At 41.3% G+C, this 126,815-nt stretch overlaps 1 protein-coding gene and 2 non-coding genes across 6 annotated transcripts; 2 read left to right on the plus strand and 1 right to left on the minus strand.

Moving 5' to 3' along the window:
• The first annotated feature begins 29,025 nt into the window (after positions 1-29,025).
• On the plus strand, positions 29,026-119,011 carry HSDL2 (hydroxysteroid dehydrogenase like 2). Of its 4 annotated transcripts, none has more exons than XM_035254814.3 (12): positions 29,026-29,140; positions 37,517-37,680; positions 39,942-40,040; positions 42,897-43,011; positions 50,543-50,646; positions 52,974-53,072; positions 73,509-73,703; positions 77,093-77,164; positions 94,924-95,019; positions 95,311-95,460; positions 96,962-97,090; positions 116,765-119,011. In XM_035254814.3, the coding sequence occupies exons 1-12, from the start codon at positions 29,124-29,126 to the stop codon at positions 116,875-116,877; spliced, it is 1,353 nt and encodes a 450-aa protein (XP_035110705.1). In that variant the 5' UTR covers positions 29,026-29,123; the 3' UTR covers positions 116,878-119,011. The 4 variants fall into 4 exon arrangements, with proteins under 4 accessions (XP_035110705.1, XP_054114961.1, XP_002743248.1 ...); XM_054258986.2 differs by lacking the exon at positions 116,765-119,011 and adding an exon at positions 98,614-99,185; XM_002743202.7 differs by lacking the exon at positions 94,924-95,019.
• On the plus strand, positions 33,437-33,543 carry LOC118148043 (U6 spliceosomal RNA). The gene has a single exon (XR_004734789.1). It is a non-coding gene; the product is annotated as a U6 spliceosomal RNA (small nuclear RNA).
• LOC118148290 (U6 spliceosomal RNA) lies at positions 51,756-51,859 on the minus strand. Its single transcript, XR_004735045.1, has one exon. It is a non-coding gene; the product is annotated as a U6 spliceosomal RNA (small nuclear RNA).
• Positions 119,012-126,815: the final 7,804 nt, after the last annotated feature.

A 126,815-nucleotide genomic window follows, 5' to 3' on the forward strand; every position in this document is an offset into this window, starting at 1 on the left:
ATTGGGGGAAACTGGGTGAAGGGTACACAGGATCTCTTTGTACTTATTTTTTTAAACTTCCTGTGAATCTATAATTAGTTCAAAATACAAAAATAAAAAAGAAACCTTGGCTGAGTGTTCCCTTAATATTTGTTGTTTGTTCAGTAAACAATAACAATTTCAAAGGCTTAAGCAAAGTGGCATGTGAGTATCATTTGTAATTTTTAGGCTGTATCACATTGGTAGTCAAATAAGGTTATAACAGCTGACACACTAACTCTGACCGACTGTGCCCAATCTGTTGAATTATGACCCTTTCTTCAAAGTCCTTCCCAACTATTTGAAGAGGCGGCATGCAAGTGTCTCCTACATGCTCACTGACTTCTCAGCAGCTATGAATCACGTCCATTTTTGTCATCCCATGCCTGGGCATGATGTAATCATCTCCACATGAAGTTCCTAATATGGCCAGTGCCTCCCACAGCAGATTCATGTCTATGCTGAAGGTACTGTCCCTTGTCACTGTCCTATAGTATGGTTTACCAGCCCATGCCAAAGTTGCATTGGACTTTCTGGAGCACTTTTCTGAAGAGGGGAGGATTCCTTTCCTGTCTTTTGTCATACTATAGCACCTAGGACCTAGTGTCTCCCAGTTCCTGAGTAGCAGGAGTTGTACGCATGCTCCACCACCACACCTGGCTAATTTTTACTAGTTTGTTTTTCATGAAACAGCCCTTTTGGTTTTAATTCACAGAAAATCCTCCTTTAAGATTTAGCCAAGGGCAAAACAACATCTCTACTAAAAATATAAAAAATTAGCCAGCCATGGTGGCTCACACCTGTATGCCCAGCTACTCAGGAGGCTGAGGTGGGAGGATCACCTGAGCCCAGGAAGTTGAGGCTCCAGTGAGCTGAGATCATGCCACTGCACTCCAGCCTGCCCAACACAGTGAGGCTCTGTCTCAAAAAAAAAAAAAGTTAAAGGCATGAATCCTGGCCGGGCATGGTGGCTCACGCCAGTAATCCAAGCACTTTGGAGGTCAAGGCAGGCGGATCACCTGAGGTCGGGAGTTCAAGACCAGCCTGACCAACATGGTAAAAACCCCATCTTAAAAAATAAGGCATGAATCCTGTGGGCTAAGAAAATCTGAGTGATCTTCACTACAGTGATCTAAGAATCATCATTGCCCCTAAACACTGACTTTTTGTCCTTAAAACTGGTGTCCCCCATTCTCTACCCTGATGATAAATTTCTTAACCTAGAAGTCTCCCAGACCCCACTTAGAAGTAAATCTCAGGCCAGGTGCGGTGGCTCACGCCTGTAATCCAAGCACTTTGGGAGGCCGAGGCAGGTGGATCACCAGGTCAAGAGATCGAGACCATCCTGGTCAACATGGTGAAACCCTGTCTCTACTAAAAATACAAAAAATTAGCTGGGCATGGTGGCATGTGCCTGTAATCCCAGCTACTCAGGAGGCTGAGGCAGGAGAATTGACTGAACCCAGGAGGTGGAGGTTGCGGTGAGCCGAGATTGTGCCATTGCACTCCAGCCTGGGTAACAAGAGCGAAACTCTGTCTCAAAAAAAAAAAAGTAAACCTCTTGGGTTTTTTTTTTCTTTACCTTTATTTACTTGCCATTTTTTTTCTTTGTACTCCTTTCTTTCTTCTTTTAAGACAGTCTCACTGTGTCACCCAGGCTGCAGTGCAATGGCAAGATCTCAGCTCACTGCAACCTCTGCCTCCCAGGTTCATGTGATTCTCCTGCCTTAGCCTCCGGAGTAGCCGGGATTACAGGTGTGTGCTACCACACCCAGCTAATTTTTGTGTTTTTAGTAAAAATGGGGTTTCGCCACATTGGCCAGGCTGGTCTCAAACTCCTGGCCTCAAGTGATCCACCTGCCTTGGCCTCCCAAAGTGCTGGGATTATAAAATGAGCCACCATGACTGGCCTTTAAATTTTATTTTCTTTCTTTTTTTTTTCTGAGAGTCTTGCTCTGCTGCCCAGGCTGGAGTGCAATGGCACCATCTCAGCTCAATGAAACCTCCACCTCCCGAGTTCAAGCGATTCTCCTGCCTCAGCCTTCAGAGTGATTACAGGCACCCACCACCACACGCAGCTAATTTTTGTATTTTTAGTAGAGACAGGGTTTCACCATGTTAGCCAGGCTGGTCTCCAACTCCTGACCTCAGGCGATCTGTACGCCTCAGCCTCCCAAAGTGCTAGGATTACAGGTGTGAGACACCATGGCCAGCCTACTCTACCCAATTTTTAAATCATATAAATTTCTATCAAAAGTATAACCACATTAAATGTTATAAATACTCATATTTATTTAAACATAATTCTCTGTTTATTTTTTATTTATTTATTTTCTTGAGACAGGTTATCACTGTGTCACCCAGGCTGGAGTGTAGTTGTGCAATCATGACTCACTGCAGCCTCAACCTTCCAGGCTCAGGTGATCCTCCCACCTAAGCCTCCTGAGTAGCAGGAGCTGTAGGCATGGTCCACCACACCTGGCTAATTTTTGTTGCTGTGTTCTTAGCAACCACAACAATCCCTGCTACATAATAGACAGTCAATGTTTTATTAATTGAACATGTGAAATAGGTTGTGCCTTGCAAAGACAATCTTTTTTTTTTGAGACGGAGTTTCTCTCTTGTTACCCAGGCTGGAGTGCAATGGCGCGATCTCAGCTCACTGCAACCTCCATCTCCTGGGTTCAGGCGATTCTCCTGCCTCAGCCTCCTGAGTAGCTGGGATTACAGGCACGCGCCATTATGCCCAGCTAATTTTTTGTATTTTTTTTTAGTAGAGACGGGGTTTCACTATGTCGACCAGGATGGTCTCAATCTCTTGACCTCGTGATCCACCCGCCTCAGCCTCCCAAACTGCTGGGATTACAGGCTTGAGCCACCGTGCCCGGCCCAAAGACAATCTTTTGTTTCAGAAACTATTTATTGTATTAATAATAAATTTGTATTTCTAGAAAACTTCCTCTATTTTATTCCTCAGCATTACCAATTATTTATTAGATTTTCGTTCCATTACATATTTTTCTTTAATGTCATCTGTTTGGTTTTTTGTCAACATTTTATATGATTTTTCTCAAGTACATTCTCTCCAATCATAGTTCAGATTTCTGCAGTATTAGTTTTATTCTTTGCTATTTTACTATGTTTTTATATTACATAATAATTTTGTTTTCTCCTATTCTTTTTCATTAGCTCTACCAGCTTTTTAAAAATGTCATGTTATTGTCTTATCTATGTTTTAAAATCTCTTGTTTCATGGACTCCTCATTTAATCACTCAAATAGGATAAAGAAGCATTTTGTCAGCCAGTCTTGGTGGCCCATGCCTGTAATCCCAGCACTTTGGGAGGCTGAGGCGGGAGGATCACAAGGTGGGAAGTTCGAGGCCAGCCTAACCAACACAGTGAAACCCCATCTCTACTGAAAATACAAAAATTAGCCAGGCATGGTGGCAGGCACCTGAAATCTCAGCTACTCAGGAGGCTGAGGCAGGAGAATCATTTGGATCCGGGAGGCAGAGGTTGCAGTGAGCCGAGATTGTGCCATTGCACTCCAGTTTGGGCAACAGGGTAAGACTCCATCTCAAAAAATATATATATTTTGTCTTATGGGATTTTTTTTTTTTTTGAGACAGAGTCTTGCTCTTTCACCAGGCGCCAGGCTGGAGTGCAATGGCACGATCTTGGCTCACTTCAACCTCTGCCTAGCAGCTTCAAGCATTCTCCTGCCTTAGCCTCCTGAGTAGCTGGGATTACAGTTGCGCGCCACCACCCCGAGCTAATTTCTGTATTTTAGTTGAGATGGGGTTTCACTACGTTAACCAGGATGGTCTTGATCTCTTGACCTCATGATCTACCTGCCTCAGCCTCCCAAAGTGCTGGGATTACAGGCGTGAGCTACCATGTGTGGCCTAATGTTTTCTTCTTATCCATATTTGCTCCTCTTTAAAAGTGTAATTAGGGTATTTTTGTTTTTGTTTGGATTTATTGTGTGTTTTTGTTTTTTGGCAAGATTTCTGCTAGATTTTTTTTTTTTTTTGAGTCTGGGTCTTGCTCTGTCGCTCAGTCTGGAGTGCAGTGGCGTGAGCTTGGCTCACTGCAACCTGCACCTCCTGGGTTCAAGCGATTCTCCTGACTCAGCCTCCCGAGTAGCTGGGATAATAGGTGCACACCACCATGTCTGGCTAATTTTTGTATTTTTAGTAGAGACAGGGTTTTACCGGGTTAACCAGACTGGTCTCAAACTCCTGACCTCAAGTGATCCACCTGCCTCGGGCTCTCAAAGTGCTGGGATTACAAGCGTGAGCCACCATGTCTGACCTTTGCTAGAATTTTTTCCCTTGTCTGTATGAGCAAGGAAAATGTTTTTGGTTTTTGGTTTGTCTGTTTGTTTGGAATGATGGCAGTAATATTCCGATATGCAGTTTCCTAAAGAATAATGTGAGTTAAGGGCTCACAAATCTCATCTCTGCTTGCCTGTGCATTATTTATTTTTTTGTTTTTGTTTTTAAGTCACCTGAAGGGCTAAATATCAATGGTTCATATTCTTGTTTCATCTTTCAATTACTTGGTGGGGATAGTGAAGTGGGAAGTGAATATGAAGCAACTCCAGTAAGTAGATAGCCATCAAGTAAGGTGTGCTTTCTCTCAGAAACCTTTCACAAAGTCCTTTACGTAGTTCTGCTGAATATCCACAGTTGGTTTCGTTTGTTTTCCCTGAATTCCTTTAGAATGAGTATGTCCCTGTGATGGCCAATTTTAGGTGTCAACTTGCCTGCTTTAAGAGACAACCAGATAGCTGGTAAGGCATTATTTCTGGGTATGCTGTGAGGGTGCTTCTGGATTGGCATAGGCATCAGTGGAGTGAATGAGGAAGATCTGCCCTCACCCAATGTGGGTGGGCATCATCCAATTGGCTGAGGCCTGGACAGAAAAAAAGGCAGAGGAAAGGCAAATTTTCTCTTTTTTGAAGCTGGGACACTCCTTTTCCTGCCCTTAGACATCAGAACTCCAAGTTCTTGAGCCTTTGGACTCCAGGACTTGCACCAGTGGCCCTCCAGTTTCTCAGGCCTTTGGACTTGGACTTAGAGCCACATTATTGGCTTCTTTAGTTCTCCAGCTTGCCGATGGCCTATCATGGAACGTGGCCTCCAGAAGTCCCCTCTCATATGTCTCTGCCTGTGTGTATCATAGATTTTGTCTCTAGAGAGAACCCTAATACAATCCTCCTCACAGAACCCTGAATATACTCTATAATACACAATATAAGAGATTAGACTGGGCACAGTGGCTCATGCCTGTAATCGCAGCACTTTGGGAGGCCAAAGCGGGTAGATCATGTGAGGTCATGAGTTCGAGAACAGCCTGGTCAACATGGTGAAACCCTGTCTTTACTAAAGATACAAAAACTAGTCAGGCATGGTGGCACATGCCTGTAATCACAGATACTCAGGAGGCAGAGGCAGAAGACTCACTTGCACCTGGGTGGCAGAGGTTGCAGTGAGCCGAAATTGCACCATTGGATTCCAGCCTGGGCAACAGAGTGAGGCTCTGTCTCAAAAAAAAGAAAAAAAAAAGAAGAAGAAGAAAAGAGAGAGATTAAAAATAAACATGTGTAGACATGGGCTGGTATATATACTTATATTTACAAGTTCTACCTGTTGAGAGGATCAAACAATGACACTACAGTAACTTTTTAGGTCGGGGCAGGTCTCGCTATATTGCCCAGACTGAACTCAAACTCCCAGGCTCAAGTAATCCTCCCACCTCAGTCTCCTGAGTAGCTGGGACTACAGGTGTGCACTGCCGTGCCCAGCATTGCCCATATTTTAGTTTCTAAATACCATTGGCTAATAAGAAAAGGAACCAAGACTCCTCAGAGAAGTTGTTTGTTCCAGGGCTGGATCAGGGGAAAATGCAGGATGAGCCTGAGGTATCTTGAGGCTCATTTTGAGGACAGAAAGTAAAAAAGTTACTTGCATGCAAAATGTTAATATTAGGGGAATCTGGACTGTGGTTATTCAGATACACTCTGAACAGTTTTCTTTCTTTCTTTTTTTTTTTCTTTTGAGACCAAGTTTTGCTCTCATTACACAGGCTAGAGTGCAATGGCGCGATCTCGGCTCACTGCAACCTTCCCCTCCCAGGTTCAAATGGTTCTTCTGCCTCAGCCTCCCCAGTAGCTGGGATTACAGGTGCATGTACCACCACAACCGGCCAACTTTTGTATTTTTAGTAGAGACGGGGTTTCGTCATGTTGGCCAGGTTGGTTTTGGACTCCTGACCTCAGGTGATCTGCCTGCCTCAGCCTCCCAAAGTGCCAAGATTACAGGTGTGAGCCACCGCACCCAGCCAAAATATTTTCACTCTTACCAAACAGACATGGATACTGTCCTTTCACCAGCCCTTGACATGATTCTCCTCTAACTTACCTAGTCCTAACCAGTTCACTAGCTTATTATTTACATTAATCTTTTCAAAGAAGTGAAGGTGAAAGAAACAGCTGTGAGTAAGGTAGCAGAGAAAAAGGGACAACTCCCTTTCTTTTCCTTTTCTTAGTTTTTTCTTTTCCACTTAACCTGTTAACGTATAACTCCATCTCCCAGGCCTGAAGTTAGCTACTGTACTAATAGAGTTGATTTACTTTTCCTGTCTTGGCATTCCATTTGTCTACAGATATTTGAAGTCAATAAATATAATATTATAGATGCTATTTGGGAGGCCAAGGCAGGCGGATCACCTGAGGTCAGGAGTTCGAGACCAGCCTGACCAACATGGTGAAACCCTACCTCTAGTAAAAATACAAAAAAATGAGCCAGGTATGGTGGCAGGCACCTGTAATCCCAGCTTAATCAGGAGGCTGAGGCAGGAGAATTACCTGAATCCAGGAGGCACAGGTTTCAGAGAGCCAAGACCATGCCACTGTACTTCAGCCTGGGCAACAGAGTAAGACTCTGTCTCAAAAAAAATTACATATACATAGATGCTTGTAATATTGTAATTGCTGTTATAATGGACAAAATAGTTTCTTTTCAGGTATCTGAGACCAACCACATCACTAATAGTGAACCACAAATTTTTTTTTTTTTAGGTGGAGTCTTGCACTGTTGCCTGGGCTGGAGTGCAACGACACCATCTCAGGTCACTGCAACCTCCGCCTTCTGGGTTCACGTGATTCTCCTGCCTCAGCCTCCCAAGTAGCTGGGATTACAGGCGCACACCACAATACCTGGCTAATTTTTTGCATTTTTAGTAGAGATGAGGTTTCACTATATTGGCCAGACTTGTCTTTGAGCTCTTGACCTCATGATCTGCCCGCCTCAGCCTCCCAAAGTGCTGGGATTACAGACATGAGTCACCGTGCCCAGCCAGGAACCATAAATTTTATTTTACAATTACAAAAAAGCCTTCATTTTGGCCACAAATTCAAACCTCTCCTCTAAATCTTTTGACGTATCTGTTCAACAAGGAGCCAGATAGATTGGTTAGAGTATATCTGTTTTATGTTTCCTGATTTGTCTTTAGTGAAAATAATAGCCCTGTGCAAAAGCGAACCACAGTCCATAGGGTCAGTGGTAAAGCTTCTGGGATGCCAAACAACTGGATCAAGCTGTTGTTCTCCCGTGCCGATGTGGTTCTGAAAAATATTTAACTGCAGACGATCCCAGGGGGAACCGGCAAATGTTCCGCCTTGAACAGGCAAACAAGCAAAAGGTCAGCAGCAGAAAAGCAAAACAAAACAACAAAAAACAATCTGGAAAGCTGCTCTGTGAAGAGTATGTTACTGGCATAAGTGGAAAAGCAAACCTCCTCTCCACACCACCCCCCTGGGGGTGGAGGATTACTTGTATCAGAGGATAATAAGTCCTCATATTGCCTCTCTTCTGGAGCAGTGGGAGTAGGAGACCTTAATCAAGAATTTAATTTAGTAGACGGTAGTAGGAGGATGACACCTACAAAAATTTAATTTGGCACAGAATAAATACATGGGGTATTTCCAAAGCTTGATCTTGGTGTAGCAAAGCAGTGACAAGTGAGAGAGCTGGAGAGCTCAATTTGGGGGCCTGATTTTTAAGCAAATTTCAAACAAAAAAAAATTTTTTTTAATGCCTGGTTAGTCACAGTCTGAAAACTAGAAGATAAAAAAGAACCGACATCATTTTGCAAAGTAAAATGCTATCTTTATAGTGAGCAGGGGTAAAGTTCCATTGATTATAGAAGAGTCAAACGTTTCTCTTTCTCAGCATGGAAAAAGTACGTGTACTCAGTACAATACCGTTCCCCAGAATTAATGCCTGTCTTTGGGAGATGTGGGCATGTTTAAAATAATAGTTATTTACTGGACACCAGGAGGAATTAGGTGGAAATATCTCCAAGGGAACTGACCTTGGACTACCCACACCCACTGTGGATTTTCTCGCTAGAGCCACATTCTAAATCAAATGACTAATTCAGACCTGAGAAAATGTTTGGCTTGGGAAAAGAGGATGGATCCTGATATGAGACCAACCCCTGGGAGCCAGGCCTGGAATCTCCTGAAAGGAGGAGGGAGATATTAAAGGAAACGTTAAAGAAGGAAATTTGAACGTCACTGCTCTGAGAAAGAAATGCAGATGTGAAGACAAGGGGCAACAGTAAAGATTTGGGTGTGCTCAAGGCCCTTGTGATGGTTTACATTCTTGTGATAATACTTGAGACTGAGTATCACTTAAGAGTTAGGTCCAGCTGCATACAACAGAGAACTCAGTAACTAGATAAACTAGATACAGATGTATTTCTCATGCAAAGGAAGTCCAGAAATAGTGGTTCCAGGGCTGGTATGACACTCCATTTCATGTTCATCAAAGACCCAGTTTTCTTTTGGTTCCATTAAGTAATATATGGCTTTCATCATTCTTAAGATTACAAAATGGCTAGGAACTCTTTTTTTTTTTTTTTTTTTTTGCCAAGGGGCAGGGTAGGGGGAGTTGCCCAGGCTGGAGTGCAGTGGCATAATCACTGCTCACTGCAGCCTCGGCCTCCTGGGTTCTCCTGGGTTCAAGTAATCCTCCCACCTCAGCCTCCAGAGTAGGGGAGATTACAGGCATGCACTGCCACACCTGGCTAATTTTTGTATTTTCTTGTAGAGACAGGGTTTTATGTTGGCCAGGCAGGTCTCAGACTCCTGGACTCAAGTGATCTACCTGCCTTGGCCTGGAAAAGTGCTGGGTATACAGGCGTGGGCCCCTCCCCTCCCCTCCCCTCCCCACCCCTCCCCTCCCCTCCCCACCCCTCCCCTCCCCTTTCCCTCTCTCCCTGCCTGCCAATAGTGTTCTTTATAGCAATTTTTTTTTTCTGTACAGGAACCAGTTCAGGATTACGTATTGCATTTAGTTGTCATTTCTTCTTTAATCTATCGCAGCTTCTTAGACTATATATATTTTTTTTATGACATCGACATTTTGACTTCTTATTCACCTTGGAGAAGGTATAAACAACTGGAGCAATTTTGCCTCCAGAGGACATTTGGCAATTTCCGGAGATATTTTTGGTTGACAAAACTGGAAGAGTTAGAGATAGATGGTAATGGTTGCACAACAATGGAAATGTACTCAATACCACTGAACTGAACACTTCAATACAGTTAAAATGATAAATTTTATGTTAGGTATGTTTTACAAAAGTAAATAAAAAAGCTTGGCCAGGTGCGGTGGTCACGCCTGTAATCCCAGCACTTTGGAAGGCCGAGGTGGTGGATCATCTAAGGTCAGGAGTCCAAGAACAGCCTGGCCAACATGGTGGAACCCAGTCTCTACTAAAAATACAAAAAGCCTGGGCGTGGTGGCTCATGCCTGTAATCCCAGCAATTTGAGAAGCTGAGGCGGGTGGATCACCTGAAGTCAGGAGTTTGAGACCAGCCTGGGTAACATAGAGAAATCCCCATCTCTACTAAAAATACAAAATTAGCTAGGTGTGGTACATGCCAGCTACTTGGGAGGCTGGGGCAGGAGAATTGCTTGAACCCGGGAGGCGGAAGTTGTGGTGAGCCAAAATCACACTATTGCTCTCCAGCCTGGGCAACAAGGTTGAAACTCCGTCTCAGGAAAAAAAAAAAAAAAAAAAAAATTAGCCGGGTGTGGTGGTGCTCGCCTGTAATCCCAACTACTCAGGAGGCTGAGGCAGGAGAATTGCTTAAACTTGGGAGGTGGAGGCTGCAGTGAACAGAAACCGAGACACTGCCCTCCAGCATGGGCAACAAAGTGAGACTGTCTCAAAAAAACTGAAACAAACTGGAAGGAGGGTGCCACTGATGCTACTGGCCTGTAGTGGGTACAGGCCAAGAATGTTGCTAATCATACTATAATGCACATGACAGCCTCCCGCAAAAAATGATTATCCAGCCCAAAACATCAACAGTGCCACGGTTGAGAAATCCTGGCATAAATTATTAGCACAACCTTGCTAAGGATATTAAGTGTGTATATCCTCTGAGCAAACACTCTCACTTCTAGAAATGTATTCCATGGAGATAGGACTAGTGAACAATGATGTATATATACACAAAGGCTTTTTATTGCAAATACCATTTATAATAAAGACAAATTTTAAAACTACTTAAATGTCCATCATAACAGCTAGGCAAGGTGGCATGAACCTGTAGCAAGACCTCGTCTCAAAAAAACAAATATTAATCACAAATGAGAGTGGGAAATCAATATCAATTTGGAGTCCATTCATGAAAAGGAAACCTATACATCCTTTTTGTGGAAGGGCTGGAGAGGGGGACAGAGTCTTTCTCTGTCACCCAGGCTGGAGTGCAGTGGCACAATCACTACAGCCTTGACCTGCTGGGCTCAAGGGATCCTCCCACCTCAGTCCCCTGAGTAGGTGGAACCACAGGCATGTGCCACTATGCGTAGCTAAAATTTTAATAGTTTTTTGTAGAGACAGAGTCTCCCAGTGTTGCCTGAGCTGGTCTCAAACTCCAGGACTCAAGCAGTCTCCCATCTTAGCCTCTCAAAGTGCTGGGATCACAGGTGTGCGCCACAACACCTGACTGTGCCTACTTTTAAAAAAAGTTTTAGGCCTGACAAGGTGGTTCACGCCTGTAATCCCACCACTTTGGAAGACTGAGGCAGGTGGATCACCTGAGGTCAGGAGTTCAAGACCAGCCTGGCCAACATGGTGAAACCCCGTATCTACTGAAAAATACAAAACAAAAAAAATTAGTGGGCATGGGGGTGGGTGCCTGTAGTCCTAGCTACTCGGGAGGCTGAGGCGGAAAAGAGCTTGAACCCGGAAGGCAGAGGTTGCAGTGAACTGAGATTGTACCACTGCACTCCAGCCTGGGCAACAGAGTGAGACTCTGTCTCAAAAAAAAAAAGTCTCAGATGTAACCGTGGAAAGATGTTTGTAATATACTAAGTAGGCCAAATATAGGTTTCAGGCTGTGCTCAGTGGCTCCTGCCTGTAATCCCAGCACTTTGGGAGGCCGAGATGGATGGATCACCCGAGGTGAGAAGTTTAAGACCAGCCTGGCTAACATGATGAAACCCCATCTCTACAAAAATACAAAAATTAGCCAGATGTGGTGGCATGTGCCTGTAATCCCAGCTACTCTGGAGGCTGAGGTGGAAGAATTGCCTGAACCTGGGAACTGGAGATTGCAGTGAGCCAAGATCGTGCCATTGCACTCAAGCCTGAGTGACAGAGTGAGACTCTGGTCTCAAAAGCAAACAAACAAACAAAAAACAGTTTTCAAAACAATACGGTATACATAATCTCCCCATGCTTAAAAACTATAAATATTAAAATGAATGTTTCAAAGTCTTTTTTTTTTTTTTTTTTTTGAGACAGAATTTCGCTCGTTACCCAGGCTGGAGTGCAATGGCGCGATCTCGGCTCACTGCAACCTCTGCCTCCTGGGTTCAGGCAATTCTCCTGCCTCAGCCTCCTGAGCAGCTGGAATTACAAGCACACGCCACCATGTCCAGCTAATTTTTTGTATTTTTAGTAGAGACGGGGTTTCACCATGTTGACCAGGATGGTCTCGATCTCTTGACCTCATGATCCACCCACCTTGGCCTCCCAAAGTGCTGGGATTACAGGCTTAAGCCACTGCGCCCAGCCCAGATTTCAAAGTCTTAAAGGACACGTGCCAAATTGTTAACAATTATTATCTCTGAAGGGGAGTGTTAAAGAGGAACTTTCGGTTTCTCTAGCTTGTTGGAATCATGAATCAGAAAAATATAGACATTAAAATACAACAATCAGGTTAATATTCAACAGTTACTAATTAAATAATGACTGACAATAATTCATGGAGCAAGAAAAGGCACAGCTACGAGTTCTATGTGGAAGGCTTGGTACATGATCAGAAGCAACTGCTACTCCCTCAAAACCCGAAGGAATTTTTTTTTTTTCCCAAGACAGGGTCTTGCTCCATTGCTCAGGCTGGAGTGCAGTGACACTCTCACAGCTCACTGGAGCCTAAAACTCCTGGGTTCAAGCAGCCCCCCCACCTGAGCCTCCAAAGTAGCTGGAACTACAAGCATGAACCACCACATCTGGCTTAATTTTTTAAATTTTTTTGTGGAATCAGGGTGTCACTGTTGCCCAGGCTGGTCTCGAACTCCTGGGCTCAAGTGATCCTCCTGCCTTGGCTTCCTAAAGTGTTAGGATTACAGGCATGAGTTACAGTTTCTGGCCCACAGAGATTTCACAGAAGGTAATTCTGAGACAGGGTGAGCTGTCTTGTGGGTGAAGGAAATGGAAATTTTCAAGAGATCTGTGACTCTCTCAAAGCTGTTGAAAGCATCTGCTTAGTCACATTATATTGTTGTTGGCCTCTGACCATTAATTTGTAACATTATTTTTCACCGGAGAAACCTAAAACATCTTTAAAGTCAAATGGAAAAATTTCAATAGCAAGTTATAAAACCACTAAAGCAGTATTTTCAAACAGTAGGTTATGATCCATTAATGAGTCATCAAACTTATTTCGTAGGTTATAATCAACTTTTTTTAAACAAGATAGATAAGATTCAAATTAAATGGAATAAACATTTGTACTGGGTCTGAATAAATAATTTATTTCCTTTTGGGGGTTGTGTTCAATAAATTTGAATGTTACTAAATTACACACTTTAAAAAATAGATTATTGGCCAGGCACGATGGCTTATGCCTGTAATCCCAGCACTTTGGGAGGCCGAGGTGGTCAAGAGATGGAGCCCATCCAGGCCAACATGGTGAAACCCTGTCTCTACTAAAAATACAAAAATTAGCTGGGTGTGGTGGTGCATGCCTGTAGTGTCAGCTACTTGGGAGGCTGAGGCAGAAGAATCGCTTGAACCCAGGAGGCAGAGGTTGCAGTGAGCCAAGATCGCGCTACTACACTCCAGCCTGGGTGACAGAGGGAGACTCCGTCTACAAAAAAAAAAAAAAAAAAGAGGCCGGGCGCAGTGGCTCACGCCTATAATCCCAGCACTTTGGGAGGCCGAGGTGGGTGGTTCACAAGGTCAAGAGATCGAGACCATCCTGGTCAACATGGTGAAACCCCATCTCTACTAAAAATGCAAAAATTAGCTGGGCATGGTGGCGCATGCCTGTAGTCCCAGCTACTCGGGAGGCTGAGGCAGGAGAATTGCTGGAACCCAGGAGGCGGAGGTTGCGGTGAGCCAAGATTGCACCATTGCACTCCAGTCTAGGTAACAAGAGCGAAAGTCCGTCTCGGAAAAAAAAAAAAGATTATAGTGCAAACTCAGGAGAGTCCTTATTTGACAACTTAAGGTTGTTTTCAGTGTCATATCCTTCAATATTTCAATTTAATTAGGCATTTTCAATCTCCTATATATTTGAATATTACTTTTTAACATTGGAGAATTCAACTTTATAGACTTTATGTTTTTATTTTATTTTATTTTTGAGACAGAGTTTCGCTCTTGTTACCCAGGCTGGAGTGCAATGGCACGATCTCAGTTCACCGCAACCTCCGCCTCCTGGGTACAGGCAATTCTCCTGCCTCAGCCTCCTGAGTAGCTGGGATTACAGGCACGCGCCACCACACCCAGCTAATTTTTTGTATTTTTAGTAGAGACGGAGTTTCACCATGTTGACCAGGATGGTCTCTATCTCTTGACCTCGTGATCCACCCGCCTTGGCCTTCCAAAGTGCTGGGATTACAGGCTTGAGCCACCACGCCCGGCCTGTTTTATTTTTTTTAAGACAGATTCTTACTCTGTTCCCCGGGCTAGAATGTAGTGATGAGATCTCGGCCCACTGCAATCTCCACCTTCTGGGTTTAAATGATTTTTGTGCCTCAGTAGCCTCCCGAGTAGCTGGGATTACAGGCATGCACCACAACACCCATCTAATTTTTCTGTATTTTCAGTAGAAACGGGGTTTTACCAGGGTGGCCAGGCTGGTCTCGAATTCCTGAGCTCAGGTGATCTGCCCAATTGGGTCTCTCAAAGTGCTGGGATTACTACAGGCATGAGCCCCGGTACCTGGTGTAAACTATAGACTTTAGAAGTCACAAACAAGTGAAGATAACCTTGTTCATTTTATGGTAATTTTAAACTCGTTAGTAATATAAAATGGTTAAGAGTATCATATTCTGTCTTGATTCAAAGCGTTGTTTTCATTAAGACGTTTAAAATTTCTACTTTCTCTTATTTTCTTTTTTTGGGAGCTATAGAAAACTTTATGTTATTTTTGCTTTAACCTAAGTCAATTATAATATTATGTCACAATGTTGTTAATAAATTAACATTTTGTGGCATTATAGAATTTTGAATTTTAAAATAACATTGCCACCTGGTGGTGACTCTAAACATGTTTTCATTTCTCTCTGGTGTACATACCTAAAAGTGGAATTGCTCTTTTGACCGTGGACATTCAGTAACTGGTAACTATGATTAACTTGAGAGACTGTCAAACTGTTTTTCAAAGCTACTGCACCATTTTACACTTCCACTAATAATGTATGAGGGTTCCAATTTATCCACCTCCCATCCAACATTTGTTATTTTCCATTTTTTAAATTATAGTCATCCTGGTGGGTGTACAGTGGAATCTCATTATGGTTTTGATTTGCGTTTCCCAAAGAAATGCTGTTAAGCATCTTATCATGTGCTTGTTGCCGTTAGTAGATCTTCTTTAGAAAATTATCTCTTCAGGGCCAGGCATTTTGGCTCACACCTGTCATCACAGCACTTTGGGAGGTTGAGGTGGGAGGATTGCTTGAGCTCCAGTTTGAGACCAACCTGAGCAACACAGTGAGACAAGGTCTACAAAAAACACAAGCCTGGCCAGGCGCTGTGGCTCATGCCTATAATCCCAGCACTTTGGGACGCTGAGGCGGGTGGATCACAAAGTCAAGAGACCGAGACCATCCTGGTCAACATGGTGAAACCCCGTATCTACTAAAAATACAAAAAGTTGCTGGGCATGGTGGCATACACCTGTAGTCCCAGCTACTCGGGAGGCTGAGGCAGGAGAACTGCCTGAACCCAAGAGACGGAGGTCACTCCAGCCTGGGTAACAAGAGTGAAACTCCATCTCAAAAACAAAACGAAATATCACATAAGCCTGTAGTCTCAGCTACTCAAGAGGCTGAGGGGGGAGGATCGCTTGATCCCAGGAGGTTGAGGCTGCAGTGAGCTATGGTTGTGACTAAGCAACAAAGCAAGACCCTGTCTAAAAAGAAAGAAAAAAGAAACGTATCTACTCAAATCGTTGCCCATTTTTTTGTGTTTTTCATATTTCTGTAGCTGTTGTAAGAATTCTGTACATATATTGAATACTGGAGCCTTATCAGGTATATGATTTATTTATTTATTATTTTTTTCTTTTTTTTTTCCGAGACGGAGTTTTGCTCTTGTTACCCAGGCTGGAGTGCAATGGCGCGATCTCGGCTGATCGCAACCTCCGCCTCCTGGGTTCAGGCAATTCTCCTGCCTCAGCCTCCTGAGTAGCTGGAATAACAGGCATGCACCACCATGCCCAGCTAATTTTTTGTATTTTTTAGTAGAGACAGGGTTTTACCATGTTGACCAGGATGGTCTCACTCTCTTGACCTCGTGATCCACCTGCCTCGGCCTCCCAAAGTGCTGGGATTACAGGCTTGAGCCACCGTGCCCGGCAGGTATATGATTTATAAGTATTTTTTCTCATTCTCTAGGTTGTCTTTTCACTTTCTTGATAGTGTCCTGCAATGCACAAATTAATTATTTGAATTCTTATGAAGTTCAATGTATCTTCTCTTTTTCCCTTCTGTGGCTTGTGCTTTTGGTGTCATATTTAAGAATCCATTGCCAAATTCAAGGTCATGAAGATTTACCCTTATGTTTTCTTCCAAGAGCTTTACAATTTTAGCTCTTACCTTTAAGGTCTTTGATCCATTAAGGTCTTTGATCCAAAAATTAATCTATTGGGGTTAATTTTAGAGCAGTCTCCTACTCAGCATCATGGCCACCATCAGACCCTTCAAGAACCCCAAGATCAGCAAAAAGAGGAGCAAGAAGTTCATCCACTACCAGTCAGAACAATATGTCAAAGTTAAGTGTAACTGGTGGAAACCCAGAAACATGGACAACTGGGTTCATAGAAGATTCAAGGACCCAACATTGGTTATATGGGAGCAACAAGAAAACAAAGCACATGCTGCCCAGCAACTTCCGGAAGTTTCTAGTACGCATTGTCAAGGAATTGGAAGGGTTGCTGACTTCCAGCAAACTTTATTGTCCTGAGATAGTTCACAATGTTTCCTCCAGAACTGCAAAGCCATCACCGAAAGGGCAGCCCAGGGAACCATCAGAGTCACCAGTCACAATGCCAGGCTGCACAATGAAGAAAGCGAATAGACAGATCATGTGCACGTTTTATTTGTGTTGAAGTAAAACCATAAAAACTGTGAAAAATTAATTTGTATATAACTTTTGAGATGGAGTGGGTCCAAACTCATTCTTTTGTGAGTAAGTATATCTAGTGAATAAGGATATCTGGGGCAGGGCTTGGTGGCACACGCTTGTAATCTCAGAAAGAATATGTTGAAGTTTGTCATGGGAGTCATTTTACATCATAATACAATGTCTAGTATCATTGGCCAATCATTGAAAAATCATATTTGTGTGTCTTAAGATTCATATTCTTATCTTCTCTCAAATGTATGTCTCTTTTGTAACATACTCTAAGAATGAAATTGTCACCACAGATAAATCCTTGTTAGCAAAGAATCTGTCTGCTCCAGTCTACTACTAGTTTGACCCTTGGATGTAAGAACCAAGTTAATACATGTCAAATTCAATTTTTCTGCCTTAAGAATGAATGTCCTCCATAAAATATTGGATGCAGTGTAAAATTATGTAAGGCAATGACTTCAGTTTTATATATATATATATATATACACACACACATATAGTATAGTTACTTTTAAAATTATTGACATTTATTTAAACTTTTAGTTTGGATCGTTTGTGAGGATGCATATCTTTCAGTAAACTATATTTTTAACTTTTCCATAAAAAAGTAATTATTGATAGAATTACTACAGGTTGAGTTTCCCTTATCCACAATGCTTGGGAGCAGAAGTGTTTTGGATTTCTGATTTTTTTTTTTATGATTTGAGAATATTTGCAGATGTTTTACTAGTTGAGCATTCCTAATCCAAAAATCCAAAATCTGAAGTGCTCCAGTGAGAATTTCCCATCATGTTGGCACTCTAAAAGTTTCATATTTTGGAGCATTTCAGATCTCAGATACTCAGATTAGGGATGCTCAAACTATACTGTCATTTCGTTAACTGTTTTATTGTTTTTATAGTTCTCTCATTCCATTTGTTCTCTCTTCCTGTCTTCCTTTGTGATTTGGTTATTCTTTTTTTTTTTTTTTGAGACAGAGTCTTGCTCTGTCGCCAGGTGCCAGGCTGGAGTACAGTGGAGCAATCTCGGCTTACTGCAATCTCCATCTCCTGGGTTCAGGTAATTCTCCTGCCTCAGCCTCCCTAGTAGCTGGGACTACAGGCACATGCCACCATGCCCAGCTAATTTTTGTATTTTTTAGTAGAGACGAGGTTTCACCATGTTGGCCAGGATGGTCTCGATCTCTTGACCTCATGATCCACCCACCTCGGCCTCCCAAAGTGCTGGGATTACAGGCGTGAGCCACCGCGCCCAGCTTGATTATTCTTTTTAATGGTATGCCTGGATTCTTTTCTCTTTCTCTTTTTCTTTTTTTCAGCATCCCTGCCATTGCATGATTTCTTTCTTTTTTGTCTTTTGTGTATATACTGTATGTTTTTCTTTGTGGTTATCATGAGCCTAACGTAAAATATCTTATCACAGTCTATCTTAAGTTGACACTCACTTAATTTGATCACATACAAGAACTTTGCATTTTAAATGTTCTCACATTTCATGTTATTGATGTTACAATTTATATATTGTCTATCCTTGACAAAATTATTACAGCTATATTTTTAATACATAAAAATCTTTTAGCCTACAGTTAAAAGTGATTTATGTACCACCATTACTGTATTATTCTGAATTTGATTCTTTATACCCTTACAGTGAATGTTATACTTTCATATGTTTTCATTTGGTCAGCTATTATTCTTTTGTTTCAACACAAAGAACGCCCTTTAGCATTTCTTGTAAGGCAGATGTAGTGGTGATGAACTCCCACAGGTTTGTTTGTTTTTTGGGGTGGGGTTTGTTTGTTTGTTTTATTTTTGTCTAGGTTCTTATTTCTCCTTTATTTCTGAAGGACAGCATGACTGACCTTCAGAACAGTATAGTATTGTTTGTTGGCAGGTATAGTAATCTTAGTCAGGTATAGTATTTTTAGTTGGCAGGTGTTTTTGTCTTTCCACATTTTCTTTTTTTTTTTTTGAGATGGAGTTTCACTCTTGTTACCCAGGCTGGAGTGCAGTGGTGCGATCTCGGCTCACTGCAACCTCTGCCTCCTGGGTTCAGGCTATTCTCCTGCCTCAGCCTCCTGAATAGCTGGGATTACAGGCATGTGCCACCATGCCCAGCTAATTTTTTGTATTTTTAGTAGAGACAGGGTTTCACCATGTTGACCAGGATGGTCTCGATCTCTTGACCTCGTGATCCACCCACCTCGGCCTCCCAAAGTGCTGGGATTACAGGCATAAGCCACTGCACCTAGCTCTTTCCACATTTTTAATATATTCCCATGGTTTCCTGGCCTGCAAGTTTTCCACTGAGAAATACACTGATAATCTTATGATGGTTCCCTTGTATGTAATGAGTTGTTTTTCTCCTGCTGCTTTCAAAATTCTATCTTTGACTTTTGATGATTTGATTATAATGGACCTCGGTGAAAATCTCTTTATATGTAATCTATTTGGGATTATTTGGGTTTCATGGACTTGGATGTTCATTTCTCTTCCAAATTTGGGGAGTTTTCTGTCACTGTTTATTTAAATAAGTTTTCTGCCCCCCTTTCTTTCTCTGTTCCTTCTGAAACTCCCATAATGTATATATTAGTTTCTTTTGATGATATTCCATAATTCCTGTAGGCTTTCCTCATTTTTTTTTTTTTTTTTTGAGACACAGTTTTGCTCTTGTTACCCAGGCTGGAGTGCAATGGCGCGATCTTGGCTCACCGCAACCTCCGCCTCCTGGGTTCAGGCAATTCTCCTGCCTCAGCCTCCTGAGTAGCTGGGACTACAGGCACGTGCCACCATGCCCAGCTAACTTTTTGTATTTTTACAAGAGACGGGGTTTCACCATGTTGACCAGGATGGTCTCGATCTCTTGACCTCGTGATCCACCCACCTCGGCCTCCCAAAGTGCTGGGATTACAGGCTTGAGCCACCGCGCCCGGCCTATAAAAATTTTTTTTGAGACAGAGTTGTGCTCTGTCACACAGGCTGGAGTACAGTAGTGCGATCTTGTCTCCCTGCAACATCTATCTCCCAGGTTCAAATGATTCTTGTGCCTCAGCCTTCCAAGTAACTGAGATTACAGATGTGTGTCATCATGCCCAGCTAATTTTTATATTTTTGGTATAGACAGGGTTTCAACCATGTTGGCCAAGGTGGTCTCGAACTCCTGACCTCCAGTGATCCACCCACCTTGGCCTCCCAAAGTGCTCGGATCACAGGCATAAGCCACTGTGTCCAACCCAGATACCTTATCTTCAGGGCGCACACTGTGAAAGGAATTCCTTATCAAATCTTGGCTTTTTGTTAAGGTGATAAATGAGTCCTTGAGAAAAGTCGGATTGTTTATTTTCATTCTCATACAGTTGGGCCTTCCCATTATAATTTCATAAGGGGACAGTTGATGTTTTCCAAAAGGGGTGGATTGGAGTGTAAGTAGCACTAGTGGAGGTGCTTTGGGCCAGGGGAGGTGAAATGTCTCTGTGAACTTAGCCAATTTTGTGTGCATGTGTGTGTGTGTGTGTGTGTGTGTGCGCGCGTGTGTGTGTGTTTTAGATGGAGTCTTGCTGTCACCCAGGCTAGAGTGCAGTGGGGTGATCTCAACTCACTGCAACCTCCGTCTCCCAGGTGCAAGCAATTTTCCCACCTCAGCCTCCCAAATAGTTGGGATTACAGGTACATGCTACCATGCCTGGGTAATTTTTATGTTTTTAGTAGAGATGGAATTTTGCTATGTTGACCAAGCTTGTCTTGGACTCCTGAGTCAGGTGATCCACCCACCTCAGCCTCCCGAAGTGCTGGGATTACAGGCCTGAGTCACCGTGCCTGGCCAGCAATTGTATTTTAATTTTTCCATTGGTTCTCTTTACCAGGTGTGAGGACTGGGGATGGTAGGTATATGCAAATGTTGAAATATGGGCCAAATTTTACAAATATTTTAAATACTCTGGCCAGTAAAGTGAGTTTCGCTATCACTGTGAAGTTCACAGGGGACTCCTCACAGTGAAATAATTTTTTTAGTAGGATTTTTCCAAGTGCCACTGCTGTTGCTTGCCATGGCTATTGCTTGCCTGCAGGGAAAAGCTTCCACCCAAAGGGAAAACATGCAGACCATCACTAAAACATACTTGTAAGGTTGAGATGATAGCAGCTGGATAATATCAACCTCAAAAGGTCCGGCTGGAAGGGAAAGATGACACTGGGACCCGTGGTGGGGCTTCCCTGGGTCATATTTGGGACAAATAACACAACAAGAGTAAACTTTTTGTGCCACTGTGAAGGATGGTTTCCAGTAACATTGTTTACACCAGGATTTTTATCTGGATTCCAATGGGTTAGATTATGAACATATTCCATAAGGGGCACCTGACATCCTATTGGAATTAATGAGTTTTTAAATAAGTCCATACAATATTTCAGTTTTGAGAGACCAGTATCCCCCTTCCTGTTTCCAAGTAGATTTCTCTTTTGTAGGAGCTACGCTCTGGGTTTCTTTCAACACATTTTTAAGTGTTTCAGGTTTTATGGCCATTTCCCAGATGGCTGGTGGCTTGAATGCTGCTCTTTTAGCTGTGGCATCAGCCAGTTGTTTACCTGGAGTTTCTGTGGTGTCTAATTTTGAATGACCTGGGATTTTTATAATTGCCAAACATTTTGGTTTTAGAATAGCTTCTAACAGCTCTGATACCTGTTGTCCATTTTTTATGGGTTTCCCTGAGAATGTTAAATGTCCTCTTTCTTTCCTTAGAATCCCAAAATCATGAGCAACCCCAAAAGTATAGTGGCTGTCAGTTTAAATGTTTGTAGCCTTGTCTTTTGTCAATTGACTAGCTCAGGTCAGAGCAATCAATTTGGCTGCTTGAGCTGCTATGGCTTGGGGAAGAGGACCGGCTTCCATTACCTCTAGTAAAGAAACCACACTATATCCTGCTCTAAAATTTCCACCCTCTTCTCTTAAATAAGACCCATCTGTATACCATTCTATCTCAGCATTATCCAGTGGCGCCACCTGTAGGTCTGTCCTGGTGATGAGAGGAAGTCAGTCATCAGAACACAGTCACTAGGGATTTCGAAGGAAGGGCCTGGCAAGAGAGTGGCCACAGTAAGATTATTACAGCAGGAAATAGAAATATTGGGAGATGATAAAATCAAAATTTTATAAGAGGCTAACTGGTTGACAGACAAATGTTGAGGATGAGTGTTTACAAGGGTCTCAATAGAATGCAGCACAAAAATGGTAAGCGGGGAACCCATAATTATTTCTTCAACAGAATGGCTGTGGCTGCTATTGCTGTGACACAAGGAGGCAGCCCACCAGCCACAGGGTCCAGCTGTTGGCTAGAATAACCTGTAGGCCTCTGATGATCTCCATGTTTCTGGGTCGGTATCCCGGACGCAGTACCTGGGATTTCCTGTACAAAAGGGAAAAAGGCAGTTTGTAGTTTGGGTGCCCTAAGCCAGGGTCATTAGTTAGAATTTCCTTCATTTGTTGTACAGCTAATTGTCCTTCTGGAGTCCACATGATGGGATCAGGTTGTTCATTTTTTAGGAATACATGCAGAGGTTGGACCATAAGGGACAAATTTGGCATCCAGTTTCTACAGTTTCAGGCATGAGTCACCATGTCCAGCCTAAATCAGCTTTTAATATTTGGGAAAAGTAAGTGGGACTTTCTGTAGACACTCAGGTCATTACAGTCCACGTATATTGTCATTCTTTCCAAGGATCTACAGGAATACTAAAGAAGGCACTGCAGAGATCCACAACTGAGAAATGCTGGCTGGTAGTAGGTATAGCTGAGTGAAGGATATGTGTGGGTTAGGGAATACTGGGTGTCTGGGTAATACAATATTGTTTATTGCTCTCCAGTCCTGCACAAATCTCCATCCTCTCCTGCTTTGTTTAATTACAGGGAATATAGGGCTGTTGCAGGGGATTGTGCAGGGAATAATGAGCCCCTTTCTCAGATAATCTTGTGTGATGGGGCAATTCCATGTATGGCTGCCTGTCTTAGAGGATCTTTTTTCAGGTTGGATAGGGGTTTCTTTGGGTTTATCTCTACCTTTATTGGAGTGGCTGAGAATATTTACCCTACAGCTGTATTTGACTGAGACCATAGTGGGAGGGGACATCCTTGGGCAAGTGCTCCTCTTCTGGGATTAATAGGAAAACCGGGAACTGGCCACAGTGGCTCATCCCTGTAATCCCAGCACTTTGGGAGGCCAAGGCAGGTGGATCACTTGAGGTCAGGAGTTTGAGACCAGCCTGGCCAATATGGCGAAACCGTGTCCCTACTAAAAATAGAAAAGTTAGCTGGGTATGGTGGTGAGCACCTGTAATCCCAGCTACGCGGGAGGCTGAGGCAGGAGGATTGCTTGAACCTTGAAATCAAGGTTCAAGTGGTTGCAGTGAGCTGAGATTGTGCCACTTCACCCCAGCTTGGGTGACAGAGCAAGACTTCATCGCAAAAAAGAAAAAAAAAAGAAGAAGAATAGGAAGACTGGGGAAGGTTAAAGGAATTTTACTGCTTTCCGTTCTTTATTCCAATGTTCTCTCTTCTCTTCTCCCCTAATATTTTCTTCTTTGTCTCCATTTCACTTTCCCAGTCACAAGATGATATTTTAACATTACTAATACTAAATTGTGGTACATTATCAGGACGTTTTTTAATTTGGTCTCTTGGCTCCAAATCTTTAAAAAGTTCACCTTTTTTTTTTTTTTTGAGACGGAGTTTCTTGTTACCCAGACTGGAGTGCAATGGCATGATCTCGGTTCACCATAACCTCCGCCTTCTGGGTTCAAGCAATTCTCCTGCCTCAGCCTCCTGAGTACCTGGGACTACAGGCGCGCACCACCATGCCCAGCTAATTTTTGTATTTTTAGTAGAGACGGGGTTTCACCATGTTGACCAGGATGGTCTCGATCTCTTGACCTCGTGATCCACCGGCCTCAGCCTCCCAAAGTGCTGGGATTACAGGCTTGAACTACCACGCCCGGCCTGAGGAATGGGATTTCTAAATAAGGTGGGATTTATCGGAGATATAGTTGCTCTTGTGTCAATTAACGCAGTTCATGGTTAATTAATTATTTAATTTTTATTGTTGAGACAGAATCTTGCTCTGTCACCCAGGCTGGAGTACAGTGGCGCAATCCCGGCTCACTAAAACCTCCACCTTCCAGGTTCAAGCAATTCTTCTGCCTCAACCTCCCAAGTAGCTGAGACTACAAGCATGTGCCACCACGCCCAGCTAATTTTTGTATTTTTAGCAGAGACCGGGTTTCACTGTGTTAGCCAGGATGATCCCGATCTCCTGACCTTATGATCTACTCACCTTGGCTTCCCAAAGTGCTGGGATTCCAGGCATGCACTGCGCCTGGCCCTCATGGTTTACTATTATATTAATCTCTCCCAATTTTTATCAGGGTAGACTATCTGGAGAGGTGAAACCCCTGAATTTTCTCAGAGCATCCCTAGTCTTCCTAAGTTGCACTCTCCTGCCTTTTATTTTGTTTCAGCCTAAGACAGTCCCTTTTAAGGTGTCCCAGTATTTTACAGTAGTAACAGACTGGGAGAGAAGAGTCATCAGACCCAGGGAGCTTAAAATATTTCTGGGGCTGAGGGGTTTTAGCAGTTAATTGCTTTAGCTATAAATTTATAACTTGCTTTTCATTTTTTATCATAGTGCAGAATAATTGGTCAGCTAAGTTAACTAGTTCATTAGTCCTGACAATGGCCCAATTTGTCATGTGACATTTTATAAGGGTGGCTTGTAAAATCTAGTCCATTTAAGCAATTTGCACTTAATAATGTATTTTTTTTTTTTTTTGAGACGGTGTTTCGCTCTGTTGCCCAGGCTGGAGTACAGTGGTGTGATCTTGGCTCACTGCAACCTCTGCCTCTCAGATTCAAGTGATTCTCTTGTCTCAGCCTCCCGAGTAGCTGGGACTAGAGGTGGGTACCACCACGCACATCTAATTTTTGTATTTTTAGTAAAGACGGGGTTTCACCATGTTGGCCAGGCTAGTCTTGAACTGCTGACCTCAGGTGATCTACCCACCTTGGCCTCCCAAAGTGCTGGGCTTACAGATGTGAGCCACCGTGCCTGGCTAATTTTCATTGTTTTCAAAGCTATCAGCTGACATCCCGCAATACTGTCTCAAAGTTTATCAAAACATGTGAAATAAGCTACAACTGATTCATTTGGGTTCTGGTGGCATTGTTGGATTTTATTCCAATCTACAACGCTTTGGAACACTAAAGGAATGATATTTAACAGAGCAGTCGCTCATTCCTGCACATCTTTGCTCCTGTCTTCTGGATTTTGGGGGGGCTGGTTGTTGCAGCTCTATTGGGCCTTCAGGGGTCAAATCTGCCATAGAGTCCAATCACTGCTTTTTCCAGCTGTTCTTAGCTTTAGCTTCTGAGACCAACATGTGGACTAGTTCATAAAGGTCTGTTTGACCTGGGACCACAGGTTCTGATAATGAGCTCAAATTCTTGGGCAAACCCAGTTGGATCTTTGTGAAGGTCAGGAAATTCTTTAAGTAAGCCTCCTAATAGCCTTTGACCAGGGTTGGTAGACAATCACCAGGGTTTCCCTACCTGTTACTGGTTGTTCCTAAAACGGGGATCATGAGAGATGTCCCTGCAGGGTCCCTCTTCTCCCCATAGTTCATATGAGAGGCTGCCCCTGGGGCTACCAGAGAATCGGTGGGACGTAAAATCTTTGAAGTTAGACTCCCTGCTACCTTCTGTTGAGCAAGGGGTAGATAGGGAAGAGAATACAGTAGATTGGAACATGCAGGAGGAGGGAACAGATCTGGTATGGGAAATTCAGAGAGGTTAGGGTAGTTTGAGGGTGAAGGTAGAAGTGGGGGAGGTGCCAAGGAAGAATTAAGGGATTCAGAGGATTTTTCTTTTTTTGAGATGGAGTCTCACTATGTCACCTGGGCTGGAGTGCAGTGGTGCAGTCTTGGCTCACTGCAACCTCCACCTCCTAGATTCAAGCAATTCTCCTGCCTCAGTCTCCTGAGTACCTGGGAATACAAGCGCATGCCACCACACTCGGCTAATTTTTTGTATTTTTTTTTTTTTTATAGACGGGGTTTCACCATGTTGATCAGGCTGGTCTTGAACTCCCGACCTCAGGTGATCCGCCCGCCTTGGCCTCTGAAGTGCTTGGATTACAGGCATGAGCCACTGCACCCGGCCATTTTTTTGTATTTTTAGTAGAGATGGGGTTTCATCATGTTAGCCAGCATGGTCTTGATCTCCTGACCTTGTGATCTGTCCTCCTCAGCTTCCCAAAGTACTGGGATTACAGATATGCACCACCATGCCCAGCCCAGAGGATTTCTTTAAAAGAGATAAAAGACTAGAGAGTTCTTATTTTTTTTTGAGACAGAGTTTCACTGTTGTTACCCAGACTGGAGTGCAATGGCAGAATCTCGGCTCACTGCAACCTCCGCCTCCTGGGTTCAAGCAATTCTCCTGCCTCAGCCTCCCGAGTAGCTGGGACTACAGGCGTGCACCACCATGCCCAGCTAATTTTTGTATTTTTAGTAGAGATGGGGTTTCACTTTATTGACCAGGATGGTCTTGATCTCTTGATCTCGTGATCCACCCACCGCAATATTCTTTAAAGTAATGTAAAGGTTACCCAACTCATTTCTGCTGGCAATCCATTGGCAAGAAATCTCATGCAAGAGTAACAAAGCTAAGACGTTATTACTGTGGATGAAGACAAAATGATTTTGGGGGACAACGGAGATCTGCCACAGAACTTCTGTTCCTATGTCCCTAATCTTAAATGTGATATCACCATCCTCCCAGGACTTTACACCAGAAATCTGGAGGCCACCACTGATACCATCTTCCGCCTTACCCCTACATCTAATCATTAGTTGCATCTGCCGGATTCTGTATCTTGAGTGTATATCTTTTCATTTGCACTATTACTGCCTTAGTTTGGGTTACTATTTTTCTTACACACTACATTACTATGGGCTTTTAAATGGCTTCTCTGCCTTCATCTACTCACAAACTATTCTTCACACTGCAGTCAGAAGCGTTCTTTCTAAGCCAAAGTTATTCACCTTCTAAAATGAAGGTCTAATTAGGTTCACAAGTCCTCTCCTTCTTCACCCATTCCCCACCTCTAGTATTAATCTAATACTAGGTTAATCAAGGTAATGAAGTTACCTTGGTAATGGAGTAACCAAAGTCATGGGTAACTCCAAATCACATTTTAAGTTAACCCTAGCCAAAGTACTGAATACAGTGGATTTAAACTTGCTTAGTAAAACTACCTCTAATTTAAATTTAGGAATAAATTTGCCTTCTGTGAAAGCCATCCCAAAGTATAAATAAAGTGTAAGTACAGGTATTTAGGCTTACAAAATATCAATGTTATGACCGAAAAATAGGCAAAGGTTTTTTGTTTTGCCTCTTAGTTGAGCTCTCTTTCTCTAACAAATGGAAATAAAGAGAAGCACACAAATTCAAGAAAGGGGAATCTAACAGTCTGAGGACATTGTGGCTTTCAAAAAGGAGAGAACATTTTACATATGAAGGAAATGTCACCTCATCACCAATAATTCACTGTATTCGACAGATATATAAACCCTTCAGCAAATGCTCCTTGGGACGAGAGGAGAGTTAAGTTTTTTCATCTAACAGTCTCTATCACACTCTTTCTAAAAAAACACCTAATACTTAAAACAGTCTAAAGAACACACTGGCTACTCATACCTCCCATAGGCAGAGATCTTGTCTTTTTTGTTCTGCTGTATCTCAGGTGATCAGCAATCACTTAGTAGATGCTAATATATTTGTAAATTCCTCTGGAGTCTCTAAAGACCATATCATGAATAATAAATTCAAATGCCTATATGAGTTGGGCAGGTGATATGCATGAGTAGAGTCATTTAGGGCCGATAACAAAGGTAGCGAAAGCTAGCACGGTAGCTCTCGCCTGTAATCCCAGCACTTTGGGAGGCTGAGGCGGGCAGATTATTTGAGGTCAGTTCGAGACCAGCCTGACCAACATGGTGAAACCCTAACTACTAAAAATACAAAAAAAATCATCCGGGCGTGGTGGCGTGTGCCTGTAGTCCCAACTACTTGGGAGGCTGAGGGAGGAGAATAGCTTGAACCCGGGAGGCGGAGGTTGCATTGGGCCGAAATCACTCCAGCCCGGGCCACAGAGCGAGACTTCGTCTCAAAAAAACAAAACAAAACAAAAACAAAGGACAGAGTACATAAGCCATCTCCAGGCTAGTTTCTTTAACTAGTCTTCATATAATAATCTCCTCAGGTCCTGTTCTATCCCTACAAAATACAAAAGAGTTCCTCGTGTCTTCTTTCAAATATACTAGTCTTCAGCTCATCAGGGTAGCTGAGTTAGTCCAATGCGTAATCCCAAAAGCGAAACTGAATGCCAGAATTGATCTCATTTCAACACTCATTCCAGAAGTAAAAATTTCTCTGCAAGTTCAGCTTCTGACTGTGAATTCTTCAGCGCGACTTTTGCAAAGAGCTCTGTTCCAAGAAGCTGGCGCCTTAACACAAGCTATCTACTGCTGCACAAAGCCAGGTTGGCTTGGGTCCAGATTCGGCGGGAGAGTGGAAACGCGACGCTGGCCGGCTGTAGTCACAAAGGCAATTTCTGCCGAGGGCAAGCATTCCTAAGGAGGGGCCGAGGGAGCGCCAGGCTCGGACATAGGGGCTTAGAAGAACCAGAGCTAAAGCACCTCCCAGAGGGCCCTCCGAGGAGAGGCCGGGCCCTAGCACAGGGCTCAGTCACCCTCCCAGCTCGGAGCCGGCGCTGGATCGTAGCGGCGCGAGAAGAAACCCGTAGAGACCACGAAAAGGCGGAAGTAGCGGCTGACGCTCCCCAGACGCTGAGCGCTGACCGAGACTGATTGTTATCTTAGGACCCGTGAAAGGGGCGGGGCGGAGTTGTACCTCAAAGCGCCTGCGCGGAGAGCCGCTCTCAGGGATCAGGCTGGGAGGTGGCGGGGCTGGACGCGGAGTCCCGCAGGCCTACAACGTGCGCAGGCGCACTCGGCGATCCCGGCTTTTCAGCGCACCAATTCCTTCAAAGGTCTCCGGGCGGGGCCTCTGGGGCCTGGGCGGGGATAAATGTGGAGGGACTGTCCTGCTTTTACTCTCCGCTCGCCGCAGCCCCTGTCCCTGCCATCTCCTCTGATCTACGAAAATCATGTTACCCAACACCGGGTAAGGGGGTGGGAGCGGCGCGGGGAGAGACCCTGTCGGGAGGCGGGCGCGTCTCGGTGGGGCTGCAGTGGATCGCCTGGGCTGGCCCACCCGGTGGTGGGAGGTCAAGGAGGCTGCCTGGGCACACTCCGAGCTGTGGTCCACGCTGGGCGCTGTGCACCGAGAGAATCTGCGGTAATGCGTGAAAAGGAGCACAAAGTTTTGTATTATGGGTGCCAGCAGTGTAGAAACCTTTTCCACGGGTAAAGGGCCGAGGGTGGGTCACCCCGCCGCCCCCTGTGCCGGCCCTCCCCGGAGTTTAGCAGGAGGACTTGCCTGGCCGAATGCGTGCGAGTTCTAGGTGAAAGGTCACAGGAGCAGTTCCAGAGTTTAATGAATTTACACTTGTTCCGAACGCTCAATTCTCGAGTAATAATGGAGTGTTTGAAAAGGGATTTCCAAATTAGAAGCAAATTAAACTGATCTGAAAACATGGGTATCTTTTGGGGATTTTTTTCACCTTAAAAAACTGTGTTAAAATACGTATCAAATTTGCCATTTTTTTTTTTTTGAGACGGAGTTTCACTCTTGTTACCCAGGCTGGAGTGCAATGGCGCGATCTCGGCTCACCGCAACCTCCGCCTCCTGGGTTCAGGCAATTCTCCTGCCTCAGCCTCCCAAGTAGTTGGGACTACAAGCGTGCACCACCATGCCCAGCTAATTTTTTGTATTTTTAGTAGAGACGGGGTTTCACCATGTTGACCAGGATGGTCTCGATCTCTTGATCTCGTGATCCACCTGCCTTGGCCTCCCAAAGTGCTGGGATTACAGGCGTGAGCCACCGCGCCCGGCCCAAATTTGCCATCTTAACCATTTTTTTCAGTATGCACTTTAGTAGTGTTAAGTAGATTCATAGCGTTGTGCAAGCTCCAGAACTTTTTTTATCTGCAAACTGAAACTCTACCCATTAAACAATTCCTCTTACCCAACTCTGCTCATCCACTGGCAACCATCATTCTACTTTCTGGTTTATGTAAGGTGTGGGTGTCTTGAGTTGGGTGATGTGTTGACAGATTTTGTAATTTGCCTGTATGTTTAAGTCTATATAGCCAAAGACTTAAAACAGTTCAAAAAGTGAGTCTCCCCCGCCGGGCGGGTGGCTCATGCCTGTAATCCCAGCCAGCACTTTGGGAGGCCAAGGCGTGGGCGGATCACGAGGTCAAGTGATCGAGACCATCCTGGCCATGGTGAAACCCCGTCTCTATTAAAAATGCAAAAATAAGCCGGCATGGTGGCACGCACCTGTGATCCCAGCTACTTGGGAGGCTGAGGCGGAAGAATCGCTTGAACCCAGGTGGCGGAGGTTGCAGTGAGCTGAGATTACGCCACTGTGCTCCAGCCTGGCGACAGAGCAGGACTCAGTCTCAAAAAAAAAAAAAGTGAGTTTCCCATCCATAAAATCTAGTCCCCCACTTACCTTATGTTATGTTTCTATTTCGTGCATGTGTAACATATTTTGTATACATCCAGACACACACACACACACACACACACACACACCCCTTCTTAAAAATATTAGGAAACTGTATTCTTGCTATTGCTACTTTTAGTTGGTGTGTGTTAGGACATTCTCTTTGTTTTTTTTTTTTTTGAAACGGAGTTTCGCTGTTGTTACCCAGACTCGAGTGCAATGGCATGATCTCAGCTCACCGCAACCTCCGCCTTCTGGATTCAAGCAATTCTCCTGCCTCAGCTTCCCGAGTAGCTGGGACTAAAGGCGCGCACCACCATGCCCAGCTAATTTTTGTATTTTTAGTAGAGACGGGGTTTCACGTTGTTGACCAGGATGGTCTCGATCTCTTGACCTCGTGATCCACCGGCCTTGGCCTCCCAAAGTGCTGGGATTATAGGCATGAGCCACCACGCCCGGCCAAGACAGGGTCTCTTGTGTTGCCCACACTGGCCTCTAGCCTTGAACTCCTAGGCTGAATGATCCTCCCTTCTTAGCCTCTGGAGTACTTGGGATTACAGGCATGCACCACTGTGCCCCAGGGACATAGATTTTTAGTACATGCAGATCTTCCTCTTCCTTTTTTTTTTTTTTTTTTGAGATGGGGGGTCTCGCTCTGTCACTCAGGTTCAAGTGGGGTGGTGCGATCTTGGCTCACTGCAACCTCCACCTCCTGGGTTCAAGCCATTCTCCTACCTCAGCCTCCCGAGGAGCTGAGACTAGGGTTGTGCACCACCACACCCAGCTGATTTTTGTATTTTTAGTAGAGACCGGGTTTCACTATATTGGCCAGGCTGGTCTCCAACTCCTGACCTTGTGATCCACCACCTCAGCCTCCTGAAGTGCTGGGATTACAGGTGTAAGCCACCGTGCCTGGCTCTCTTCCTTTTTAATGATTGCATAATATTCTGAAACAGCTTAAGTATCTATTGTTCAAAATGCTTGGTTTCAGAAGTGTTTGGCATTTCAGATTTTCAGATTGGGTTACTTAACCTGTATATAAATAATACCTTTGTTTATTTAACCTGTTCCCTATTGTTGGATACTAGACTTTCCAGTCTTTTGGATATTCTCTTTGCTTCCATGATTATACTTGTATTTATCTATTTGCACATATGTAAGTGTATATGTAGGATAAAATCCTAGAAGTGAAATTGCTGGATCAAAGAGTAAATGTGGCCTGGCACAGTGGCTCACGCATATAGTCTCAGCACTTTGGGAGGCAGAGACAGGCAGATCACTTGAACTCAAGAGTTCAAGACCAGTCTGGCCAACATGGTAAAACCCCGTCTTCACTAAAAATACAAAATTACAAAAATTACAAATACAAAAAATTAGCTGGATCTGGTGGCAGGCACCTGTAATCCCAGCTACTCAGGAGGCTGAGGCAGGAGAATTGTTTGAACCTGGGAGGAAGAGATGGCAGTGAGCTGAGATTGTGCCACTGCCCTGCCCTTCAGCCTGGGTGAGAGAGTGAGACTCCATCTCAAAAAAAAAAAAAAAAAAAAAAAAAAAGAGATAGAGAGAGAGAGAGTAAATGCACTTTATATTTTGATAGATATTACCACATAACCCTCCAGAAGAGGTGCACAACCAAAGGATCAAAGAGATCTCCTGACTTCACCTTCTTGCTGCCTTATGATGAAGATGGCTTGCTTCGCCTTCACCTTCTGCCATGATTGTGTTTCCTGAGGCCTCCCCAGCCGCTCTGAACTAGAGGGTCTCACTGTGTCACCCATGCCAGAGTGCGGCGGCATGATCTGAGCTCACTGCAGGCTCAACCTCCTGGGCTCTAGCAATCCTCCCACCTTAGCCTCCCAAGTGGTGGGGACCACAGACCAAGTCCCTCTTGTTGCCCAGGCTGGAGTGCAATGGCATGATCTCAGCTCACCACAACCTCCACCTCCTGGGTTCAATCGATTTTCTTGCCTCAGTCTCCCAAGTAGGTGGGATTACAGGCATGTGCCACCACATCCGGCGAATTTTTGTATTTTTAGTAGAGACAGGGTTTCTCTATGTTGGTCAGGTTGATCTCAACCTATTGACCCCAGGTGATCCACCTGCTTGGCCTCTCAAAGTGCTGGGATTACAGGCATGAGCCACCGCACCTGGCCAAATTTTTTTTTTTAACGGATGAGAGTTTCTTATGTTGCCCAGGCTGGCCTTGAACTCGTAGTCTCACCTCCTTATGCACCAGGACAACAAGCCTGAGCCACTACGGCTCCCTCTGACGCTTTCAGAGGAGGTTTGCTGACTCCTATCCTTATAGGAAACTTAGGATTCTCTAATTTTTTTCTGTTGCCTATCTTTCATTTTCCTATTTTATTAATAGAATACTTTAGATCCAGAGAGGCCTTACTGAATTCCATAAATTAATTATCTATCCAGAACTAGAACCCACGTCCCTTATTTCTCACCTTAGTACTTTAAGTCATCGTTGTCTTTTGTTGTGGTGGTGGTTGTTGTTGTTGTTGTTGAGACAGAGTTTCGCTCTTGTTACCCAGGCTGGAGTGCAATGGCGTGATCTCAGCTCACCGCAACCTCCGCCTCCTGAGTTCAGGCAATTCTCCTGCCTCAGCCTCCTGAGTAGCTGGGATTACAGGCACACGCTACCATGCCCAGCTAATTTTTTGTATTTTTAGTAGAAACGGGGTTTCACCATGTTGACCAAGATGGTCTCGATCTCTTGACCTTGTGATCCACCCGCCTCAGCCTCCCAAAGTGCTGGGATTACAGGCTTCAGCCACCGCGCCCGGCCTCGTCTTTTTTTTTTTTAAGGCTCATGTTTACAGAAAGAGAGGACCTCAGTGCTTGCTTTAGCAGCACATATACTAAAATTGGAACGATACAGAGAAGATTAGCGTGGCCCCTGTACAAGGATGACACACAAATTCATGAAGCGTTCCAAATTTAAAAAAAAAAAAGAGAGAGAGAGGTCCTCTTCATGGATTTTCCCCCCTATTTTTTAAGAGATTTTCCATATGGTAAATTGGTTCATGATCTAGAAAAGTTTTTCTTTCAGGTTTGCAAACACAGAATGATATCACAATGAAACCTGTTCTAAAAGGCTGCATTTTTACCCAGGTAACACTCCATTCGGTAGGCTATCAGTTTGAAAACCAATGCCAGTGAATAGAAAACAGTTTTTTTCACTCTATGTCTGCTTTTCTCAAGTAACCTAACTTTCCTATTGACTGAAATTTTCCAGAATGTAATTGGCCTTTTTAAAGATGGTTGCTGGCTTTTTTTGCGATAATTTCCAAAGCTTTAATACTGACAGTAAACATTTCAGAAAGTTAGCAATCATATATTAAAGAAGAAAAATATGTCCACAGTAAGTGTCATTCTAATGTGATGTGTGCATCAATTTACTCTTTATGTTTCCAAGATGTGAGGTCTTATTCTCAACCTTGATTTCCTGTAAAAACCAAATGGGATAAAAACTTAAGACTTCAAGCCTACAGTTTTACTTGTGTATATATGCCAAGCCTTCCATGGGTTGGCACAGACCATGATGATGAGACAGCAGCCCCTGCTGCACAATAAAAAACATTGTTACCATTAAAGAAAAAAAAAAAAAAAAGAGAGATCTCCTAATCCCACATGTTGGCTAACTGCAAAATAGTTAATGCTGAAAATCTAACTAGAGAAAAAAGTGTCACCTCATTATTGTTAAAATTTGCATTTATCGCAAGTGTGTATTTGGATCTTTTTGTATATTTAAACCAGGGACAATTTGACCCCAGAGAACATTTGGTAATATATGAGAAGATTTTTGATAGTCACAATTGAATGGGGATGCTAATGGCAGCCGAGAGTAGAATACAGGGATGCTGGTAAACATCCTACAATGCACAAGCAGCCCCTACAACAAAGAATTATGCAGTCCAAAAGGTCAGTAGTGCAGAGGTTGAGAAACTCTGGTTTAAAGCCATCTATGTATCTTCATATTTGCCTGGCTTAACAAATGAGGTTTTGTTTTGTTTTGTTTTGTTTTTTTTTAGAGACAGTCTCACTATGTTGCCCAGGCTGGAGTTCAGTGGCTATTCACAAGCCCAATCCCACTACTGATCAGTAAGGAAGTTTTGACCTGCTCCGTTTCCGACCTGGGCAGGTTCACCCTTCCTGGTGATCCCCCGCTCCCGGGAGGTCACCGAACTTAGTGCAAACACCCAATCTGCACAGAGCACTGCAGCCCAGAACTCCTGGACTCAAGCGATCCTCCCACCTCAGCCTCCCGAGTAGCTGGGACTACAGGCACACGCCACAGCGCCTGGCAACAAATGAGGTTTTTGATTAATCTCTGAGGGCTCTGTGTATTTTTAAAATTTGTCTTTGGGCCGGGTGTGGTGGCTCATGCCTGTAATCCCGGCACTTTGGGAGGCCGAGGCGAGCAGATCACCGGGTCAGGAGATGGAGACCATCCTGGCTAACACAGTAAAACCCTGTCTCTACTAAAAATACAAAAATTAACAAAGCGTTGTGGTGCGCTCCTGTGATCCCAGCTATTCGGGAGGCCAAGGCAGGAGAATGGCTTGAACCTGGGAGGCAGAGGTTGCAGTGAGCTGAAATCACGCAGAGCAAGACTCGTCTCAATTAAAAAAAAAAAAAAGTCTTTTATCACGTTACAAATATTTTCCACAGTTTTCATGTTGCATATGTACTTTAATTATACTATTTATTTAACATGAAGAAACGTTTGTGAAGCCAGTTACAAGTCTCTTAAGGCTTTTGCATTTTTGTGATAAGCCTTTGAGTTAAACCAAGATCTTTGTTTGTTTGTTTGTTTCTTTTTTTTGAGATGGAGTCTTGCTCTGTAAGCCTTTGAGTTAAACCAAGATCTTTCTTTTTTCTTTTTTTTTTTTTTGAGATGGAGTCTTGCTATGTTGCCCAGGTTTTAGTGCAGTGGTGTGATCTCATCTCACTGCAACCTCCGCTTCCCGGGTTCAAGCGAGTAGCTCCGCCTCCCGAGTAGCTGGGATTACAGGTGTGTGCCACCACGCCCGGCTAAGTTTTGTGTGTGTGTGTGTGTGTGTGTGTGTATTTATATATATATATATATATATATATCCATATAGATGTATATATATATATGTTTTGTTTTGTTTTTTTTGAGACGGAGTCTTGCTTTGTCTCCGGGCTGGAGTGCAGTGGCATGATCTCTCTTCCTCCTTCTCACCAAACTCGTTACTACTCATTTTAAAACCCATTTCCATTTTTACCTCTGACCTCTTACTTCTGGAGTGTAATCCTCTCAGTTATGCAAGAGCTTTATGTTCTTTTATTAACAGACCTGCTAATATATTACCAATCTCAGGTCATACCTTTTGCTTTGTCATTGTCACTTTTGCTCTTCACTCTCCATTCTTTTCCTTAAGCAGACTTTTAAATTCAGCCTTGGAAAGTAAACAAGAAAGCACTTTCCCTTGCTGTTATCTTACTTTGTTATTTTATTCTTTTTTATGAGTTTACTAGGAAATTATTTTAGATGTCTCCTCACTTAGCAACTGAGTAAGCAGAAAGTTTAAGTGAACTTAATGAAATGATGGGAGGCTGAGGTGGGAGGATCACATAAGGCCAGGAGTTTGAGACCTGCCTGGGTAACATACCAAGATCCTGCCTCTACAAACAATATAAAAAAGTAGCTGAGTGTGGTGGTATGTGCCTGTAGTCCCAAGCTACTTGTGAGGCTGAGATGGGAAGATCACCTAAGCTCAGTTCAAGGATGCAGTGAGCCATGATCGCGCCACTGCATTCCAGCCTGGGTGACAGAGTGAGACCCTGTCTCAAAAATAAAATAAAATACAGAAGTTTGAGACCAGCCTTGGTAAGATGGTGAGACCCCATCTCCATTTAAAAAAACAAAACAAAAAAAGCACACAAATAATGAAAAGGGCTCAGGGAACCGTCAGCACATTTGAATCAGAATATTTCAGATCAACCTTCAGCAATTTGGGATTCTTCTTGGTTTGTTTATTTAACAGCTCTTTTGAGATGCGATTCATGTACCACACTGTTCACCCATTTAAAATATGCAATCCATTGGCTTTTAGTATATTCACAGAGTTGTGCAACCATTACCACAGACAATTTTAAAAACTTTTCATCATCCCAGAAAGAAATGCTTCAACCCTCCATTGTCAGCCCCCAATCCCTCCCACTCCCAGCTGTAGGTAACCTCTGATCTTTGTGTCTCTATAGGTTTGTCTATTCTGAACATTTCATATAAATGGCATGATATAATATGTGGTCCTTCATGACTGGCTTCTTCCACTTAGCAAAATGATTTTGGTTCATCCGTGTTATAGCTAACAACAGTACTTTATTGCTAAACATTATTTCATTGTATGCATGACTACACCACATTCTGCTTATCCATTCATCAGCTGATGGACATTTGCGTTGTTTCCACCCTGGTTTTTATGAGCATTGATTGAACAACTGTTTTTAGGTAATTTCTTCAAAGTGGTATTTAGTCATTGTACAAAAGTTGAAAAATATTAAAGAATATAAATAATATAAAATTTATTCATAATCCCAACACTCAAAAAAAAAAAGCTTTATTAACACTTTTTCTGTGGGGGAAACATGCATGTTTATGTAATTTGTTTTATAATTCTTCACTTCTCTTTAAGACTTACTTTGCATTTGAACAGATTTTCTTTGCCGAATCACAGCAAGACTGGCCAACTACAGTTGTCATAAATAATTTATGTCATTGTGCCATGAGAGTACAGTGGAGTTATCTGCCATTCGATGGGCATGGGGAGGGTTTAGAGAAAATTTCACAGAGGAGGAAACATATAATATGAAAGTATGTATGAGCTTCTGATACCTGTCAGTAAATAATTGGGTATTCTAATAAGGTGATATTTGTTCTGTTTTAGGAGGCTAGCAGGATGTACAGTTTTTATCACGGGTGCAAGCCGTGGCATTGGCAAAGCTATTGCATTGAAAGCAGCAAAGGATGGAGCAAATATTGTTATTGCTGCAAAGACCACCCACCCACACCCAAAGCTTCCAGGCACAATCTATACTGCTGCTGAAGAAAGTAAGTGTGACAGTGCCATTTGATGAAATGTCCTCCTAGTGGTTTCAATACATGGAGATTTGCTGGAGAGTTTTGTTAAAGCTATTTGAAAGCTATCTTGAAAATAATTTTATCTAATTAAAGAAGTATGTACGTTGTCACCTTGGGGCAGTGCTTCTGACCATTTTTCTCTTCCAGCACTTTTAAGCAATATGAGAGACTCCAGTTAAAAATATTATGGCCAGGCGAGGTGGCTCACACCTGTAATCTCAGCACTTTGGGAGGCTGAGATGAGTGGATCACCTGAGATCAGGAGTTTGAGACCAGCCTGGCCAACATGGCAGAAACCCCGTCTCTACTGAAAATACAAAAATTAGCCAGGCATAGTGGTGCATGCCTGTAGTCCCAGCTACTCAGGAGGCTGAGGCAGGAGAATCACTTGAACCCAGGAGGTGGAGGTTGCAGTGAGCCGAAATCACGCCACTGCACTCTAGCTTGGGTGACAGAGTGAGACTCAGTCTCGAGAAAAAAAAAATCTTGTTTTATGAGGGCAATGGTTCTTGGATGGGAGGGGGAGTTGAGGAGTGGAGTGGAGAGGAGAGAATTTGATTGGTGAGTGGCGTGGACTCCTTGAAAAAGCTTTCCATGTTATTTATTCTCTGCACAATTTGCAACTCATCATTTTAATACTTTTAGTTGACAAATAATTATCACATGCTTCTATTTAAGGTATGGTGCTAGACACAGAGCCAGGAGAGGGGGCTTAAAAATTCAACTTCAGTTGACATTGCTAGTTTCATTAGTCATATTCAGAGCACTGTGGTGATATTAGAGGAATGCATATGAAGTGCTTATGAGTGAAATGATGTCAGGGATTTGCTTTTTTTTTTTCCACCCAGGTGCGGTGGGCTGAGGCCGAAAAGGGCTTCAGCAAGGGATTTGCTTTAAAACACACCAGCAAAAATAAAATAGGGGAAAGGAAAGATAAAAATCTTGACTGACAAAACTAACAATCACTGAAGTAGGTGATGGATTCATATTAGTTTGTTATAGTATCTTTACATTTTTGTATACTGTAGCATATTTCCACAATAAAAAGTTTTTTAAAATTACTTTCAGCTGGGTGAGGTAGCTCATGCCTGTAATCCTAGTACTTTGGGAGGCCAAGGCAGGTGGATCACTTGAGCTCAGGAGTTCGAGACCAGCCTGGGCAACATGACAAAACTATGCCTCTACAAAAAGTAGAAAAATTAGCCGGGTCTGGTGGTGCATGCCTGTAGTCCCAGCTACTTGGTAAGCTGAGGTGAGGATCGCTTGAGCCTGGGAGATTGAGGCTGCAGTCAGCCGTGTTTGTGCCACTGCACCTTAGCCTGGGCAAGAGAGTGAGACCCTGACTCAAAAACAAAAACAAATAAACAAAAAACTTCCTTTCTTAGCTTTTTTTTAAAAAAAAACTACAAGGAAACCCTTCCCTTTTTTTTTTTTTTTTTTTTTTTAAAGACTTGGTTTCACCATGTTGGTCAGGCTGGTCTTGAACTTCCGACCTCAGGTGATCCGCCCACCTTGACCTCCAAAGTGCTTGGATTACAGGCGTGAGCCACTGCACCCAGCCCTTTGCTTTTGTTTTTTAATAGTATTGGCCCAGCTAGTCTGTCCTACTATGCGGTAGAGTCACTGGTGGTAAGATAGGTTATTTATACTGATTTTCTGAAACGGGGTACTTTTTTCTTTTGACTGTGACATTGGAATGAAAGGTATAATATTTATTATTTATTTATTTATTTATTTATTTTTAATTAAAAAAAAATTTTTTTTTCCATTTATATAAAAATAGGTTTTAATTAATACAATTAATATATGCAGAATTGAACATCCAATCTCAGGTTGTCATTCAGACACTATCACATCACTCTAGTATAACTATTTGCATATCATTAATCACTCTCTGACTTTTTTTTTTTTTTTTTTGAGACGGAGTTTCGCTCTTGTTACCCAGGCTGGAGTGCAATGGCGCTATCTCAGCTCACTGGGTTCAGGCAATTCTCCTGCCTCAGCCTCCTGAGTAGCTGGGATTACAGGCATGCGCCACCATGCCCAGCTAATTTTTGTATTTTTGTAGAGATGGGGTTCCACCATGTTGACCAGGATGGTCTCGATCTCTTAACCTCGTGATCCACCTGCCTCGGCCTCCCAAAGTGCTGGGATTACAGGCTTGAGCCACTGCTTTCGGCGAAAGTTATAATATTTAAATGCTTTAACGCTTTTTGGTTTTGTGTCCTTAGTTGAAGCAGTTGGAGGAAAGGCCTTGCCATGTATTGTTGATGTGAGAGACGAACAGCAAATCAGTGATGCAGTGGAGAAAGCAGTTGAGAAATTTGGAGGTAATACTTTCATTCTGAAAAAATTATTGAATATTGGTAAAATAAAGGTATAACTATAACGTTAATTTTAAAATTTGTTTTTATTTTTGAATTTTCTGAGTCTTTGGAGAAATATGTATTTGCTCATGTAGAACATGGTTTAAAACCATCTGATGAAGCTGGGCGTGGTGGCTCATGCCTGTAATCCTAGCACTTTAGGAGGCCGAGGTGGGCAGATCACTTGAGGTCAGGAGTTTGAGACCAGCCTGGCCAACATGGTGAAACTCCATCTTTACTACAAATACAAAAATTAGCTGGGTGTGGTGGCAGACGCCTATAATCCCAGCTACTCCAGAGGCTGAGGTGGGAGAATTGTTTGTATCTGGGAGGTGGAGGTTGCAGTGAGCTGAGATTGTACCACTATACTACAGCCTGGGTAACAGAGCAAGACTCTGTTTTAAAAAAAAAGAAAAAGAAAAGAGTGTGGAATGATGAGACAGTGGAGACTAGGAAGAAAGAAGAGATGGAAGCAGATGGATGATGAGAAATTACTTAATGGGTGTGATGTTTGCTGTTTGGGTGATGGATACTCTGAAAAGTCCTGGACACTTCACAATCTCTGTATGTGAGAAAATGCACTTGTACCTTATACATTTATTTTTGAAAAAATTCTTCCTTTATATGCTGAAATCTCATTCTTCACAAAGTCAGTTCCCTCACCATGCCAACTAATTAGAAGTGTATTTTTCTTTCTCTGATTTCTTAAAACATTCATTTGATTCTTATCTTGTAGTATTTTAGATCTTAGCATTTCTTTTCTCCCCAATTAGTTCACAAGTTCCTAGAAGGGAGGTGTTGGGGATTGAGCTAAGAGTTTCATGGTATTGTAGTAGGGCATCTAGGCATGTTGAAGTCCTGCTTAAACCATTACCACTCTCCCTGCTAATATTCTGGAGGACCATATGTATATATGAGGACACTGGTCAGTGGAAAATGAGGTAATATTCAGTGTTAGCAAGGCTGTGCTTGTAATCCCAGTGCACACTGCTGTGGGGTCCTGGACTGAAGCACAGAGCTTTGGCTCAAGTGGAGCCTCTTCCCTTGAATCCAAAATCTTACCCCTACCCAGCAGTCTTTCCCAAAGTCATGTGAATGCTTATGTGAGAAGAGGAGAGAAAATGCAAAATTATGTTCTGTCAAACTGATAGGGCCCTAAATGTAAAGTGTGCCATACTCAAATGCAGGATATTTTATCTAAAATAGCATCACCTATTAGTAAAAGTGGTTAACTAGTGCCACTTAGGATTTGATGTAATTAGTTTATCCACTAGTTTTAGGGAGGAACTAAGGGGAGAAAGCTGAGGCTTTTCATTTTCCCATATTCATTCAGTTTTAGTTCTTTCTTTTGTTTTTTCTTTTCTTTTCTTTCTTTCTTTTTTTTTTTTTTTCTGAGACAGAGTCTCACTCTGTCACCCAGACTGGAGTGCAGTGGCATGATTGTGGCTCACTGTAGCCTTGACCTCCTGGGAGCCAGTCCTCCTTCCTCCAACCTCAGCCTCCTGAGTAGCTGGGACTATAGGCGCCTGCCACCAGGCCTAGCTAATTTTTCTATTTTTAGTAGAGATGGGGTTTCACCATGTGGACCAGGCTGATCTCAAACTCCTGACCTCAAGGGATCTACCTGCCTCAGCTTCCCAAAGTGCTGGGATTACAGGCATGAGCCACTGTGCCCAGCCTTGCATTTAGTATTTAATTTTTTAAAATTGTGGTGAAATACACATAGCATAAAATTTACCATCCTAACTATTTTTAAGTGTACGGTTTAACGACATCCAAGTTTATTATATTGTTATACAACCATCATTAAGTGCACTTTACAAATACTAATGAAGACCAGGTAGAAGCAAAGAAAAATGTTTGACATAGTTTTTGTATTTTACCATTTTCCTTTAATGTTATTTCTCTAAGCATATAACTATAAACAAACTATGTTGCTTATAGGTGGAAACTGATAGCATTTGCAGAAATAGTAGTTACTCTAGATTTATTTTGTTTGTGTGTGTGTGCGTATGAGCCACTAAAACAAAATAGACCCACTTTTATGATTTGCCTGGGATTGAAACAGTAGGTCTTTCTCTTTTCACAGTTCCCAAGGCTAGAAAGGAGCCTTTCCTTTTAAGTGAGGGGTCTTGGGGGAAGGGGGACTACCATGCTTGGAAGGAGGACAGGCCTTTGAAACTTTATGCTAGACAGGAAGAAAGACTTTAAGGAATCTTATCCAAGGTTTATGGAGACAGGGGGGACAACCAGGAGGTAAGAGAATGGATAAGGATGAAAGTTACAAACCACTAAAAACTAAGCCTCCGTGTTGTTTCACAAGGAGCTCTGGCGATTAGCTATATCTCCATTGTGCTAGTGACAGTCATACAGGTGCTATTTTGAAACCTGGTAGATGGTCAGTCACATTATCTAAAAGAAGTATAGTCACACATTGCTTAATGATGGCGATGTGCTCTAAGAAAGGCATTATTAGGTGATTTCATAATCATGTGAACATAAAAGGTACTTACACAAACCTAGATAGTCTGTTGCTTCCAGGATACAAACCTGTCTAACATGTTTCTGTACTGTAGGAATTTGTAACACAACGGTAAGTATGTATCTGAACATATCTAGGCAGAAAAAAGATAGAATAAAAAATACAGCATTATAATCTTAAGGGACCATGTTGTATATACGGTTCATTGTTGACTGAAATGTTAGGTGTGGTACGTGACTGAATTTGTGAATCAACTAAGAGTTCAAAAGAGAGTAAGCACTTTTTTGTGTGTGTGTGATAAAAAGTCTTAAAAATGAAATTGATTATTTTGAAAACAGGAATTGATATTTTGGTAAATAATGCCAGTGCCATTAGCTTGACCAACACATTGGAAACACCTACCAAGAGAATGGATTTGATGATGAGCGTGAACACCAGAGGCACCTACCTTGCGTAAGTTAGAAAGAAGAGTGGTGGGGGAGGATGTTGTCGTGTCTTCTCAGGGAATTTACTTCGTTGTAAACAGATTTGAGCCAAATTAGCACCGTGTTCAAAATCTGGTCAATCCTTATAAAGGTCTCAATGTCCTCCATTCAGTCAATAGTTTTTATTTTATTTTATTTTATTTTTTGAGATGCAGTTTCACTCTTGTTGCCCAGGCTAGAGTGTAATGGTACCATCTTGGCTCACTGCAACCTCTGTCCCCCAGGTTCAAGTGATTCTCCTTTCTCAGCCTTCGGGGGAACAGGGATTACAGGCACCCACCACCACACCTGAGCAATATTTTGTATTTTTAGAAAAGACAGGATTTCACCATATTGGCCAGGCTGGTCTCGAACTCCTGACCTCAGGTGATCCACCTGCCTTGGCCTCCCAAAGTGCTAGGATTAGAGGTGTAAACCCACCAGGCCTGGCCCAATAATATTTTAGATCATGCAGAGTTCCTTTTCTCTATGAGTTTAGCAAAGACTAAAGTAGGCTGAACATGGTAGCTCACACCTGTAATTTCAGCACTTCGGGTGAGGGGAGGATCATTGGAGGCCAGGGGTTTGAGACTGAGCTGCATAAGATGGTAAGACACTGTCTCTACAGAAAAAAGTTTTTTTAAAATCAGGCAGACATAGTGTAGTGTGCCTACTGAGACCGTGGTGGTGGTCTCATCTACTCGGGAGGATGAGGCAAGAGGATCCCTTGAGCTCAGGAGTTTGAGGCTGCAGTGAGCTGTGATCATGCCACTGCACTCCAGTCTGGGTAACAGAGAAAGACTCTGTCTTTAAAGAAAAAAAAAAGGACTCAAGTGTAGCTCAATCATTTTCTCAAATATTTGCATGTGTAAATACTTACATGTGTACTGTGTCTTTCATAGGACACAGTCCTCTCCTAGGATTATTTCTGATTTCTCAAGACAACAATAGTATCCTTCCTCTCAAAAAGACCTGGGGTTAAAAAAAAAAAAAAGACTTGGGTTTTAGTTATATAAATAACAGTAAGGCCATTCTCATTATGAGTCACACTTTAATGTGACCAATAAAAAGGCTAATACTTTTTTGGGCATTGTCAGGGAAATATATAATATTGAAGGAAAGAGAACATGGTCCTGATCTGTTCTGGATTTGTCAGACAACCCCTCTTGTTTTCCATTTATTTATTTGTTTATTTACCTTCTGGTTCTATCATTTTCCGTGTGGATACATAGCATAGAACTTGCTTCTGTACCTTCTGTGTATCTTGTTATATGTACAACAGGTGGTTAGGAGCTTGGGCTTTGGAGTAAGACTGCTTTGATTCAAATCCTATCACCCACCCCTCATGACTTTCTATTTTGTGACCTTGGACAAGTAACTTTACTTCTTGCAGATTCAGTTTCTTTACTTTTAAAATGGCAGGAATAAAGTAGTTTGTTACAGGGTTGGTCATGAGGGTTAAATGTCTTAAGTTGTTAAGTTAGTGTCCTGAATTTTGCCCTCAGATGTGTTTTGTTGGGTCTACAAGACTTGGCCCAGACAGTATTAACACAAAATTGTTTTCATTAGTAACCTACATACAAAGTTTTATTAGTTAGGGTCAGGTGTGGCAGTTCATGCCTGTATTCCCAGTACTTTGGGAGGCTGAGGCAGGTGGATCACTTGAGCCCAGGAGTTCGCAGCCAGCCTGGGCAACATGGCAAAACCCTGGTCTCTACAAAAAATAGAAAAATTTGCTGGGGATGGCAGCACACATGCCTGTAGTCCCAGCTACTCGCGAAGTTGAAGTGAGAAGATTGCTTGAACCTGGGAGGCGGACGTTGCTGTTGGTTGAGATCACGCTACTGCACCCCAGCCTGGGCAACGGAGTGAGACCCTGTCTCAAAAACTTTATTGGTTGCTTATGTTGAAAAAATTAGAAGATTTACACAAAAGTTCACATTTCTGGCTTTTCTTGAAATGTGGGAAGATCTGGCCACATAGAAACAGTATTACCACATGGTAACAGTTATTAGTTGCTGTAGCTGAGTGGCTGAGTGGCAGGGTATCAACCGCCTCATTAGATGGGGCCTGAGCTCTACTGTCTTCTGGATGCTGAGAACAGGCTAACGAGTTACCATATCATCGTGCTTGCACTGTTGTTTTTCTTATATGAAAGAGGAAAGTGAAATATTTATCATAACCACATCTCTCTCTGAAGTGGGAAAATGAGACTTATGCCAAGAGGGCCGTATGTTCAAGTAAAATGGGTGAAAGCTTACTTGTTTGTAGATATGAGGCATATTTCTATAAATTCAATATGTAAGGTATGTCTCTATTGAATGAAACCATATTGAATCATACCACAGTAAGAATTATGGCAAATGGCTGGGCATGGTGGCTCATGCCTGTAATCCCTGCACTTTGGGAGGCCAAGGAAGGTGAACCACCTGAGGTCAGGAGTTCAAGACCAGTCAGGCCCACATGGCAAAATCCTGTCTCTACTAAAAACATAAAAAATTAGCCGAGCATGGTGGTACACACCTATAATCCCAGCTACTCTGGAGGCTGAGGCAGGAGAATCGCTTGAACCCAGGAGCGGAGGCTGCAATGAGCCGAGATCACACCACTGCACTCCAGCCTGGGCGACAGAGTGAGACTCTGTCTCAAAAAGAAAAAAAGAATTTTGGCAAGCATATAGATTGTGATGAAAAACTTGTGCTAGAAAAAGAATTCATTTTTCAAGAGTTTGTGTTTATTTTCAAGTAAAATGGGCAATGTTGCTATGTGATACTGTCATGGTACTAGAAAAAATTATCTGGGAATCAAAATCTTTTACAGCTGGCAACTCTGTGAAAGAATTTCAGTTGAATGTAACTATTTGTTAAACAAATGCTTAAAAATATAAACCTAACCAGTAATACTGTTGCTCAGTATGTCGAACTATGGCTTAGTTAAGGGTGTGTTGTGTGAATAAGTTTAATGCTTTGTGGCAGTTTCTATTATAGATGATGAAGCCGCAGAAAAAATATACAGGCTGAGTGTCCCTAGTCCGAAAATCCCCAATCCAAAATGCTCTGAGATTTGAAACGTTTTGACTGCTGACTTGACGCTCAAAAGAAATGCTCATTGGAACATTAAGGATTTCAGATTTTCGGAGCAGGGATGTTGAGCTTGTTGAGTATAATGCAGATATTTCAGAATGAAATCTGAAATACTTCTGGTCCCACGCATAAGGGTTACTAAACTTGTACTACACGCCTAGGTATATTATGGCATTGGAGAATTTTGACGTGATTTAAAAGGTTTTAGACTGGATATTCATGACATGAAATGACTTCTATGGTATTGACAGATGTCTTGGAAAGTTTAAAGTAGATTTGTCAAAAGAGCAATCATAACTATAGATACTGGTCAGTGTTAACTTTAGACATTAACATCGAAACGAATGTAGGTATATATTACACAAGGGTACAGAAATTATTTGTTCATTGCATCATTCACTAGGAATTGCTCCCTACTAACAAAGTTAAAAATGTACATGTTTGGCCAGGCGCGGTGGCTCACGCCTATAATCCCAGCACTTTGGGAAGCAGGTGGATCACGAGGTCAAGAGATTGAGACCATCCTGGTCAATGAGGTGAAACCCTGTCTCTACTAAAAATACAAAAACTAGCTGGGCATGGTGGTACACGCCTGTAGTCCCAGCTACTCGGGAGGCTGAGGCAGGAGAATTGCTTGAACCCAGGAGGCAGAGGTTGCGGTGAGCCGAGATCGTGCCATTGCACTCCAGTCTGGGTAACAACAGCAAAACTCCTTCTCAAAAAAAAAAAAAGTACATGTTTTCTTTCCAAGAGATGATCAATACAAATAAAGCATTGAATTTTATGTAGATTTGTCAAAATTAGTAGTCCTAACTATAGACTTGACCTTTTAAACTGACATTATGACTGATGTGTACGTAAATGTATGATTCTCTTTGTTTTTTCCTTGCAAAATTATCTTTGGAAAACCCATTTGGCAAGAATAATTTGGTCCACTTTCCTATATTGAGGTCATTTTTCAAAAATGAAAGTGATGTCTTAACCCATGTTTTTAGATGTGAATGTTCAGTTAAAAACAAAACAGACCACGTGAGGTGGCTTACGCTTATAATCTCAGTACTTTGGGAGGACGAAGTGGGCGGATTACTTGAGTTTAGGAGTTCGAGATCAACCTGGGCAACATAGTGAACCCTGTCTCTATTTTTTCATAAATTAAAGTTAAAATTAAAACTCTAGCACAAAGATTCTATTCACTATTGAAAGTTCCTACCTTTATAAACAGCTACTTAAAAAAAAACCCACTAAATAAAATTAAATGTTGCTCCCAGTTAAAAGCAGATTGCAATGCCAAGTGAAAGACCTCACACTGACCTTTGGGTCAAAGAAAAGTTTCAGATTTTTGGCCCTCCATGAGAGATATGCTATAAAATGAAAATTCATAATGAAATATTTCTATTTTATTTTATTTTTCGTCCCTGGTAACGCACAGAGGATATTTCCTTTTTTTTTTAATTTATATTTTCAATTTTAATTTATTTTATGCACTCCAGTATTACATTGTTTGTACCATGTTAAATGCTTATAGAAGCTTAGTAGTAGGGTTTAGTTTTATCTCTGAACAGTTGATTTTTCTTATGCCCAGCTCACTTTATTCCTTTACTCAAATGCCTTACAGGCCTTTGAGTTTGCAACCCCGACTAAGTAAAATAATTCATGAAAAGTAATGAAAGCAGAACCTGGCATGTAAGTTTTCTGTAAATGTAACTTTTTATTAGGCTGAAGGTATTAGTATCTAAGTGTGGTGCTAAGCATTTTCAGTATAATCTATAAGAAGGCATGCTACTGTGACGGATGCATCTGATGCAGGATTAACAGCGTAAAGGTCTGCGCCAGCAAAATGCAGATGGAAAGGTTTTATCCCATAGATTAAGGGAAAGTTTATGTTTAGAATGTAAATGAAATGAGCTCTTTCCTTTGAGTGTAAAATATGATCTTATTGACTGGGAATAGATTTGTTTCTTCTTGATGCTTCGAGTTGCAGTTTCACTGTTTGAATGAAACTCAGCTGTAATGTTGTTTGCCCCACTTAACCTCACTTCCATAAAAGTGAAGCATCTTTGGAGATGAAAACAGCATCTACCAAAAACCCTCTTGTGGTATTGACTGTATTTGGTTTAGTAAGCTTGGTAAGGTGTTGCTGTTGTTAACACCAGTGTTGTACATTTGGTAATTTAAAAACTGACTTGAAAGAAGAATGAACTAGTTCATTCACAGCTCCGGGTTCAGGGTAAAGGAAAAAAAAAAAAAAAAAGAATGAACTAGTTCAGAGTCCTAGAAGTCCTAGAAGTCATTGACTGTAAATGAAAGCTAAACTTATAGCTAAAATAAAGCTATAATATTTTAACTATTGACATTCTTTAAAAATTAACATTTTAGGCCGGGCACAGTGGCTTACGCCTGTAATCCCAGCACTTTGGGAGGCCAAGGTGGGTGGATCACAAGGTCAAGAGATTGAGACCATCCTGGTCAACATGGTGAAACCCCGTCTCTACTAAAAATACAAAAATTAGCTGGGCATAGTGGCGCGTGCCTGTAGTCCCAGCTACTCGGGAAGCTGAGGCAGGAGAATTGCTTGAACCCAGGAGGCGGAGGTTGCGGTGAGCTGAGATCACACCATTTTACTGCAGCCTGGGTAAGAAGAGCGAAACTCCGTCTCAAAAAAAAGAAAAAAAAAATTAACATTTTAGAAATATTGGTCTGAATCTTTTATAAAATAAATTACCCACATTAATGAGTGACTTTTTAAAAATAAAGCTATACATTGGACCCAAAGGCATATTTTATATTGGTGAAAATTAAATTTGGGAATGTAGTGAGTGTTATATTACTAAATTATTGTTCCAATGCAGCGGAAGTACTAGGCCTATTAAGAGGGAAAAAATCAGCATACATTATACTAAAAACAGCGATAGTTTATTTCACTTTTAGTATATACATTGTCCTAAGTATCTCATGTAAATCATCTAATTTTAATCTTTTGGTCAATCATAGAAGGTATCGAGTATTACCAACATTTACAGAGGAGAGAACTGAGCTACACAATTTGCCCAAGGTCACACAATGAAGGGGCAGAGGCAGAATTTGGACACTGGTCTGTCTGACTTGAACCCTCATGTTATTTACCACTGTGCTGACCAACAAGTACATTAACTGTCTGAAAATTACTTGTGTGTGTTGGGGAGGCAGAATTTGGGCTGGTCGTGGTTGCGGATAAAGTTGGGCTTAAGGCTAGTACGTCAAGGAATTGTTTTTTTCCATCAAGCAGATCATGTTGTCAGGCCATTAAGCAGAATTTCAAAGGATGAAAATTAGTTGCTTTTTCTGTCTTTATTCTAGAAAGCAAACAAAAGTACCCTATGAACAAAGCAAATGAATAGTCCCCTACAGATTTCTGAGCAAGTTCTACTCTGTAGGAGTAGTTTAAAATATATCTTTAAAAGTGAATTGGCCAGGCATGATGGCTCACACTTGTAATTCCAGCACTTTGGGAAGCTGAGGTGAGTGGATCGCTTGAGTCCAGATGTTTGAGACAAGTCTGGGCAATATAGCAAGACCCTGTTCCTAAAAAAAAAAAAAGCAAAAACTATCCAGGTAGCTGGACATGCTGGCACACACCTGTAGTCCCAGCTATTCTGGAGACTGAGGTAAGAGGACTTGCTTGAGTCGGGGAGGCAGAGGCTGCAATGGGATGTTATCATGTCACTGCACTCCAGCCTGGCAACAGGGAGACCCTGTCTTTTTTTCTTTTTTTTCTTCCCTCTGAGATGGAATCTCACTCTGTCACCTAGGCTGGAGTGCAGTGGCAAGATTTCGGCTCACTGCAAGCTCCGCCTCAAGGGTTCAAGCGATTCTCCTGCCTCAGCCTCCCAAGTAGCTAGGACTACAGGTGCCTGCCACCACACCCAGCTGTTTTGTATTTTTAGTAGAGATGTGGTTTCACTATGTTGGCCAGGCTGGTCTTGAACTCCTGACCTTGTGATCTGCCTGCCTTGGCCTCCTAAAGTGCTGTGATTACAGGCATAAGCCACCATGCCTGGCCAAGAGACCTTGTCTTAAAATTAAAAGAAAAAAAAATGGAGAAGTTGGCTGGGCTCAGTGGTTTACAGCTGTAAACCTGTAATCCTGGCACTTTGGGAGGCTGAAGTAGGAAGTGCTTGAGCCCAAGGAGTTCAAGAACAGCCTGGGCAACAAAGCTAGACCGTGTCTCTAAAAAAATTATAAAAATCAGCTGGGCATAGTGGCGCACCCCTATATAGTTCCAGCTACTCAGAAATCTGAGGTGGGAAGATTGCCTGAGCCCAGGAGCACAGGAGCTCAAGGCTGCAGTGAACTGTGATTGAGCCCTGTACTCCAGCCTGGGCAACAGAGCAAAAAAAAAAAAAAGAGAGAAATGGTTAGAAAGCTATTAACTTGACTTGTATTTTCTTTTGCTTTCAGATCTAAAGCATGTATTCCTTATTTGAAAAAGAGCAAAGTTGCTCATATCCTCAATCTCAGTCCACCACTGAACCTAAATCCAATTTGGTTCAAACAGCACTGTGGTAGGTATTAGGGTGAGGGGATGGTTTGTGCTTAATTTGTTTTGAATTAAATATGTGTATGCCTGATGTAATCACATCTGCACATAACATTGAGCATTGAATTTTCTATGCCAAATTATAAAGTGGCATTTGGAAGGTAGATTCTTAATCTTTTATATGTAATTTTATAATTGAGGCATAATTTACATTCAATAAAATGCACAGATCTTAATGGTTCAATATGATGTGTTTTGACAAATGTATATAACCAACACCCAAATCAAGATACGGATTTTTGCCATTTCAGAAAGCTCTTTCACTTCCCAATGAGTGTGTTTTTTTGTGTGTAATTTTTTTTTTTTTTTTTTTTTTTTTTGAGACAGAGTCTCTCTCTGTCACCAGGTACCAGGCTGGAGTGCAGTGACAGGATCTCGGCTCACTGCAACCTCTGCCCCCTGGGTTCAAGCAGTTCTCCTGCCTCAGCCTCCCAAGTAGCTGCGACTACAGGTGTGCACCACCATGCCCAGCTAATTTTTGTATTTTAGTAAAGACGGGGTTTCACCATGTTGGCCAGGATGGTCTCGATCTCTTGACCTCATGAGTCTCCCGCCTTGGCCTCCCAAAGTGCTGGGATTACAGGCGTGAGCCACCACGCCCAGCCTTGCTATGTGTAATTTATTCTTCAATGAAGTTGGTTAAAAACTATCTATGAGATACTTTATTTTTCTTAGCCAGGTGTGCACCTGTAGTAATCCTAGCTACTTAGGAGCCTGAGATGGGAGGATCGCTTGAGCCCAGGAGTTTGAGGCTGCAGTGAGCTATGATCATGGCACTGCACTCCAGCCTTGTGACAGAGTGAGACCCTGACTCTAAAAAAACAAACAAACAAAAAACATGACAAAAACAAAACCCTATTACCTTTCATAGCAAACTGATGGTTTAAGGCAAATATGCTAAGCAACAAGATTTATGTATAGGTGCCTCCTTTAAAATAGTCATATCAAACACTTAGTTTTTATTTCAACATAATTCACTAACATTTGGAAAGGCACTTGGAATGGGGACCCACAAAGCAAAACGGAAAGAAGTTCCACTTTCATTGACTAGGTTAAATACATTTGTAGCCTTTTTTTTTGGTGGAACGCTTCACAGATTTGCATGTCATCCTCACGCAGGGGCCATGCTAATCTCTGTATTGTTCCGGCTTTAGTACATGTGCTGCCGAAGCGAGCACTGCAGCCTTTTTTTAATTGTTTTACTAGCGGTAGTTTTCCTTAAAATAATCACTTTCATTCTAAAAAAAACCAAAAAACAAAAACAGTCCAGGTTCGTTGGCTTGTGTCTGTAATCCCAGCACTTTGGGAGGCTGAGGCAGGCAGATCACTTGAGGTCAGGAGTTTGGGACCAGCGTGGCCAACATAGTGAAACCCAGTCTCTACAAAAATACAAAAATTAGCTGGGCATGGTGGCACACACCTGTAATCCCAGCTACTTGGGAGGCTGAGGCACAAGAATCATTTGAGCCTGGGAGGCAGGGTTTGCAGTGAGCCAAGATCTCACCACTGCACTCCAGCCTGGGTGACAGAGTGCAACTGTGTCTCAAAAAAAAAAAAAAAGAAAGCAAAGGAAAAACATATTAAGAGATAACAATGTAATTTGCCCTCATAGTATTAAGAAAAATGAAAGTATATTATTGTCACTTTTATTTTAATCAAATATTAGGAGGGAATATATATAAAATTATTTCATCTCTGTTCACATCTATAAAAACTTTTCATTAGAAAATAGTACGTTTATACAATTATACATTATATTATGTTATTGAAAAGGATTCTCAAAAATATATCAGGGACGCTGGGTGCAGTGGTTCATACCTGTAATCTCAGCACTTTGGGAGCCTGAGGCAGGTGGATTGCCTGAGCCCAGGAGTTCAAGACCAGGCTAGGCAACATGGCAAAACCTTGTCTCTACAAAAAATGGAAAAATTAGCCAGTCTTGGTGGCATACGCCTGTAGTCCCTGCTACTCAGGAGGCTGAGGTGGGAGGGTCGCTTGAGCCCAGGAGGTAGAGGCTGTGGTAAGCCATGATCACACCACTGCACTCCAGCCTGAGTGGCAGAGTGAAATCCTGTCTCAAAAAAAAAAAAGAATATGTGTATACATATGTACATACTTACGTATACATACCTGTGTGTGTGTTACTATTTTCTTCCTGATATATATGTGTGCGAGGGTGTGTTGTATGTATATACACACGTCATATATATTAGGAAGAAAATAGTAATAGAAAGAAATTGGTTATATTAATTTCTTTTATAATTAAATTATTATTTTTTGTGATTCTTTCAGCTTATACCATTGCTAAGTATGGTATGTCTATGTGTGTGCTTGGAATGGCAGAAGAATTTAAAGGTGAAATTGCAGTCAATGCACTATGGCCTAAAACAGGTATGTACTTTAAAAAAACTTCATTTGTTAAGATTTTCATGTATTGTCCTTGACATTCTTTTTTTTTTTTGAGGCAGAGTCACCCAGGCTGGAGTGCAATGGAGTGATCTCAGCTCACTGCAACCTCTGCCTCCCAGGTTCAAGCAGTTCTTGTGCCTTAGCCTCCCAAGCAGCTGGGACTAGGGGCGCACACAACCATGCCCAGTTAATTTTTTGTATTTTTAGCGGAGATGGGATTGCACCATGTTGGCCAGGCTGGTTTCGAACTCCTGTCCTCAAGTGATCTGCCCACCTTAGCCTCCCAAAGTGCTGGGATTACAGGCATGAGCCACCACGCCCGGTCTGTCCTTGACAGGCTTGAGGTGCACCTTGGGTGTGATGGGGTAGGAGTGTGTAGACTGTTAACACTAACTTTAATCTGTTTGTTGGGAAACAAGTTCAACTTTTTATTGTACAACATAAGATCCTTTTCAATCATCCTCCAGCCTTGGCTTAGACTACATGAGTGACTCTTCAGCCAAAGTCTTTGTGGGAACACTGACCACTGAACACTATAAAAGTCTCTTGAAGGTCAACAGGAGATACTGCACTTCCCCAACTCTTTCTCCATCTTTGTTTCTGGAACCTTCCTAATTCTGCAGATTCTCATACTTTTATTTTCTCCTCACACATTCTAACAAACGCTTTTTAACATTTTTGTATTCTTACTGCCCTTGCCTTTTTCCTTTAGAACAAGCTGGATTATGTTTACTTTCACATGAATTCTTCCGAATTCACAGAATGCCTGGAGCCCTGTGAGAGGACAGAAGAACCTGTGTATGCCTGGGCTTTGTATGCAAATGCTATAACAGAAGTTGATGGCTTCCTTGCTGGGCAATAAGATATATAAAAATGAGGGAAAGCCAGCAAAAATGAGAGAAAAGGAAAGCCTATCTTTCTTACAGGTTCTTACTCTCCGCTTATATCAAAGTAGCTTAAAGGAAGAAAAAGAGACGATAACATTTCACTCTACATTTTTCCATGTACTAGTGGGTAATGCCATGAAAACTTTAATTTCTTTTCATCTTAAGTGTAAATGGTGCCAGGTGTGGTTACAGATGGCCCACACAATCCCAGCATTTTGGAAGACCGGATGGGCAGATCACTTGAGGCCAGGAGTTTCAGACCAGCCCATGCAACATGGCAAAACCCCGTGTCTACTAAAAATATGAAAAATTAGCCAGCTACATGCGAGGCCAAGACATGAAAATCACTTGAACCCGGGAGGCAGAGGTTGCAGTGAGCTGCGATCGCACCATTGCACTTCATCCTGGGCAACAGAGTAAGACCCTAGCCCAACAACGGCAATGACAACAACAAAATATGTAAATGGCAGTCACATCCCAGAAAAGTATGTCTAATGATAAAGAGAATACATAGAGGGATTGGTGTGGTGCCTCACTCCTGTAATCCTAGCACTTTGGGAGGCTGAGATTGGGTGGGATGATTACCAGTCTGAGACTAGCTTGGGCAACATAGTGAGGCCTCTTTAAAAAAATTAGCTAGATGTAGTGGCGCACACCTATAGTCCCAGCTGAGGTAGGAGAATCACTTAAGTCCAGGGGTTTAAGGCTACAGTGAGCCATGGTCATGCTGTTGAACTTCAGCCTCGGCAACAGAGTAAGACCCTATCTCGACCCATTTCCCATTTGACCCGAGAATACTCTTGTGTCTAATTCTAATGTAACATCATATACATTTCTGTTACATTAGGGTTAAAGACAAGGTCTGTTTAAAAATAACTCAACAGTTTTTTATATTTTTATGTTGAAAATCAGATTTGTTTCAGCCTCAAAGTCTGTGTTTATGTAAAATTAGATGAGCTCTGGCAGTAAGCTGTACTTTTTTTTCCCCCTAAATGGGAAGTGGGTTAAAAAACAACAACAAAAAAAGAGAATGCATAGTGGGAATCACATTTTTATTTCATTCTTTAAAAGATTACAGGCCAGATGCAGTGGCTCATGCCTGTAATCCCAACACTTTGGGAAGCAGAGGCAGGATGATTTCTTGAGCCTAGGAGTTGAAGACCAGCCTGGGCAACAAAGAATTAGGTTAGCTGGGCACAGTGGAACATGCCTGTGGTCCCAGCTTCTTGTGAGGCTAAGATTGTAGAATGGCTTGAACCCTGCAGATCAAGGCTACAGTGAGCCATGATCATGCCACTGTACTCCAGCCTTCTGAGACAGGACAGAGTGAGATCCTGTCTCAGAAAAACAACAAACAAACAAAAATTCAACAGAACTTTGATTATACTCACATTGGAATTTAAATAGAAAAAACAATGTGGCCCTTGTACAAAGAATCACCTTAGGGATCAACACTGGTGTCTCTGTTCCTAGGGTAGTGCTCTGCCCATAATGGTCACTTAGATATTTGTAAATGCATGATATTTTTGGATCCCTTTGGAAAGTCTTCATAATCTTCATTACATTGATTTTTTTTTTTTTTTAAAGTGGAAAGGGGGTTTTGCCATGTTGGTCAGGCTGGTCTTGAACTCCTTGGCTCAAGTGATATAACCTCCTTGGCCTCCCAAAGTACTGGGATTACAGGCATGAGCCACCGCACTGGCCTCATTATATTTTTTGAAAACACTTCTATTGATGGCAAATCGGAATCTTTTTCACTGAATTTGCCAGCAGAGAGGGTTTCTAGGAAGACAACTACTGGAAGTCATGTCCCTGTTGTCCTTCCCTTTCCCCAGATTGGAGCAGCTGCTAGGGTGAGGGCAGGCAGGACTAGGAAGGAGTAAGTGAGACTTGATTCTGTAAGAGAAGGAACTGAGAAGCTTGTGACTTTGTTCTCTCTGAGCTAGAGGACAGAATGGAGCCAGGTGAGAGAACTGAAGAGAGAACAGATACTCAGAAGTTCCTGGAAAGGGCTTAGATCATGGAGATCTGAGGATTCAACAGGGTGGCTCTACAGGCAAGATAAGTATTTCCTATCCCTGAGGTGTGGAAGTGAGGAGACCTGGGAGAATTCAAGTCCAAAATAGATTCAATGATTGGTACTTCTGATAAGATAACTTACTATGCTGGCACTGCTGGCATCCTTTCAACTGTCCTGGGAGACAGAGCTAGACTCTGTCTCAAAAAAAAAAAAAACCTATCTAAGGGTAAAAAGAAAAATTGCAGTACAGCTAAGAGAACCCAGTATCCAGACATAGAAAAAAATGAATAGAACACCTAGAATAGCAGTTTTCAGTGAAAGAAAACTGCTAAAGAAACAGAAAACACCTCAATTTTTTAAAAAAAGTAATGACCTAAGAGATTGAATTATCATATGAAAAATGCTTTCTGGAACTAAAAATAGATTGTGTTTAAATATATATATATATGTATGTATGTGTGTATATTTAGTATATAGTAGTTGAAGGGTTGGATGTTGGATAACACCTGAGTAAGCAGCTTGAATATTCTGGTGCAAGAAATATCTCAGAAGAGCAAAAATACCCTAAGGAAAAGGGAGAGAGACTTAGAGGACACATCTGGGGAACTTCACATTCAAATATCAGGAGTCCTAGAAGGAGGTCTGGAAAGAAAACAAATAGAGGAGAAACAATCGAATGAATAATAGGAAACAATTCCCTTGAGCAGAAGAAAGACTGATATGCTTGTAGATGGAAAGGTTTACCAAATTTGAGGCTGAATTTATGAGGGTGAAAAAGACATCTGGGAGAACCTCAGAATTTCAAGGATAAAAAAATCTTCCAAGCCTTCAGGCAGAATATATGTTGCTTACAAACGAAAAAGATTGCAGTCTTTTATCTTCAATGCCAGAAACTAGAAAGCAGTGGAGTAACATCTGTACCTTACTGATAGAAAGGGACTCAGCCAAGATAGTTATTTATTGACAAGATGAAGGGAAGATATGTGGATATGCTACCACACTTGAGAAGAGTCTTGTAGCAAGGGCTCTTAACCAAGCAGCAAATCTGTCAGAACAGAGACTTTTCAAGATAGGAGCAGAAGTAAAGAGAAGAGGAAATAATGGCTAGGAAATAACCTGTAGTATATTTAATACATGGTCAAATATAAATGGATCATACAGAATAACTGGGAATGTTAAATATAGGTATCAAATAAGAACTCTCTATGTTGAAGAGATAGGATAAGGTAAAAGTTTAATAATAGTCTCTAGCCAAAAGCACTACACTGTCTTTAAAACCTAGAATTTGGGGAAGAGGGAGATGTGGAAGTCATTGAATTCCTTTTTTTGTTTTTTTGAGACAGAGTTTTGCTCTTGTACCCCAGGCTGGAGTGCAGTGGTGCAGTCTTGGCTCACTGCAACTTCTGCTTCCTGAGTTTGAGAGATTTTCGTGCCTTAGCCTCCTGGGTAGCTGGGATGACAGACATGCGCCACCATGGCCATCACACTTTTGTATTTTTAGTAGAGAGGGAGTTTCACCATCTTGGCCAGGCTGGTCTCAAACTCCTGACCTCAGGTGATCCACCTGCCTCAGCCTCCCAAAGTGCTGGGATTACATGTGTGAGCCACTGTACCAGATGGGAAGTCACTGAATTCTAAAGGACTCATATGAGCATGGGAAGACTGGGGAAGGGAACACTTTCTAACCATTTCGTTTTGAGGCAGCTACAATTCTAGATGGTATCTTTGTTGTTGTTGTTTGTTTTTTGAGACAGGATCTCACTCTGTTGCCCAAGTTGGAGTGCTTGGCTCACTGTAACATCTGCCTCCAAGGCTCAAGTGATTCTTGTGCCTCAGCCTCCCAAATAGCTGGGATTATAGGCACCCACCACCACGCCCAACTAATTATTGTATTTTTAGTAAAGATGGGGTCTCACTATGTTGGCCAGGATGGTCTCGAACTCTTTGACCTCAGATCATCCACCTGTCTTGGCCTCCCAAAGTACTGGGATTACAGGCCTGAGCCACTGTACCTGGTCTAGATGGTATCTTTTAAAAAAATTATTTTCTATTTGGTGCTAGGGTGTAGAAATGTTTTTACAATTAAACATTATAGACTGCTATCTTTCTAAACTTTCTTGCTGAGTCTAATAATTTATCTACAGTCTCTTCAGTTTTCTATGCAGATAATCATATGATCTATAATAACATTTATTTCTGATCCCTTTCCAAATTCTTACATCCTTTCTTTTTTCTTGCTTTACTGCACTCTTCTCTCTCCTCCTCTCTGCCCTTCACCAGTAGTTTTCTCTTGATTTTTTGAGAGCTCAGCAATGCTTTTAAAAAATATTTATTGCTTATTTATAGTTTGATTGTAATAAGACAGCCCTATAGAGTATATAATTCATCATATAGTTGATCCATGAACAATGCAATGTTAGGGGTGCCGGCCCCCAGCAGTAAAAAAAAAGAAAACATATTTCTAGAAGCAGAAGACTAGTTCTATTCATTTTTTATTAAGCATGTTACTAGATATTTTATATTTTATTGTTTTCAATATATTTTCTCATTTGTTAAAGTATATATTAATATAAAAACTATATATCTTTATTATAAATATACTAGTAAACTGAACTGTCTTATTCATACTAAAAAGTTTTCTATAGATTCTCCTAGATTCTTTTAGGTTTGAAGTCTTATCACAAAAAGTGACAATTGTGTTTCTCCTTTTCCTTATATATTAAATTATTTTTCCATTTCTTATTAGATTAGCTAATCCTTTTAGGATAGCGTTGAATAGTAACAATGATGGGAGGTATATTTGTTGTGTTCTTGTCAATAATGGGAATGCTTTTCTTTTCATCATTAAATATATGCAGTTTCTTCCTTTTTATTTTTTTGAGACACAGTCTCACTCTGTCAACCAGGCTGGAGTGCAATGGCACGATCTCTGCTCACTGCAACCTCCGCCTCCCAGGTTCGAGTGATTCTTCTGCCTCAGCCTCCTAAGTACCTGGGATTACATGCCCAGCTAATTTTGTATTTTTAGTAGAGATGGGGTTTCACCATGTTGATCAGGCTGGAGTCGAACTCCTGACCTCATGATCCGCCTGCCTCAGCTTCCTAAAGTGCTGGGATTATGGGCCTCTTTTTTTTTTTATTTTTTAACTTCAGTTATTGCATCCTTTCTACTGCATAATGTTGTATTAGTATTAAATATGATCGTTAAAGCAGTAAGGTGTCACTTAACTTGCTGGAAACTTTTGTGTAATATTCCTACCTACTAAGTGGAGTTGTTAAGTTGGTAACTCCTACTAAACTACCATAAAATCTGCATGCTTTCTAATGCTTATTAAAATTGAAATATTACTTTTTAGTGGTATCTCAAACTTGGAACTATTAGATAATTAAGCAATAACATATTGTTTCTGCCCTTAGTAGTTTACAAATTTTGTTAGGGCAGATAAATCATATAAATATAATGCAACCAGAGAAGTGGTCTACCTAGGTACTCTCTTCAAATATGTGGACTCGTCATTGTAAAGTTCAAATAGGTTTTCATAATCTGTTAATTATGGAAATTAATTCCGCCTGTATCTTTTCTTCTGTGAGAGCCTTTGAACTTTCGTATTCTTGGTGTCACATTTTGTTTAATTTTCTTATTAGCACACTTATTCTGTATTCCAGATTCTCAAGTAACCATATAATTTAGTTCAGGTAAATAAATGATTGGATTGATTTTTATTTATTTTGAGATAAGTCTTGCTCAGTTACCCAGGCTGGAGTGCAGTGGCATGATCATAGCTCACTGCAACTTTGACCTCCTGGGCTTAAGCCATCCTCCTGCCTCAACCTCCTAAACAGCTAGGAACACAGGTGCATACCACTATGCCCAGATAATTTTTTAGTTTTTTTTGGTGGAGACAGAGTCTTGCCATATTACCTAGGCTGGTCTCGAACTCCTGGGCTCAGGTAATCCTTGCACCTTGGCCTCCCAAATTGTTGGGATAATAGGCGTGAGCTACTGTGCCCTGTCAGAACTAAGTTTTATAAAACATCCAAATGTCACATTAGTATTTAAAATTATTCAGTTTCTCTGCTTCTTTTGGTTTGTGGTACCTGTATCTGGCTGTGACAGCCTCTACAGTCTGTGGGCTGGCAGTTTGCTGATCTTTTAAAGTTTCTTTCCCTAACCAGCCCCGATTTTCTGATAAGGTTTCTTTTCTTTTTTTTTTTTTTTGAGACAGAGTCGCACTCTATCACGCAGGCTGAAGTGCAGTGGCACAGTTTCAACTCACTGCAACCTCTGTCTCCCAGATTCAAGCGATTGTCATGCCTTAGCCTCCCGAGTAGCTGGAACTACAGGTGCATGCCACCACACCTGGCTAATTTTTGTATTTTTAATAGAGATGGGGTTTCGCCATTTTGGCCAAGCTAGTCTCGAACTCCTAACCTCAAGTGATCCACCTGCCTTGGTCTCCCAAAGTGCTGGTATTACAGGTGTGAGCCACCATGTCCTGCCCTGGTAAGGTTTCTATGAGGTCTGTTAGGTGTACATCCTGCAGCTTATTGGTTTAAAATGTACTTGCCTTTGATGTGGTCTCTTTGGGGCTGATTAGGAGAAAGAAAAATCAATAGTGCAACTGTTTTGATACTGAATATTGACAAGTGTCTTTTTGAAATAAAGAATCAGTCCTTCTAAAAAATCAAAATAAAATAATTCCGTTTCTGTATTGCCCATGTCATTCTTAGCTGTAGCTGTTTAAGCTGAGCTGCAGTAGCCGTCTATACTTAGTTTCCTCTCATATAAAATTAGGTATTATAAATAATCTCTAACGCCCTTTGTTGCATATTTTTCTAACTTTTAATTATGAAAAAAGTCTAATATATGTACAAACGTGTATACAAGTAGGGAGAGTAGTACATCATGTACTACTCAGCTTCAGCAATTTCGCCACATGGCCAATCTGGTTTTACCAGTTTCTCATTCCGTCACCCAGGCTGGAGTGCAGTGGTGTGATCTTGGCCCACTGCAACCAATGTCTCCCAGGCTCAAGTGATTCTCCTGCCTCGGCCTCCTGAGTAGCTGGGATTATAGGTGCCCACCATTATGCCCAGCTAATTTTTGTATTTTTAGTAGAGAGGGTGTTTCACCATGTTGGCCAGGCTGGTCTCGAACTCATGACCTCAAGTGATCCACTTGCCTTGGTCTCCCAAAATGCTGGGATTATAGGCAGTGCCACCGTGCCCAACTGCCTCACCACATTGTTTTAAAGCAGATCTCAATCACAGCATCATTTTATCTGTATATGCTTTAATATGTATTTTTGAATTATTAGTGCTCTTTAAAAAGACAAAATTATCATCATAGCTAAGACACATACTTTAATATCATCTAATATCTAGTCAGTGTTCAAATTCCCTCACGTGTCTCATAAATGTTTTCTTTGCAGTTGGTTTATTTACATCAAGTTCTAAATTGTTCCATACATTGCATTCATTTCATACGTCTCAAGTGTTTTTAATCTAAAGCAGTTACACTGATTTTTTTCTTACCACTTATTTCTTGAAAAACCAGGTCATTTATCTTATAGGATTTCTGTCATTCAGATTTTCTTGATTTTCCCAGTTGCATCATTTAACATCTTTCTGTATCCTCTAAGGACCCTTATGATGGTATATTGTTTATTCCCACTATTTTTTCTTCTGGCATTTTATTTATTCATTCATCATCCAACAACTATTTATTGGATAGTTATCATGCAGCAGACATGGGTACTGGGGATACTTCTTTGGCCTTTTTACCTAGTGTATGTCTAGCTTGGTAAAAGTTAGGTTTTAAAAGCATATTTAATCCAGCATTTATGCCAAGTATTATTAAACCCCTGGTGGTACTTTTGAACTGAACTGCCACATAGAGCTGTGTGAAACATATCTAGAGTTCTAGTTCAGGAACAAGTGAAGGATTTCTTTTCATCACTGCTTCCTATCTGCTATATACTGGATAAGGGGAATTCCTCAACTCCAAGCAGTACTGAAAGATTCTATGGCCTGTAGTATAGATGACGGGAAACAAGGGACTATGGGTAGAATCTACTGAGTACTGGAGCATGATGGTGAGGTAACTCTTGGAATATTTGACAATTGCAGCCAGCTTTCCAACCATCAAGTCTCTTTTTCTTCTAAGGACTCCAGGAATCAATTTGGTTAAATTCCTTTCTTCTGCAATTTGACGGGTCCCCACTGTGGGACCAAAACCGTGTTTTATGGTTTCTTTGTTTCTTTGATGTTTCTGTAGCAAACAGTTCTTTTAAGATTTTCTGAAGAGTGATGTTCTTTGCAGTGGGAAAAAAAGATGAGAGTAAAAAAGGCACTGTTTCAATATTTCTCAAACTATATGTCAAGACTCATTGATGAGTCATGAAATCAATTTAGTGAGGCATGAAATCAATATAGTGGATTGTGAAATTGATTTAGTGAGCAGCAGCCAGCGTTGTTTTGTCGTTGTTTTATTTCTAATGGAATTGAATAGAAAATATTAGCGTGCTTTGTGTGGAGGAAGTGTCAGTATTGTTTCATAGCTTTTTTTTTTTTAATTTTAATATCATTTTTATTAGACGTGGTATAGCCTGTCACTTCTTTTTCTTTTTCTTTTTTTTAATTTTTTATTGGATTTTAGGTTTTGGGGTACATGAGCAGAGCATGCAAGACAGTTGCGTAGGAACACACATGGCAGTGTGCTTTTCTTTCCTTCTCCCCTTCACCCACATTTGGCATTTCTCCCCAGGCTATCCCTCCCCTCCTCCCCCTCCCACTGGCCCTCCCCTTTTCCCCCCAATAGACCCCAGTGTTTAGTACTCCCCTTTCTGTGTCCATGTGTTCTCATTTTTCATCACCCGCCTATGAGTGAGAATATGCGGTGTTTCATTTTCTGTTCTTGTGTCAGTTTGCTGAGAATGATATTCTCCAGATTCATCCATGTCCCTACAAACGACACAAACTCATCATTTCTGATTGCTGCATAATATTCCATGGTGTATATGTGCCACATTTTTCCAATCCAGTCTATTATCAATGGGCATTTTGGTTGATTCCAAATAGGTCTTTGCTATTGTAAACAGTGCTGCAATGAACATTCGTGTACATGTGTCCTTATAGTAGAACGATTTATAGTCTTTTGGATATATACCCAGTTATAGCTTTTGTTTCATATATAAGTATTATATGTGAAAATGTTCCCTATTATGGGTCACAGCCAGAAAACTTAAAAGCTCACACTTTATTGTCCCTCTCTTTTTTAACTTCTTTGCCTTTTCTGACCCTTTCTCAATCACCGTCCCTCATATTATTATTGTCATTAAAGTTGATATAGAGAGGAAGTTGGTTAGAAAGGGAAGTCTCTGAGGTAACAAATTTCCAACATGTTATTTCCCCTCTTTGTACCTCCCTTGTGTTACTTGTCACTTTCTCTCTCTCTCTTTTTGAGACGGAGTCTCACTCTGTTGCCCAGGCTGAAGTACAGTGACGCAATCTTGGCTCACTGCAACCTCTGCCTCCTGGGTTCAAGCGATTCTCAGGCCACAGCCTCCCAAGTAGCTGGGATTAGAGGTGCATACCACCACACCTGGCTGATTTTTGTATCCTTAGTAGAGATGGGGTTTCACCATGTTGGCCAGGGTGGCCTTGAACTCCTAACCTTAGGTGATCTGCTTGCCTCAGCCTCTAGAAGTGCTGGGATTACAGGCTCGAGCCACTGCACCCAGCTGACTTCTCATTTTCCATTCACTCATTTTCCAAACATTCATTCTTACATGCCAGGCCACAGTTCTCCATACCATTCGCTTGTTATGCATTTGACAGATAATTGATTAATTATCTACTAGGTGCAAGGCAACATGGGTACTAAGATGAATGTAACACAATCCTTACCCTCAAAGAGTTAACTGTTTAGTGTGGCAGACTTCAGAGTTTGTTATCATTTGTACTCTGTCCTCCCGTCCCGTTCCTCTACCTCCCTAACCTGTGGGTCTTTGGGATCCCGGGATAACAGAGTCAGAAAAAGCTTTCTTTGACTTTGAAGAATTTAAAATTTTATTCATACAATAAATATTCATCGATACTATTTTGTGCCAAGTTGTGTTCTGCTTGCTGAAGATAACATCAGAGAACAGAAGAGATAACAATCTCTGTCCTTATGGAACTTACAGTCTAATTGGGAGACAGGCAATAGACAACATGATGAATAACAAAGTATATAGTATGCTCCGAGGTAATATGCTATGAAAAATAGAACAAAGGAAGGGGGACTGGAGTCTCAGGCATTGAGAAAGGAAGGTGGCAATTTAAAATAGGGTAGAAAGGTTTGGCCTTAGTCCAGGAGGGGTGGCTTATGCCTGTAATCCCAACACTTTGGGAGGCTGAGGCAGGCCAATCACTGGAGCCCAGGAGTTTGAGACCAGCCTGAGCAACATGGCAAAACTTCATGTCTACAAAAAATATGAAAAGTAGCCAGGTATGGTGGTATGCACCTGTAGTCCCAGTTACTCAGGGGGCTGAGACAGGAGGATCACCTGAGCCTTAGGAGTTCAAGCCTGCAGTGAGCCATGATCATACCACTGCACTCCAGCCTGGGTGACAGTAAAACCCTATCTCAAAAAAAAAAAAAAAAGGAAAAAAAAGAAATGTTTAGCCTTTCTGAGAGTGCCAAGTCCTAACCATCAGACCACCAGGGAAGGTAGGTTCAGCCTTTCTGAGAAGGTGATATTTGAGCATAGACTTGGGGGCGGTAATACGGTTAGTCCTGGGGATCCGTCGGCCATGGGTTATCTAATGGAAAACATGCAAGGCAGAGGAGGCAGCCAGTGCATAGGTCCTCTGGACTGGTATGGCTGGCATGATGCAAGAGCAGGGAGAAGACCAGTGTCACCAGAGTGAGGGGAGAGGAGTAGGAAATGAGGTGATGTCCATAAGGAAATGGGGGTCGGATGTTATAGGCCCTTGCCAAGACTTGGTCTTAGATTACTCTGGGTGAAATGAGGAGCTGTTTCAGGTTTTCAAGCAGAGAAGGGACCTGATTCAACCTAAATATTTAAAATACCTCTCTGGCTGTTCTATTCAGTACTTAGATTCTTGAGGGGCAAAGGGGGAAACTGTTGGGAGGCTACTGCAGTAACTGAGGCACGGATTTTGGTGGCTGTGGCCAGGATGACAGCAGTACAGGCGGTGGAGAGTGGCCAGATTCTGAGGTCTTTTCAAGGTAGAACCAACAGTGTCTGCTGATGGATTGCCTTTGGGATGTGAGAGAAAGTGTCAAGGGTGGCTCCAAGATTTCTGGCTTGGGCCGGGCTCAGTGGCTCATCCCAGCACTTTGTGAGGCCGAGACAGGCAGATCACCTGAGGTCAAGAGTTCGAAACCAGCCTGGCCAACATAGTGAAGCTCCATGTCTACTAAAAATACAAAAAATTAGCTTGGCATGGTGACACACACCTGTAATCCCATCCATTCGGGAGGCTGAGGCAGAAGAATAACATGAACCCGGGAGGCGGAGGTTCCAGTGAGCTGAGATCATACCACTGCACTCCATCCTGGGTGACAGAGTAAAATTCCAGCTCAAAAAAAAAAAAAAAACAGATTTCTGGCTTGAGTTGCTAGAACAGTGGAGTTGCCAGGAACTGAGATGGATAAAGCTGCACATAGAGCAGATGGAGGGCAAGCTTAGGAATTCAGTGTGGGGCATTGTGTTTGAACATCGGAGCGGGGACAGTCAGGCAGCTGGGCTTGTGAAGGGGGGTCAGGAGAGCAGTCCGGGCTGGAGATAAAAATCTGTGGGTTATCAGCATATAGAGGGTATAAAAAGCCATAACACTACATGATACCATCTAGGGAGTGAGTAGAAGAGAAAGGACCATTGGCCATTTCAACATTGAAAGGTTGGGAAGAAGAGGAAGACCCACATAGGACAGTAAGGTAAGTGGAAATCCAAAGAGGAGATGAAAGCCAACTGAGGAAAATGTTCTAAGGAGCACAGGGAGTGAGACGGTTTATCAATAGCTAGCAGAAGATAAGAAATAACTAAGATCAGAGCAAAACTGAAGGAGATAGAGACACAAAAAACCGTTCAAAAAAATCAATAAATCCAAGAGCTGATTTTTTGAAAAGATCAACAAATAGAATGCTAGCCAGACTAATAAAAAAGAAAAGGGAGAAGAATCAAATAGATGCAATAAAAAACGATAAAGGGGATATCACCACTGACTCCACAGAAATACAAATTACAATCAGAGATTACTACAAACAACTCTATATACATAAACCAGTAAACCTGGAAGAAATGGATACATTCCTGGACACTTGCACCCTCCCAAGCCTAAACCAGGAAGAAGCCGAAACCTTGAAGAGATCTGGTTTTTAAAAGTGTGTAGCACAACTCCCCTCCCCCCACTCTGTTGTTCCTACTTTTGCCCTGTGATGTGCCTGCTCCTGCTTCACCTTCCACCATGAGTAAAAGCTCCCCAAGGCCTCCCCAGAAGCCAAATGACATTGGAGCCATGCTTGAACAGCATGCCGAACCGTGAGCCAGTTAAACCTCTTTTATAAATTACCCAGTCTCAGGTATTTTTTTTTTTTTTGAGATGGAATCTCGCTCTGCTGCCTAGGCTGGACCAGAGTGCAGTGGCGCGATCTCAGCTCACTACAACCTCTGCCTCCTGGGTTCAAGCAATTCTCCTGCCTCAGCCTCCCGAGTAGCTGGGATTACAGGCACCTGCCACCACACCCAGCTAATTTTTTTGTATTATTAGTAGAGATGTGATTTCATCATGTTGACCAGGCTGGTCTCAAACCCCTGACCTCATGTGATCTGCCTGCCTCAGTCTTCCAAAGTGCTGGGATTACAAGCATGAGCCACTGCACCTGGCCTAGGTATTTCTTTATAGTAGTGCAAGAACAGATTAATACAGGGAGTGATCAGTCATGTCAGATTATACTAATAGTTCTTACAAAATGGGACTGACCGTTGGATTTGGTAGTCTGTACATCCCCTTCACATCACTTACAGTATTTGTTATTATTAATTTATAATTATGGTTGTTTCCTGTCTTTTTTGTTAAAATGAAAACTTCTTGAGGTTGGGGTCAGTGTCTGCTTTGTTCGTTTTATTATAGTCATTGTAGATATTCAGTAACTATTTGATGAATGAGTAAATGAGTGAGTGAATGTGCAATATGTTTACCTTCTGCCTAGCTCCAAGATATATTCTGGACAAAGCTTATATAATATGGAGAATGTTATATATCAGGGAATATAGAGGGTATTATCAGGATCAGCAGGAGAAATGAGCTTATTGCTGAGATCTTTGCTTTAGCTGGGAGACACTCATTTTAGAAGGTTCACTGGACATCTTGGAGCCAGTCATTTGGTCAGTTATTTGGTCCTAGACTTGATGACACACTAAATCCAATTTACAGTCATGTTCCTTGTGGTGCATTGTATGATGAACTATGTACTGGGTTTTTGTTTTGTTTTGAAACAGAATCTCCCTCTGTCACCCAGGCTGGAATGCAGTGGCACCATCCCGGCTGGCTGCAACCTCTGCCTCCTTGGTTCAAGCGATTATCCTGCCTCAGCTTCCCAAGTCACTGGGACTACAGGCACACACCACCATGCCTGGTTAATTTTTGTATTTTTTTAGTACAAACGGGGGTTTCATGACATTGGCCAGGGTGGTCTGGAATTCCTGACCTCAAGTGATCCACCCGCCTTGGCCTCCCAAAATGCTGGGATTACAGGTGTGAGCCACCATGGCTGACCTATAGGGTGCTTTTGATACATAGTAACTCAGGAGAAAGGGTCAGAGAAGTAGATTTTCAAAAGCAGGTAAACAATTGTAGTGAGATCTCAAGAAGATGTTGGAATTTTTCAAAAGGGAGAACTGAGAAGGGCATTTCTCAGCAGAGGGAGTGACACATGCAAAGGTTACAGTATGGGAAAATACTGTTTTGTGGTGGAACTATAGGAGTTGGTGGTATGTGTATGATAGGGTGTGAGTTTGTTATTTCCCACTGAACTTGAGCAACTCAAGTTATACAGGTTGACTGGAATGTTGGGTGGGTGTGAGGGAGTGGGCAAGATGGATGATCTGTCTGCCAAGTTTAGGAGCTTGAATTTTAACCTATATTCAGTGGAGAGCCACTGAAGAATCTTAAAAGCAGAGGATCAAGGCCAGGTGCAGTAGCTCATGCCTGTAGTCCCAGCACTTTGGGAGGCCGAGGCGGGCGGATCACAAGGTCAGGAGTTCAAGACCAGCCTGACCAACATGGTGAAACCCTGTCTCTACTAAAAATACAAAAATTAGCCAGGCGTGGTCGTGCATGCCTGCTACTCAGGAGGCTGAGGCAGGAGAATCACTTGAACCCGGGAGGTGGAGGTTGCAGTGAGCAGAGATATTGCCACTGTACCCCATCTGGGTTACAGAGTGAGATTCTGTCTCAAAAGAAAAAAAAGGAATCCAATATTTATTTCTGTGATTGTTTTATTTCTGTCTCCCTTCACTAGACAATAAATTTCATAAATGCAAAAAAAAAAAGCAGAGGATTAATAATAAACTGGGAAAAATAGGAGCCATGAAGTAATATGGTTGTTGATGAGGTTTAGGGCAAATGGAGAAGTGAAACTGGGTTTGAGAGGGTGTCCAGGCTCTTGGCTGTTTGAGAGGCCTCTATTTAAAAGAAAACACTCATCTCCTCATCTTAGATGACTGTCTTTATGTCAGCTGGAACCAGAAGTAATCTCCCAGCATTACTGCCTTTCAAGGAACAGGAGATTTATGGTAGTTAACAGAGTGGGTGCAGTGTAGCATGTATTATCCACAGAGCAGTGTCCTGGTCTGCTGTTTGGCTTTACTTAGCTGTGTGTTCCTTCTCAACACTGGCTTCATTGCTCCTCCTGGGTATAGCACTTTCTCCCTGCTGAACTCAGCACATCCAGAGAAGGGATCAGAGGGCCGGCCTCCAGTTGTTTCACAACATGGAATCTCAGGTCTCCAACTAGGTCACCTCCAGAATTGCAGTGTTTTTCTTTTTATTATAAGATCTGTTTCATGGTTCCTGCTGAAATGGAGGGTGGGAAAGGAGAGAGATGATGGCTGCTATTCACGATGCCTACTCCTCTTACCTCGTGACTGGTCTGGACAAGTGTGGTAGAAGCAGGAATATCTACTTTTGGATGGGTTTTATTTGGGCTTGGGGTGGGGAGTCTGGGAATGGCAGCTACTGATTTGGTAATGACTGCAGAGAGGAAGGTAGCAGAAGCTTCACGGAGCAGCTGCAGGTGTCTGTCACCTGGACTTTATTACAAATAAGCCAGGGAGGGTGAGGCGACAAGGTGGCAGCTCATCTCCTTCCTGTCCAGTGCTAGAAATCAAAACTGGTTTCCCTATTTTTCAAGGGACCTATTCACTGACTAGGTTAAACAGTTTATACCATTTTCATTGATTCTGAGATGCCTGTGTTTTATATTTGTACATCTCTGCTATCAGTCTGTATCTTATGATGGGTGATATATCATAGTTTAATTGGCAGCTTCTTTCTTTCCTTAGTGGTTCCTAAGGTAATGGTGAGCTGTATAATCAGTGGTATCATTGGTTCAGTGGATATACACATGAGTGTGTGCATGTGTTTGGTGGTGGCTGACAGGTGTCAAAGAGGTGAAACAAGCTCTCTTCCCAGAGGAGTCATCACAGGCAATGCTGATATTTTAAGCCTCATATGTACTCCATATATTTATGTGAAAGGAAATCTCAGATTGGTCTTAAGACTGTTGTACTGTCTGTTTTCAGGCAGTAACCTGTAAGCTGTTATCAGGAAAATCAGTTGGAAGCTATTAGATATCTCTTCAGTTATTTCTTATCTTTTGTTTTGTTTTGTTTTGTTTTTGAGACAGGGTTTCACCATGTTCGTCAGGCTGGTCTTGAACTCCTAACCTTGTGATCCGCCCACCTTGGCCTCCCAAAGTGCTAGATTTACAGGCGTGAGCCACTGTGCCCAGCTTCAGTTATTTCTTTCTTTTTTTTTTTTTTTTTAGACAGAGTCTCGCTCTGTCACCAGGCCGGAGTGCAGTGGCACGAACTTGGCTCACTGCAACCTCTGCCTCCCAGGTTCAAGCAGTTGTCCTGCCTCGGCCTCCTGAGTAGCTGGGATTACAGGCACGTGCCACCACGCCCAGCTAATTTTTGTATTTTTAGTAGAGATGGGGTTTCATCATGTTTGCCAGGCTGGTCTCAACTCTTGACTTCGTGATCCACCCGCCTCAGCCTCCCAAAGTCCTGGGATTACAGGCATGAGCCACCATGCCCAGCCAGTTATTTCTTAATAAGACTTAAGTTTTAGGGTTGATTTTGTGACTCCTGTGATCCATGGCTTATCTGCTTTCATTATAAATCTTGCTTATTTTCTTTCCCGGAAATCATCAGTAAATTTCATTTGATTGACTGTTAACCTGCTTTTATGCTTATCAGTTTTTCTAACCTGTTGGGTTAGCTTGTTGGCATTGCAAAATCTTTGTTGAGAAATACTCAGTGGCCCACTTCTTGATTTTGAGTGTCTAGTTGTACCTTCTTTGTATCTTTCCTAAAAAGATTGTTAAAGTAATGATAGGTTGGAGGAACATTTCTTATTCTATAGACACTCACACATACACACAGCATGAGTATACTTATACATATTTTTATTAGACTTCTAATTTAGAGTTTTTAAGGATTCTTGTACAATTCATGTAGTTTACATGGAGACTAGGATTGTGCATGTATGCATATAGTCTCAAAATAGATTATGCTCAATTATGTACAGAAAAGTTCTGCAGTTTTCAGGAGTGAGATGATAACTGAACTCCAAGAACTTTGGTTAACAAGGTATAACCCATTTAGTTGTATCATGGATGAGAGCCTGGCTCTGAAGTCAGGCTGCTGGGTGCTTGAATTTTAGCTTCCGTGACCTTGGCACGGAAGTTACTTAACTTCTCTGTGCTTGAGTGCTCCTATCTGTAAAATGGGAATAACAACAGGACCTACCTCAGGGTTCTAAGAATTAATTAAGATGATGTATGTAAAATATATAACAGCATGCCTAGCACAGGGTATACTTAATGAATGGCAGGTGCTATTCTTTATTTTATTTTATTTTATTTATTTTTAATTTGTTTTTTTAGATAAACAAATGGAGCCTCACTCTGTCACCCAGATAGTGAATGCAGTGGCTCACTGCAGATAGCTCACTGCAGCCTCAAATACCTAGGCTCAAGCCATCTTCCTGCCTCAGCCTCCAGAATATCTGGGATTATAGGCTCTAGCCACCACACCCAGCTGCTATATATATTTTTTATTAATGAAGAAGGATCAGCTCAAGAGTGAGACCAGAGTTCTTGCTCTTGATCTGTTGGTTAAGGAAAAAAATTATTTCTCGGGCTGGGTATGGTGGCTCACACCTGTAATCCCAGCACTTTGGGAGGCCAAGGCAGGAGGATGGCTTGAGCCCATGAGTTAGAGACCAGCCTGGGAAACATAGCAAGACCTCATTTCTGCAAATAATCATCATAATAATAAGCTGGATGTGGTGGGAAGCTGAGGTAGGAGGACCATTTGAGAGCCCAGGAAATCAAGGCTGCAGAGAGCCATGATCTTACCACTGCCTTCAGCCTGGGTGACAGAGTGAGACCCTATCTCAAAAAAACAAAAATTCCTCCTAAATGATTTTTTAGTTATGAAATAGAGAAGTATCTTCTAACTCAATGCTTTCAAGAAATTCCCTAAATTAATTGAACATTAAAAAAAATAAGGATGTAAGTTCCATGAAGGTAATGCTTTATATCTATTTTGTCAACTCCTGTGTCGTTAATATCTAGAATAGCACCTGACTTATAGTAAGTGCTCAATAACTATGTTGAATGAATGAAAAAGGGCCAATGGCTCTTAAAAGCTATAGACATTTCATCTTATAGACCAAAAGTATGTAAGTTATTCTAGTATGTAATAATTTAAAATTATATTTTAACAATGTATGGAAATACGTTTTATCTAAATACTAGAAACTCTCAAACCTAAAGTTTGTTTACATAAATTGACTTTCTGTGAACCTATGAATTATGTTGGAAAATAAATAAATAGTCTTTTCCTGTTTGATGTAAACTAGGATATATGTAAGCAAATTGAGATGTTACTGTTGACAATGTGTAATTAATAATGTACTGTTAATTGTAGAGTTTCAAGTTACTTCATATAAGAGACATAATTTTTAAAGTATACCTAACACAGAAAAAAATTATATGCAAACATTAACAGCAGTTATCCCTGGATAGGGAAATTATAATTAATTAAGCAATTTTTCCTTTTACTTCTCTTTATTTCCTTTTCTTTTTTTTTTTTTCCTGAGATAGAGTCTTGCTCTGTCACCCAGGATAGAATATAGTGGAGTGATTTCAGCTCATTGCAAACTCCTCCTACCAGGTTCAAATGATTCTCCTGCCTCTGCCTCCCAGGTAACTGGGACTACAGGCGCTTGCCACCACACCTGGCTAATTTCTGTATTTTTAGTAGAGATGGGGTTTCATCAGGTTGACCAGGCCAGTCCCGAACTCCTGACCTCATGTGATCCACCCACCTTGGCCTCCCACAGTGCTAGGATTACAGGCATGAGCCACTGCACCCAGCTGTTTTCTAATATTTTCTACAAAGCAGTATTGTCTGAATCTAAAAAGGACCCCCAGAAATCCAGCCAATATTTATTGAGTGTTTTTCAAGGAACCTATTTTTACTGACCAGGTTAAACAATTTATACCATTTTCGTTTATTCTGAGATGCCCATGTTTTATATTTGTACATCTCTGATACCGGTCTGTATCATACAATGAATGATATCTCATAATTTAATTGGCAGCTTTTTAGTTTCCTTAGTGGTCCCTAAAGTAATGGTGCACTTTATAGTCAGTGGGATCGGTTCAGTGGATACCACACAAGTGTGTGCATGTGTTTGGTGGTGGTTGACAGGTGTCAAAGAGGAAAAACAAGCTCTCTTCCCAGAAGAGTGCTGATGTTTTCAGCCTCATATGCCTCCATATGTTTATGTGAAAGGAAATCTTTCGCCTTAAGACTGTTGGTATTGACTGTTTTCAGGCAGTAATCAGTTAGCTGTTATCAGGAGAATCAATTAGAAGCTGTTAGAGGTCTCTTCAGTTATTCCTTTAAAAGGCATGCAAATTCTTGAGCATTCTAAATCAGTTCATTGAATTTTACTTTGCGTCTTAAGGTTGAGTCTGTAGTATAAGGCAGTGTTGCCTAGGAAAATGTGTTCTCTACCCAGTTTTCTCTGTAGAACATTTGTCAAATCTCTTAAGCACTGTGGACCTTGTTTTCATCAACTGAGAAATGAAGGGATTCGCCTTGATAATTGTGAAGGGTGGTGCTTGCTTGTTACTTCCATAGTTTTATTATTTGATTTGGAGTTACGAGCATCTGTCTGTGTGTGTGTGTGTTTTCTCTCCAGCCATACACACTGCTGCTATGGATATGCTGGGAGGATCTGGTATCGAAAGCCAGTGTAGAAAAGTTGATATCATTGCAGATGCAGCATATGCCATCTTCAAAAAGCCAAAAAGTTTTACCGGCAACTTTGTCATTGATGAAAATATCTTAAAAGAAGAAGGAATAAAAAATTTTGATGCCTATGCAATTAAACCAGGTAATGGTATTCTGGTTTTTAAAAGTAGTGATACGTTTTTCCATGTTTTCTGGAATGAACGCATCTGTTTTTTGTGTGATTATAAAATGAATATGTTCTTTTAAAAGCTGTCTTTCCAATGAAGGAAAAAACCCATACCAACACAACTTAAAAAAAGAAATGAATGAAACATAGAGGTGAGTTGAGGGCTTTTGGAGTGATATATATAAGCACAGAAAGATCAGCTACTAGCTACTTCCAAATCTCAAAATAAGAAATGAAAATTATTTTTTAAAGTTGGCCTTAAAATCACAGAATCAAGATTTTGTTTAAGATTATGTGGTGATAGATGATACAGTAGTGGGTTATTTATTTATTTATTTATTTATTTATTTACTTGAGAAAGGGCCTCACTCAGTCAGTCACCCAGGTTGGAGTGGAGTGGAGTGATCTCAGCTCCCTGCAACGTCCACCTCCTGGGTGCAAGCAATCCTACCACAGCCTCTCGAGTAGCTGGGACTATAGGCATGTGCCACCACACCTGGCTAATTTTTGTATTTGTAGATGTGGGGTTTTACCATGTTGCCCAGCCTGATCTCGAACTCTCCTGAGCTCAAGTGATCTGCCCGCCTCAGTCTCCTAAAGTGCTAGGATTACAGGTGTGAGTCACCGCACCTGGCCCAGTAGAGAATTTTTTAGATTAAAAATATTTATGAGGGACTCTGTAAATATTTGTCTTTTTTTTTTTTTTTGAGACAGAGTCTTGCGCTGTTGCCCAGGCTGGATTGCAGTGGCACAATCTTGGCTCACTGCAACCTCTGCCTCCCTGGTTCAAGCAATTCTCCTGTTCCAGCCTCCAAAGTAGCTGGGATTATAGGCATGTACCACCATGCCCAGCTAATTTTTGTATGTTTAAAAGAGACGGGGTTTCACCATGATGGTCAGGCTTGTCTAGAACTCCTGACCTTGTGATCCACCTGCCTCAGCCTCCCGAAGTGCTGGAATTACAGGCGTGAGCCACCAGCCAAATATTTGTCTCTTAAGTGCAGTCTCTTAGAGTAGCTTAATGACAGATGGCGTAGATGAGTGGGCAGAGTCTGTCTTATGGACAGTAAAGTGATCGGAGGAGCTTCCAGAAAACCCTCTTGTTCAATAACTCTCCCTCTCTGAAACTGTGGATGATGATGATAATAATGGATTTTTAACATATAGAATATAATGTATTCTAATATAGCCGTACATGGGAGTTACATTTATTTGTGCTAAAATATATTTTAAATATTATTCATTAAACTGAGCTTCTAAATGACACAAAACATGTTTATGTTTGTATCATCCCTGCTCATCTCTGCAGTTCAAACTGAATTAAATAGCAGATTATAGTTTTACAAAGCACTCTTATAGGCATTATCTATTTAGCCTCCGAACAATTCTGTAAGGGAAGTAATGTTTAATGATTAAGAACATGGAACAACCCAGGTTCCTACTGCGGCTCTGCTCACTGCTATGCAGCTTTGAGCATGTTACCCAGTTTGTCTGTCTCAGCCTCAATTTCCCTATAGGTAAACTTAAGAAAATGATACATTTCACACAAGACTTTTGTAAAGACTAAACGTGGTAATGTATAATGTGTTTGTCACAGTGCCTGGCATATAGTACACTCAAAATATTTAGTAGTTAATATTTACAAGTGGAAAAACAGGCTCAGAGATATTGAGTCTTTGCCTAAGAGCAGACAGCTAATAGGTGGCAGAACCTGACCAGATTCAGGTCTTCTGGGTCCTGGTGCCCAGAAATGTAATTATTACTTTAAGTTTTAAAGACACAGTATATTTTAAAATTATACTTTGTCTTTAAAACTTTTAAACTTGTTTAAATTTTAAAATTTTAAACAAATTTAAAAATTTTATTTAAATTAAAAATCCTATTACATATTGAGAACTTAATATGACCAGATACTATGATATGAGGCTATAACAAAAATGAATTCATTCCTGCCCTCCAGAAGTTTACTTAAACTTCTGAAAAAGAGGGAGAGAGACAGGAGACTGAGGCAGGAGGCTCATTTGAGCCCAGGAGTTTGAGACCAGCCTGGGCAAAACAGCAAGACCTCATCTCAAAAAAAAAAAAAAAAAAAAGGAAGGAAGGGAGGGAGGGAGGGAGGGAGAACAATTGAGATTGTTAACATCTCATTGTACTACAGTTTTGAAGGCTTTGTGGCCTTTTAATCTCCTAGTGATTATGTCTTGGAGTTATCAGTGTAATTAGAACAGTTAACCTATTTGCTAACCACAACCATTAGCTGAAAATAAGACCCAGTGGAGGCTGTGTGCAGTGGCTCACACCTGTAATCCCAGCACTTTGGGAGGTTGACGCCAGCAGATCGCTTGAACCAAGAAGTTCAAGACCATACTGGGCAATGTGGCAAAACCCCATCTCTGCAAAAAATTAAAATTAGTGGCCAGGCGTGATGGCTTACGCTTGTAATCCCAGCACTTTGGGAGGTCGAAGCAGGTGGATCACATGAGGTGAGGGGTTCGAGACCAGCCTGACCAATATGGTGAAATACTGTCTGCTAAAAAAATACAAAAATTAGCCAGGTGTGGTGGTAGGCACCTGTAATCTCAGCTACTCAGGAGGCTGAGGCAGGAGGAGTGCTTGAACCTGGAAGGTAGGGGGTACAGTGAGCCAAGATCACTCCACTGCACTCAAGCCTGGGCAACAGAGCGAGACTCCGTCTCAAAAAAATAAATAAAAATTAGCTGGTCATGGTGGCTTGTGCCTGTGGTCCCAGTTAATCAGGAGGCTGAGGGAGGAGGACCACTTGTGCCCAGGAAGTAGGGATTGCAGTGAGCCGAGATCGTGCCACTGCACTCCAGCCTGGGTGACAGTGAGACCCTGTCTTAATAATAATAATAATAATAATAATAATAACAGCCCAGTGGAATAGGATGAAATAGGATAGCTTAGTTTTCACGATGATGGAATGAGAGGAAGAAGAGAGAAAAGACTCAAACGCACTAATGCTGAGAAGAAAGTCCTTCTTAAGAAGGGACCCTGTGCTCTTAGGAGGGCAGGTAAGAAATGAATCCTGAGCACTTTGGAAGAATGTGGGTCAGAAGAGCAGTGCAGGGTGAGAAGGGCAGAGGTCCCTGGGAGAGCAGGTAAAGGCTTTACAGACCAGGCGATTTTTTGGGGATTAAATCTGGAAGATAAAATTTATCAGAGGAGAGGAGGATAACTGAATTATGAGAAAATTAATTTAATGATCAGGTCATTTGATAGTTCTCACGGAGGCCTTTTCTATTACACCAGAATGATTTTTAATAAAACATATGTTTATTAAACAGATGTTAAAATCTTAATATATTGTAGTTACATTAACCTAATGGTTTGGGGTCAATTTTCAGGTCATACTTTGCTACCAGATTTCTTCTTAGATGAATACCCAGAACCAATTACCAAGAAAATGGAATCAACTGGTAAGATCTAGACTATATTTTATGTTAGAAAATGTAGGTACTAACTTAATGTATTTCTTCCAAAATATGGAATTGATCCTATAACAGTGACATTTCTGCCTTCTGTTTTTAAACTATTTTGTAATTGAAACTAAACAAGTCATGTGAGATCTCAGTTAATTCTAGTAAAGAAGGTTGTTTTGTTCCATCTACCAGTAAGAAGTTATTAATAAGGGTGGGCACAGTGGCTCATTATCTGTAATCCCAGCACTTTGGGAGGCTGAGGCAAATGGATCACTTGAATCCAGTTCACGACCAGCTTGGGCAACATGGCGAAACCCCGTCTCTACAAATAAAGACAAAAAAAAAAAATAAGCTGGGCATGGTGGCATGAGACTGTAGTCCCATCTACTCAGTAGGCTGAGGTGGGAGGATCACCTGAGCCTAAAAAGTTGAAGCGTCAGTTAGCCATGAGCATGCCATTGCACTGTAGCCTGGGTGACAGAGCAAGACCCTATCTCAAAAAAAAAAAAAAAGAAGAAGAAGACGTTATTAATATATTCTTTGCATTTGGTTAAAAAAAAAGTCTGAAAAAAACTTTTTTTCAGGTTTTATTTATTTTCTTTCATACTTTCTTTAGGTATTGCATGTTGATATGTTATTTTGCGGAAAAATGTGTCGTATATCAAATACATCTAACACAATTTCCACAGTTTGTGTTATGTGACTATTTTATGGAAGAAATTAACTTCAAAGGAGGTGTGGGTTTTACTTTGTTTTGTTTCTGTAGTTCAGAAACAATACTTCCCTTGAATTGGTCCAGAGTTTACATTTTAGACTTTGTGTTCTGGCATTTTTCCAGTGGCTTACTGAAAGAAGAAACACTAATGAATACCTGTGGGGTGAAGAATTTCTCTCACGGTTTTCTAATAAGAATGAGTGTGCTTTTTCTGTGTCCTTACCTTATTCTGATCTTTTAGATGTTGTGACTCTCATAGATTTTTTCTTTTTTAAGAAGGCTGATAGAAAATTTAGGGATGAATTTCCTTGCTATCGTTAGCAAATCTGTGGCACCTTATTGCAATACATTTTAGTGCCAAACCTTATTTCCAGCTTTATTTCATTTATTCTTTATCATTTATCTTTTCTTTTTCCAAATTTTTGTGGTAATTAAAAAAAATTTAGGTAATTAAAAAGACTTTTTTGTATTATAGACAATTTGAAACAATAGAAAGGAAATAGTTACTCATAATGCTGCTATCCAGAGTATTAAAATCAGAAAAAACAAGACTTTCAGTCTTTATTCAAAAGACCTCTTACAGGATGGTGGAAAATAACTAGAGAGCTTATCAAAGTCTGGAAGAATATGGTCTTCAAGTTAGTTAAGTCCAAAACTCTGATTTTTACCCAATGCCCTAAGATTGGATCTGTCTTTTAAAGGAAGGCATGCATGAACTGAGCTCATTTAAGTTCCAAATTTTAAATAATAAGAACCACTTATTGATCATGTATATTCATTTTATTTATTCAACAAATATTTACTGGGCACCTACTATGTGCCAAACACTGCTAAGTACTTTGTATGCATTGTCCTGTTTAATGCCTGTGCTCCCTCAAGACAGATAATACTCTCATTTTGCATCTGCGATTGCACAGCCAGCACATGGCGGAGCCAAGATTTAAACTCATGTTTCTGCCGTGCATGGTGGCTCACGCCTGTAATCCCAGCACTGTGGTAGGCTGAGGCAGGTGGATCACCTGAGTTGGGAGTTTGAGATGAGCCTGACTAATAAGGGGAAACCGTGTCTCTACTAAAAATACAAAAATTAGCCACTTGTGGTGGCAGGCACCTGTAATCCCAGCTACGTGGGAGGCTGAAGCAGGTGAATCACTTGAACCCAGGAGGTGGAGGTTGTCATGAGCCGAGATCATGCCATTATACTCCAACCTGAGCAACAAGAGCAAAACTCTTTCTCAAAAAACAAAACAAAATAAAACAAAAGCTTGTATTTCTCTGATTCCAAAGCCTATGAACCAGTAAGCTTAAATAGCTTTCCTCACACTTAAATACTTAGTCTTTTAAATTTTAGCATATTCTTAGTCTGGGTAACATGGTGAGCCCCTGTCTATACGAAAAATTTTTTTAAAAAATTAGCTGGGCAGCGTAGCACATGCCTGTAGTCCCAGCTTAGTCAGGAGACTAAGGCAGGAGGATCCCTTGAGCTCGAGTTTGAGGCTGCAGTGAGCTATGACTGAGCTACAGCACTCCAGCCTGGGCAACAAAGCAAGACACTGTCTCAAATAAATAGATAAATTAGCACATTCTTTCCCCAGATAATCCAGTTTATTAATTTTAACAAGGAGTTGCAATCTCATAGGTTAAACATGTAGTTGCTTGATCAGCACATTCCCTTCCTTTGGATATAATTATGTGTGGAACAGAATCATAAGTAGAAGGTCATTTCATGACCATGGAATCAGAACAAGGGGGTTAGATAGGTAGAATGTAAAGTCATTGTTTCCTGGCATCAGGCTTTGATAGGGATAACTTTGCCTATAGCCATCTCCACATAAGCAGTGTTCTCACTCTTAAGGTCAGAAGACTCAAATTCCTTTGGCTAACTTCCCCCACCTAATGCTGCAGGAGCATTTATGTCTGTAGCTCTCTTTTTTTGATTCTGTGTGGTTTAATTAACAGCAATTTTACTTACATTTTCTGTAGGTATATTAATATAGTCATATAGATAGTAGCCTGGGCTATAACTTACCTCTTTCAGCTTATTTTTTAATTTAATTTTTATTTTTATTGCATTTTAGGTTTTGGGGTACATGTGAATAACATGCAAGATTGTTGCATAGGTACACACTCAGCTTATTTCTTATGTCCTCTCATAGTTCACTTATCTGAGAACCATGTGTATCCCCCATTTCCAAAGGGGGAGAGGTTCACCTTTCTACTGCACCCACAACTTAGAATAACCCTTGTTACCATTCCATTGGACCTTTTCCAGTATTCGTCCCTGTGTATGTTAGCCCTTATATGATATATATGTGATTATTATAGACTATGTATATAGTTTTAAATTGATGGGTTCCCCCCCTCATCTTAAAAGCAATATCAACCAGGCATGGTGGCTCATGCCTGTAGTTCCAGAACTTTGGGAGGCTGAGGTGGGAGTATCGCTTGAGCCCAGGAGTTCAAGACCAGCCTGGGCAACATGGCGAAACCTTATCTCTACAAAAAAATACAAAAATTAGCTGGATGTAATGGTGCATGCCTGTAATTCTAGCCAGTTAGGAGGCTGAGGTGGGAGGGAAGATCACTTGAGTTCAGGAGTTTGAGGTTGCAGTGAGCTCTGATCAAGCCACTGAACTCTAGCCTGGGTGAGAGAGCGTGACTCTATCTCAAAAAAAAAAAAAAATGCAATACCATCATTTCTTCATTGATTCCCCTACCTCTACTCTTCACTGGAACATAGGGAACCCACTTAGTCTTTTTTTTTTTTTTTGACTTCCAGTTTATTCTTATTTTTATTTTTTATTTGTTTTAGAGACTGGGTCTTGCCCTGTTGCCCAAGATAGAGTACAGCAGCTCGATCACAGCCCACTGCAGCCCTCAAAGTCCTGGACTCAAACTATCCTCTCACCTCAGCCTCCCTAATAGCTGGGACTTGAGGTGCATGCCACCATGCCCAGCTAATTTTTAAATTTTTTGTTAAGATGGGGTCTTGTTATATTGTCCAGGCTGGTCTCAAACTACTGGCCTCAAACAGTCATCCCGCTTTGGCCTCCCAGAGTGCTGGGATTACAGGCATGACCATGGCACCAGGCCTATTTTCCTTTAGTTGTAGTTTTAATTGCTTCTGTTCCAGTTGTTCTGGATTCTCAGAAACACTTATTCTTACCTTGGCTTCCCTTTCCCTTTCCCTGTAGTTATTAGCACCATTTCTCATTAGTTCCGGCTTTCTCTTCTGCATTCTGGAGTCTTTTTACGTTTGTCCTCTGTATTAAAAAGGACAGCCTGATAAGGTGTTCTACGGCTTAGTTTCTGTTCCACACTATCTCCGATGGTTAATTTGCTATTGTGCTTGTATTTCTCTCACTTCTTTTTCATTTTATCCTATTGTCTTTTCATCTTATATGTGACTTTCTGTCCCTGTTTCATATAGTCTTTTTTAAGGCTTTATTTGTTTATTTTTTTTGAGACAGAGTCTCACTCTGTTGCCCAGGCTGGAGTACAGTGGCAGGATCTCAGTTCACCGTAACCTCCACCTCCCAGATGAAAGCAATTCTCCTGCCTCCACCTCCCTAGTAGCTGGGATTACATGCGTGTGCCACCACACCTGACTAATATTTGTATTTTTAGTAGAGATGGAATTTCACCATGTTGGCCAGGCTGGTCTTGAACTCTTAACCTCAGGTGATCTGCCCACCGTGGCCCCCCAAAATGCTAGGGTGATAGGCATGAGCCACTGTGACCAGCCAAGGCTTTATTTTTTAGAGCAATTTTAGATTCACAGCAAAACTGAGAGGAAGGTATAGAAACATCCCATATACTTGCCTGCGTCACACATGCCTAACTTCCTTCGATATCAGCATCGTCTACCAAAGTGGTATATTTATTACAATTGATGAATCTGTATTGACACATCATAATGATATAGTTTTCGTGTGGAGAAATTCTTGTGGCTTTCATGGTTTTATTTTAGTTATTTGCTCTTCAGAATAGCCTCCATTGCCCTTGTGGCACATTATTTTTTTCATAGGTATCAGGTTATTTTTTTTCCCATTAACTTGTCCTCATATTAGGAGATATCTCTAGAGCTACTGTAGTCAAAAGGCAGGGATGTATAGGTTGCTTTTGACTCCACTCCCTGTCCATCTGGAGGAATTCCTTTTTCTGTGCTGTAGATTCTGATTTAGCACCTTTTGGGCACCTCAGGCCAGTGTGCAAGGCTGACATGTGACCTTCCTTTACTTCCTCTGTTTAAAACCACTCTCCAGGCCTGACTCAGTGGCTAATGCCTGTAATCCCAGCACTCTGGGAGGCTGTGGTGGGAGGATCGCCTGAGGCCTGGAGTTTGAGATGAGACTGGGCAATGTAGCAATAGCAAGATCCCACTTGTACAAAAAAATTTTAACAGCAGCCAGGCGTGGTGGTACGTACCTATTGATCTCAGGTACCTGGGAGGCTGAGGCAAGAGTATCACTGGAGCCCAGGAGGTCAAGGTTGCAGTGAGCTGTGATTATGCCATTGCACTCCAGCCTGGATGACAGAGGAAGACCCTATCTCAAAAGCAACATGAACACAAAAAAACACAAAAACTACTCTCTCCTGGAATGTCCTGCTGCCAAGGTTCTTCCCTTCCCCGTCCTTGTCAGCATGCCTTGGGGCATGTACTTCCCAGGATATTCCACGGCAGGACTCCCCTACTGCCTGCTTCTCTTATTTGGGAGCTACAAGCTTTGGAACTGGATTTGAAAGATGAGGATGAGGAATCATATTGAGTGTGTCTTGAAAAGTAGCATTTGTAAAACAGAGAGACAGCTCCTGATCTTCTAGTGGGTACAAGCCCAGAGTCTGATCCAGTGTGAGTCTTTCTTCTTTGTTCAGGTAGGCAGAGGTATTCTTTCTTTGAGATCTTTCATGAGAGAAAGTACAGGAGACCTGTCTTTCTTAGGCTGACTCTGTGTACCTTAGAGCTGCTGAACCTCTCTTCCTAAATTCAGACAGTAGATTGTATGTCTAGGTGATGTTCAGTATTTCCCCTTTTTTGTTTGTGTAATTTTTATATTTATTCAGCGTGAAGTTAGGAGAGCCTGTGTCAGGGACTGCTAGCCATATGTTACCTTCTTTTGGGTATTGGAATTCTATAAATGTTTCTTTCCCAGTCAGGCTTACATATTTGTAGTCTGATGGCTGCATCTTTAAAATCTATCACAGGTTTGTTTTTTGTCTTCCGAAGTGTTTTTCTCTTGTGCCAAACTCATCATGTTTACGTCTCAATAATCCAGGTGATAAATTATGCAATTTATCTCTTGGCAAATGTCTTTCAGGGATAAACTAAAGTTTTTGCTGCAATCTCCTTGGCACTTCATACGTAGATGATTTATCTTGACTAATATACAAATCACCTGAAGTAGTCACCCACTAGGAAGGGAGGGGTTCCAGCAGTTATTTATAGGACAGAATCAGTTCTCTCTGGTGTAACTGCTAGAACGAAACACATGACCTGCCTATGGAAACATGAAGGAAGCCTGCGTCTTCGCTGCCCTTGCTTTAGCAGCCTTTGCTTGGTAAACTTCTGGTGAGTTTCACATCTTGGCATTGTGCTTAGCTTTTATGTTGGCTATATAAAAATTAGATTGCTAAACATAGAAGAAAATGTAGAGGAAACATTTATTACTCAGTGGATAAAATTGCAGGCTCTGGAGTCAGACTGCCTGGATTTAATCTTGAATTGCATTTGTTTTTATTAAACAAATTGAAATGCTTTCTGAAACAAGGCAAGTTAAAAATCAAAAGGGGAAAATTAACTTTTGTATGTTCTGTGTCTGGTCACCATCATGAGCTTGTTGTTGTTGTTAAAGACTTCTGATAGTTTCTGAGAGAGAGAGGGTACTCATTGAAAGCATAAACTTTGGAGTAAGACAGACCTTGGTTCAAATCTGGTGCCTGCCACTTATATCTCTCATTTTGGGCATATCACTTCAGGTCTCTGTAACAGCTTTCTCACCTCTTCTTTCCTTGTGTAATTATTGTGAGGAATAAGAGGGATAGTACATCACATTGTACATGTGACACAGTAAGCCCCCTATAACTATTGGTTGCTGCAATTATTATTAATTATCTTGAATTTTCTACGTGGTAAAAATTCTTGTCTGCATTTAATAATAATGTCTTCCTAGGATTGTCTCTGGCATATATCTTAATACACTGACTTGAACTTCCAAGTTCATTGGAACTATTTTATTTTAATTATCCTTATTTTAGTCTTAATTTTAATGATAAAATCTTCAGATTTTACCATAAGTAAGGTGTTAACGTTTTATAAGATGGACTGTTTTTTTAATCAGAGAAGTTAGATTGGTGTCTACTTTTTCTGGTGTAATAAATTTGTTACATTTTGAATATGGTAAATGAATTGAGTAATTTTCTATGCTCTTTTCCTTGAAGGTTTGAAATACCTACTAAATCATTTGGGTCTTTTCTAAAGTTACTTCTTTTAAAACTTTTATTTTATTCAATTATAGGCTTTTTAAAAACAAACCCCCAGAATTATCCATTTGAAGTTTCAAACCCTATTTAAGGGTGACATATACTATTTCACTTAAATTTTTTAAAGTTTTCAAACTATTTTATCTCTTTCCTCTGTTTTAAAAATTATTTTTCTTTTTTCTTGATTAGTTGCTGATTTTATGGTATCTTGTTTTTTTCTCAAAAGCAACAGACTTTAAATTTTATTTCATTTTAAATTTTACTGCTTTTCTCTTTTCTGGTTCATACTTTTTTAAATAACAATTTGAGCTATAACTTACATACACCAAAAAATTCACCATTTTAGGCCAAGTGTGGTGGCTCATTCCTGTAATCCTAGCACTTTAGGAGGCCAAGACAGGCAGATTGTCTGAGTTCAGGAGTTTGAGACCAGCCTGGGCAACATGGCAAAACCCCGTCTGTAGTAAAAACACAAAAAATTAGCCAGGTGTGGTGGGGCACATCTGTAATCCCAGCTACTCGGGAGGCTGAGGCAAGAGGATCACTTGAGCCTGGGAGGTGGAGGCTGCACTAAGCCAGGATCATACTACTGCACTCCAGACGGGGCAGCAGAGTGAAACTCTGTTCCAGGAAAAAAAAAAAAATCCCCTATTTTAAAGTGTCTAGTGATTCTTAGCATCTTCCTAGAATTATGCAACCATCTGATTCCTTAATTTTTTACTTTTGCTTTGTTATTTTCTCCTTCCTGCTTTCTTTGAGGTTGCTTTTGTTCCTGTTCTTACTTGTTGAGCTAATACTTTATTTTATTTCTTTTAAAATAATGAAATAAACTTTGTGCATTTATCCCCTTACTATAGTTTTGGCTACATCCAATAGATTTTGTTATATGATTTACTCCACTTTGACAGCATTTTAAATTAGTCTGTATGGAAAGCCTCGTATGGGCAGGGTGTAGGGGCTCACAGCTGTAATCATAACACTGTGGGATGCAGAGGCAAGACGATCACTTGAGGACAGGCATTCAACATAGTGAGATCCCATCTCTACAATAGAAAAAAATTAAAAATTAGGGGACTTCCACCAAGCTGGCCAAATAGGAACAGCTCCGGAGTTTAGTTCCCAGCAAGAGTGACGCAGAAGGCAGGTGGTCTCCACATTTCCAACCAAGGTACCAGGTTCATCTCAATGGGACTGATTGGACAGTGGGTATAGCCCAAGGAGGGCAAACAGAGGCAGGGTGGGGCGTTGCCTCACCCAGGAAGTACAAGGGACTGGAGGACTCCCTCTCCTACCCAAGAGAGGCCATCAGGGACTTTTCCAGACACTCCAGCACTCCAGCTCAGATACTGTGCTTTTCCCATGGTGTTTACAGCCTACAGACCAGGAGATTCCCCTGGTGCCTGTCAACATCAGCAGTGCAGGTTTCCAGCACAAAACCGGGTGGCCATTTTAGTCAGGGCCTGGACCACCCGCAAGACAGAACTGCCCACTCCCCTGGAAAAAAAAGGAGGAGGCTGAAGGCAGGGAGCCAAGTGATCTGGCTTGGTGGGTCCCACCTAAACAAAGACCAGCTAACTGAAACCCACTGGCTTGAGATTTTCGCAGCCAGCACAGCTTGAGATTTTCACAGCCAGCACAGCAGTTTGAGCTCAACCTGGGACCATGGAGCTGGGTGTGGGGAGGGGCGTCCGCCATTACCCAGGCAGTCTGCCTTTACCGAGGCAGTTCTAACCTTGCCTGTGTAAACAAAATTGCAAGGAAGTTCACACAGCAGCTAGGCCAAGCCCCAGCAGCTCAGCAAGACCTCTGCAGGCAGACGGTGACTAGACTCCCTCCTTGCTGGACAGGGCATCTCTGAAAAAAGGCAGCAGCCCATCAGGGACTTACAAATGAAGCCCCACCTTCCTGAGACAGAGCACCTGGAAAAGGAGCAGTTGTGAGTTCCACTTCAGCAGACTTAAACATCTCTGTCCAGCAGCTATGAAGAGAGCTATGGAGGTCCCAGCATAGCACTTGAGCTCTGATAAGGGACAGATTGCCTCATCAAGTGGCTCTCTGACTCCCGTATATCCAAAGAGACACCTCATACAGGAGAGCTCTGTCATCTGGCAGATACCCTTCTGGGACAAAGCTACCAGAGGAAGGAACAGGCAGCGATCCTTGCTGTTCTGCAGCTCCTGTGGGTGACTCCCAGGCAAGCAGGGTCTGAAGTGGACTTCCAGCAGTCCTGCAGCAGAGGGACCTGACTTTTAGAAGGAAAACTAAAAAACAAAGAAATAGCTTCAACATCAACAGAAAGGATATCCACTCAGAGACCTCATCCAAAAGTCAACAACTTCAAAGACCAAAGGTATATAAATCCATGAAGATGGGAAGAAACCAGTGCAAAAAGGTTGAAATCACCAAAAACCAGAATGCCTCTTCTCCTCCAAGGGATCACAACTCCTTGTCAGAAAGGGAACAAAACTGGATGGAAAATGAGTTTGATGAATTGACAGAAGCAGGCTTCAGAAGGTGGGTAATAACAAACTTCTCTGAGCAAAAGGTGCATGTTCTAACCCAATGCAAAGAAACTAAAAACTTTGAGAAAAGGTTAGACAAAATGCTAACTAGAATAACCAGCTGAGAGAACATAATAAACAACTTGATGGAGCTGAAAAACACAGTATGAGAACTTCACAAAGCATACACAAGTTCAATAGCCAAATTGATCAAGCTGAAGAAAGGATATCAGACATTGAAGATCAACTCAATAAAATAAAATGAGAAGGCAAAATCAACTCAATGAAATAAAATGAAAAGTGAAAAGAAATGAACAAAGCCTCCAAGAAATATGGCAATATGTAAAAAGACCTAATCTACATTTGATTGGTGTACCTGAATGTGATGGGGAGAATGAAACCAAGCTGGGAAACATTCTTCAGGATATTATCCAGGAGAACTTTCCCAACCTAGCAAGGCAGGCCAACATTCAAATCCAGAAAATACAGAGAAAACCACAAAGATTCTCCTCAAGAAGAGCAACCCCAAGTCACCTAATTGTCAGATTCACCAGGGTTGAAATGAAGGAAAAAATGCTAAGGGCAGCCAGAGAAAGGCAGGGTTACCCACAAAGGGAAGCCCATCAGACTTAGCGGATCTCTTGGCAGAAACCCTACAAGCCAGAAGAGTGGGGTCCAATATTCAACATCCTTAAAGAAAAGAAATTTCAACCCAGAATTTCACATCCAGCCAAACTAAGCTTCATAAGTGAAGGAGAAATAAAATCCTTTACTGACAAGCAATTGCTGAGAGATTTTGCCACCACCAGGCCTGCCTTACAAGAGCTCCTGAAGGAAGCACTAAATAAGAAAAGGAATAACTAGTACCAACCACTACAAAAACATACCAAATGGTAAAGACCATTGACACAATGCAAAAACTGCATCAACTAATGTGCAAAACAACCAGCTAGTATCAAAATGGCAGGATTAAATACACACATGATATTAACCTTAAATGTAAATGCACTAAATGCACCAATCAAAAGACACAGACTGACAGATTGGATAAACAGTGAAGACCCATCAGTGTGCTGTATCCAGGAAACCCATCTCATGTGCAAAGACACATACAGACTCAAAATAAAGGGATGGAGGAAGATTTACCAAGCAAATGGAAAGCAAAAAAAGCAGGAGTTACAATCCTAGTTTCTGATAAAACAGACTTTAAACCAACAAAAATCAAAAGAGACAAGGGCACTACATAATGGTAAAGGGATCAATGCAACAAGAAGAGCTAACTATCCTAAATATATATGCACCCAATACAGAAGCACCCATATACATAAAGCAAGTTCTTAATGATGTACAGAGACATAGACTCCCACACAATAATAGTGGGAGAATTTAACACTCTGCTGTCAATATTAGACAGATCAATGAGACATAAAATTAACAAGGATATCCAAGACTTGAACTCAACCAAGCAGACCTAATAGAATATCCACAGAACTCACCACCCCAAATCTGCAGAATATACATTCTTCTCAGCACCACATCACACTTACTCTAAAATTAACCACATAATTGGAAGTAAATCACTCCTCAGCAAATGCAAAACAATGGAAATCATAACAAACAGTCTCTCAGACCACAGTGCAATCAAATTTGAACTCAGGATTAATAAACTCACTCAAAACCACACAACTACATGGAAACTGAACAACATGCTCCTGAATGACTACTGGATAAATAATGAAATGAAGGCAGAAATAAATATGTTCTTTGAAACCAATGATAACGAAGACACAGCGTACAAGAATCTCTGGGACACATTTATAGCAGTGTCTAGAGGGAAATTTATAGCAATAAATGCCCACATGTGAAGCAAGGAGAGATCTAAAATTGACACCCTATTGTCACAATTAAAAGAACTAGAGGAGCAAGATCAAATAAATTCAATAGCTAGCAGAAGACAAGAAATAACTAAGATCAGAGCAAAACTGAAGGAGATAGAGACACAAAAAACTCTTGAAAAAATAAATTAATCCAGGAGCTGTTTTTTTTTAAAAGATCAACAACATAGATAGACTGCTAGCCAGACTAATAAAAATGAAAAGAGAGTAGAATCAAACAGATGCAATAAAAAATGATGAAGGGGATATCACCACCAATTCCACAGAAATACAAATGACCATCAGAGATTACTACAAACACCTCTATGCACATACACCAGTAAATCTAAAAGAAATGGATAAATTCCTGGATACTTAAACCCTCCCAAGACTAAACCAGGAAGAAGTTGAATCCCTGAATAGACCAATAACAAGGTCTGAAGTTGAGACAGCAATTAATAGCCTACCAATCAAAAAGAGTCCAGGACCAGACAGGTTCACAGCCGAATTCTACCAGATGTACAAAGAGGAGCTGGTACCATTCCTTCTGAAACTATTCCAAACAATACAAAAAGAGGGAATCCTTCCCAACTCATTTTATGAGACCAACATCATCCTGATACCAAAACCTGGCAGAGACACAACTAAATAAGAAAATTTCAGGCCAGTATCCATGATGAACATCAATGTGAAAATCTTCAATAAAATACTGGCAAACTGAATCCAACAGGACATCAAAAAGCGTATCCATCATGATCAAGTCGGCTTCATTCTGGGGATGCAAGGCTGGTTCAACATATGCAAATCCGTAAACGTAATTCATCACATAAACAGAACCATAGACAAAAACCACATGATTATCTCCATAGATGGAGAGAAGGCCTTTGACAAAATTCAACAGTTCTTTATGCTAAAAACTCTCAATAAACTAGGTATTGACAGAATACATCTCAAAATAATAAAAGCTATTTATGACAAACCTACAGCCAATATCATACTAAATGGGCAAAAACTGGAAGCATTCCCTTTGAAAACTGGCACTAGACAAGGGTGCCCTCTCTCACCACTCCTATTCAACGTAGTATTCGGAGTTGTGGCCAGAGCAATCAGGCAAGAAAAAGCAATAAAGGTATTTGATTAGGAAAAGAGGAAGTCAAATTGTCTCTATCTGCAGATGACATGATTGTATATTTAGAAGACCCCATCGTCTCAGCCCAAAATCTCCTTAAGATGATAAGCAACTTCAGCAAAGTCTCAGGATACAAAATCAATTTGCAAAAACCACAAGCATTCCTATACACTGATAACAGACAGAGAGCCAAATTATGAACAAACTCCTATTCACAACTGCTACAAAGAGAATAAAATACCTAGGAATACAGCTAACAAGGGACATGTAGGTCTGCTTCAGGAGAACTAGAAACCACTGCTCAAGGAAATAAGAGAGGACGCAAACAGATGGAAAAACATTCCATGCTCATGGTTAGGAAGAATCAACATAGTGAAAATGGCGATACTGCCCAAAGTAATTTATAGATTCAGTGCTATCCCCATCAAGCTTCCATTGACTTTCTTCACAGACCTGGAAAAAATCACCGTAAACTTCACATGGAACCAAAAAAGAGCCTGCATAGCCAAGACAATCCTAAACAAAAAGAACAAAGCTGGAGGCATCATGCTACCTGACTTGAAACTATACTACAAGGCTACAGTAATCAAAATAGCATGGTACTAGCACCAAAACAGAGATATAGACCAATGGAACAGAACACAGGCCTCAGAAGTAATGACACACATCTACAACCATCTGATTTTTGACAAACCTGACAAAACAAGCAATGGGAAAAGATTTTCTGTTTAATAAATGGTGTTGGGAAAACTGGATAGCCATGTGCAGAAAGCAGAAACTGCATCCCTTCCTTATACCTTATATAAACATTAACTCCAGATGGATTAAAGATTTAAACATAAGACCTAACACCATAAAAGCCCTAGAAGAAAACCTAGGCAATACCATTCAGGACATAGGCATAGGCAAGGACTTCATGACTAAAACACCAAAAGCAATGGCAACAAAAGCCAAAATGGGATCTAATTAAACTTAAGAGCTTCTGCACAGCTCAAGAAACAATGATTACAGTGAATTGGCAACGAACAAATTGGGAAGAAATATTTGTAATCTACTCATCTGACAAAGGGCTAATATCCAGAATCTACAAGGAACTAAAACAAATTTACAAGAAAAAACCCCATCAAAAAGTGGGTAAAGGATATGAACAGACACTTTTCAAAAGAAGACATTTATGCAGCCAACCAACATATGAAAAAATGCTCATCATCACTGGTCATTAAAGAAATGCAAATCAAAACCACACTGAGATACCATCTCATGCCAGTTTGTATGGCAATCATTAAAAAATCGGGAGACAACAGATGCTGGAGAGGATGTGAAGAAGTAGGAATGCTTTTCCACTGTTGGTGGGAGTGTAAACTAGTTCAACCATTGTAGAAGACAGTGTGGCAATTCCTCAAGGATCTAGAACCAGAAATACTATTTGACCCAGCAATCCCATTACTGGGTATATATCCAAAGGATCATAAATTGTTCTATTATAAAGACACATGCACACATATGTTCACTGTGGCACTGTTTACAATAGCAAAGACTTGGAACCAACTGAAATACCCATCAATGATAGACTGGATAAAGAAAATATGGCACATATACACCATGGAATACTATGCAGCCATAAAAAAGGATGAGTTCATGTCCTTTGCAGGGACATGGATGAAGCTGGAAACCATCATTCTCAGCAAACTGACACAAGAACAGAAAACCAAACACCACATGTTCTCACTCATAAGTGGGGAACCAGGGAGGGAAACATCACCCACCGGGGCCTGTTGGGGGCTGGGGGCTAGGGAGGGAAAGCACAGGGTGAGGGGATTAGGGAGGGATAACATTAGGAGAAATACCTAATGTAGGTGACGGGGGGGATGGATGCAGCAAACCACCATGTCATGTGTATACATGTGTGACAATCCTGCATGATCTGCACATGTACCCCAGAACTTAAAGTATAATTAAAAAAAAATTAAAACAACTTTAAAAAGAAAAGCTTAATACAGAAGTATAAAAAGGTATGGAACAGCTCAAAGAAAAAATTTAAATTCACTTGTAATCCAGTTATAAATGCATCTGTATTTTGGCTTATTTCCTTTCAACCACTTTTTTTTTGCACATATAACTTAAAACATATACCCAGAAATAAATATTTTACCAGTTGGTTCATTTATTTTGAAGAAAGATGCTTTATTAATATTATGTTTAACTGCATAGACTCCCATTTAATTTGACATTACTTAATTATTGTGAATATTTTCCTTGACTTCAGAAACAACTTTTTGAGGCTGGATGTGGTTGCTCATGTCTGTAATCCCAGGGAGGGGTGACTGAGATAGGTAAATCACTTGAGTCTAGGAGTTTGAGACCAGCCTGGCCAACAGTGTGAAATCCTGTTTGTACAAAAAATACACAAAAATTAGCTGGGCCTAGTGGCACATGCCTGTGGTCCCAGCTGCTTAGGAATCTTGAGCTCAGGAGGTCAAGGCTGCAGTAAAACCTCGATTTTGCCACTGCACTTCACCGTGGGTGACAGAGCAAGATTCTGTGAAAGAAAGAAGAGAGAGAGAGAGAGAAAGAGAGAGAGAAGAAAAGAGAAAGAAAGGAAAGAAAGAAAGAAATTGGAATTCATAGCTCAGTTTTAAAATTGGCTTCTAAATAATAATACCTTATATTAATAGTAATATGCCCCATTCACTTACACTGGTGTACACGTGGAAAATAACTGGGAAGTGGCATTGCTCAAAAAAGCATTGCGGAGGTTATAAAGTATTAGGTATTATCACTGAAGCATGGGGGACCCTTTTTCAAATTTAACTGGTGGAAACGAACTATTGGCCAAATTTATGTTTTCAAATGGTAGGATAAATATGTATGTGTGTATGTGTTTATATGTTCAGCCTTATATTGCTTAATTCAGCGTCTATTCAAAAACTACCTTATCTAAAATAGTCTTACATTCTATCCCAGTTCTTGCTCTTTTTAAAGTAGAACTCATCACTTCTCGACTGAATTTTATGTATGCCTGCATGTATATGCATTTGCATATTGTCTGTCTACATTAGTCAGTTTTTTTGTATGTCTGTGTCTGGCTTGGTGTCATGGTAATACTGGCCTCACATAATGAATTAGAAAGTGTTCCCCCCTCTTGCATTTTTTAGAAGAGTTTTGAAGGATAGGCAGGCATAAAAGAATAGATGCCATGTGATTAATTCCATTTATTTGAAGACAAACATGAGATAAAACTAATATATGGTGTTAGCAATTAGGAGGGGTTGTGGAGTGGGCATCTGGGATATCTGTAATGTCCTCTTTCTTGACCTACGTGGTGATGACATGATGTTTTCACTTTTTTATATACATTTTGATCTGCATACGTCTGATCACTGTTTCTGAATGTATGTTACATGTCAATAAAAAGCAGTGCCATGCTAGGGGCAAGGCAGGAGAAGTGGAATGCCCCCAGTTCAGGCAATAAAGGGATACACTGTCTATAGTAAATATTAAAAAAATAATAAAACAGGTTGAAAAAATTCCTTAGGTCTGTATCTTAGTTCCATCAGATCTTAAGGCTTTCATCTCTAATATCTGTTTCTACTTTAACTTATAAAAGGAAAAGGATTTTTTAATTTGTGGAAACATCATAATGGAAGTTTATATTCAGTATACTTTATGAATTAATAGCTTACTTTGTACTATGGAGTATCTTGATGCCATTGATTAGATTTCATTTAATAACCTTTGAGGAATTGTATTGGACAAGATGGCTATGTATAATTTGAGTTGAGAAACAGATTAATTTTCAGCCTAGAGAACAGATTGGTTGGCCTTGGATTTAATTTAATTAATGAATTACTCTTACCTGTTTCTGGGGAGCAACTACTCAGTGGCCCCCATGTGATTCTAGGATGGTAAATAAAGGAACAGAGAGGCTGGGCACAGTGGCTTACGCCTGTAATCCCACCACTTTGGGAGGCCAAGGTGGGTGAATCACCTGAGGTCAGGAGTTTGAGACCATCCTGGACAACATGGTGAAACACTTTCTCTACTAAAAATTCAAAAATTACCCAGGCATGGTGGTGGGCAACTGTAGTCCCAGCTACTCGGGAGGCTGAAGCAGGAGAATTGCTTGAACTGGTAGATGGAGGTTGCAGTGAGCCAAGGTCGAGTCACTGCACTCCAGCCTGGGTGACAAAGAGAGACTTTGTCCCCCCCAAAAAAAATAAATAAATAATAAATAAAGGAGCTGAGACGGTATTAGGGGACAGCATCATCATATGGGAGCAAAGCAGTCCTATGAACTGCTCTTTTCTCCTGGCTGATCATATGTTGAGTTGTTATAGCCAATGGGTAAGTGAATACAAGTTTAAAAATGTTATAGGTAACCTCCATTCCTGTGACCTAGTGTTTCCAGGGAAGGCAGCCTGTCAGTCAGGGACTAATAGTTTAACCTCCCTTTTCATCTAGTGGGAGGGACAATCTGAATTAAGTGGGATGGAGAGAAGAAACTGAGCTTGTGTGGTTCAGACCCTTCTGAGCATTCTGTCTTTCTGAGCAGGCTGTCCTCAGGTTTCACATGATCTCTACTTACAGAGCATTTCTAACCCTTGATGGGAGGATGCGGGGTCAATCCATGGGTGGAAGGACTGGTTGAATAGATTGAATTTAGAGGTAGAGTGATTAGAAAGTACACTTGGCTGTTGATTCAAGCTACAGTCTCCAGGTTAGCTCTACTAATTCCACAGTTGATATTCTGATTTCCATCTTTCTGATTCCAGTGTCTTTTTGTGTTCATTTGGCTTTAGAACTCAGAGAAATTGATAAAGGAGGGATTGGTTATCATCCTAATACTCCAGTAGTTGTGTTTAGGTCTATTTATTTTTATTTATTTTTTTGAGACAGGATCTCCCTATGTCACCCAGGCTGGAGTGCAGTGACGTAATCTCAGCTCACTGCAGACTCTGCCTCCCAGGCTCAAGTGATCCTCTCACCTCAGCCTCCCAACTAGTTGGGACTGCAGGCAACAGCCACCATGCCCAGCTGATTTTTGTATTTTTTTGTAGAGGCAGTGTTTCTCCATGTTGCTCAGGCTGGTCTCAAACTCCTGGGCTCAAGCAATCTACCTGTCTTGGCATCACAAAGTGCTCAGATTACAGAAGGTCTGTTTATGATAAATATTTATAATATAGTAGTATTTTTTCATCTAATCTGAAAGTCAGCCTTTTATTTGGAGAGTATAAACCATTTACATTTGTAGTCATAATTGATGTGTGTTTGATTGTTATTCTGTCAATTTGATTCATGCTTTTAGATGCCACTTAATCCATTTAGAGTCATTTTGGTCAAATAGGTCTAATTGGTAGCAAGTCTGTCCTGCTGATTAATTAATTCTGTGTATGGTCCTTCACTGCCAAAGTATTAAGGTCATTTGCTTGAATAATATTTTACAGGTGCTGTTCCAGAATTCAAAGAAGAGAAACCACAGCCACAACCAAAACCACATTTGGGAGCTGTGGAAGAAACATTTAGAATTGTTAAGGACTCTCTCAGTGATGATGTTGTTAAAGCCACTCAAGGAATCTATCTGTTTGAACTCTCCGGTAAGGACTGCATCTGGTAATCTGAAGTTTTTATGAAACAAAATGGGGTGTTTCCTTTGGAAGAAAATCAGCCTCCAACAGTAATCACCTGGATTGTGGGCTGCATTCAAGACCCTTATTCTTGAATGCCAACTGTAACTATATAACTATATAACCCACCTCCTGGATTCAAGAGACATATATAACTTATATAACTATAACTATTGATTTTGTTGTTTCTTTGAGATAGACTCTTTGTCACCCAGGCTGGAGAGCAATGGCATAATTGTGGCTCACTTTGGCCTCGACCTCCTGGGCTCAAGTGATCCTCTGACCTCAGCCTCCCAGTGATTTTTATTTTTAGATTAAGATCAGTGAGTATGGACACTTGTAAAGTAAAATTTCATTACAAATACTCCCAGCATTATATATAACTCTTTGGCATACTTGATAGAAAATCCTGCTTAAAAGGGCATATGGATCATATGATAAATTACTGTACACTAATGATAAATTACTGTATCACACTACCTGTTTTTCAGGTATGGATCACATAGTGTAGTGTGATACAGTAATTTATCAACAATAGGCACCTTGCCATTTTTATCTTTCAGATTAACCAGGTCAGTCTGAAGGTAGTCAGCTTTTTTAAACTTTTCTTATTTTAAAGTATTTATTATTATTTTGAGATGGAGTCTGGCTTTGTTGCCTAGACTGGAGTGCAGTAGTGCAATTTTGGTTTACTGCTACCTCCACCTTCTGGGTTCAAGAGAGTCTCCTGCTTCAGCCTCCAGAGTCACTGGGATTACAGGTGCATGCCACCACACCCAGCTAATTCGGTATTTTTAGTAGAAACGGAGTTTCACCATGTTGGCTAGGCTGGACTCAAACCCCCGATCTCCAGTGATCCGCCTGCCTCAGTCTCCCAAAGTGCTGGGATGACAGGCATGAGCCACCATGCCCGGCCTATTTTAAACCACTTCTAAGTGTAAAGCTTAGTAGCATTAAATGCATTCACATTGTTTTATAACCATCATCACCATCTATCTCCAGAACTTTTTCATCATTCCAAGTGAAACTCTGTACCCATTAAACAATAACTCCCATTCCCCCACCCCCCAATCCCCAGGAACCACTGTTCTACTTTTTGTCTTTATGAGTTTTCCTACTCTGGGTATCCTGACCCTTTAATGTGCTCCTACATCACTCTCTACTTCCTCTTCTGTGAGTAGAAGCATGGTTTTCTTTTTATCGAAGAATCTTCAGAGACTAGCTCCTACATCACTCTCTACTTCCTCTTTTGTAAGTAGAACCATGGTTTTCTTTTTATCGAAGAATCTTCAGAGACTAGCAGAATACCTGGAAGTGCTTAATAAATAGTTGCTGAATTTGACTGATGGAGGTCTGGGGATTTTAACTTGGGAAACAGCATTTTTAAAGATTATTCTAATTGTAGTAACCATTAAATTTAAGGAGAACAAGGGCTCCTAGGAAACTTATTTCTGTATGTTTATCTCTCTAGGTGAAGATGGTGGTACGTGGTTTCTTGATCTGAAAAGCAAGGGTGGGAATGTTGGATATGGAGAGCCTTCTAATCGGGCAGATGTGGTGATGAGTATGTCTACTGATGACTTTGTAAAAATGTTTTCAGGTGAGTTTTCCAGTTTACTAGTTTACCTTATTGTTCAGAGAAAATTTAGTTCTGACATTTTGCTTTATCCCTTCCCAAATAATCAAGACTTACACATGTTGGCAGCAGTGGAATCTTAGTTTTGGGAAGGCTGTTCTTACTGTTGTCTCCATTGCCACTTCTCCCTCCTCTCACAAGTGGAAGGTAGACGTCAGAATGATTTTCTTTCATTACTGAGAAGCCAGTAATATAATGTTGGGAACAGAGAGATAATTCAAAGGGACTCCTGAGTGGGCTTCATCATATTAGCTGGACTAAGGTATTATGTTTCCAATAACACCCCAGTTGCTGGAGGCATTGAACTCAGTAGCAGCAACTCGCTTATTGAGAGTAAGGTCATGCTTTAGTCTTGCCAGCTGTTTCAATAGGGAGAAAATACATACCAGCCCTTGGCCATGGCCTCGTGACCCTGCTTTCTGTGGAGTCCTGAACCCAGAAAACTTTTTGTTTGATTTTCTATTCTGTCCATTTACCTCTAACTATGCCAGAAATTAAGGATAATTTTCTCTTCTCTACTCTTAGAACACTACTCCAAATGATAAGTTAATTAACTCAAATTCTAAAGAATTAGAAGCAGCACTTGAAGCATAGCATTCTGATCTAAAGAGTCTTTCATGGAATGAATTATAAATGTTATTCAGACTTTGTTCTGTTTTAATCTTTCTAAACAGGAACACGATATATTCTGTGCCCTCTAAGTCTTTCTTTCCACTTCTAATCCAGGATGCTAATTGCCTACGTTTCATCTGAGCCAATCTGTATATGGTGTACTAATGATCAGCATTTCTTCAACTTTTCCCTTTTTTTATAGTAGTGTTAAACATTCACATAAAAATTAGAACATATAAGCCAGGCATGGTGGCTCACGCCTGTAAACCCAACACTTTGGGAGGCCAAGGATGGGAGGATCACTTGCACCCAGGAGTTCGAAACCAGCCTGGGCAACATGGGGCAACCCCCTCTCTACAGAAAATACAAAAATTGGTTGGGTGTGTATTTGTAGTCCCCAGCTACTCCAGGGGCTGAGGTGGGAGGATTAGCTGAGCCAGGTGGTTGAGGCTACAGTAAGTCAAGATAACATCACTGTACTCCAGCTTGGGCAACAGAATGAGACCCTCTCTCAAAAAAAGAGAAAATATACTTAAGAAAAAAGAAAATAAAATTATTTTTACCATACCACTGAAAGATGACCATAATATACATATGTATGATGCTAAACCGTAACCAAACCAAATTATGGTTTAGTATCTATATATGTATATTATGGTATATTATGGCCATCTTATTATGGTTTGCATAATTTGGTTTAGCATCATACATATGTATATTTGTGTATGTGTGAATATATGTAAATATACATGTGTACTTATAAAAACAGGATCATACCCATGACTACTGTTTGGCAATCTTTTTCACTTAATGCATTATAACATCTTTCAATGTTTATCAGTGGTTATCCCCTTAATTATTTTTTTTTTCTTCAGATGGAGTTTCGCTGTTGTCGCCCAGGCTGGAGTGCAGTGGCAGGATCTTGGCTCACTGCAACCTCCACCTGCTGGATTCAAGTGATTCTCCTGCCTGAGCCTCCAGAGTCACTGAGAGTATAGGTGCCCACCACCATGCCCAGCTAAGTTTTTGTATTTTTAGTAGACACAGGGTTTCACCATGCTGGCCAGGCTGGTCTCGAACTCCTGACCTCAGGTGATCCACTGGCTTCAGCCTCCCAAAGTGCTGGGATTATAAGCGTAAGCCACCACTCCCAGCCCTTTTAATGATTTTTGATAGTTTGTTTAGTGTTTCTTCAATGTTTCCACAACTTTTTCTCCATAGAGCTTAAGCACAGTGCTTTGGACGCATTTAATAAATGCTCAGCGAATGTCTGGTGAATCTGAATCTTATAAATATTTGTTTTAACATGAAGACCATTTAAAGTAAAATTTATTGTCAACTCCTGAGCAGAAATAACAATAATTATGTATGATTTATTTATTGTGTGATTGCTGTAGGTTAAGCAATACTCCCAACAGTCCTTTCCAATAAAATATGTTCTCCATTTTATATCAGTAAGTACTGAGGCTTTGATCAGTTAAATAATAAACCCAAGGTCAGCTGATGTATGAAAAAATAGAGCTAGGATTTGAATCTAAGCTAACTCCAAAGCTTATGCTCTTAATTATCATGCTAGTCTACCCTCCAAAAGCAAAAAAAAATCAAATAACTTTTTTTTCTTTTTTCTATTTTTTTTGAGACAGAGTCTCACTCTCTGGCCCAGGCTGGAGTGCACTGGCATAATCTGGGCTCACTACAACCTTTGCCTCCTGGGTCCAAACAATTCTTCTGTCTCAGCCTCCTGAGTAGCTGGGACTACAGGCGCATGCCGTCATGCTAGGCTAATTTTTTGTATTTTAGCAGAGATGAGGTTTCACCATGTTGCCCAGGCTGGTCACCAACTCCTGAGCTCAGGCAATCCACCCACCTTGGCCTCCCAAAGTGCTGGGATTACAGGCATAAGCCACTGTGCCTGGCCGTGACTAATTTACATTTCACTTATATAGCATACACTTGAAATTTTACAGGCTTTCCATTAGTATCTTTCTCTGAATTTGTCTTGGGTTCACTGGATGAGGTCAGTCAATTATATGAATTATTTTTTTAAAAAGCATTAGTTATTCTTATCAAGTATATTTTATAGGTATGGTTTAGATTGGGAGCAAGTGAGTTTGCTTGTGCTTCTTGTGTCCTTTTATTCTTAACTGTTTTTCCCATCTGCTTTCCTTTAAATGGGCACAATTTAGACTTTATATCGTAAGAATTCTCTTTGAAGAAACCATAGCTATTTCTATGCCTAATTTATACAGTGGATACATTATAAATACAAAAATTTAGGCCAAGCATGGTGGCTCATGCCTGTGATCCCAGCACTTTGGGAGGCCAAAGCAGATGGATTACTTGAGGTCAGCAGTTTGAGACCACCTTAGCCAACAGGGCAGAACCCTGTTTCTACCAAAAATACAAAAATTAGCTGGGTATGGTAGCACATGTCTGTAATTCCACCTCCTTGGGAGGCTGAGGCATGAGAATCGCTTGAACCCTGGAGGCGGAGGTTGCAGTAAGCTGAGATCGAGCCACTGCACTTCAGCCTGGGTAATTGACTGAGACTCTGTCTCAAAAAAAAAAAAAAAAAAATTAAAGCAATCAGTAACCAAATAATCAGAATCTCTCCTTTTGGCCAATAGAGGCCACTATATGGTAAAGCAGTATGATAGAAATAAAGTAAATTAAACAATATTACTTTACACGAGGAGGGTGTATGTGCGTGCGTGCGTGCGTGTGTGTGTGTGTATGTGTATGTGTGTATAAAACACTGAGTTTAGTAGCTTTTTAAAAAACTTTTGAGTGGATGTATGTGTGTGTATTAAAACACTGAGCTTAGTAGCTTTCTAAAATCCTTTTGTTAAATCGGTATCGTTGAGGTATAATTCACATGTAATAGAATCTACCATCATAATTAAGTGATTTTTAATGAATTTATAGTTGCACAGCCATCACTGTAGTCCAGTTTGAGAACATTTCATCACACCAAAAAATTCTCTCATGTCTCTTTGCAGTTGATCCTGTTTCTACTCCCAACCTCTTAGCCAGCTAAATACTAATTTGCTGTCTGTCTCTATAAATTTGCTATTTCTGGACACTTTATGTATATGGAATAAAACAGTATATAGTCTTTTGCCATCTAGCTCCTTTTACTTAGGATATGCTTTTGATATTCATTCATCTAGCTGGTATCAGTTCAGTTCCTTTTTATTGCTGAACAGTATCCCATTGTATGAATATACCACATGTTGCTTATTTACTCACCAGCTGACGGACATTTGGATTGTTTCAAGTTTTTGGCTATTATGAATATTGCTGCTATGAACATTCTCATTCATGTATCAGTGTGGATATTTGTTTTCATTCTTCTTGGGTAGATTTTTTTTTTTTTTTTAATTTTTTATTGGATTATAGGTTTTGGGGTACATGAGCAGAGCATGCAAGACAGTTGCGTAGGTACACACATGGCAGTGTGCTTTGCTTTTCTTCTCCCCTTCACCCACATTTGGCATTTCTCCCCAGGCTATCCCTCCCCACCTCCCCCTCCCACTGGCCCTCCCCTTTTCCCCCCAATAGACCCCAGTGTTTAGTACTCCCCTTTCTGTGTCCATGTGTTCTCATTTTTCATCACCCACCTATGAGTGAGAATATGCGGTGTTTCATTTTCTGTTCTTGTGTCAGTTTGCTGAGGATGATGTTCTCCAGATTCATCCATGTCCCTACAAACGACACGAACTCATCATTTCTGATTGCTGCATAATATTCAGTGGTGTATATGTGCCACATTTTTCCAATCCAGTCTATTATCAATGGGCATTTGGGTTGATTCCAGGTCTTTGCTATTGTAAACAGTGCTGCAATGAACATTCGTGTACATGTGTCCTTATAGTAGAATGATTTATAGTCTTTTGGATATATACCCAGTAATGGGATTGCTGGGTCAAATGGAATTTCTATTTCTAAGGCCTTGAGGAATAGCCACACTGTTTTCCACAATTGTTGAACTAATTTACACTCCCACCAACAGTGTAAAAGTGTTCCTTTTTCTCCACATCCTCTCCAGCATCTGTTGTCTCCAGATTTTTTAATGATCGCCATTCTAACTGGAGTGAGATGTTATCTCAATGTGGTTTTGATTTGCATCTCTCTGATGACCAGTGACGATGAGCATTTTTTCATATGATTGTTGGCCTCATATATGTCTTCTTTCGTAAAGTATCTGTTCATATCCTTTGCCCACTTTTGAATGGGCTTGTTTGTTTTTTTCCTGTAAATCTGTTTGAGTTCTTTGTAAATTCTGGATATCAGCCCTTTGTCAGATGGGTAGACCGCGAAAATTTTTTCCCATTCTGTTGGTTGCCGATCCACTCTAGTGACTGTTTCTTTTGCCGTGCAGAAGCTGTGGAGTTTCATTAGGTCCCATTTGTCTATTTTGGCTTTTGTTGCCAATGCTTTTGGTGTTTTGTTCATGAAGTCCTTGCCTACTCCTATGTCCTGGATAGTTTTGCCTAGATTTCCTTCTAGGGTTTTTATGGTGCCAGGTCTTATGTTTAAGTCTTTAATCCATCTGGAGTTAATTTTAGTGTAAGGTGTCAGGAAGGGGTCCAGTTTCTGCTTTCTGCACATGGCTAGCCAGTTTTCCCAACACCATTTGTTAAACATGGAATCCTTGCCCCATTGCTTGTTTTTGTCAGGTTTATCAAAGATTGTATAGTTGTATGTATGTTGTGTTGCCTCCGGTGCCTCTGTTTTGTTCCATTGGTCTATATCTCTGTTTTGGTACCAGTACCATGCTGTTTTGATTACTGTAGCCTTGTAGTATAGTTTGAAATCCGGTAGTGTGATGCCCCCCGCTGTGTTCTTTTTGCTTAGAATTGACTTGGCTATGCGGGCTCTCTTTTGGTTCCATATGAAGTTCATGGTGGTTTTTTCCAGTTCTGTGAAGAAAGTCAATGGTAGCTTGATGGGGATAGCGTTGATTCTGTAAATTACTTTGGGCAGTATAGCCATTTTCATGATATTAATTCTTCCTAACCATGAACATGGAATGTTTCTCCATCTGTTTGTGTCCTCTCTGATTTCGTTGAGCAGTGGTTTGTAGTTCTCCTTGAAGAGGTCCCTTATGTTCCTTGTGAGTTGTATTCAGTTCGTTCTTGATTTGGCTTTCTTTAAGTCTGTTATTGGTGTATAGGAATGCTTGTGATTTTTGCACATTGATTTTATATCCTGAGACTTTGCTGAAGTTGTTTATCAGTTTCAGGAGTTTTTGGGCTGAGGCAATGGGGTCTTCTAGGTATACTATCATGTCGTCTGCAAATAGAGAAAATTTGGTTTCCACCTTTCCTATTTGAATACCCTTTATTTCTTTTTCTTGCCTGATTGCTCTGGCTAGAACTTCCAGTACTATATTGAATAGGAGTGGTGAGAGAGGGCATCCTTGTCTAGTGCCAGATTTCAAAGGGAATGCTTCCAGTTTTTGCCCATTCAGTATGATATTGGCTGTTGGTTTATCATAAATAGCTTTTATTACTTTGAGATACGTTCCATCGATACCGAGTTTATTGAGGGTTTTTAGCATAAAGGGCTGTTGAATTTTGTCAAATGCCTTCTCTGCGTCAATTGAGATAATCATGTGGTTTTTGTTTTTGGTTCTGTTTATGTGGTGAATTACGTTGATAGACTTGCGTATGTTGAACCAGCCTTGCATCCCCGGGATGAATCCTACTTGATCATGATGAATAAGTTTTTTGATTTGCTGTTGCAATCGGCTTGCCAATATTTTATTGAAGATTTTTGCATCTATGTTCATCATGGATATTGGCCTGAAGTTTTCTTTCCTCGTTGGGTCTCTGCCGGGTTTTGGTATCAGGATGATGTTGGTCTCATAAAATGATTTGGGAAGGATTCCCTCTTTTTGGATTGTTTGAAATAGTTTTAGAAGGAATGGTACCAGCTCCTCCTTGTGTGTCTGGTAGAATTTGGCTGTGAACCCGTCTGGACCTGGGCTTTTTTTGTGTGGTAGGCTCTTAATTGCTGCCTCAACTTCAGACCTTGTTATTGGTCTATTCATAGTTTCAGCTTCCTCCTGGTTTAGGCTTGGGAGGACACAGGAGTCCAGGAATTTATCCATTTCTTCCAGGTTTGCTAGTTTATGCTCATATAGTTGTTTGTAATATTCTCTGATGATGGTTTGAATTTCTGTGGAATCTGTGGTGATTTCCCCTTTATCATTTTTTATTGCATCTATTTGGTTGTTCTCTCTTTTATTTTTAATCAATCTGGCTAGTGGTCTGTCTATTTTGTTGATCTTTTCAAAAAACCAGCTCTTGGATTTATTGATTTTTTGAAGGGTTTTTCGTGTCTCAATCTCCTTCAGCTCAGCTCTGATCTTAGTTATTTCTTGTCTTCTGCTGGGTTTTGAGTTTTGTTGATCTTGCTCCTCTAGCTCTTTCAATTTTGACGATAGGGTGTCAATTTTGGATCTCTCCATTCTCCTCATATGGGCTCTTATTGCTATATACTTTCCTCTAGAGACTGCTTTAAATGTGTCCCAGAGGTTCTGGCACGTTGTGTCTTCGTTCTCATTGGTTTCGAAGAACTTCTTTATTTCTGCCTTCATTTCGTTGTTTACCCAGTCAACATTCAAGAGCCAGTTGTTCAGTTTCCATGAAGCTGTGCGGTTCTGGGTCGGTTTCTGAATTCTGAGTTCTAACTTGATTGCACTGTGGTCCGAGAGGCTGTTTGTTAGGATTTCAGTTGTTTTGCATTTGTTGAGCAGTGCTTTACTTCCAATTATGTGGTCAATTTTAGAGTAGGTGTGATGTGGTGCTGAGAAGAATGTGTATTCTGTGGATTTGGGGTGGAGAGTTCTGTAAATGTCCACCAGGTTTGCTTGCTCCAGGTCTGAGTTCAAGCCCTGGGTATCCTTGTTGATTTTCTGTCTGGTTGATCTGTCTAGTATTGACAGTGGAGTGTTAAAGTCTCCCACTATTATTGTGTGGGAGTCTAAGTCCTTTTGTAAGTCATTAAGAACTTGCCTTATGTATCTGGGTGCTCCTGTGTTGGGTCCATATATGTTTAGGATCGTTAGCTCTTCTTGTTGTATCGATCCTTTTACCATTATGTAATGGCCTTCTTTGTCTCTTTTGATCTTTGTTGCTTTAAAGTCTATTTTATCAGAGATGAGAATTGTAACTCCTGCTTTTTTTTGCTTTCCATTAGCTTGGTAAATCTTCCTCCATCCCTTTATTTTGAGCCTTTGTGTATCCTTGTATGTGAGATGGGTTTCCTGGATACAGCACACTGATGGGTTTTGGATTTTTATCCAATTTGCCAGTCTGTGTCTTTTGATTGGTGCATTTAGTCCATTTACATTTAGGGTTAATATTGTTATGTGTGAATTTGATACTGCCATTTTGATGCTAAGTGGCTGTTTTGCCTGTTAGTTGTTGTAGATTCTTCATTATGTTGAAGCTCTTTAGCATTCAGTGTGATTTTGGAATGGCTGGTACTGATTGATCCTTTCTATGTGTAGTGCCTCTTTTAGGAGCTCTTGTAAGGCAGGCCTGGTGGTGACAAAATCTCTGAGTACTTGCTTGTTCGCAAAGGATTTTATTCTTCCTTCACTTCTGAAGCTCAGTTTGGCTGGATATGAAATTCTGGGTTGAAAGTTCTTTTCTTTAAGAATGTTGAATATTGGCCCCCACTCTCTTCTGGCTTGTAGTGTTTCTGCCGAGAGATCTGCTGTGAGTCTGATGGGCTTCCCTTTGTGGGTGACCCAACCTTTCTCTCTGGCTGCCTTTAGTATTCTCTCCTTTATTTCAACCCTGTTGAATCTGACGATTATGTGCCTTGGGGTTGCTCTTCTTGCAGAATATCTTTGTGGTGTTCTCTGTATTTCCTGCAATTGAGTGTTGGCTTGTCTTGCTAGGTGGGGGAAATTTTCCTGGATGATGTCGTGAAGAGTATTTTCCAGCTTGGATTCATTCTCTTCGTCCCCTTCTGGTACACCTATCAAACGTAGGTTAGGTCTCTTCACATAGTCCCACATTTCTTGGAGACTTTGTTCATTCCTTTTTGCGCTTTTTTCTCTGATCTTGGTTTCTCGTTTTATTTCATTGAGTTGGTCTTCGACTTCAGATATTCTTTCTTCTGCTTGGTCAATTCGGCTATTGAAACTTGCGTTTGCTTCGCGAAGTTCTCGTATTGTGTTTTTCAGCTCCTTTAATTCATTCATATTCCTCTCTAAGGTATCCATTCTTGTTATCATTTCCTCGAATCTTTTTTCAAATCTTTTTTCAAGGTTCTTAGTTTCTTTGCATTGATTTAATACATGATCTTTTAGCTCACAAAAGTTTCTCATTATCCATCTTCTGAAGTCTAATTCAGTCATTTCGTCACAGTCATTCTCCGTCCAGCTTTGCTCCCTTGCTGGTGAGGAGTTTTGGTCCTTTCTAGGAGGCGAGGTGTTCTGGTTTCGGGTGTTTTCCTCCTTTTTGCGCTGGTTTCTTCCCATCTTTGTGGATTTGTCCGCTGGTCGTCTGCGTAGTTGCTGACTTTTCGTTTGGGTCTCTGAGTGGACACCCAGAATGTTGATGATGAAGTATTTCTGTTGCTTGGTTTTCCTTCTACCAGTCTAGCCCCTTCGCTGTACGACTGTTGAGGTCCGCTCCAGACCCTGCTTGTCTGGGGTGCACCTCTAGTAGCTGTGGCACAGCAAGGGATGCTACCAGTTTCTTTTTCTGCTCTCTTTGTCCCAGGATGATGCCTGCCTAATGTCAGTCTTTTGGATATAGAGGGGTCAGGGAGCTGCTTGAGGAGACAGTTTGTACTTTATAGGGGTTTAATTGCTGAGCTGTGCACTCTGTTGTTCATTCAGGGCTGTTAGTCTGCTATGTTTGATTCTGCTGCAACAGAGCTCATTAAAAACCCCCTTTTTTTTTTTTTTCTCAAATGCTCTGTGTTGAGGGGTTTGGGCTTTATTTTTGGATGTCCGATCAGGTGTCCTGCCCAGCTAGAAGGCAGACTAGCCACTGTTTGGCTGCCGAGGCTCCGCCCTGCTGTTGTGTGATTCGCGCTGTTCCTGCCGGCTCTGCTGTGGTCTCCACCACGCCCTGCGGCGGAGTCTCTTCGTTGTAGCGTGTTGCCTCAGCAACGGCAGGCTGCGTCAGCAGTGGGCGTGTATCTCAGTAGGGACGGGTTGCCTCGGCAACGGCTGGCTGCGTCAGCAATGGGCGTGTATCTCAGTTGGGGCGGGTTGCCTCGGCAACGGCTGGCTGCGTCAGCAGTGGGCGTGTATCTCAGTTGGGGCGGGTTGCCTCGGTAGTGGTGGACGCCCCTCCCCCACAGAGCGTCTCGGACCGTCTGCTCGGTATAGTTTGAAATCGCGGTTTTGTTCGTCCCACTGGGTATCCCAATCCCTGCAATCCCCTGGGCTGGCCTACTGTCCAAGTCTCGTTCAGTCTCAAGTCCAGCCCTCTCAAGTCTCAGGTTGCCGGTTCAACAGGGCACCCGGACAAGCGCGCCCTGTGGGGATTGCTGGGTAGGGCCGGCCGCCACCGCCCCGGCTGCCGGCTTCGCCAGGCAGACCTACTGCCTGGCGTCCCGTGTCTTTTTTAAACTTGGGAGTTTCCCCGTTCTGTGGGCAACAAAGATCAGTCTGGAAATGCCGCTCTGACTCACCGTTTGCAGATTCAACGAGAAGAGCTCCAATCCTGGGTTGTTCTCACAGCGCCATCTTGAGTCCTCAGCTTGGGTAGATTTTAAAGAATGGAATTGCTAGGTCTTATGTTAAGTTGATATTTAACTTTTTTTTTCACTTAAAATAAAATAGAGATAGGGTCTTGCTTTGTTGCCCAGGCCGGTCTCAAACTCCTGGACTAAAACAGTCTTCTCACTTAAGCATTCCAAAGTGCTGGGATTACAGCAAGAACCAGCACCCAGCCGATATTTAACTTTTTAAGAACCTACCAAACTATTTGCTACAATGACTATACCATTTTTACAGTCCCATCAGCAATATATTAAGGTTCCATTTTGTCTACCTACTCATCAACACTTGTTTTCCCTTAAAAAAAACTGTTTTTGACCAGGTATGGTGGCTCACACCAGTAATCCCAGCACTTTGGGAGGCTGAGGTGGGCAGATCATGAGGTCAGGAGTTCGAGACCAGCCTGGCCAACATGGTGAAACCTTGGCTCTACTAAAAACACAAAAATTAGCCGGGCATGGTGGCATGCACCTGTAGTCCCAGCTACTTGGGAGGCTGAGGCAGGAGAATAGCTTGAACCCGGGAGGCGGAGGTTGTAGTAAGCCGAGATCATGCCACTGCACTGCAGCCTCCGTGACAGAGTGAGACTTCGGAAGAATACCTATACCATATATAAGCATAAGCAAACATTTCACATTCTCACCTCCCCTGGCAACCACTAATCTGCTTTTTCTCTATTGATTTGCATATTCTGAGTATTTTCTATAAGTGGAATCATACAATATGTGACCTTTTGTATCTGACTTCTTTTACTTAGCATAATGTTTTTGAGGTTCATCCAAGCTGTAGCATGTAGCAGTACCTCATTTCCTTTTTATGGCTGAATATTATTCCATTATACGGATATACTACCCATTCATCTACTGATGGACAGTTAGGTTGTTTCTGCTGTCTGGCTATTATGAATAATGCTTTGATAAACATTAATATACATGTTTCTGTGTGGATATATGTTTTCATTTCTCTTGGCTATATATGTGGAAGTAGAATTCTAGATCATAACATAATTTTATGTTTAACTTCTCAATGAATTGCCAAAAGGTTTTTCACAGTGGCTGCATTGTTTACATTCCCACCAGCGATGTACGAGGATTTCTATTTTTCCATATCCTTGTCCTTATCAACACTTCTTATTATTTTGTTTTTTCATTATTGCCACCCTAGTGGATGTGAAATGGCATCTTGTTGTTTTGATTTGCATTTCTCTAATGACAAATGATATCAAACATTTTTTCATGCGCTTATGGATCAAAGGTATTTCCTTGGAGAAATGTCCATTCAAGTCCTTTTCCATTTCAAAATTTGGTTGTCTTTTATTATTCAGTTTTAAGAAATTCTGGCCTGGGCACAGTGGGTCACAGCTGTAATCTTAGCACTTTGGGAGGCTGAGGTGGGCAGATCACCTGAGGTCAAGGAGTTCAAGACCAGACTGGCCAACATGGTGAAACCCTGTCTCTACTAAAAATACAAAAATTAGCCAGGCATGGTGGTAGGCGCCTGTAATCCCAGCTACTCAGAAGGCTGAGGCAGGAGAATTGCTTGAACCTGGGAGGTAGAGGTTGTAGTGAGCAACTGTACTCTAGCCTGGGAGACAGAGAGAGACTGTCTCAAAAAAAAAGAAAAGAAATTATTCATATATTTTCAGATATGTTTCATCAGATATGTGATTTGCAAATGCTCTTTCACATTTTTTGTGGACTGTCTTTTCACTTTGTTGATGATATATTTTGAGATGCATATGTTTTTAGTTTTGAAGTTCAACTTACCTATTTTTTGTGGTTTTTGCTTCCAGTGTCATATCTAAGAATCCTTTGCCAAATCAAGGTTAGGAAGATTTATCCCTATATTTTCTTCTAAGAGTTTTTAGTTTTACCTCTTACATTTAGGTTTATGATCCACTTTAAGTTAATTTTTGTAGATAGTAGGAGAGTCCAACTTCATTCTTCCAGCACCATTTGTGGAATGGACTGTTCTTTCCTATGTTAAATGGTCTTGGCACCCTTGTTAAAGGGTTTGGTTATATTTGATGTCCATTCGTCTCTATGGGCAGGGCTCTGCAAAGCCTATTGAAAGATGCGTGTGAGTGGGGTGGGTGGAATGGTAGGATTCACGGTAGAATAACAGAGCAGGAGCCAGTTGATTTGGCTGAAGGACACCCAGATGTCTATATTTGTGTTTTTGGAGGGGCTGTTTGTTCCTTTAAGAATAGAGCTTTCTGTATTTTCCATGTAAACCAAACCAAACCAAAGCCAAAACATAGATAAAAGCAACTTGGAGGAAACAGAATGCAGGCTCAGATGAAAGATAACTAAAAGTTACCCTTTCATTTACTATTTGTAAGTATTGAGTTTTTAACATCACGTTGTCTTGAAGTAGAACATAGCTCAGTTTATTCATTAAAATAAAAGACTTGATCCTTTCTACCCATAATAACTCTATGAGGCTTTGCTGTAACCTCTATTTAGAGTGATTTAAAGGCATTTAATAGTGCTCTCTCTATATATATTTATATAGATAGATAGATATAGATATAGATACAGATATAGATATGTAGTACACGAACTCACAAATAACCTGTGTGGGGCACAGGGGCAGGGAGAGTGGCTACTAATATACCAAACACATATTGTGCCTTCTAGGAGATATGTCATGTATATCAATTAGCATAACATAAGACAGAAAATCATAAATGAGACTGGGCCAGGTGAGTTGCATCTATAATCCCAGCACTCTGGGAGGCAGGTGGATCACTTGAGACCAGCCTGGGCAACATGGTGAAACTCCATCTCTACAAAAAATGAGCCCAGCTTGGTGTTGCACACCTGTAGTCCCAGCTATTCAGGAGGCTGAGGTAGGAGGTTCAACTGAGCCTGGGAAGTCAAGGCTGCAGTGAGCCCTGATCACACCACTGTACTCCAGCCTGGGAGACAGAGTGAGGCCCTGTCTCGAAAAGAAAATAACAGAAAAGGAAAGAAAAGAAGAGAAAGAAAGAAAGAGGAAAAAAAGTCATAAATGAGAGGCAGACATACCTGGCTTTGAGTTGCAGCACTGCCTCATACAGGCTGTGTGAACTTGGGCAAGTCAAAATCATTTTTGATTCTGTTTCCTCATTAATTCCACCATGTGACAGACCGCATGCTAACACCAGAATAAGAGTAGCAGATAGAAGAGAGATCCAAGATGGCTGATTAGCAGCAGCTCAGGATTGTAGCTCCCAGTGAAAGCACAGAGAGTGAGTGGACGCCATATTTCCAGATGAATTTTTGTTGCCCATGGACCAGGAAATTCCCAGCAGAGAAGCCCTATGGGTCGCCAGTGCGACTCTTTTGGCTGACGCGGCTGTTTTGCCAGCGCCCAGGCACAGCAGTTCTCAGTGCAGAGTATATGGGACTGGGTGCCCTTTTAGTTGGCGTTTGGAGCTCCGGGAAGGCAGAGTTGCCCATTCAGCTGATTGAAGAGGGGACTGAAGCGGGGAGCCAGACCAGGAGATTCCCGGGCAGAAAAGCGCCACGAATCTCAACGCTGCTGTTTCAGCTGGTGCAGTGGGTCGCCGCAGGGGAAATTACACAGATTCCAGATTGAGAGTTTTACAGCAAGCACAGCTGAACCTGGGAAGGTCCAGCTCAGTGGGGGAGGGGTGTCCGCTGAAGGAAAACTAAGGAACAGAAAAAACTTCATCACCAACAAGCTGGACCTCCACTCAGAGACCCAATCTGAAAGTCAGCAAATACAAAGACTACAGGTGGGTAAATCCACAAAGATGGGAAGAAACCAGTGCAAAAAGCCTGAAAACACCTGAAATCAGAATGTCTCTCCTCCTACAGGGGATCACAGCTCCTCATCAGCAATGGAACAAGGCCTAATGGAGAATGAGTGTGATGAATTGACAGAATCAGGCTTCAGAAGGTGGATAATAAGAAACTTCTGTGAGCTAAAAGAACATGTTCTAACCCAATGCAAAGAAACTAAGAACCTTGAAAAAAGGTTTGATGAAATGCTAATGAGAATAGATAATTTAGAGACAAATATAAGTGAATTAATAGAGCTGAAAAACACAACACGAGAACTTCGAGAAGTATGCACAAGTTTTTTTGTTGTTTTGTTTTGTTTTGTTTTGTTTTGTTTTTGAGACAGAGTCTCGCTCTGTTGCCAGGTGCCAGGCTGGAGTGCAGTGGCACAATCTCAGCTCACTGCAACCTCTGCCTCCCAGGTTCAAGCAATTCTCCTGCCTCAGCCTCCTGAGTATCTGGGACTATAGGTGCATGCCACCACACCCAGCTAATTTTTGTATTTTTAGTAGAGATGGAATTTCATCATGTCTCATCATCTCGATGTTTCAGGATGGTCTCGATCTCTTGACCTGGTGATCTGCCTGCCTCAGCCTACCAAAGCACTGGGATTACAGGCTTGAGCCACCGTGCCCAGCCAGTATGCACAAGTTTTAACAGTCAAATTGATCAAGCAGAAGAAAGGATATCAGAGGTCAAAGACCAACTTAATGAAATAAAACAAGAAGACAAGTTTAGAGAAAAAAGGCTAAAAAGGAATGAGCAAAGTCTCCAAGAAATATGGGACAATGTGAAAAGACCTAATCTACATTTGATAGGTGTACCTGAATGTGACGAAGAGAATGAATCCAAGCTGGAAAATATTCTTCAGGATATTATCCAGGAAAACTTTCCCAACCCGGCAAGACAGGACAATATTCAACTCCAGGTAATACAGAGAACACCACAAAGATATTCCTCAAGAAGAGCAACCCCAAGGCACATAATCGTTAGATTCACCAGGGTTGAAACTAAGGAGAAAATACTAAGGGCAGCCAGAGAAAAATGTCAGGTTACCCACAAAGGGAAGCCTATCAGACTCACAGCAAATCTCTCAGCAGAAACCCTACAAGCTAGAAGAGAGTGGGGGCCAATATTCAACATTCTTAAAGAAAAGAACTTTCAACCCAGAATTTTATATCCAGCCAAACTAAGCTTCATAAGTGAAGGAAAAATACATTTTTTTGTGAACAAGCAAGTACTCAGAGATTTCATCACCACCAGTCCTGATTTACAAGAGCTTCTGAAAGAAGGATTACACATAGAAAGGAACAATCAATATCAGCCATTCCAAAAACATACCAAAAGGTAAAGAGCATCACCATAATGAAGAAGTTACATCAACTAATGGGCAAAACAGAAAGCTAGCATTAAATGGCAGTATTAAACTCATATATATCAATATCAATCCTAAATTTAAATGGACTAAATGCCCCAATCAAAAGACACAGACAGCCAAATTGGATAAAAGGCCAAAACCCATCGGTATGCTGCATCCTAACTCATCTCAAATGCAAGGATACACAAAGACTCAAAACAAAGGGATGGAGGAAGATTTACCAACCAAATGGAGAGAGAAAAAAAAAATGCAGGAGTTGCAAGTCTCGTCTCTATAAAATAGACCTTAAAGCGACAAAGAAGGACATTACATAACGGTAAAATGATCAATGCAACAAGAAAAGCTAATGACCCTAAATATACACATACCCAATACAGGAGCACCCAGATACATAAGGCAAGTTCATAATGACTTACAAAGAGACTTAGACTCCCACATAAAAATAGTGGGAGACTTTACCACTACATTGTCAATATTAGACAGATCAACGAGACAGAAAATTAATAAGGATATCCAGGACTTGAACTCAGATCTGGAATAAGTAAACTTAATAAACATTTACAGAACTCTCCACCCCAAATACACAAAACATACATTTTTCTCAGTATCACATCACACCTATTCTAAAAGTGACCACAAAATTGGAAGTAAATCACTCCTCAGCAATTGCATAGCATTTCACAGGTTTAAATGAAATACTGGTTGGCTGCTTGTTTGTTATTTTCCTCCCCTATTCCTTCCTGTCTCCATTGTTAAGCACATTTATTGGCATAAAAGAGGTTTTTAAAATACCCATTTTTAGACTGCATTCTAGCCTGGGCAATAGAGAAAGATTCCCATTCTCTCTCCCTCTTTCTCTTCCTCTTTCTTTCTCTCTTTTATTCTTTTTCTTTCTTTCTCTTTTTCTTTTCTTTCTTTTTCTTCCTTTCTTTTTTCTCTTTCAAAAAAAAGAAAAAAAAGTAGCAGATAACAAATTTACTTCTCTCCATAGAGCTCACATTTATTACATGTCGTTATTAGCTATAATTCTATTTTAATGCTCACATTTTTTATACCCTGGCATTTTTATGGTTAAAGTAATGCTAACACATATTTTGTGTCCATACACTATACTTTTATTTTTTTATTTTTTTGGTGGGGGGTGATGAAAATGATTTGAAGTTAGATAGTGGTGATGGTCACACAATTTTTTTTTTTTAAGGAAAGAAAGGAAGGAAAGAAAAAAAAGGAGTGAAGGAGAGGAAGAAAGAGGAAGAAAAAGAGGGAAAGAGAATGGAAATGTTGCTTTATTCTAAAAATGGGTATTAATAATGGCCGATCAATATTTCATTTAAACCTATGAGTAGGTGTGATGTGGTATTGACAAGAATGTATATTTTGTATATTTAAAGTGGAGAGTTCTATAAATATTTATTAAGTTTACTTGTTCCGGATCGGAGTTCAAGTCCTGGATATCCTTATTAATTTTCTGTCTCATTGAGTCTACATCTCTTTATAGGTCTTATGTATATCTGGGTGTTAGGATCGTTAGCTCTTATTGTTGCATTGATCCTTTTACCACTATATCTTTGTTGCTTTAAAATCTCTTTTATCAGATGCAAGAATTGCAGCTCCTGCTATTTATTTATTTATTTATTTTTGCTCTCCATTTGGTTGGTAAATTTTTCTCAATCCCTTTGTTTTGAGTCTTTGTGTATCCTTGCATGTGAAATGGGTCTGGATGTAGCATACCGTTGGGTTTTGGCTGCATCTTTGGATTGGGGGATTTAGTCAATTTAAATTTAGGATTACTGCCATTTGATGTTAACTGGCTGTTTTATCCATTCGTTGATGTAAATTCTTCTTTATGTTGATGCTCTTTACTTTTTGGTATATTTTTAGAAAGGCTAATACTGGTTGTTTCTTTCTATGTGTAATGCTTCTTTCAGAAGCTCTTGTAAAGCAGGCCTGGTGGTAATAAAATCTGAGTACTTGCTTGTTCATAAAAGATTTTATTTTTCCTTCAGATGTGAAGCTTAGTTTGGCTGGATATGAAATTCTGGGCTGAAGGTTCTTTTCTTTAAGGATGTTGAATATTGGCCCCCACTCTCTTCTGGCTTGTAGAGTTTCTGCTGAGAGATCTGCTGTAAGTCTAATAGGCTTCCCTTTGTGGGTAACCTGACCTTTCTCTCTGGCTGCCCTTAGTATTTTCTCCTTAGTTTCAACCCTGGTGAATCTAACAATTATGTGCCTTGGGGTTGCTCTTCTTGAGGAATATCTTTGTGGTGTTCTCTGTATTACTGGGGTTGAATATTGTCCTGCTTTGCTAGGTTGGGAAAGTTTTCCTGGATAATAACCTGAAGAATATTTTCCAGCTTGGATTCATTCTCTCCGTCGCATTCAGGTACACCTATCAAATGTAAATTAGGTCTTTTCACATAGTCCCATATTTCTTGGAGACTTTGCTCATTCCTTTTTATTCTTTTTTCTCTAAACTTGTCTTCTTGTTTTATTTCATTAAGTTGGTCTTCGACCTCTGATATCTTTTCTTCTGCTTGATCAATTCGAGTGTTTAAACCTGTGCATACTTCTCAGCGTTCCCATATTGTATTCTTCAGTTCCATTAATTCACTTATTTTCCTCTCTAAATTGTCTATTCTCATTAGGATTTCATCAGACCTTTTTTCAAAGTTCTTTGTTTCTTTACATTGGGCTACAACATGTTCTTTTAACTCACAGAAGTTTCTTATTATCTACCTTCTGAAGCCTGATTCTGTTAATGGAATGCACTCGTTATCCATCAAGCCTTGTTCCCTTGTTGATGAGGAACTGTGATCCTCTTTAGAGGGAGGGGCATTCTGATTTTGAGTATTCTCAGCCTTTTTACGCTGGTTTCTTCCCATAATTGTAAATTTATCCACCTGTCGTCTTTGTAATTACCAACTTTCAAATTAGGTCTCTGAGTGGATGTCCAAGTTGTTCATTCCCAGGGCCGAAATTTGAGCAACGCACTGTGCCGGCCAAAACAGCGGCATTAAGTCTGATGGTGTTTTTCTGCCCAGGAATCTTCAGTCTAGCTTCCTTCTTGAGTCCGTAATAGGCGACTCTGCCTTCCCGGAGCTCCAAACGTTGGTCAGAAGGGGAACCAGTCCCATTTACTCTGCACCAAGAGCTGCCATGCCGAGGTGCCGGCAAAACCGCTGCGCCGGCCACAAGAGTCGCGCTGGCGACCTGTGGGGCTCCTCCACTGGGAATCTCCGTGAGCAACAAAAATTTGTCTGAAAGTGTGGTGTCCTCTCGTTCTCTGCGCTTTCACTGGGAGCTGCAATCCCGAGATGTTAGCGATCAGCCATCTTGGATCGTTCTCCCCATACACTATACTTTTAATGATCATTTCTTAAGAATATTTTGTTCATTTATACTGTTGGGTTTTTTGAACTTACACTTGAAATGTTAAAAGTTTAATGAACTATAATAAGTTGGAAAATTAACTAAAATAGACAGTGTTTGTTTACAAGAATTCATATGAGGGCTGTGTATCCTTTAGTGTATAAAAATCTTTTTAGTGTATCTGGGCGTGGTGGCTCACCCCACTTTGGGAGGCTGAGGCAGGTGGATCACCTGAGATCCGGAGTTTGAAACCAACCTGACCAACATAAAGAAACCCCGTCTCTACTTAAAAAAAAAAAACAAAATTAGCAGGGCGTGGTGGCACATGCCTGTAATCCCAGCTACTCTGGAGGCTGAGGCAGGAGAATCCCTTGAACCTGGGAGGCAGAGGTTGTGGTGAGCTGAGATCATGCCACTGCACTCCAGCCTGGGCAACAAGAATGAAACTCTGTCTCAAAATATATATATATATATTTTTTTTGGGGGGTAAAAAGATTTGCTATAATCTTTTGCTGATTGTTGTTTTCATGCTACCTCTATATTATAGGATATTGTTAACATCTAAGTCTAGGAATTGGGTTTCCCAAGATACTGATATAAAATGCTGTAACAGAAATTTCTATGCTTCTGAGGTTTGTAGAACTCAAGGAGGTTCTTTTTATAATGCATGTTCTTAAAGCAGTATATCCCTGAGGGTACTAATGGTTGCTTTTCCCTCTGTCATTTTCTCATTTTAGGGAAACTAAAACCAACAATGGCATTCATGTCAGGAAAACTGAAGATTAAAGGTAACATGGCCCTAGCAATGAAATTGGAGAAGCTAGTGAGTCAGATGAATGCCAGACTGTGAAGGAAAAGGAAAAAAAATATATCGACTGCCAGGCTCAAAAAGTAAAAAAAAGCTCAACAATTAAAATCTAATGTTGGTTTTCTTCCCTGTTGTATTATAAGGATATGCACATTTGTTCTGGAAAAAATAGAAATTCTGTCTCTATAAGACTTGAAATTGTAAGTAAAATGGCAAGCTGGGCAGGCGCGGTGGCTCAAGCCTGTAATCCCAGCACTTTGGGAAGCCGAGGCGGGTGGATCATGAGGTCAAGAGATCGAGACCATCCTGGTCAACATAGTGAAACCCTGTCTCTACTAAAAATACAAAAAAAAATTAGCTGGGCATGGTGGCACGTGCCTGTAATCCCAGCTGCTCGGGAGGCTGAGGCAGGAGAATTGCCTGAACCCAGGAGGCGGAGGTTGCGGTGAGCCGAGATCGCGCCATTGCACTCCAGCCTGGGTAACAAGCGCAAAACTCCATCTCAAAAAAAAAAAAAAAATGGCAAGCTAATCAAACAGAAGCTTTATTAAGTGGGATTCTATGAAAGTATGTGTTTTTATATTTCAAGGGTTTTACCCTCTGAGCCTTATATTTCATTCACTGTCTTCCACCAAGAAAAGTATTTTGGGCAGCCAGTCAGATCAAGCAGTAAAAGTAGCTCTTTCAAAGCTTTTTGTCATATAAAATGAAGCTATCTGTTCTAAAATTTTTAGTTTTGGATTGTATACTAATGAAAATCTTAATGATGTATTTGATTTTTATATACTTGTTTTAAAGAAAATCTTATATAGTACATTTACAAGTATCACAAAAAACTAATACTGGTGAGCACTAAACAAAACAATCATTTTTCATTTTGATTACTAGCTTTCCAAGTGGACTTAGCCATAGGAAAATATTACTAACGTAATTTAACAAATTGCAGCATGTGTTCCATTTAAAAATATGTTTAAATTGTCCTAAAACAAAATAATTTTCTCCTCAGAAGTATGCAGTGTTTTGAAACAGGAACCTTAGACTATATCATTGGTATGGGCTAGATTGTGCAACTCCCAATTCATTTGTTGAAGTTCTAACTGCCATTTCTTTCTAATGTGACTATTCGGAGATGAGGCCTTTACAGAGGTAACTAAGTTCAAGGAGGCTGTTAGTCCAACCCAACATGGTGTCCTTGGACATAAGAGATACCGTTGATGCGTGCACAGAACAAAGACCAGAATAGGACATGGTCAGAAGGCAACTATCTGCAAGCAAAGAGAGAGGCCTCAGAAGAAAAAAAAATCACCAGCACTTTGATCTTTGACTTGTGATCTCCAGAATAGTGAGAAATAAATGTTTGTTGTTAAGCCATCCATGGTGAGAGGCTGAGGCAGGAGGATTGCTTGAGGCCAGGAGTTCAAGGCCAGCCTGGACAACATAGTAAGACCCTGTCTGTACCCTCACAAAATAAATTAAAAAGCCACCCAATCTGTGGCATTTTGTTATGGTAGCCCTAGCAAACAGTGGTTTGAGGGTAGGAAGGTTGAGGGGAAGCTAAACTTTAAAAGAGCTCTTATCTTTAATTTCAACCAGTTAAAAATACTTGCTCAGTGTAATTATTTTGCTTCTCATCTACCACTCTCTAATATTATTGTGCTATTAAGCAATTTATCTAATCCTGATATTTCTTAGAATCATGTTAGGAGCATTTGAGCTTTATTTTGTAAGTTAGGAAGCAGAGGATCAGAGATGGGAAAGCACTAGCCCAAGGCCAAAATTAACAAGCCCTATCTAACAAAAACTTTCCAATACATTTATGTTGAATGGAACTGCAAGATCTTACCTCTCCATCCATGAATGGAGTCTGTGTAATCAAAGTGAATTAAAAATAGGACAGTTTCAAAAAGTCAGGAGATTCACAGCAACTGATCAAAGGGAGTCCAGTCAACCTGAGTCAGCATAATTAGGATTAGGAAGCCCCTTTGCTTTAATCCACACAAGGAAATTAACCTGATGTTAACCAGTCTGCTGTTTCTACCATGCTGTTTCCTTGCTCCTGCCAGTGCTGTCTTATAAATGCAAACTGTTCTGTCATAACTGGTAGGGCTCCTGTTTATTTTATAGGCTGGATGCTGCCCAGTTCATGAATCACTAATAAAAGCCAATTGAATCTTAATAATTTAATTTGTTGAGATTTTATTCTTTGACATTCTCAAAGGTTTGAGAAAATTAGAAGTAGAAAATACCATGAGGCAAGAATCTCTAAGTTCTGGTCATTAAAACATGAATTTGCTAATTATACCCATTCTCACAGGGGGATTGAGTCAAGAGATCTTGCCCTTTTCTTGACTGACCTGGTTGATTATTACCCTAAGTGATTGTTAGTTAGGTTGCCCATTGGAATCTCTGCCTTCTGGCTTTAAAAAATTTCTGGAAATCATCATTCAGCAAACCGACACAAGAATAGAAAACCAAACACCACATGTTCTCACTCATAGGCAGGTGTTGAACAATGAGAACACATGGGCACAGGGAGGGGAACGTCACACACTGGGGTTTGCTGGGGCTCGGGGAGGGACAGCAGGGGATTGGGAGGTTAGGGAATGATAACATTTGGAGAAATGCCTGATGTAGGTGATGGGGGGATGGAGACAGCAAACCACCATGGCATGTCTGTACTATGCAATAATCCTGCAAGTTCTGCACAAGTACAATTTAAAAAAAAATTCCAAACTGGGGTAAATTGAGCTGACTGGTTTTGGGCCTTGGAATGTTAAGGGACCAGCAGTGAGTTCCTCTGATCCATCCAGTCATGAGTAGATTAAACTTTTGTTTTAAACCCATCACAGTCCACTATTCATCCCCTTTTTAATAATCATTTAAAAACTTTCTACCCTGAATTGCATTTTGAAAGAAATGGTTTCTAGGTAACACAAGGTTGAACATTTACATCACAAAGGCGGAGAACTTACATTTCAAGCCTAAATATTGGTATTTGCCAAGACAGAAAGCCCAACTGAGCTAAGAAGCCCAGTTAAGACAAAATGGTCAAATGTAAGGTTTATTTGGATTAATGCTCTCACCTATTGTAAGAATTTCTACTGATTTTCCTTTATAGGTATGCATTTTTACAAAGAGTTTCAAAATAACGGGCTAAATACCAGAAAGGCAAATTTTGGAGGCTGATTTAATTCAATAGGCAGTCTTTTAGCTTCTGTTTCTTTCTTTTTTTTTTTTTTTTGAGACGGAGTTTTGCTCTTGTTACCCAGGCTGGAGTGCAATGGCGCGATCTCGGCTCACCACAACCTCCGCCTCCTGGTTCAGGCAATTCTCCTGCCTCAGCCTCCTGAGTAGCTGGGATTACAGACACGTGCCACCATGCCCAGCTAATTTTTTGTATTTTTAGTAGAGACAGGGTTTCACCATGTTGACCAGGATGGTCTCGATCTGTTGACCTCATGATCCACCCGCCTCGGCCTCCCAAAGTGCTGGGATTACAGGCTTGAGCCACCACGCCCGGCCTGCTTCTGTTTCTTAACTAGATTACTGAGTTCAGGGCAGAGCTCATTAGCAAATAGAGCAGGCAAAGGGGTTCCTGTTTCTGGACTCAGATGGATAGTTCTGAAAAAGAAGCAAACCTGCTTATTAAGCAAAGGCCTAATCTTTACAAATATTACCTAGCTTTCGTTTTGCCTTTGGAGTAAAATAGCAACTAAGTGAAAAGGTTGGCAGATTCAATTTTCTTATAAATTAGTTGCTTAAACTTTTCATGTGCCTTCTACATGGGATCTTTTAAAGAGGCAAACATTTTTGAAATCTTTTTAGAAGCTTTTGCACATCAATAGGTGTCCCTATTGATAGCCAGGTATGGCAGCATGGCCTGTAATCCAAGCTAATGGGGATGCTGAGGTGCAGGAATTGTTTGAGCCTGGGAGGTGGAGGTTGCAGTGATCGCAACCTGGAAGGGCCTGATTCAGGAGCCCTCATTTTTAAAATCAGTTCTTAGAAGAACAGTCTTATTCATTTGGAATGTTCCACATAATGGTCATCATAATTCTAATTTATCTTTAGTAAGATTTCACCATTTTTGTAAGTATTTACAGCTTCTGGGCCCTAATACATGTAAAAGGCAAGCATAGGTAGAAGGTGAAGTACACAGCTCTTCAAAAATTTAAGGATGCCAGCCAGGCGTAGTGGCTCACGCCTGTAATCCCAGCACTTTGGGAGGCCGAGGTCAGCGGATCACTTGAGGCCAAGAGTTCAAGACCAGCCTAGCCAACATGGTGAAACCCTGTCTCTACTAAAAATGCAAAAAATAGCCAGGTATGGCAGCATGGCCTGTAATCCCAGCTAATGGGGAGGCTGAGGTGCAGGAATTGTTTGAGCCTGGGAGGTGGAGGTTGCAGTGATCGCTCTACTGTACTCCAGCCTGGACAACAGAGTGAGACTCTGTCTCAAAAAAAAGAGAAAAATCTAAGAGTGAAATGCCATGAGAATCTAAGGGTGAAATGCCATGAGATTGGGTCATTGTGGTATTTGGTATATATATATATATATGTTTTTATCCTGGGTTCCTGGCTTATCATTCCCATAGCCCTTGTTATAAGCTTTCGTTATAATATTGGGCATGTTGGGCCTTGCAAACAGGCCTCAGGAAACAGAATCTCTCTAACCTTCTCTTGCCTTCCTTTCACCTCCCAAGATAGGACTATGGGTTATAAATCCTCATTCCAGAGAGGGGTCCTGCTCCATATGCTGGGGGAAAGAATGCCAGCTTAATGAAGCCTCCATAAAAACCCTAGAGGACTGGGTTCTTAATAGCTGAACACATGGAGTGTCCTGGAGGGTGACACACCCAGGGAGGGCAGGAGAGCTCTGCACCTCTTCCCTAATACTGCGTCCTATGCATCTCTTCATCTGTATCCTTTATGATTTTCTTTATGATAAACTGGTAAACGTGTTTCCCTGAGTTCTGTGAGCTGCTCCAGCAAATTAATTGAACCCCAAGTTGGGGTTGTGGGAACCCCAACTTGAAGTTAGTTGAGCAGAATTTCCAGAGGCCCAGAGTTACAACTGGTGTCTGGGTGGTGGGGCAGTTTTGGTGACTGAGCCCTCGACCTGTGGCATCTGTCTACTTGGAGATAGTAGATAATGGGTAACATAGTGAGACCCACTATCTCCAAGTAATTAGTGTCCGAATAAAATTGGAGGACACCCACTTGATGTCCACTGCTTAGTGTGTGGGAAAAACGCTCAAACATTTGGTGTTTTTTGTAGATGCACATCAGGCTGATTATTGTTTATTTGCTGAGAATTCTTAATCATACACAATTGCTGAATTTTGTCAAATGCTCTTTCTATTATCTATTGAGATCATTAGGTTTTTCTCCTTTATTCTATTAACATGGTGAATTAAAATGATTTTTTAAAATTACTTTTACTTTTTTTAGAGATGGGGTCTTGCTCTGTTGCCCAAGCTGGTCTCAAACTCCTGGTCTCAAGCAGTCTTCCTGCTTTGGCCTCTCAAAGTGCTGGAATGACCGGTGTGAGCCACCTTGCCTGGTCTAAAATGATTTTTTAAATTATAAATATTTATTGTGCTGTTTTGCCTAACCCATGTTTGTTGAAGCCAAATGTACTTCAGTAGAGACAAATAGCTGTATCTAGAGGAATGATGCCAGCAAGATGGCAGTTTAGGAAGTGTCAGGCTCCACTCCTCACCAACAGAAAGTTCAGCTAGCAACTATCCGCAGGCCAGAAAATCCTTTTGTAAACCCCAATACTTGGAAACAAGTTTGAGACACACACATGGTCCACAGAGCTGAATGAAATCTCAATTAGAAGGGTAAGAAGAACAGTCTTTTTTTTTTTTTCTTTTTAAGAGACTGTGTCTCACTCTGTTGCCCAAAGAAGAATGGTCTTATTCCAACTGTGCCACCCCTTTCCCTCCAAGTCAGCACAATGCCAGAGACAGGAGATTTTCCTGGCCCACAGTTTCTACTAGGGAAAAAGAGAAATTAAGGCAGTCATCCATCTTCCTTAGTATTCTGAGGTGTTTCTCAGGAACATTCTGAGGAAGCCCACTGTGGTCTCCCCTCATGGGGAACACTTGGGGAAACGGCATGGCTAGACCACTCAGGGCCAGGTAGAAACAATGAAAGGAGGCCGAGTTCATAGTGACCACCACATGGATCTTGGTAATATCTCTGTGTTCTTGCCAGCAGTGGCACCAGATTAGAGATACCAGCCAGTCTTAAAGCCCATTCACAAAGCTGAGCTAGTCACCTTCAGAAGCATAGTGGGAGTTGCAAGCTAGCTTGAGTCCCTAGATAGCTAGTCTCTGTGCCCAGCCTCGGAGCTCACCCCAACAATCCTACTCAGGCAAAGAAACTCCCACCTCCATGCATTGGAGAGAAGGAGCCGGACCAGCTTGACGCAGGAAGCCACACAGAATATCTACTCATCTCTCAGCCAAAAATCCCACCCAACAACCTACCCAGGCAGGAAGACTTCCACCGCTGAACATTTCAGAAATGCAAAGGGGCTGGACTGGCTTGACCTGAGAGGTCAAATAACCACTGAACTCAGCCAAAAGCCTACCCCACAGTTCTACCCTGACAGGGAGGCAATCCTCAATTGTGCAGTTCTTTCTTTTTGTGTGTGTGTGAGATGGAGTTTCACTCTTGTTGCTCAGGCTGGAGTGCAATGGCACAGTCTTCGCTCACTGCAACCTCCGCCTCCCGGGTTCAAGTGATTCTCCTGCCCCAGCCTCCTGAGTAGTTGGGATTACAGGCACCTGCCACCATGCCCAGCTAATTTTTGTATTTTTAGTAGAGACGGGGTTTCACCATGTTGGCCAGGCTGGTCTTGAACTCCTGACCTCAAGTAATCTGCCTGCCTTGGCCTCCCAAAGTGCTGGGATTACAGGCATGAGCCACCACGCCCAGCCTCAATTGCGCAATTCTAATGAGCATAGCTTCTGATCTCACTTGTCCCAAGCAGTGACTCCACCTAACTTCAGAGCCCAGCCTGCAGCCTTACCTAACTGCAGATCCCAAATATCAGAATTGCTTGGCTAGGGAATATATCCTGTGACTAACCTGACCAAAAGTCATCACAGTACCCAGCTAGCAGCTCCACCCAATATCAGAGCAAAGGCAGCAGCCCAGTCAACTAGAGAAATCACAAGCCCTGCCTATCTGGGGTTATTCCAGCTTATCTGGGACTGGCCCTTCCAGAATCACAGGCTAGACTAAACAGTGAAGGTCTAATTCCTGCCAAAGAACACCTTCAAAAACCAGAAGAGGGGGAGATCTTCTTAAATGCTCAGACAACAATGCAAGGACACAAAGACTGTAAAGAATCAGTGAATTATGACACCTCCAAAAGACACTAGTAAATCGTCAACAATGGGCCCCAAAGAAATGGGAGATTTAGGAAATGACAGACAAAGAATTCAGAATAATACTCCAAGAAGTTCAGTAAATTATAAGAATATATGGAGAGAAACTTTAATGAGATTTCAAAAACAATACACAAAGCAAGAAGTTTGAGGAAGTAATAGAAATGATAGGCTGGGTGCGGTGGCTCATGCCTGTAATCCCAACACTTTGGGAGGCCGAAGTGGATGAATCATGAGGTCAGGAGTTCAAAGACCAGCCTGGCCAACATGGTGAAACCCTGTCTCTACTAAAAATACAAAAATTAGCTGGGCATGGTGGCAGGTGCCTGTAATCCCAGCTACCCAGGAGGCTGAGGCAGGAGAATTGCTTGAACCAGGACCTGGGAGGTGGAGGTTGCAGTGAGACAAGATCACACCACTACACTCCAGCCTGGGCTACAACGCAAGACTCTGTCTCAAAAAAAAAAAAAAAAAAGAAAGAAAGAAAGAAAGAAAGAAAAAAAGAAATAGAAACAATAAAAAAGAACGAAACAGAAATTCTAGAGATGAAGAATACAATGACTGAATAGAAAAATTAAGTAGAAGGCTTCGATAGCAGACTTGATCAAGCAGAAGAATGGATCAGTGAGCTGGAAACAACATCAGAAATTATCTAGTTGGAGAAGCAAAAAGACAAAGTCACTGCTTGGGACAAGTAGGATCAGAAAAGACAAAAATAAAAAAGGATGAGGAAAGCCTATGGGAATTTTGGGACACCATCCAGAAACCAAATCTTTGCTTAATAGAAACTGCAGAAAGAGGTCTCTTGCTCCACCAGAGCTTGGGGTTGGTTTTACTGCCCTGTGTCCTCTTTCCAGGAGGTCTCAGTGATTCTGCCACAGCCTCAGCCTCCATCGCTCTGTGACTTGATGGTGTTCGAAGATTCATAGACTCCAGAACATTTCTGAAGCCAAGAAATGGCTCATTGGTGGAAGAAACTTGCCTTGTCTCAGATGAGACTTTGGACTGGACTTCTAAGTTTATGCTGAAATGAGTTAAGAAGTAGGAGGACCAGGCCATGCGTGATGGCTTGTACCTGTATTTCTAGCACTTTGGGAGGCCGAGCCCAGTGGATCAATAGAGATCAGGAGTTCGAGACCAGCCTGGCCAACATGGTGAAACCCCATCTCTACTAAAAATACAAAAATTAGCCAGGCGTGGTGGTGGATGCCTGTAATCCCAGCTACTCAGGAGGCGGAGGTAGGAGAATCCCTCGAACCTGGGAGGCAGAGACTGTGGTGAGCCGAGATGATGCCATTGCACTCTAGCCTGGGAGACAGAGTAATTCTCCATCTCAAAAAAAAAAAAGAGAGAGAGAGAGAGAAACGTAACTATGACATGAGGTTTGTGAGGGCCCGGCACAGAATGATGTGGTTCCATTCTGTATCTCCACCCAAATCTCATGTCGAATTGTAAATGTATTAATATAGTTAGGGGTCTCGTATGCTGCATATGGTTAGCCTTAAATTTTACTTTTAAAACAAAAAAATGAGCTAATTTTGAATGATTCAGTTATTTTGCTTTTAATTTTTTTGTTTTAATTTTGAGTAACTGGCATATTTATAATATTTTAAGATTTATTAAATTTATGATATCTTACTATATGAGATAATGGAAATATTTTGCAATAATATCACAATTATCATCTTGTTATGAAAATTTCTAGTAGATAATTTTTTTTTTGTGGTCATTACAAAACTATTTGAAAATGTCACATTTGCCATTTATCAAATCTTCCTAGAGTTAATAAAACTTTATCTGGGCTGGGCGCAGTGGCTCACGCCTTTAATCCCAGCACTTTGGGAGGCCAAGGCAGGCATATCACCTGAGGTCAGGAGTGCAAGACCAGTCTGACCAACATGGAGAAACTCCGTCTCTACTAAAAATACAAAATTAGCTGGTCATGGTGGCGCATGCCTGTGATCCCAGTTACTTGGGAGGCTGAGGAAGGAGAATTGCTTGACTCCGGGAGGCAGAGGTTTCAGTGAGCGGAGATCCTGCCATTGCACTCCCACCTGGACAAGAAGAGTGAAACTTTGTCTCAAAAAACAAACAAACAAACAAAAAAAGAAAACTTTATCTTACTGGGCCGGGCAGTGTGACTCACGCCTGTAATCCCAGAAGTTTGGGAGGCCAAGGCGGGTGGCTCACATAAGGTCAGTAGTTTGAGAATAGCCTGCCCAACATCTACCAAAAATACAAATTAGCTGGGTGCGGTGGCAGGTGCCTGTAATTCCAGCTAATGGAGAGGCTTAGGCAGGAGAATTGCTTGAACCTGGGCAGAGGAGTTTGGAGTGAGTCGAGATCAGGCCACTGCACTCCAGCCTGGGCAAAAAGAGTAAAACTCTTTCTCAAAAAAAAAAAAAAAAAGTAAGTTCTGGCAGAAAGCGATGGCTCATGCCTGTAATCCCAGCACTTTGGGAGGCTGAGGCAAGTGGATCTCCTTAGGTCAGGAGTTCGAGACCACCCTGGCTAACATGGTGAAATCCTGATTCTACTAACAAAACAAAAAATGATCTGGGCATGGTGGTGTGTGCCT

This window comes from Callithrix jacchus, chromosome 1 (assembly GCF_049354715.1).
Source record: "Callithrix jacchus isolate 240 chromosome 1, calJac240_pri, whole genome shotgun sequence".
Classification (NCBI taxonomy): Eukaryota; Metazoa; Chordata; class Mammalia; order Primates; family Cebidae; genus Callithrix; species Callithrix jacchus.

Bases quoted from the DNA above. Each gene is read 5' to 3' on its own strand.
- HSDL2 (XM_035254814.3), top strand. The intron at 37,681-39,941 runs GTAAGTGTGACA...TTGTGTCCTTAG, and splicing joins CTATACTGCTGCTGAAGAAA to TTGAAGCAGTTGGAGGAAAG. The intron at 53,073-73,508 runs GTATGTACTTTA...TTTTCTCTCCAG, and splicing joins TGCACTATGGCCTAAAACAG to CCATACACACTGCTGCTATG.